We start from the raw sequence: 144,179 nt of genomic DNA on the forward strand, positions 1-144,179 counted from the left end.
TCTATGAATTAAAAAATTTCACTAATGTATATATGCTCATCCAAATATATGTGTATTATATATTCTAGCATTATATAACACATATATATGTTATAAACATTTTGGTAAAACAAAAAGACAAGTTACTAATAGTATATATTTCTATTGACACACTTATCGGTGTCCACTAATTTCATTTTTATACTTTTTGAATTTCCATCATCCTGCTCTGTTATCTTGTGAATAGAGTAAGAATCACTGTGATGTTAATGGTTGTCAAAGTAGTTCTCAATGTAGGCTGGCCTTCACATTCTTGGTGGGTTTGAAATATTAGCTATAATATATGCGGCACATGGGATCAAGTGGCAGCTGTTGGACGGGCATAGAGATAAGCACTGCTGACAGTCATGCCTGGGAATACAATGAAAAGAATGATGTACAAAAGGTAAACAAGAATGTGAAATCAAATCTGAGGTTGGAAACGAGTCAATTAAAAAGATTCCAACACACTGGACCCAAAGTATCCTTATATAACAGAGCAGCGTGAGCACAGCCCTTAGCAGGTAGCCTTTGCTGTGCCTTACTACTCCACATCCTGTTACTAAGCAACAGGTCTTGCTCAGCAATTGGACAGTGCATCCCTGGGCCCTGCCCATACACAACCATCTATCAATGAGGTACCTACTGGTACGTCTCCTGCTCAGCTATTGGTCAGCTACACTGTGGGTCCTACCTGATGAGAACTGTCAAGAAGGGACCATTGGGGAAGTGATTCAGTCGAGAGTCCATGCTGCAGTGGTCATGTGACTCTTGCCTTCGGGGACCTTACTTTTTTTCTTTGTTTTTTCCTTTTTTTAAAATCAGGAATGCATTTCTGGTATATGGGACAAGTTGAGTTTCCCTACTCAATATGAGAGTTGAAGTGTCCAAAACAAAATTAGTGGAGGAGACATTGAACACTTTCTTTGCTCTGATGTGTAATCTTATGGAGACGGTGTATTGACCTTGGGGCAACAAACTGAGGATTCTCTTGGGATCTCTAAAGCTCATTGGAGTAGAAAAAGCATGCGACATGTTCTCAATTACTTTTTTCCATGTTAAGTGCTTGAATTAAAGTTACTTAAGCCCCTCAAGAACCCCTAATAGGAAGAGGGTGGTCTAGAGAAGAAGTGACGAGAGTACTCTGAAGTGCTGAAATGAGATGAGAAGTGTTCATACAGGGATGGAGGAGGCAGGAGTGTTTAAGGGTGACATATAAGTCAAGGAATAAAGGGCACTGAACGAAAGTCTGAAGGTCATGAGCAGAAACACCATGCCCCTGAATCATCATTCCACGTAATCAGACACACAATGTGTCAGCAATGGGTAAGTTGTATCATGGCCTCCCTCAACATCCACTAGCCCCTGTTGATGGGCAAAGTGTTACATTGTGATGTCTAAGACCCCAAGGCCAACATTGGCTGGAGGAGTGCCTAGCTGATCAATCAAATTGATGAGGGTGGCTCCTCATTGTCCTGAGTAGGTATATATAGGGGGGTCAGAGGCAGAGATTCTGGATTAGGCCACTTCGTGTGATCATCATGACTAGGGTAATCAGGAAGCCACAGAAGTCAAGAAGTGTTGCAACGCAGTTTGCTTCAAGGATGAAAGGAAGAAAGAGGACACATTTTCAAAGGACATACAGAGGTAGTGTGAAGGTAAGATGACTCCATCTATGTTCCCCATGATCTCCATTCTCTTTCCTGCCCAAGACCTCTACACTGCCCTTGCCTGGCACAAAAGACCTCATCAGTCCACATCCCTTTTTCATGAAATCTCCCTTCCAACTCAGTTGATATACTCTTTCCTCAAAACTAATACCCTTCTCTTTTCTTTCCAGTCACGACATATGACCAGGAGGGTCAGAAGACCTCTACAAGCGACTTTGAGAAAGAAAATACGATCATATGCCATTCAATCGAAGAAGGTGAAGAAAACAGGAAAACCAAAGAGGTTTTTCTGTTCCTGTGCACGTAAGACAGTGAATCAACGCCGAAAAAGTTACCAAAATATGAGACAGGGTCCAAGAAGGAGGCAGAATCGAAAGAGAAGATCAGCTCAATGGCCTCAGAATGAGAGACCCTGGAAACTACAACCTGGGCAGCCAGTAAGCGAGTACCAAAGGTCAGACACTTTAGAATTGTTTCTCCAGAGGTCGGCTTTCTTACAAACGGCCAACCAGGAAAAGACTGACTCTCACACTAACATAGTAAACTGCTGGCTGCCATTGAAATAAGCATCAAATGATGAAAAGATGATAATTGTGTGAGTGTGTGTGAATTTTCTGATGGGAAGGGTTATGAGGGAGTGAAGAGGTGGGCACCTGAGTGAAGAGGGGTGTGGAGTCCCGGGAGATTGGGGAACAGACCCTCAGGCCCCCAGTTAACCAGAGTAGAGGTCTGGACTGGGTCATGAGTCTGCACTGAAGATGGATATCCCTGCTTAACAATTGATCTCAGTGGCAAGGATTTGTGGTGTGGTATTACTGCCTTTGTTTGTGTTGTGGAATGACATTAGGATCTATATTGTCAAAACCCAGAGTGGAGTAGAAGATGGCAGAGGAATAGGACAGGGCGACCACTTTCTCCCCCACAATATCAGCAAAAGAATATTTGAACGCTGAGTAAATCCCACAAAACAACTTCTGTATGCTGGCAGAGGACATCAGGAACCCAGAAAAGCAGCCTATAGTCTTTGAAAGGAGGTAGGAAATAGTATAAAAGATAAAAGAGAGATAAAAGAGGGAGGGACGGAACTCCGTCCTGGGAAGGGAGGCCTAAGAAAAAAAAAATAGAGAGAATTTTCCAACACCTGGAGACACTCACGGCGAGTCTGTGACAAGCCTTGGAACCTCAAAGGGCCACATAACCAGGAGAAAAAAGAAATAAATAATTAAAACCCATAGACTAAGTGCCCAGAGGAAACTCTCAGTGGAGAAGCAGCGCAGACGCCCACACACCCCACTAGTAAGCGGGGGCCGGACAGGGAGGCGCGATGGCCTTGCGTCGAGCGAGGACCGTGCCTGAATGCCCCGAGGGCAACCTGAGGGTGCTAACGGGGAAATAGCTAAGCAGATTGTACAGTTAAAAGGTGGAAAGCCTGCGAAAAGGTGAAAAGCCCAATCCTAAGACTCCGGCAGCCCCACTCACAGAACAAAGGACTGTGCAGAGCGAGCCGGCTGTGGGTGGCCCATCCCCAAGCCCCTGCCAGGACAGGCAGGGGAGGGCGGCCAGCGCCGGAAGGGGCAACTGCAGCCCCAGAGAGGCTTCCCATACCAAGCTGAAGGCAGCTTCATTGCTAACCAAGGCTTCTTGGGTTCGGGCCGGTCAATATCCTCCTGAGAACGTGTGCCGGTTATACACCCAGAAAACCGAGTGGCAGGGACCGGGGTGGCGATAAGTCGCAGAGACCACGCTCACCAAACGCCTGGTCACCTGAGCTGCTCAGACCGGGGAAGACACAAAACGCAGGCCCAACCAAGTCTGTGCCTTTGTGGAGTACCTGAGTACCTGAACCTGAGCCGATCAGACTTGGGAAGTGCATGCAACCCAGTGCTGGCCGCTGACAGCTCCTGGCAGAGCAACCTAGAGCCTGAGCAGCATAAACAGGGAAAGCACACATGCCACGAGCGGGGACAAACCCAGTGTATCTGAGACACTGTGCGCACTCCCCACAGACGCCAGGGATATTTGCCAGCAGCCGCAGCGAGTGGGGGAAATCCCAGTGTAGCTAAGACACTGCGAACACTCCCCACAGATGAGAGTGATATTTGTTAGCAGCGTTCCTCCCTCCCTACAGCAGGACTGAACAGGTGAGCCAATAAAAAAAAAAAAAAAAGAACATAAAAGAAAAAAAAAAAGCGTCCACCACCACCTCCTGGTGTCAGGACGGGAGTAAGACACTGAACAGATCAGCAAACAGAAGAGCTTAAACAGAAGGAATGGCCTTGGAAGTAACAGATGGAGAAGTCTTGAGCCTACTGCAAGAATAAGACTGAAAACCAAAGGCAGAAGCTTAAATCCAAATCCTGAGAACACCAGAGATCTCCTGTTCACGGGATCATTAATTCATAGGTGCTCATCAAGTGCCTCCATACATACACTGAAACCAGTCATCACCCAAGAGTCAACAAGTTTCAGTGAAAGACATACCACACAAATTCTCCAGCAACACAGGAGAAGAGTCCTGATCTTCAATATACAGGCTGCCCAAAGCCACTCCAAACCCATTGACATCTCAAACTCATTACTGGACACTTCATTGCACTCCAGAGAGAAGAAATCCAGCTCCACCCAACATAACACTGACAGAAGCATCCCTAGCCAGGGAACCTTGACAAGTCACCCGTCCAACCCCAAACACAACAAGGTAACTACGTAATAAAGAGAACTCCACAAACTGCCAGAAGACGGAAAGGCCACCCCAAGCACAGCAATATAAGCAAGATGAAGAGGCAGAGAAATACGCTGCAAGTAAAGGAACAGGATAAATGCCCACCAACAAAAACTAAAGAAGAAGATATAGGGAACCTACCGGATAAATAATTTAGAATTTTAATTGTGAAAATGACTCAAAATCTGGAAAGCAAAATGGAGTTACAGATAAATAACTTGGAGAAAAGGATTGAGAAGATGAAAGAAATGTTTAATAAGGAATTAGAAGAAACAAAAAAGAGTCAATGCACAATGAATAACGCAATAGATGAGATCACAAACACTCTCGAGGGAACAAAGAGTAGAATAACGGAGGCTGAAGACAGGATAAGCGAGGTAGAAGATAGAATTGTAGAAATAAAAAAAAGAAGGATAAAGAAAAACGAATTAAAAGAAATGAGGACAGTATTAGAGACTTCTGGGACAATGTTAAACGCCCCAACATTCTAATCACAGCAGTCCCAGAAGAAGAAGACAAAAAGAAAGACCATGAGATAATACTTGAGAAGATAATAGTTGAAAATTTCCCTAAAATGGGGAAGGAAATATTCACCCAATCCAAGAAACCCAGAGAGTCCCTAACAGGATAAACCTAAGGCGAAATACTACAAGACACATATTAATCAAATTAACAACGATCAAACACGAACAAATATTAAAAGCAGCGAGGGAAAAGCAACAAATAACACACAAGGGGATTCCCCTAAGGATAACAGCTGATCTTTCAACAGAAACTCTTCAGGCCAGGAGGGAATGGCAGTACCTACTTAAAGTGATGAAAGAAAGTAACCTACAGCCAAGATTACTATACCCAGCAAGGATTTCATTCAAATATGAAGGAGAAATCAAAAGCTTAACAAACAAGCAAAAGCTGAGAGAATTCAGTATCACAAACCAGCTCTCCAACAAATACTAAAGGATCTTCTCTAGACAGGAAACACAGAAAAAATGTATAAATTCAAACCCAAAACAATAAAGAAAATGGCAACGGGACCATACTTATCAATAATCACTTTAAATGTAACTGGGTTGAATGCCCCAACCAAAAGACAAATGCTGGCTGAATGGCTAAAAAAACAAGACTCCCATATATGTTGTCTACAAGAGACCCACCAACAAAATGAGGGACACATACAGACTGAAAGTGAAGGGCTGGAAAAAGATATTCCCCACAATCAGAGACCAAAAGAAAGCAAGAGTAGCAATACTCATATCAGATAAAATAGATTTTAAAACAAAGACTGTGAAAAGAGAAAAAGAAGGAAACTACATAATGACCAAAGGATCCATCCAAGAAGAAGATATAACAATTATAAATATTTATGCACCCAACATAAGAGCACTGCAATATGTAAGACAATTACTAACAAGTATGAAAAGGGAAATTAACAACAACGCAATAATAGTGGGAGACTTTAATACCCCACTCACACCTATGGATAGATCAACTAAACAGAAAATTAACAAGGAAACACAAACTTTAAATGATACAATAGACCAGTTAGACCTAATAGATCTCTATAGGACATTTCAACACAAAACAATGAAATTCACCTTTTTCTCAAGCGCACACGGAACATTCTCCAGGTTAGATCACATCCTGGGCCATAAATCTAACATTGGTGAATTCAAAAAAATTGAAATCCTTCCAAGCATTTTCTCTGACCACAATGCAGTAAGATTAGATCTCAATTACAGGAGAAAACCAATTAAAAATGCCAACATATGGAGGCTGAACAACACACTGCTGAATAATGAACAAATCAGAGAAGAAATCAAAAGAGAAATCAAAACATGCATATAAATGAATGAAACTACAACAACCCAAAACCTCTAGGACACTGTAAAAGCAGTGCTAAGGGGAAGGTTCATAACAATACAGGCACAACTCAAGAAACAAGAAAAAAGTCAACTGAACAACCTAATTATACATCTAAAGAATCTAGGAACGGAAGAAATGAAGAACCACAGTGTTAGTAGAAGGAAATAAATCGTAAAAATTAGGCCAGAAATAAATGCAAAACAAACAAAAGAGACCATAGCAAAAATCAACAAAACCAAAAGCTGGTTCTATGAGAAGGCAAATAAAATTGACAAACCACTAGCCAGACTCATCAAGAAACGAAGGGAGAAGAACCAAATCAATAAAATTAGAAATGAAAAAGGAGAGATCACAACTGACAACACAGAAATACAAAGCATTATTAGAGAATACTATCAGTAATTATATGGCAATAAAATGAATAACTTGGAAGAAATGGACAAATTCTTGGAAAAGTACAACTTTCCAAAACTGAACCGGGAAGAAATAGAAAATCTGAACAGACCCATCACAAGCACGGCACTACAGGCTGTAATCAGAAATTTTCCAGCAAACAAAAGCCCAGGTCCAGACGGCTTCACAGCTGAAATCTACCAAAAATGTAGAGAAGAGCTAACACCTATTCTACTCAAACTCTTCCAGAAAATTGCTGAGGAAGGGAAACTTCTTAACTCATTCTATGAGGCCAGCATCACCCTAACCCCAAAACCTGGTAAAGATCCCACAAAAAAAGAAAACTACACGCCAATATCACTAATGACCATAGATGAAAAAATCCTTAACAAAATTCTAGCAATCAGAATCCAGCAACATATTAAGAAGATCATACATCATGACCAAGTGGGCTTTATCCCAGGAATGCAAGGATTCTTCAATATTCTCAAATCAATCAACGTAATACACCACATTTACAAACTGAAAAATAAAAATCATATGATTATCTCAATAGATGCAGAGAAAGCCTTCAACAAAATTCAACATCCATTTATGAAAAAAAACCCTCCAGAAAGTGGGAATAGAAGGGACGTATCTCAACATAATAAAAGCTATATATGACAAATTCACAGCAAACATTATCCTCAACGGTGAAAAACAGAAAGCATTTCCCCTAAAGTCAGGAACAAGACAAGGATACCCACTCACACCACTACTACTCAACATAGTTATGGAAGTTTTGGCCACAGCAATCAGAGCAGAAAAAGACATAAAAAGAATTCAAATTGGAAAAGAAGAAGTAAAACTTTCACTGTTCACTGATGACATGATCTTCTACACAGAAAACCCTAAAGACTCAGCCAGAAACTTAGGAGAGCTAATCAATGAATACAGTAAAGTTGCAGGATATAAAATCAACACGCAGAAATTCCTTGCATTCCTATACACTAATAATGAGGAAATAGAAAGAGAAATTAAGGAAATCATTCAATTCACTATTGCAACGAAAAGAATTAAATACTTAGGAATATATCTACCTAAATAAACAAAAGACTTATACATAGAAAACTATAAAACACTGGTGAAATTAATCAGGGAGGACACTGATAGATGGAGAAATATACCGTGTTCGTGGATTGGAAGATTAAATATTGTGAAAATGAGTATACTACCCAAAGCAATTTATACATTCAATGCAATCCCTATCAATCTACCAACGATAATTTTTACAGAGCTAGAACAAATGATCTCAAAATTTGTATGGAAATACAAAAAATCCAGAATAGCCAAAGCAATCTTGAGGACGAAGAATGGAACTGAAGGCATTAACCTGCCGGACTTCAGGATCTACTACAAAGCCACAGTCATCAGGACAGTATGGTACTGGCATAAAGACAGAAATATAGATGAATGGAACAAAATAGAAAGCCCAGAGATAAATCCACGCACCTATGGACACCTTATCTTTGTCAAAGAGGCAAGAATATAAAATGGAGAAAAGACAGTCTCTTTAACAAGTGGTGCTGGGAAAACTGGTCAGCCATCTGTAAAAGAATAGAACTAGAACACTCCGTAAAACCATACACCAAAGTAAACTCAAACTGGATTAGAGAGCTAAATGTAAGACCAAAAATTGTAAAACTCCTAGTGGAGAACATAGGAAAAATTCTCTCCGACACAAATCACAGGAAGATCCTCCATGACGCACCTCCCAGAATATTGGAAATAAAAGCAAAACTAAACAAATGCAAAGAAATAGAGGAAAACAACAGAAAAGGAAAAACAAGAGGTCTTTTCAAGAAAATTAGAGATATCAAGGGAACATTTCATACAAAGATGGGCTCGATAAAGGACAGAAATGGTATGGAACTAACAGAAGCAGAAGATATTAAGAAGAGGTGGCAAGAATACACAGAAGAACTGTACAAAAAAAGATCTTCACGATGAAGACAATCACGATGGCGTGATCACTCACCTGGAATCAGACATCTTGGAATGTGAAGTCAAGTGGGCCTTAGAGAGCATCATGACGAAAAAAGCTAGTGGAGGTGATGGAATTCCAATTGAGCTATTTTAAATCCTGAAAGATGATGCTGTGAAAGTGCTGCACTCAATATGCCAGCAAACTTGGAAAACTCAGCAATGGCCACAGGACTGGGAAAGGTCAGTCTTCATTCCAATCCCAAAGAAAGGTGATGCCAAAGAATGCTCAAACTACCACAAAATTGCACTCATCTCAAACGATAGTAAATTCATGCTCAAAATTCTCCAAGCTAGGCTTCAGCAATATGTGAATCGTGAACTTCCAGATGTTCAAGCAGGTTTTAGAAAAGGCAGAGGCACCAGAGATCAAATTGCCAACATCTGCTGGATTATGGAGAAAGCAAGAGAGTTCCAGGAAAACATCTATTTCTGTTTCATTGACTATGCCAAGGCCTTTGACTGTGTGGATCACAATAAACTGTGGAAAATTCTGAAAGAGATGGGAATACCAGACCACCTGACCTGCCTCTTGAGAAACCTGTATGCAGGTCAGGAATCAACAGTTAGAACTGGGCATGGAACAACAGACTGATTCCAAATAGGAAAAGGAGTACGTCAAGGTTTTATATTGTCACCCTGTTTATTTAACTTATATGCAGAGTACATCATGAGGAACGCTGGGCTGGAAGAAGCACAAGCTGGAATCAGTATTGCCGGGAGAAATATCAATAACCTCAGATATGCAGATGACACCACCCTTGTGGCAGAAAGTGAAGAGGAACTCAAAGGCCTCTTGATGAAAGTGAAAGACGAGAGTGAAAAGGTTGGCTTGAAGCTCAACATTCAGAAAACGAAGATCATGGCATCTGGTCCCATCACTTCTTGGGAAATAGATGGGGAAACAGTGGAAACCATGTCAGACTTTATTTTTTTGGCTACAAAATCACTGTGGATGCTGATTGCAGCTATGAAATTAAAAGACGCTTACTCCTTGGAAGGAAAGTTATGACCAGCCTACATAGCATATTAAAAAGCAGAGACATTACTTTGCCAACAAAGGTCGATCTAGTCAAGGCTATGGTTTTTCCTGTGGTCATGTATGGATGTGAGAGTTGGACTGTAAAGAAAGCTGATCACCGAAGAACTGATGCTTTTGAACTGTGGTGCTGGAGAAGACTCTTGAGAGTCCCTTGGACTGCAAGGAAATCGAACCAGTCCATTCTAGAGGAGATCAATCCTGGGTGTTCATTGGAAGGACTGATGCTAAAGCTCAAACTCCAATACTTTGGCCACCTCATGTGACAAGTTGACTCACTTGAAAAGACTCTGATGCTGGGAGCGATTGGGGGTAGGAGGAAACGGAGACAGCAGAGAATGAGGTGGCTGGATGGCATCACCGCCTATGTGGACATGAGTTTGAGTGAACTCCGGGAGTTGGTGATAGACAGGGAGGCCTGGCGTGCCGTGGTTCATGGAGTCGCTAAGAGTCGGACACGACTGAGCGACTGAATTGAACTGAACTGAACTGAACTGAAACAAATGGGACCTAAGTAATTCCAAAGCTTCTGCACAGCAAAGGAAACTATAAGCAAGGTGAAAAGACAGCCTTCAGAATGGGAGAAAATCATAGCAAATGAAACAACGGACAAAGAATTAATCTCCAAAATATACAAGCATCTCCTGCAGCTCAATTCCAGAAAAATAAAAGACCCAATCAACAACTGGGCCAAAGAACTAAACAGACATTTCTCCAGAGAAGACATAAAGATGGCTAACAAACACATGAAAAAATGCTCAACATCCCTCATAATCAGAGAAATGCAAATCAAAACCACAATGAGATATCATTTCACACTAGTCAGAATGGCTGCTATCCAACATTCTACATGCAATGAATGCTGGAGAAGGTGTGGAGAGACGGAAACCCTCTTACACTATTGGTGGGAATGGAAACTAGTACAGCCATGATGGAGAACAGTGTGGAGATTCCTCATAAAACTGGAAATAGAACTGCCATATTATCTAGCAATCACACTCCTGGGCATACACACCGAGGAAACCAGAATTGAAAGAAACACATGTAGTCCAATGTTCATTGCAGCACTGTTTATAATAGCGAGGACATGGAAGCAACCTAGATGTCCATCTGCAGACGAATGGATAAGAAACTTTGGTACATATACACAATGGATTCTTTTTCAGCCATCAGAAAGAATGCATTTGAATCAGTTCTAATGAGGTGGATGAAATTGGAACCTATTATACAGAGTGAGGTAAGCCAGAAAAAAAAAAAACACCAATACAGTATACTAACGCATATATATGGAATTTAGAAGATGGTAACCTTAACCCTATAAATGAGACAGCAAAAGAACAACAGTCTTTGGGACTCTGTGGGAGAGGGTAAAAGTGGGATGATTTGGGAGAATGGCATTGAAGCATGAATATTATCATATGTGAAATGAATCACCAGTGCAGGTTCGACGCATGATACAGGTTTCTCAGGGCTAGTGCATGGAGATGACCTCAAGGGAGGATATGGGAGGGGGGTTGAAGAAAGGGAACACATGTACACCCGGGGAAGATTCATGTCAATGTATGGCAAAACCAACCAATATATTATTGTAAAGTAATTAGCCTCCAATAAAAAAAAAATTTGCCAGAAACCAGAGGGGATGGTGAATGTCGTACTTCCCCTCAGAAAAGCGGGCAGAAATCAACTCCTGTCCACCTACGTCATAAAGGGCTTTGTTGCATCACTGGCTTATGCTGTCAGCTAAAGGTGCTCAGGAGGCAAAAAATGCTCATACAACTAAAACCCACAGCTAGCACTCCCAAAGATTAAATAATGTTTGGAGGGAACAGACCAAATATTAATTAGGACACTGTTATCCTAAGGAATTGGTGGGAGCAGTGTGTTCCCAAGGGCAGCGCAGAGGAGGTGGCCCAATCCCAGTGCATATGACAAACAGGATCACCACAGACAGATAAATTTTTGGGGAGGAGGGCACCATGCAGTTTGTGCGATCTTAGTTCCCTGACCAGGGATTGAAAACGTTTCTGTTTCCTTGTTAATTTTCTGTTTAGTCGATCTATCCATAGGTGTGAGTGGGGTATTAAACTCTCCACTCGTATTGTGTTATTGTTAATTTCCCCTTTCATAATTATTAATATTTGTCTTACATATTTCCGTGCTCTTGTGTTGGGTGCATGTCTATTTAGAATTGATCCTTTGATCAACATGTAGTGTCCTTCTTTGTCTCTTTTCACAGCCTTTGTCTTAAAGTCTATTTTATCTGATATGAGTGTTGCTACTCCTACTTTCTTTTGGTCTCTATTTGCTTGGAATATGTTTTTCCAGCCCTTCCCTTTCAGTCTGTATGTGTCCCTCATTTCGAGATGGGTCTCTTGTAGACAACATATATAGGGGTCTTGTTTTTGTATCCATTCTGCCAGTCTTTGTCTTTTGGTTGGGACATTCAACTCATTTACATTTAAGGTCATTATTGATAAGTATGATCCCCTTGCCATTTATTTTGTTTTCGGTTTGGGTTTATACCCCCTTTCTCTGCTTCCTGTCTAGAGAAGGTCCTTTTAGCATTTGTTGGAGAGCTGGTTTGGTGATGCTGAATACTCTCAGCTTTTGCTAGTGTGTAAAGCTTTGGATTTCTCCTTCATATTTGAATGTGATCCTTGCTGGGTGTAGTAATCTGGGCAGTAGGCTATTTTCTTTCATCACTGTAAGTATGCCCTGCCTTTCCCTCCTGGCTTGAATAGTTTTTATTGGAAGATCAGCTCTGATGCTTGTGGGAATCCATTTGGGGGTTATTTGCTGTTTTTCCCTTGCTGCTTTTAATATTTGTTCTTGGTCTTTGATCTTTCTTAATTTTATTAACATGTATCTTGGGGTGTTTTGCCTTGGGATTTTCCTGTTTTGGACTCTCTGAGTTTCTTGGACTTGGGTGATTATTTCCTTCCCTATTTTAGGGAACTTTTCAACTATCATCTCCTCAAGTATTTTCCCATGGTCTTTCTTTTTGTCTTCATCTTCCTGGACTCCTATGATTCGAATGTTGGGGCGTTTAACATTGTCCCAGAGGTCTCTGAGATTGTCCTCATTTCTGTTAATTGGTTTTTCTTTTTTCCTCTCTTTTTCATTTGTTTATACCTTTCTATCTTCTATCTCACTTATCCTATGTTCTGGCTCTGTTATTCTACTGTTGGTACCCTCCAGAGTGTTTTGGATCTCATCTCTTGCATTATTTCTTATATATGGGCTCTTTTTAATTTCTTCTAGGTGCTTGTTAAACCTTTCTTGCATCTTCTCAATCCTTGATTCCAGACTATTCACTGTAACTCCATTTGTTTTCAAGATTTTGGATCATTTTCACTATCATTATTCGGAATTCTTTATCAGGTAGATTCCCTCTCACTTCCTCTTTTGTTCGGCTTAGTGGGCATTTATTTATTTATTTATCTCTATGTGAAGAGTTTGCGGAGGCAACCACACGTTTGCTTAGTCACAAAGCAAGGCAGATGAAACTTGTTGATATTACACAGGATGCTGGCTGTTTCCCCAGAACAATGCCAGATCATGACCTAACCCACTCTGAATGCCTATTACAGCGCCTTTTATTTCATAGAACACCCCTTCCCAAAACTATGACAAAGGCTTCCATGGCTGAGAAGAATGTACAAGTGCCAGGAGTGGAGCCAACTCAGATCTGGCCTACATCTGAACAAGTTGAGAGCAGCCATTACCAGTGCTTATGGAGGTGGCACAGTGGGAGTATCTGGAACTCTGACTGGTGTGCTGGGACTGCCCTAGTATGCACCCAAGCCGATATTGGGCACCCCTTCTTGTTTCAGCACTTCCTTCTTTTGGAGCAAAATGTCCAATGCTGGTAGGGGATACAGCACACCCTTATATGAAATGGAATCAGCATGGACCTGAAACTCAGGGCTTCTGTACCATCAACTGGACACTCAAACTAACTCCCCAATAGGCAGGGTTGCTTACTGAGCACAGGAGAAGTCCGAGCTCATACCTGGCACTGGTTCTGGCCTCTCTATCTCTAGCCCCACCTCTCACCAAAGTGAGAGTTGTCAATACACAAGAAGCAAAATTAATCTTGTATGTAAAATTATGGAAATCGCCCAATAGGGAAAACAAGTAAAAAAGGAGAAAAGTTTAAGAGATTTCTAGACAACATCAAGTATGCTAACATTCAGTTTATTAGGGTCGTCAAAGGAAAAAGAGAGAGAGGAAGGGGTCAAAGATGTATATTTAACGTGCTGAAAGGGAAAAACTTGCAACCTATAATACTCTACCAGGCAATATTATTATCCAGTAATGGAGAGAAGAAGTTCTCAGACAAGCAAAAGCTAAGAGCTTATCCATACTAAACCAACTTGGAAGGAAATATTAAAGAGTCTTCTCTAAGTGGAAAAAGAAGTAAAAATCTACAGAGAAGGGAAAAACTCCCACCAGTACACATAAACACATAGTAAATGCTGTGTACCAACCAAGTAGATAATCTAGTATGAAAATTAAAAGAGAAGTGAATTGCAAATTAAATACTAACTTCATTAAACACCCTATTACATCAATGGAAACAGCATCCCGATAGAAAAGCAATAAGAAAACTGTAGTCTTAAATTACAGGTTAGAGTAGTTGAACTTAATAGATACCTACAGCATTTGTATTGTTCTTCAGTTACTAAGTTGTCTGACTCTTTTGAAACCCCATGGGCTGTAGTCCTCCAGGCTCCACCATCCATGGGATTTCCCAGGCAAGAACACTGGAGTTTATTGCATTTCCATTTCCAGGGCATCTTGCTGACCCAGCCAAGGGATCAAATCTGCATCTTCTGCGTTTCAGACAGTATCAGGTACCTGCTTCGATATGGACCCAGGGTACCCTCGGGATGAGCAGCGTTGGCGTCAGTAAGAGAGAGAGACAGACAGAGGCTGATAATACCTTGATTTATGCAGGAAACCAATAAAACCCCAGCACGGGGTTTGCTCTGTTTACCTAGGCCACAGGTTCCCTCTCGAATCACTGGAGGCACCCCACCAGGGCACCCCCTTGAGTGGGTCTTAGAAGCCCAGGCAGATAAGTAAACGCAGAGGGCCTAGGACTTCAAGGATCTCAACCGGAAAAAGGAGACTAGAGAAAAGGAGAACAAACGACACGGGGAGACCAAGCTTCAGTGAGCAAGGCCCAAAACTTTATTTTCCAGTGCTGCTTTTATACCCTAAGTTGTGCACATAAAAAATAGAGAAAGGGAGGTATAGAGTCACGCCAAATTGACGCAGGGTCAGCAATCTTGACCCTTATCAGGATCAGGGCTTATTTTTGTATGTCTCATGATATACAAAAGTTTTAGGTGGTTTACATCATCTTCTGGCCAAGAGGCCTGCTAACAGTTTATGGTCCTCTATCCTAACAAAGGTTAGTCAGCTGGAAAAAGGCTTATATTCTTTCAAGGTGATTTTCCTAAAGTCAGGCGCTATTCTCCAAAGACAAATGACAAGGTTACATTCCTATAAGGCAAGGGTGTAGTGAGCTACAAGAAAATAATTTATTAACTTAAGATCTGATGTAGTTAAATCAAAGGCTACTACTTATTTTCTCTGTATGTGATTAATATATTTCCAAGGACACAATAAATAGAAAATACGGAAACTTTGCAGCAAGCATTGATTCAACAATGAAATCTTTTTTAGTACTCTTCTAATGATTTTAACTTCTTCAACAAATTCCTGTATTTTAGAATATTAGGCTTTCTGTCCTTGCATGGCTGGGAGGCTGTAAACAGTCACATTCATAGTTGTAAGAGCCAGGACAAATTGTCAGGCAAGTTAGAAAGCTATCAGAAGGGCTTGGAATGGAACACTCCTATTAAGCCGAGGAAAACTTTTTAATCTCAGCTCTGAATTAATGTTTTCAGCGAAAGGTGGTTGGGGGGAAGCCCCCGTATGTATTAGAGGACTTCGTAACAGGTGTAAGATAGTAAGGCAGTCAGACTCCGGTTTTCATTGGGGTAGATGTTCTGGTAAGTCCAGGGGGGTCCTCGAGTCCTGATTAGCCTTTGCCCTTCAGGTCACTTCACCAATTGACCTTTGCCACGGGTAGGATTTCCCTCGCTGGCTCCCGGAAAGACAGATTCTTTACCTCTGAGCCACCTGGCATAGTCTATCCCAAAATAGCAGAATACACACCTTCAATGGAGCTCAGGACATTTATTCAGTGATGATCAAATGCTGGGCCACAAAACAAGGCTCAACATATTTAAGGAGACAGATATTATCTAAAGCACTTTTTCTGACCACAATGGTACAAAATAAGAAATCAAACACAGGAGGGGAATATGGGACAAACACAAACATATGGAGATGGAACAACATGTTACTAAATACCAATGAGCTAATGAAGAAATCAAAAAGGGAATCAGAAAATACTTTGAGACTAATAAAAACACAAACTTTCCAAAATCTGTTGGATTTAGCAAAAGCAGTACTGGGGAAATTGTATAGTGACAGATGCTTCCCTCAAGGCTGGTAGAAAAACTGAAATAAAAAACTTAACTGACTCTATAAATGAAGTAGAAAAAGAAGAATAAATAAAGCCCCAAATTCTCAGAATGAAGGCAATAATAAAGATCAGAGAGGAAATTAATAAAACTGAGACATCCCCTTTCCTAGAGTAAATAAATATCAGTTAAGTGAAAAGATATTTTTTAAAAAAGTAAACAAAATAATTAATTCTTTATCCAGGTTCATCAAAAACAAAAGATAGATGACTCAAACTAATGCAAAGGAGACATTACAGCCAATATCAAAGCAATAGGGAACAATCATAAGAGGATACTACAAATAGTTATATGCCAAACAATTGGACAAACTAGAAGAAACTGACAAATCTCTAGGACTATACAACCTTGCAAAACTGAATCAGGAAGGAATGTATAATCTGAATAGGTGAAACACTAGTAGTGAAATTGAATTTATATTAAAAAAATCTCAGTAAAATAAAGTTCAGGACCACACAGCTTCACAGCAGAATGTTTACAAACATATACAGAAGACCTTATATACAACATTCTCAAACTATTCCAAAAAATTGAGAAAATATTGTACTCCCAAATTTTTTATGAAGGTATTATTTTCCTAACAACAAAACCAGACAAAGACACCACTAAGAAAGAAAACTCAATGCCAATATTTCTGCTGAATATAGATGTGAATATTCTTCAAAAAATATGAGAGAACCAAATTCAAAATCAAATTGAAACCATCATATACCATGATCAAGATGGACTTATTCCAAGGGTACAAGGATGCTTCAATATCTGCAAATTTGTCAGTGTGGTACACCACATTAGGAAAGAGAAGGGCAAAAATCATATGATCATCTCAACAGATGCTGTAAAAGCATTTGGTAAAATTCAATATTCATTCATTTCAAAATCTCTCACCATATTTGCTATGAAATCATAATCAGAGAAACCTAGTCGATCTGATAACATGGACCACAGGCAAATGTGGCCCACTGGAGAAGGGAATGGCAAACCAGTTCAGTATACTTGCCTTGAGAACCCAGTGAACAGAATGAAAAGGCACAATGATAGGATACTGAATGAGGAATTCCTCAGGTCGGTAGGTGCCCAGTATGCTACTGGAGATCAGTGGAGAAGTAACTCCAGAAGGAATGAAGGGATGGAGCCAAAGCAAAACCAATACCCAATTGTGGATGTGACTGGTGATAGAAGCAAGGTCCGGTGCTGTAAAGAGCAATATTACATAGGAACCTGGAATGTTAGGTCCATGAATCAAGACAAATTAGAAGTGGTCAAACAGGAGATGACAAATTTGAACGTAGACGTTCTATGAATCAGTGAACTAAAATGGACTGGAATGGGTGAATTAACTCAGATTACCATTATATCTACTACTGTGGGGAGGAATCCCTTAGAAGAAATGGATTAGCCATCATGGTCAACAAGAATCCGAAATGCCGTACTTGGATGCAATCTTACAAACGACAGAATGATTTCTGTTCGTTTCCAAGGCAACCATTCAATACTACAGTAATCCAAGCCTATGCCCCAACCAGTAACGCTGAAGAAGCCAAAGTTGAACGGTTCTATGAAGACCTACAAGACCTTTTAGAACTAACACCTAAAAAAGATGTCCTTTTCATTATAGGGGACTGGAATTCAAAGTAGGAAGTCAAGAAACACCTGGAGAAACAGGCAAGTTTTGCCTTGGAGCACGGAATGAAGCAAGGCAAAGGCTAATAGAGTTTTGTCAAGAGAAGGCACTGGTCATAGCAAACCCCCTCTTCCAATAACACAAGAGAAGACTCTACATATGGACATCACCAGATGGTCAACACCAAAATCAGATTGATTATATTCTTTGCAGCCAAAGATGGAGAAGCTCCATACAGTTAGCAAAAAGAAGACCAGTAGCTGACTGTGGCTCAGATCATGAATTCCTTAATGTCAAATTCAGACTTAAGTTAAGAAAGGAGGGAAAACCACTAGACCATTCATATATGACCTAAAAGAAATCACTTATGATTATACAGTGGAAGTGAGAAATAAATTTAAGGGACTAGAACTGATAGATAGAGTGTCTGATGAACCTTTGACGGAAGTTCGTGACATTGTACAGGAGACAGGGACCAAGATCATCCCTATGGAAAACAAATGCAAAAAAGCAAAATGGCTGTCTGAGGAGGCCTTACAAACAGCCATGAAAAGAAGAGAGCGAAAAGCAAAGGAGAAAAGGAAAGATATAAGCATCTGAATGCAGAGTTCCAAAGAATAGCAAGGAGAGATAAGAAAGCCTTTCTCAGTGATCAATGCAAAGAAATAGAGGGAAACAACAGACTAGGAAAAACAAGAGATCTCTTCAAGAAAATTAGAGATTCCAAGGGAACATTTCATGCAAAGATGGGCTCGATAAAGGCCAGAAATGATATGGACCTAACAGAAGTAGAAGATATTAAGAAGAGGTGGCAAGAATATACAGAAGAACTGTACAAAAAAGATCTTCACGACCAAGATAGTCACGATAACGTGATCACTGACCTAGAGCCAGACATCTTGGAATGTGAAGTCAAGTGGGCCTTAGAAAGAATCACTACGAACAAAACTAGTGGAGGTGATGGAATTCCAGTTGAGCTATTTCAAATCTTGGAAGATGATTCTGTGAAAGTGCTGCACTCAATATGCCAGCAAATTTGGAAAACTCAGCAGTGGCCACAGGACTGGAAGAGGTCAGTCTTCATTCCAATCCCAAAGAAAGGCAATGCCAAAGAATGCTCAAACAACAGCACAATTGCCCTCATCTCACATGCTAGTAAAGTCATGCTCAAAATTCTCCAAGCCAGGCTTCAGCAATATGTGAACCGTGAACTCCCAGATGTTCAAGCAGGTTTTAGAAAAGGCAGAGGCACCAGAGATCAAATCGCCAACATCCGCTGGATCATGGAGAAAACAAGAGAGTTCCAGAAAAACGTCGATTTCTGCTTCATTGACTATGCCAAAGCCTTTGACTGTGTGGATCACAATAAACTGTGGAAAATTCTGACAGAGATGGGAATACCAGACCACCTGACCTGTTTCTTGAGAAAGCTCTATGCAGGTCAGGAAGCAACAGTTAGAACTGGACATGGAACAAAAGACTTGATTCCAAATAGGAAAAGGAGTACGTCAAGGTTGTATACGGTCACCCTGTTTATTTAACTTATATGCAGAGTGCATCATGAGGAATGCTGGTCTGGAAGAAGCACAAGCTGGAATGAAGACTGCTGGGAGAAATATCATTAACCTCAGATATGCAAATGACACAACTCTTTTGGCAGAAAGTGAAGAGGAACTCAAAAGCCTCTTAACAAAAGTGAAAGAGGAGAGTGAAAAGGTTGGCTTGAAGCTCAACATTCAGAAAACAAAGATCATGCCATCTGGTCCCATCACTTCATGGGAAATAGATGGGGAAACAGTGGAAACAGTGACAGACTTTATATTTGGGGGTCCAAAATTACTGTGGATGCTGATTGAAGCCAGGAAATTAAAAGATCCTTACACCTTGGAAGGAAAGTTATGACCAACCTAGATAGCATATTAAAAAGCAGAGACATTACTTTGCTAACAAAGGTCCTGCCAGTCACGGCTATGATGTTTCCAGTGGTCATGTATGGATGAGAGAGTTGGACTTTGAAGAAGGCTGATCGCAGAAGAATTGATGCTTTTGAATTGTGGTGATGGAGAAGATTCTTGAGAATCTCTTGGACTGCAAGAGATCCAACCAGTCCATTCTAAAGGAGATCAATCATGGGTGTTCATTTTAAGGACTGATGCTAAAGCTGAAACTCCAATACTTCGGCCACCTCATGCGACAAGTTAACTCACTGGGAAAGACTCTGATGCGGGGAAAGATTGGGGACAGGAGGAGCAGCGGACGACAAAGAATGAGATGGCTGGATGGCATCACCGCCTCGATGGACATGAGTTTGAGTGAACTCCGGGTGTTGGTGATGGATAGGGAGGCCTGGCGTGCTGTGATTCATGGGGTGGCAGAAAGTCGGACACGACTGAGTGACTGAACTGAACTGAACTTCATTTTTATACTTTTTGAATTTCCAACATCCTGCTGTGTTATACTGTGAATAGAAAAAGAATCACTGTGACCTTAAGGTTTGTCAAAGCAGTTCTCAAGTGGGTTGGCCTTCACCTTCTTGTTGGGTTTGAAATATTATCTGTACTATATGTGGCATTTGGGATCAAGTGGCAGCTGTTGGAGGGGCATAGAAATAAGCACGGCTGACAGGCATGCCTGGGAATACAATGAAAAGAGTGATGTACAAAACTTAAACAAACATGTGAAATAAATATCTGAGGTTGGAAAGGAGTCAATCAAAATGATTCTAGCACACTGGACCCGAAGTATCCTTATGAAACAGAGCAGCGTGAGCAATATTATAACACAAACAATATTAGTGGAGGAGACATTTAACACTTCTTTGCTCTTATGTGTAATCTTATGGAAATAGTGTATTGACCTTGAGGCAAAAGACTGAGGATTCACCAAGTCTTGGGGTCTCTAAAGCTCATTGGAGTAGAAAAAACATAAAACATGTTCTTAATTACATTTTTCCATGTTAAGTGGTTGCTCTTACGTTCCTTAAGCCCCGCAAGAACCCCCAATAGGAGAAGGGTGGTCTTGAGCTGAAGTGACTAGAGGACCCTGAAGTGCTGAAATGGGATGAAAAGTGTTCATCCAGGGATGTAGGAGGCATGAGTGTTGAAGGGAGACATATAAGTCAAAGAATAAAGGGCACTGAAGGAAAGTCTGAAGGTCATGAGCAGAAACACCGTGTCCCTGAATCACCAGTGCCCAGAATCAGAAATACAGAGGTGTCAGCAGTGGGTAAGTTGTATCATGGCCTCCCTCAGCCTCCTCTAGCCAATGCTGTTGGACAAAGTGGTACATTGTGATGTCTAAGACCCCAAGGCCACCATTGGCTGGTGTGTGCCTAGCTGACCAATCAGATTGAAGGGTGTGACTCCTCATTTTCCTGAGAAGTTACATATAGGAGGGTCAGAGGCAGAGATTCAGGGTTCGGCCACACTTCGTGGGATCATAGTGACTAAAGGAATCAGGAATCCACAGAAGCCAAGATTTGCAATGAGGTTTGCTTTAAGGATGAAAGGAAAAATGACCACCCGTTGTCAATGGAGATACAGAGGCAGTGTGAAGGTAAGATGACTCCATCTATGCTCCCCATGTTCTCCATTGACTTTGCTGCCCAAGACATCTACACTTCCCTTGCCTGGCAAAAAAGCCCTCATCAGCCCACATGCCTTTTTCATGAAATCTCCATTTCAACTCAGTTGTTATAGTCTTTCCTCAAAACTAATACCCTTCACTTTTCTTTCCAGGCAAGAAATATGACCATGAGGGTCAGAAAACCTCTACAAGGGACTTTGAGAAAGAAAATCCGATCATGTTCCCCTCAGTCGAAGAAGGTGAAGAAAACAAGAAAACCAAACTGGTTTTTCTGTTCCTATGCACGTATGACACTGAATCAATGCCGAAAAAGGTACCAAAATATGAGGCAGAGTCCAAGAATGAGGCAAAATCGAAAGAGAAGATAAGCTCAGCCGTCCCAGAATGACAGATCCTGGAGAAGTACAACCTGGACAGCCAGTAACTGAATACCAAAGGTCAGACAGTTTAGAATAGTTTCTCCAGAGGTCTGCTTTCTTACAAATGGCCAACCAGGAAAAGACTGATTCTCACAATAAAATAGTAAACTGATGGCTGCCATTAAAATAAACATCAAATCGTGAAAAAATTCTGTGTGTGTGTGTATGTGTGTGAAATTTCTGATGGGAAGGGAGGGGAGGGACAGAAGAGGTGGGCACCTGTTTAAGGAGAGGTGTGGAGTCCCAGGAGTACTAACAAACCCGCAGGCCCCCAGTTAACCAGAGAATATAGGTCTGGACTGGGTCACTAATCTGCACTGAAGATGGATAACCCTGCTTAACAATTGATCTCAGCGGCAAGGGTTAGTGGTGTGGTATTCCTCTCTTTGTTTGGGGTGTGGAATGACATTAGGGGTTAGATTGCCAGAACCCAAATGGGAAGAGAGTTCAATATGGGGATGGTCAATGTCATACTTCCCCTGAGAAAAGCAGGCAGAAATCACATCCTGGCCACCTACGTCATAATGGGCTTTGTTGCATCACTTGCCTATGCTGTCAGCTAAAGGTGCTGAGGAGGCACAAAATGCTGACAAAACTAAAACCCACAGCTTTCACTCCCAACGATTAAAATAAAGTTTCGAGGCAACAGACCAAATATCAATTAGGCCACTGTTATCCTAAGAAATTGGTGGGAGCAGTGTGTCCCCAAGGGCAGGCCAGAGGAGGTGACTCAATCCCGGTGCATATGACAAACAGGATCACCAAAGACAGATATTTTTTGGGGGTGGGGGACACCATGCAGTTTGTGGGATCTTCGTTCCCTAACAGGGATTGAAAACTTTGTGTTTCCTTGTTAATTTTATGTTTAGTCAATCTATCCATTAGGTGTGAGTGGGGTGTTAAAGTCTCCCCCTCTTACTGTTTTATTCTTAATTTTCCCTCTCATAATTATTAACATTTGTCTTACATATTGCAGTGTTCCTGTGTTGGGTGCATATATATTTATAATTGTTATAGCGTCTTTTGTATTGATTCTTTGATCATCATGTAGTGTCCTACTATGCCTCTTTTCACAGCCTTGGTTTTAAAGTCTATTTTTTCTGATATGAGTATTGTTACTCCTGCTTTCTTTTGGTCTCTATTTGCATGGAATATGTTTTTCCAGCCCTTCTCTTTCAGTCTGTATGTGTCCCTCATTTTGAGGTGGGTCCCTTGTAGACAACATATATAGGGGTCTTGTTTTTGCATCCATTCAGCCAGTCTTTGTCTTTTGGTTGGGCATTCAACCCATTTACATTTAAGGTAATTATTGATAAGTATGATCACGTTGCCATTTACTTTATTGTTTTGTTTTCGGGTTTATACCCCCTTTCTCTGCTTCCTGTCTAGAGAATGTCCTTTAGCACTTGTTGGAGAGCTGGTTTGGTGATGCTGAATTCTCTCAGCTTTTGCTTGTGTGTAAATCTTTGGATTTCTCCTTCATATTTGAATGAGATCCTTGCTGGGTACAGTAATCTGGGCTGTAGGCAATCTTCTTTCATCACTGTAAGTTTCCAGTGCCCTTCTCTGCTGGCCTGAAGAGTTGCTATTGAAAGATCAGCTGTTATTCTTGTGGGAATCCTCTTGTGTGTTATCTGCTGTTTTCCCCTTGCTGCTTTTAATATTTGTTCTTTGTCTTAGAGCTTTCTTAATTTTGTTAATATGTGTCTTGGGGTGTTTTACCTTGTTTTTTTCCTGTTTGGGACTCTCCAGGTTTATTGGTCTTGGGTGATTATTTCCTTCCCCATTTTAGGGAACTTTTCAACTATCATCTGCTCAAGTATTTTCTCATGGTTTTTCCTGTTGTCTTCCTCTTCTGGGACTCCTGTGATTCGAATGCTGGGGCGTTTAACATTGTCACAGAGGTCTCTGAGATTGTCCTCATTTCTTTTAATTCGTTTTTCTTTTTTCCTCTCTGTTTCATTTATTTCTACCATTCTATCTTCTATCTCACTTATCCTATCTTCTTCTTCATTTATTCTACTGTTGGTTCCCTCCAGAGTGTTTCGGATCCCATCTATTGCATTATTACATATGTATTGACTCTTTTTTATTTCTTGTAGGTGCTTGTTAAATCTTTCTTGCATCTTTTTGATCCTTGTTTCCAGGCTATTTATCTGTAACTGCATTTTGTTTTCAAGACTTTTTATCATTTTTATTATCATTATTCAGAATTCTTTATCAAGTAGATTACCTATCTCTTCCCCTTTTTTTGGGCTGGTGGGCCTTTATTTATCTCTATGTAAAGAGTTTGCAGAGGCAACCACACTTTTGCTATCTAATAAAGCAAGGCAGAGGAAACATGTTGAAATTACACAGGATGCTGGCTGTTTCCCCATAACAATGCCAGGTCATGGCCTAACCCACTCTTACTGCCTACTCCAGCCCCTCTTATTTCATAGAACACCCCTTCCCACAAATATGGCAAAGGCTTCCATGGCTGAGAAGAATATACATGTGCCATAAGTGGAGCCAACTCATATCTGGCCTACATATTAACATGTTGAGAGCAGCCATTACCAGTCATCAACAGTATCAAAAGGCAAAATGATAGGATACTGAATGAGGAATTCCCCAGGTCGGTAGGTGCCCAGTATGCTACTGGAGATCAGTGGAGAAATAAATCCAGAAAGAAAGAAGTGATTTAGCCAAAGCTAAACTAATACCCATTTGTGGATGTGGCTGGTGATAGAAGCAAGGTCCAATGATGTAAAGAGCAATATTGCATAGGAACCTGGAATGTTAGGTCTATGAATCAAGGCAAATTGAAAGTGGTCAAACAGGAGATGACAAGAGTGATTGTAGACATTCTAGAAATCAGCGAATTAAAATGGACTGGAATGGGTGAATTTAATTCAGATGACCATTATATCTACTACTGTGGGCAGGAATCCCTTAGAAGAAATGGAGTAGCCATCATGGTCAACAAAAGAGTACATAATGCAGTACCTGGAGGCAATCTTAAAAACATCAGAATTATTTCTGTTCGTTTCCCTGGCAAACGATTCAATATTACAGTAATCCAAGTCTATGCCCCAACCAGTAATGCTGAAGAAGCTGAAATTGTATGGTTCTATGAAGACCTACAAGACCTTTTAGAACTAACACCCAAAAAAGATGTCCTTTTCATTGTAGGGGACTGGAATGCAAAAGTAGGAAGTCTAGAAACACCTGGAGTAACAGGCAAATTTGGCCTTGGTGCACGAAATGAAGCAGGGCAAAGCTAATAGAGTTTTGCCAAGAGAATGCACTGGGCATAGCAAACACCCTCTTCCAACAACACAAAAGAAGACTCTACACATGGACATCACCAGATGGTCAACACTGAAATCAGACTGAATATATTCTTTGCAGCCAAAGTTGGAGAAGTTCGATACAGATAGCAAAAACAAGACGAGGAGCTGACTGTGGCTCAGATCATGAACTCCTTACTGCCAAATTCAGATTTCAATTGAAGAAAGTAGGGAAAACCACTAGACCATTCAGATATGACCTAAATCAAATCCCTTATGATTATACAGTGAAAGTGAGACATAGATTTAAGGGACTGGATCTGATAGATCGAGTGCCTGAAGAACTCTGGACAGAGGTTCGTGACATTGTATAGGAGACAGAAACCAAGACCATCCCCATGGAAAAGAAAAGCAAAAAAGCAGAATGGCTGTCTGAGGAGGTCTTACAATTACCTGTGAAAAGAAGATAAGCAAAAAGCAAAGGAGAAAAGGAAAGATATAAGCATCTGAATGCAGAGTTGCAAAGAATATCAAGGAGAGATAAGAAAGTCTTCCTCAGTGATCAATGCAATGAAATAGAGGAAAAAACAGAAGAGGAAAAACAAGACATCTCTTCAAGAAAATTAGAGATATCAAGGGTACATTTCATGCAAAGATAGGATCGATAAAGGACAGAAATGTTATGGACCTAACAGAAGCAGAAGATATTAAGAAGAGGTGGCAAGAATACACAGAAGAACTGTACAAAAAAGATCTTCACGACCGAGATAATCATGATGGAGTGATCTCTCACCTGGAGCCAGACATCCTGGAATGTGAAGTCAAGTGGGCCATAGAAAGCATCATTACGAACAAAGCTAGTGTAGGTGATAGAATTACAATTGAGCTATTTCAAATCTTGAAAGATGATGCTGTGAAAGTGCTGCACTCTATATGCCAGCAAATTTGGAAAACTCAGCAGTAGCCACGGGACTGGAAAAGGTCAGTCTTCATCCCAATCCCAAAGAAAGGAAATGCCAAAGAATGCTCAAACTACCACACAATTGCACTCATCTCACATGCTATTAAAGTCATGCTCAAAATTCTCCATACCAGGCTTCAGCAATATGTGAACAGTGAACTTCCAGATATTCAAGCAGGGTTTAGAAAAGGCAGAATAAACAGAGATCAAATTGCCAACATCTGCTGTATCATGGAGAAAGCAAGACAGTTCCAGAAAGACATATATTTCTGCTTCATTGACTATGCCAAAGGTTTTGACTGTGTGGATCACAATTAACTGTGGAAAATTCTGACAGAGATGGGAATACCAGACCATCTGACCTACCTCTTGAGAAACCTGTATGCAGGTCAGGAAGCAACAGTTTGAAGTGGACATGGAACAACAGACTGGTTCCAAATAGGAAAAGTGCGTCAAGGTTGTATATTGTCAGTTCAGTTCAGTTCAGTTCAGTCGCTCAGTCGTGTCCGACTCTCCGCGACCCCATGAATCACAGCACGCCAGGCCTCCCTGTCCATAACCAACTCCCGGAGTACACTCAAACTCATGTCCACAGAGTCGGTGATGCCATCCAGCCATCTCATTCTCCGTCGTCCCCTTCTCCTCCCGCCCCCAACCTTTCCCATCATCAGAGTCTTTTCCAGTGAGTCAACTCGTCACATGAGGTGGCCAAAGTATTGCAGTTTCAGCTTTAGCATCAGTCCCTCCAATATTGTCACCTTGCTTATTAACTTATATGCAGAGTACAACATGAGCAACACTGGGAAGGAAAAAGCACAAGCTGGAATCAAGATTGCCGGGAGAAATATCAATAATCTCAGATATGCAGATGACACCACCCTTATGGTAGAAAATGAAGAGGAACTAAGGAGCCTCTTGATGAAAGTGAAAGAGGAGAGTGAAAATGGTGCCATGAAGCTCAACATTCAGAAAACAAAGATCATGCCATCTGGTCCCATCACTTCATGGGAAATAGATGGGGAAACAGTGGAAGCAGTCTCAGACTTTATTTTTGTGGGTTCGAAAATCAATGCAGATGCTGATTGCAGATATGAAATTAAAAGATGCTTACTCCTTGGAAGGAATATTATGACCAACCTAGATAGCATATTAAAAAGCAGAGACATCACTTTACCAACCAAGGCCCGTCTAGTCAAGGCTATGGTTTTTCCCATGGTCATGTATGGATGTGAGAGTTGGACTGTGAAGAAAGCTGATCGCCGAAGAATTGATGCTTTTGAACTGTGGTGTTGGAGAAGACTCTTGAGAGTCCCTTGGACTGCAAGGAGATCCAACCAGTCCATTCTAGAGATCAATCCTGTGTGTTCATTGGAAGGACTGATGCTAAAACTGAAACTACAATACTTTGGCCACCTCATGCGACAAGTTGACTCACTGGAAGACTCTGATGCTTGGAGGAATTGGGGGCTGGGGGAGATGGGGACAACAGAGAATGAGATGTCTGGATGGCATCACCAGCTCGATGGACATGAATTTTGGGGAACTCCAGGAGTTGGTGATGGACAGGGAGGCCTGGCGTGCTGTGATTCATGGGGTCTCAAAGAGTCAGACACGGCTGAGTGACTGAACTGAACTGATGCCAGGTGGCACTTTGGGAGTGTCTGGAACTCTGACTGGTGTGCTGGGATGGTCCCAGTATGCACCCAAGCCTATATTGGGCACCCCTTCTTGTTCCAGCACTTCGTTTTTTGGGGAAAAATGTCCAATGCTGGAAGGGGATACAGCACACTCTTACATGAAATGGAATCAGCATGGACCTGAAACTCAGGGCTTCTGTACCATCAACTGGATTCTCAACCTAACTCTCCAAGAGGCAGGGTTGGCTACTGAGCACAGGATAAGTCCGGGCTCATAACTGGCACTGGTTTTGTCCCTTCTATCTCCAGCCCCACCTCTCACCAAAAGGAGAGTTGCCAATACACAAGAAGCAAAAATAATCCTGAACATAAAATTATGGAAATTGTCCAATAGGAAAAAGAAAACGAAAAGCAAGTTCAAAAGGAGAACAGTTTAAGAGACTCTAGACAACATCAAGTATACTAACACTCACTTTATTGGGGTCATAGAAGGAAAAGAGAACGAGAAAGGGGTCAAATATGTATATTTAACGTGCTGAAAGGGAAAATCTTGCAACCTATAATACTCTACCCAGCAAGATCATCATCCCGAATTGGAGAGAAGTTATTCTCAGACAAGCAAAAACTAAGAGCTTATCCATACTAAACCAACACGGAAGGAAATATTTAAGAATCTTCTCTAAGTGGAAAAAGAAGTAAAAATCTACAGAGAAGGAAAAAACTCCAATCAGTACACACAAACATATAGTAAAGCCTCTGGATCAACCAATTAGATAATCTAGTACGAAAATTAAAAGACAAGAGAATTGCAATTTAAACGCTAACTACAATAAGCACCCTATTACATCAATAGACAGAGCGTCCTGACAGAAAAGCAATGAGAAAACTGTAGTCTTACATGACAGATTAGAGTAGTTGAACATAGTAGATACCTACAGCATTTGTTGCTGTTCTTCAGTTACTAAGTTTTCTGATTCTTTTGAAACTCCATGGACTGTAGCCCTCAAGTTCCTCTGTCCATGGGATTTCCCAGACAAGAACACTGGAGTTTATTGCATTTCCTTTTCCAGGGGGTCTTGCTGACCCAGGGATCAAATCTGCATCTTCTGTGTTGCTGGCAGATTCTTTACCTCTGAGCCACCCGGCATAGTCTATCCCAAAATAGCAGAATACACACCTTCAAGTGCACACAGGACAGTTTTTCAGGGATCATCAAATGCGAGGCCAAAAAACAAGTCTTAACACATTTAAGAAGACAGAAATTATATCAAGCACGTTTTCTGACCACAACGGTACAAAATAAGAAATCAATTAAGGTTAATATGTTGTAAACACAAACATATGGAGACGAAATAATATGCTACAAAACACAAATGAGCTAATGAAGAAATCAAAAGCGAATCAGAAAATACTTTGAGACTAATAAAAACACAAACTTTCCAAAATCTATTGGATTTAGCAAAAGCAGTTCTAGGGGAAATTGTATCATGACAGATGCTTCACTCAAGGCGGGGAAGAAAACTATAATAAACAACCTAACTTACTATATAAATGAAGTAGAAAAAGAAGAATAAATAAAGCCCCAAATCCTCAGAATGAAGGCAATAGTAAAGATCAGAGAGGACATTAATAAAATAGAGACTTCCCCTTTCCTAAAGTAAAGTAAAAAAAAAAAAATGTCAGTTAAGTGAAAAGATATTTTTTTAAAATATAAACAAAATTTGTAAGGGTGATGTGGACTTTCTTGAGTTTTACACATTCATAAGTGAATGGTCTGTATGTCGTGCCTTTGTTGGTTTTCTGAGAGCTGTAGTTTCTGGGAAATGAGCAGCTCTCATTCCTGTAACTCTTGTAGCCCAGTCATTCGTGTGCCTCCTTTATGAGGATTCAGTGCGGCTGTGGTGCTGTTATCCCTCCGATAGGAACTCTAACTCCGTGTAAAGCCCCAAAGATATGTTAATTATTTTTATTTTATATTGTACTATATTTTATTTACAGTGTTTTGTTTGTTTCAGGTGTATAGCAAAGTGATACAGTCATATAACATATATATGAATTAACAAAAGCAGTTCCCGTCTTTTGATGGGGAGGTCGTGGTTTATAATATAAATGGCATTATTTTGATAGAGGGATAACTTAGGTATGACAGTAGGTTTTTTTTTTTTTTTTTTGCAGCTTGAGGCAGTTGCAAAATATAAGGTAGCTTTTTGCAGCTGTGTATTCTATAGTATTTTTTTCATTTGGTAAAAATTTAACTGTTAATGTTTTTGGCATTGTGCTTTGTACCATTTATTAAATAAAAATAAATAAACAAACAAAAAAAGATGATACTTGTGTGTGCATGTGTGTGTGTGTGTGTGAATTTTCTGATGGGAATGGAGGGGAGGGAGAGAAGAGGTGGGCACCTGAGTGGGGAGGGGTGTGGAGTCCCTGGAGATTGTGGAACAGACCCTCAGGCCCCCACTTAACCAGAGAGTAGAGGTCTGGACTGGGTCAGGAGTCTGCACTGAAGATGGGTAACCCTGCTTAACAATTGTTCTCAGTAGCAAGTTTTAGTGGTGTGGTGCCACTGCCTTTGTTTGGGGTGTGGAATGACATTAGGGTCTAGATTGCCAGAACCCAGATGGGAAGAGGGTTCAACATGGGGATGGTGAATGTCATACTTCCCCTGAGAAAAGAAGGTAAAAATCGCCTCCTGGCCACCTATGTCATAAAGGGCTTTGTTGCATCACTCGCCTATGCTGTCAGCTAAAGGTGCTCAGGAGGCACAAAATGCTGATACAACTAAAACCCACAGCTGGTACTCCCAAAGATTATAATAATGTTTGGAGGGAACAGACCAAATATCATTTAGGCCACTGTTATCCTAAGAAATTGGTGGGAGCAGTGTGTTTCCAAGGGCAGAGCAGTGGAGATGGCCCAATCCAGGTGCATATGACAAACAGGATCACCACAGACAGATAATTTTTGGGGAGGGGGGCACCATGCAGTTTGTGGGATCTTCGTTCCCTAACAGGGATTGAAAACCTTTGTGTTTCCTTGTTAATTTTCTGTTTAGTCGACCTATCCATAGGTGTGAGTGGGGTGTTAAAGTCTCCCAATCTTATTGTGTTATTGCTATTTTCCCCTTTCATACTTTTAAGTAGTTGTCTTACATATTGCAGTGCTCCTGTGTTGGGTGCATAAATATTGATAATTGTTATATCTTTTTCTTGGATTGATCCTTTGATCATTATGTAGTTTCCTTCTTTGTCTCTTTTCACAGCCTTTGTTTTAAAATCTATTTTTTCTGATATGAGTATTGCTACTCCTGCTTTCTTTTGGTCTCTATTTGCATGGAATAACTTTCTCCAGCCCTTCATTTTCAGCCTGTATGTGTCCCTCGTTTTGAGGTGGGTCTCTTGTAGAGAACATATATGGGGGTCTTGTTTTTGTACCCATTCAGCCAGCCTTTGTCTTTTGGTTGGGGCATTCAACCCATTTATGTTTAAGGTGATTATTGATAAGTATGATCACGTTGCCATTTTCTTTATTGCTTTAGGTTCGAGTTTATACACCCTTCCTGTGTTTCCTGTCTAGAGAAGATCCTTTAGTATTTGTTGAAGAGCGGGTTTGGTGATGCTGAATTCTCTCAGCTTTTGCTTGTCTGTAAAGCTTTTGATTTCTCCTTCATATTTGAAAGGAACCCTTGCTCGCTATAGTAATCTGGGCTGTAGGTTACTTTCTTTCATCACTTTAAGTAGGTACTGCCATTCCCTCCTGGCCTGAAGAGTTTCTGTTGAAAGATCAGCTGTTATCCTTACGAGAATCCCCTTGTGTGTTATTTGTTGCTTTTCCCTTGCTGCTTCTAATATTTATTCTTTGAGTTTGATCTTTGTTAATTTGATTAATATGTATTTTGGAGTATTTCGCCTTGGGTTTATCCTGTTAGGGACTCTCTGTGTTTCTTGGACTTGGGTGATTATTTCCTTCCCCATTTTAGGGAAGTTTTCAACTATTATCTCCTCAAGTATTCTCTCATGGTCTTTCTTTTAGTCTTCTTCTTCTGGGACTCCTATGATTCGAATGTTGGGGTGTTTACCATTGTCCCAGAGGTCTCTGAGATTGTCCTCATTTCTTTTAATTAGTTTTTCTTTTTCCCTCTCTGTTTCATTTATTTCTAGAATTCTATCTTCTAGCTCACTTATCCTGTCTTCTGCCTCAGTTATTCTACAGTTTGTGCCCTCCAGAGTGTTTCTGATCTCATGTATTGCATTGTTCATTGTATATTGACTTTTTTTATTTCCTCTAAATCCTTATTAAAACTTTCTCGCCTCTTCTCAATTCTTTTCTCCAAGTTATTTATCTGTAACTCCAATTTGCTTTCCAGATTTTGATTCATTTTCACTATTAAAATTCAAAATTCTTTATCAGGTCGTTTCCCTATATCTTCCTTTTTTGTTTGTGTTGGTGGGCACTCATCCTGTTCCTTTACTTGCTGGGTATTTCTCTGCCTCTTCATCTTACTTATACTGATGTGCTTTGGGTGACCTTTCTGTCTTCTGACAGTTTGTGGAGTTTTCTTAATTATGTAGTTTCCTTGCTCTGTGTGGGGTTGGATGGGTTGCTTGTCAAGGTTCCCTGGTTAGGGAAGCTAGTGTCGGTGTTCTGGTGGGTGGAGCTGGATTTCTTCTCTCTGTTCAGTCATGCTTTGGGGAGGGAGGAACGATGCTAACAAATATCCCTGGCATCTGTGGGGAGTGCTCACAATGTCTTGGCTACACTGGGATTGCCCCCGCTCACGGCATGTGTGCTTTCCCTGTTATACTGTTCGGGCTCTAGGTTGCTCTGTCGGGAACTGTCCACGGCCGCCGCTGGGTTGTATGCACTTCCCAGGTTTGAGCGGCTCAGATTCAGGTACTCGGGTACTCCACAAAGGCGTAGACATGGCTGGGCCTGCATTTTGTGCCTTCCCCAGTCCGAGCAGTTCAGGTGACCAGGCGTTTGGCGAGAGCAGTTTCTCCGACTTATCACCTCACCTCCCTAGTTCCTGCCGCTCGGTTTTCTGGGTGTACAACTGGCACACTTTCTTGGGCAAATATTGACTGGCCGGAACCCAAGAAGTCTCAGTTAGCAACGAAGCCTGTCTGCCGCTTGGTATCAGAGGCCTCTTTTGGGCCACAGTTGCCCCTTCCGGTGCTGGCTGCCCTCCCTGCCTATCCCGGCAGGGGATGGGGGAATGCCCTGACCTCAGCCGGCTTGCTCTGCTTAGTCCTTTGTTCTGTGAGCGGGGCTGCTGGAGTCTTAGGTTGAGGCTTTTTGCCTTTTCACAGGCTTTTCGCCTTTTAGCTGCACAGTCTGCTCGCGGTCTCCCGTTAAGGCCTTCAGATTGCCCTCCGGGCATTCAGGCCCTGTCCTCTCTCTAAGCGCTATTGCCCGCACCTCGCTGCCCATCCCCCTCTTGCTAGTGGAGGGTGCCGGCGTTAGTGCTGCTTCTCCGCTGACATTTTCCTCTGGGCACTCAGACTGTGTGTTTTAATTATTTACTTCTTTTCTCTCCCGGTTGTGTGGCCCTCTGATTTTCCAAGGCTGGCCACAACTCACCCGTGAGTGTTTCCAGGTGTTTGGAAACTTCTCTATCTCTTTTTTAAAGCGAAGGGCTCCGTTCCTCCCCCTTTTGACTTTCTTTTTATCTTCTTTATTCTTTCTTACCTACTGTCGAAGACAATGGGTTGCTTTTCTGGGTTCCTGATGTCCTCTGTCAGCATTTAGAAGTTGTTTTGCGGGATTTACTCAGAGATCAAATGTTCTTTTGCTGAATTTATGGGGAAGAAAGTGCTCGCTCTGTCCTATTCCTCTGCTATCTTCTATCTGCCCCCCGGTGTCCTCTAATTTCATTTTTATACTTATTGAATTTCCATCATCCTGCTCTGTTACACTGTGAATAGAATTAGAATTACTGTGATGTTAAGGTTTGTCAAAAGTTCTCAATGTGGGCTGGCCTTCACATTCTTGTTGGGTTTGAAATATTAGCTATAATATCTGTGGCACATGATATCATGAGACAGCTGTTGGAGGGGCATATAGATAAGCACTGCTGACAGGCATGCCTGGGAAAACAATGAAAAGAATGATGTACAAAACATAAACAAGCATGTGAAATCAAAATCTGAGGTTGGAAAGGAGTCAATCAAAAAGATCCCAGAACACTGGACCCAAAGTATCCTTTTGTAAAATAGAAGCATGAGCACAGCCCTTAGCAGGTAGCCATTGCTATGCCTTACTTCTCCACATCCTGTTACTAAGCAACAGGACTTGCTCAGCAATTGGACAGTGCATCCCTGGGCCGTGCCCATAAGCAACCAACTATCAATGAGGTACCGACTGGTACGTCTCCTGCTCAGCTATTGGTCAACTACACAGTGGGCCCTACCTGATGATAAATGTGAATGAGGGACCATCGGGGAAGTGATTCAGTCAAGAGTCCGTGGTGCAGTGGTCATGTGACTCTTGCCTTTGGGCACCTTGCTTTTTATTTCCTTTTTTATTAATCAGGGATGTATTTCTGGTAGAAGAGGCAAGTTGAGTTTCCTTAATCAATATGAGAGTTGAAGTGTCCCCAGCAATATTAGTGGAGGAGACATTTAACACTTTCTTTGCTCTCATGTGTAATCTTATGGAGACAGTGTAGTGAACTTGGGGAAACAGACTGAGTATTCACTAATTCTCGGGGTCTCTAAAGCTCATTAGAGAAGAAAAAAAAACATACAAAATGTTCTAAATTACCTTTTTCCATGTAAAGTGCTTGGTCTTAAGTTCCTTAAGACCCTCAAGAACCCCCAATAGGAAAAGTGTGGTCTAGAGATGAAGGGACTAGAGGATTCTGAAATGCTGAAATGGGATGAAAATTGTTCATTCAGGAATGGAGGATGCAGAAGTGTTGGAGGGAGACATATAAGTCAAAGAATAAAGGGCACTGAAGGAAAATCTGACAATAATGAGTAAAACATCATGCCCCTGAATCACCACTCCCCAGAATCAGACACACAGAGGTGTCAGCAGTGGGTAAGTTTTGTCATGGCCTCTCTCAGCCTTCACAAGCCTATGTTGATGGGAAAATTGGTACATTGTGATGTCTAAGACCCCAAGGCCATCATTGGCTAGGGGACTGACTAGCTGAACAATCAGATTGAAGGGTATGGCTCCTCATTGTCCTGAGAAGGTATATATAGGGGGGTCAGAGGCAGAGATTCTGGGTTAGGCCTCTTCGTGGGATCATCAAGACTATGGTAACCAGGAAGCCACAGAAGCCAAGAAGAGCTACAATGCTTTTTCCTTCAAGGATGAAAGGAAGAAAGACAATCCATTGTCAACGGAGATACAGAGGCAGTGTGAAGGTAAGATGACTTCATCTAGCTCCCCATTTTCTCCATTGACTTTGCTGCCCAAATCTCTACACTGCCCTTGCCTGGTACAAAAGCCCTCATCAGCCCACACCTCATTTTCATGAATTCTCCCTTACAATTCAGTTGTGATATGCTTTCCTAAAAACTAATACCCTTCTCTTTTCTTTCCAGGCACAAAATATGACCATGAGGGTCAAAGACCACTACAAGGGATTTTGAGAAAGAAAATCCGATCATATTCCACTCAGTCGAAGAAGGTGGAGAAAACAAGAAAACCAAACTGGTTTTTCTGTTCCTGGCACGTAAGACACTGAATCAATTCCGAAAAAGGTTCAAAAATATGAGGCAGAGTCCAAGAAGTAGGCAGAATTGAAAGAGAAGTTCATCTCCGCCACCCCAGGATGAGAGAACCTGGAGAAGTACAACCTGGGAAGCCAGTAACTGAATACCAAAGGTCAGACACTTTAGAATTGTTTCTCCACAAGTCTGCTTTATCACAAATGGCCAACCAGGAAAAGACTGACGTTCACACTAACATAGAAAACTGATGGCTGCCATTGAAATAAACATCAAATGATAAAAAGATGATACTTGTGTTTGTGTGTATGAATTTGGGATGGGAAGGGAGGGGAAGGAGAGAAGAGGTGGGCACCTGTGAGGGGAGGAGTGTAGTGTCCCGAGAGATTGGGGAACAGACCCTCAGGGCCCCAGGTAACCAGAGAGTAGAGGTATGGACTGGGTCAGGATTCTGCACTTTAGATGGGTAACCCTGCTTAACAATTGATCTCAGTGGCAAGGATTAGTGGTGTAGTGTTACTGCCTTTGTTTGGGGTGTGGAATGACATTAGGGTCTAGATTGCCAGAACCCAGATGGGAAGGAAGTTCAACATGGGGATGGTGAATGTCATATTTCCCTGAGAAAAGCAGGCAGAAATCACCTCCTGGCCATCTAGGTCATAAAGGGCTTTGTTGCATCATTTGCATATGCTGTCACCTAAAGGTGGTCAGGAGGCACAAAATGCTGATACAACTAAAACCCACAGCTAGCACTCCCAAAGATTAAAGTAATGTTTGCAGGGAACAGACCAAATATCAGTTAGGCCACTGTTATCCTAAGAAATTGGTGGGAGCAGTGTGTTACCAAGGGCAGGGCAGGGGAGGTGGCACAATCCCAATGCATATGACAAACAGGATCACCAAAGACAGATAATTATTTGGGGTTGGGGACAACATTCAGTTTGTGGGATCTTCGTTCCCTGACTAGGGATTGAAAACGTTTCTGTTTCCTTGTTAATTTTCTGTTTAGTCGATCTATCCATATGTGTCAGTGGGGTATTAAAGTCTCCCACTCTTACTGTGTTATTGTTAATTTCTCCTTTCATAATTATTAACATTTGTCTAGCATATTGTGGAACTCCTGTGTTGGGTTCAAATATATTTATAATTGTTATATCTTCTTTTTGGATTGATCCTTTGATCATCATGTAGTGTCCTTCTTTGTCTCTTTTCACAACTTTTGGTTTAAAGTCTATTTTATCTGATATGAGTATTGCCACTCCTGCTTTCTTTTGGTCTCCATTTGTGTGGAATATGTTTTTCCAGTCCTTCTCTTTCCGTCTGTATGTGTCCTTTGCTTTGAGCTGGGTCTGTTGTACACAACATATACAGGGGTCTTGTTTTTCTATCCATTTAGCCAGTCTTTGTATTCGGTTGGGGCATTCAACCCATTTACATTTAAGGTAATTATTGATAAGTATGATCGCGTTGCCATTTACTTTATTGTTTTGGGTTTGGGTTTATACCCCCTTTCTCTGCTTCCAGTCTAGAGGAGGTTATTTAGCATTTGTTGAAGAACAGGTTTGGTGATTGTGAATTCTCTCAGCTTCTGTTTGTGTGTAAGCCTTTTGATTTCTCCTTCATATTTGATTGAGATCCTTGCTGGGTACAGTAATCTGGTGTAGGCTATTTTCTTTCATCATTGTAAGTATGCCCTGCCATTCCCACCTGGCCGGAAGAGTTTCTAATGAAAGATCAGGTGTTATCCGTGTGGGAATCCCCTTGAGTATTATTCTCTGTTTTTCCCTTGCTGCTTTTAATATTTGTTCTTTGTCTTTGTCCTTTGTTAATTTTATTAATATGTGTCTTGGGGTGTTTTGCCTTGGGTTTTTCCTGTTTGGAACTCTCTGGGTTTCTTGGACTTGGATGATATTTCCTTCCCCATTTTAGGGAACTTTTCAACTATCATCTCCTCAAGTATTTTCCCATGGTCTATCTTTCTGTCTTCCTCTTCTGGACTCCTACGATTCGAATTTTGGGGCATTTAAGATTGTCCCAGAGGTCTCTGTGATTGTCCTCGTTTCTTTTTATTCGTTTTCCTTTTTTCCTCTCTTTTTCATTTATTTCTATTGTTCTATCTTCTAGCTCACATGTCCTATCTTCTGTCACTCTTATTCTATTGTTGGTTCCATCCAGAGTGATTTGGATCTCATTTATTGTATTATTCCTTATGTATTGACTTTTTCACTTCTTCTAGGTGCTTGTTAAACCTTTCTTGCATCTTTTCGATCCTTGTCTCCAGGCTATTTATTTACACCATTTTGTTTTCAAGACTTTGGATCAATTTCACTGTCATTATTCGGAATTTTTAATCAGGTAGATTCCTTATCTCATCCTCTTTTGTTTGGGTTGGTGGGCATTTGCAACCACACCTTTGCTTACTCGCAAAGCAAGTCAGAGGAAACATGTTGGAAATACACAGGATGCTGGCTGTTTCCCCATAACAATTCCAGGTCATGACCTAACCCACTCTGAATGCCTACTCCAGACCCTCTTATTTCATAGAACACCCATTCCCACAACTATGGCAAAGGCTTCCATGGCTGAGAAGAATGTACAGGTGCCAGGAGTGGAACCAACTCAGATCTGGCCTACATCTGAACAAGTTGACAGCAGCCATTGGCACAATGGGAGTATCTGGAACTCTGACTGGTGTGCTGGGACTGTGCTAGTAGTAGTGCCGATATTGGGCACCCCTTCTTGCTCTAGCACTTCTTTCTTTGGGGGTAAAATTTCCAATGCTGGAAGGTGATATAACACACACTTACATGAAATGAAATCAACATGGACCTGAAACTCTGGGCTTCTGTACTATCAACTTGATACTCAACCTAACTCCCCAATAGGCAGTCTTGGCTGGTGAGCACAGGAGAAGTCCGGGCTCATACATGGCACTGGTTTTGGCCCCTCTATTTCTAGTCCCATCTCTCACCAATGTGAGAGTTGCCAATACACAAGAAGCCAAATTAATCTGGAACGTAAAATTATGGAAATTGCCCAATAGTGAAAACAAAACGAAAAACAATTTAAAAATGAGAACAGTTTAAGAGACTTCTAGACAACATCAAGGATACTAACATTCACTTTCTTAGGTCGTAGAAGGAAAAGAGAGAGAGAAAGGCGTCAAAAATGTATATTTAACGTGCTGAAAGGGAAAAACTTGCAACCCATAATATTCTACCCAGCAAGATAATCATCCAGAATTGGAGAGAAGAACTTCTCAGACAAGCAAAAACTAAGAGCTTATCCATACTAAACCAACTCGGAAGGAAATATTAAAGAGTCTTCTCTAAGAGGAGAAAGAAGTGAAAATCTACAGAGAAGGGAAAAACTCCAACCAGGACACACAAACACATAGTAGAGGCTGTGGATCAACCAAGTAGATAATCTAGTATAAAAATTAAAAGACAAGTGAATTGCAAATTAAACGCTAAATACATTAAACACCCTATTACATCAATAGACAGAGCATCTTAAATAAAAAGCAATAGAAAACTGTAGTCTTAAATTACAGAATAGAGTAGTTGAACTAAATAGATACCTACAGCATTTATTGTTGTTATTCAGGTACTAAGTTGTCTGTCTCTTTTGAATCCCCATTGGCTGTAGCCGTCCAGGCTCCTCTGTCCATGGGACTTCCCAGGCAAGATCACTGGAGTTTATTACATTCTTTTTCCAGGGGCTCTTGCTGACCCAGGGATCAAATCTGCATCTTCCGCATTGCAGGCAGATGCTTTACTTCTGAGCCAAATTGCATCAGTTCAGTTCATTTCAGTCACTCAGTCGTGTCCGACTCTTTGAGACCCCATGAATCACAGCACGCCAAGCCTCCCTGTCCATCACCAATTCCAGGAGTTAACTCAGACTCATGTCCATCGAGCTGGTGATGCCATCCAGACATCTCATTCTATGTCATCCCCATCTCCTCCGGCCCTCAATCCCTCCCAGCATCAGAGGCTTTTCTAGTGAGTCAACTTGTCGCATGAGTTGGCCAAAGTATTGGAGTTTCAGTTTCAGCATCAGTCCTTCCAGTCACCCAGGAGTGATCTCATCTAGAATGGACCGGTTGGCTCTCCTTGCAGTCCAAGGGACTCTCAGGAGTCTTCTCCAGCACCACAGTTCAAAAGCATCAATTCTTTGGCGATCAGTTTTCTTCACAGTCCAACTCTCACATCCATACATAACCATGGGAAAAACCATAGCCTTGACTAGACAGACCTTGGTTGGCAAAGTAATGTCTCTGCTTTTGAATATGCTATCTAGGTTGCTCATAATTTTCCTTCCAATAAGTAAGCATCTTTTAATTTCATGGCTGCAAGCAGCATCTGCAGTGATTTTGGAGCCTAAAAAAAATAAAGTCTGACACTGCTTCCACTGTTTCCCCATCTATTTCCCATGAAGTGATGGGACCAGATGCCATGATCTTTGTTTTCTGAATGTTGAGCTTCAAGCCAACATTTGCACTCTCCTCTTTCACTTTCATCAAGAGGCTTTTTAGTTACTCTTCACTTTCTACCATAAGGGTGGTGAAATCTGCATATCTGAGGTTATTGATAATTCTCCCGGCAATCTTGATTCCAGCTTGGGCTTCTTCCAGCCCAGTGTTCCTCATGATGTACTCTGCATATAAGTTAAATTAGCAGGATGACAATATAGACCCTTGATGCACTCCTTTTCCTATTTGGAACCAGTCTGTTGTTCCATGTCCAGTTCTAACTGTTGCTTCCTGACCTGCATTCAGGTTTCTCAAGAAGCAGGTCAGGTGGTCTGGTATTCGCATCTCTTTCAGAATTTTCCATAGTTTATTGTGATCAACACAGTCAAAGTCTTTGTCATAGTCAATGAAGCAGAAATATATGTTTTTCTGGAACTCTCTTGCTTTCTCCATGATCCAGCAGATGTTGGCAATTTGATTTCTGGTGCCTCTGCCTTTTCTAAAACCTGCTTGAACATCTGGAAGTTCACGGTTCACATATTGCTGAAGCCTGGCTTGGACAATTTTGAGCATGATTTAATAGCACGTGAGATGAGTTCAATTTGGCGGTAGTTTGAGCATTCTTTGGAATTGCCCTTTTTGGATTGGAATGAAGACTGACCTTTTCCAGTCTTATGGTCACTGCTGTTTTCCAAATTTGCTGGCGTATTGAGTGCAGCACTTGCACAGCATCATCTCTCAGGATTTGAAATAGCTCATTTGGAATTCCATCACCTCCACTAGCTTTGTTTGTGGTGATGTTCTCTAAGGCCCACTTGACTTCACATTCCAAGATATCTTGCTCCAGGTGAGTGATCACGCCATCGTGATTATCTTGGTCGTGAAGATCTTTTTTGTACAGTTCTTCTGTGTATTCTTGCCACCTCTTCTTAATATCTTCTGCTTCTGTTAGGTCCATACCATTTCTGTCCTTTATCGAGCCCATCTTTGCATGAAATGTTCCCTTGATATCTCTAATTTTCTTGAAGAGATGTCTTGTTTTTCCTATTATGCTGCTTTCCTCTATTTCTTTGCATCAATCGCTGAGGAAGGCTTTCTTATCTCTCCTTGCTATTCTTTGGAACTCTGCATTCAGATGCTTCTATCTTTCCTTTTCTCCTTTGCTTTTCTCTTCTCTTATTTTCACAACTATTTGTAAAACCTCCTCAGACAGTCATTATGCTTTTTTGCATTTCTTTTCCATGGGGATGGTCTTGGTTCCTGTCTCCTGTACAATGTCAGAAACCTCTGTCCAGAGTCCATCAGGCACTCTATCTATCAGATCTAGTCCCTTAAATCTATTTTTTACTTCTACTGTATATTCATAAGGGATTTGATTTAGGTCATATCTGAATGGTCTAGTGGTTTTCCCTACTTTCTTCAATTTCAGTCTGAATTTGACTATACGGATTTCATGTTCTGAGCCACGTCAGCTCCTGGTCTTGTTTTTTCTAACTGTATAGAGCTTCTCCATCTTTGGCTGCAAAGAATATAATCAATCTGATTTCGGTGTTGACCAACTGGTGATGTCCATGTGAAGAGTCTTCCCTTGTGTTGTTGGAAGAGGTTGTTTACCAGATGTTCAGATTTTTTTAATAGAGACTTGGATTGTTATTTGAAATTTTCTGCTTTTTAAATATTATCAATTAATTAAGACATGAAAAACACTAGGTGGGCCAAGCAAACACTTCCACAACCACCGAATGGTGAATTCTAATTTAGATGATGGATGGAATTCATGGTAGAGCTTTGATTTTATAACTTAAGTCTGTCTCTTTGTCCATTCAGCATGGGCTTGTTTGCAGTTTGGTGGGTACGAGTACCTCTCCCAAATGGTAGTCTTGCATGTTGACTTGTATCCTATAAAGTTATATTGGGGAAAGCCTCCCCAATGGTAACATGGTAAGCAGACTCTATGCTTGGTTAGAATAAATCTGTTCGACAAGTAACAGAAAAATCACTTGGTAAAACTATGAGATATGTAAATAAAGTAATCAGATGATAGTTCTTTTCCATGCACTTTTTGCTCTTACCAGATCTTGAATCCCTTGAAGGCTATGGTAAAGACTTGGAATTTGGTTCTAAAACTTTTGGGAAGCTATTGGAGGCTTGCGAGCAGGAAGGGATATGATCCAACTTATTATTCTAAAATGAACACGCTGAAATAGCAGATAGGAAAGCCCTGTCCAGGCCTGCAACCTGAAGACTTCCAAAATATCTGCCCTTATTGAACTCAGCCTCTCCCCCAACAATTTGTTCTTCCCCAGGAATGTAGCTCTTATCTTTATGTGTTCTGTCTCTCATCCCCTCTTCCTACCACAAATGAAAATGTTTTCCATGGTTGTTGGGTAGAGCCTATATGATTTGGAATGTGTTATCCAAGGGTAACCAATGCTTTTTCTGAATAAAGTAACTTCTCTATATTCTTGCCTGGCCCTTAGGCCATTTCTCAGATATTGACAGGGTCTTCCAGATATTTGAACTTCTCAAATGAGCGGACCAGTGATATGGTCTTGCAAATTGACCTAATTACTCAAAGCTATGCTTCTATCTTTCAGAAAATACTGAAGGAAGACCTCTGCTAAAGAACTGTAACTCATTCAAGAGATGGAAGCTTACATATATTCTGGTTCGAGGACAAAGGCTCTGCTTTGCACACCATCCTGCGGTAAGAGAATATATATATACACATATATGTGTATGTGTATATATACAATCTTGTCAATTGTGTTAGTAGGTAGGTACCAGAAAATACTTTGAGAGGAGATAAACCAAGAGGTTAAGACATGTTAGCAAGAATTAAGGTGGATAATCCTAATCTGCTCCATTATGTCCCTAGCTAGACCATATCCCATTATGTTCTTGTTGTTCAGTCTCTAAGTCGTCCTGGACTTTTTGTAACCCCATGGACTGGAGCACTCCAGGCTCCCCTGTCCTTCACTACTTCCAGGAATTTGCTCAAATTCATGTCTGCTGAGTCAGTGATGCTATCTAATCATCTCATCCTCTACTGCCCCATCTCCTTTTGCCTTCAATTTTTCCAAGCTTCAGGGTCTTTTCCAATCTTTACATCAGGTGGCCAAAGTATTGGAGTTTTAGCTTCAACATCAGTCCTTCCAATGAATATTCAAGGTTGATTTCCTTTAGGATTGGCTGGTTCAATCTCCTTGCTATCTAAGTGACTCTCAGGAGTCTTCTCCAACACCACATTTCAAAAACATCAATTCTTCAGTGCTCAGCCTTCTTTACGGTCCATCTCTCACATCCATACATGACTACTTGAAAAAACATAGTTTTGACTAGACAGACCTTTGCAGGCAAAGTGATATCTCTGTTTTTTAATATGTTGTATAGATTTACCACAGGTTTCCTTTCAAGGAGTAAGCATCTTTTAATTTCACGGTCGCGATCACTGTCCACATGATTTCGGAGCCCAAGAAAATAAAATCTGTCACTGCTTGCACTTTTTTACCTTCCATTTACCATGAAGTGATGGGACCAGAGGCCATGATCTTAGTTTTTTGAATGTTGAGTTTCAAGCCAGCTTTTTTCCTCTCCTTTTTCACCCTCATCAAGAGGAAGCTCTTTAGCTTCTCTTTACTTTATGCCATTAGAATGATATCATTTGCATATCTGAGGTTGTTGGTATTTGTCCTGACAGTCTTGATTCCAGCTTGAGCTTCATCCAGCCTGGCATTTCTCATGATGTACTCTGCCTATAAGTTAAATAAGCAGGGTGACAATATACAGCCTTCTCACACTCCTTTCCCAATTTTGAACCAGACCATTGTTCCATGTCTGGTTCTAGCTGTTGCTTCTTGACCTGCATACAAGTTTCTCAGGAGACAGGTAAGGTGGTCTGGTACTCACATCTCTTTAAGAATTTTCCACAGTTTGTTGTGATCCACACAGTAAAAGACTTTAGCATAATCAATGAAGCAGAGGTAGATATTTTACTGGAGTTCCCTTGCTTTCTCTATGATCCAACAAATATTGGCAATTTGATCTCTGATTCCTCTGTTTTTTTTAAACCCAGCTGGTACACCTGGAAGTTCTCAGTTCATGTACTGCTGAAGCCGAACTTTAAGAATTTTGAGCACAACCTTACTAGCATGTGAAATGAATGCAATTATACAGTAGTTTGAACATTTTTTGGCATTGCCTTTCTTTGAGATTGGAATGAAAACTGACCTTTTCAGTCCTGTGGACACTGCTAAGTTTTCCAATTTGCTCATATATTGAGTGCAACACTTTAACAACATTATCTTTTAGGATTTAAAATAACTCAGCTGGAATTCCATCACCTCCATTAGCTTTGTTTGTAATGATGCTTTCTAAGGACCACTTTCACAGTGTCACCTTTTAAGATTTGAAATAGCTCAGCTGGACTTCCATCATGTCCACTAGCTTTGTTCATTGTGATGCTTTCTAAGGCCCACTTGACTTCACATTCCAGGATGTCTGGTTCTCAGTGAGTGATCACACTATCGTGGTTTTCTGGGTCACGAAGATCTTTTTTGTATGGTTCTTCTGTGTATTCTTGCCACCTGTTCTTAATATCTTCTGCTTCTGTTAGGTCCATACCATTTCTGTCCTTTATTGTGTCCATGTTTGCATGAAATATTCCCTTGATATCTCTAGTTTTCTTGCAGAGATCTCCAGTCTTTCCCATTCTATTGTTTTCCTCTATTTCTTTGCACTGATCACTGAGGAAGGCTTTCTTATCTCTCCTTGATATTCTTCAGAACTCTGCATTCAGATGGATATCTTTCCTTCTCTCCTTTGCCTTTCCGTTCTCTTCCTTTCATAGCTTTTTGTAAGGCCTCCTCGACAACCATTTTGCCTTTTTGCATTTCTTTTTCTTGGGGATGGTTTTGATCACTGCCTCCTGTAGAATGTCATGAACCTCCGTCCATAGTTCTTCAGGCACTCTATCAGATCTAATCCCTTGAATCCATTTGTCACTTCCACTGTATAGTCATAAGGGATTTGATTTAAGTCAAACTTGAATGGTCTAGTAGTTTTCCTTATTAAGTCTGAATTTTGCAATAAGGAGTACATGACCTGAGCCACAGTCAGCTCCTGGTCTTGTTTTGACTGACGGTATAGAGCTTCTCTATCTTTGGCTGCAAAGAATATAATCAATCTGATTTCAAATCCTAAAAGATGATGCTGTGAAAGTGCTGCACTCAATATGCAAGAACTTTTTTAAAACTCAGCAGGGGCCACAGACTGGAAAAGGTCAGTTTTCATTCCAATCCCAAAGAAAGGCAATGCCAGAGAATGCTCAAACTAACATACAATTGCACTCATCTCACACACTAGCAAAGTTATGCTCAAAATTCTCCAAGCCAGGCTTCAACAGTACATGAACCGTGAACGTCCAGATGTTTAATTTGGATTTGGAAAAGGCAGAGGAACCAGAGATCAAATTGCCAACATCTGTTGGATCATAGATAAAGCAAGAGAGTTCCAGAAAATCATCTACTTCTGCTTTATTGGCTATGCCAAAGCCTTTGACTGTGTGGATCACAACAAACTATGGAAAATTCTTCAAGACATGGGAGTACCAGACCACCTGAACTGCCTCCTGAGAAATCTGTATGCAGGTAAAGAAATAAGAGTTAGAACTGGACATGGAACAACAGACTGGTTACAAATCGGTAAAGGAATACAGCAAGGCTGTATATTGTCACCCTGCTTACTTAACTTATGTGCAGAGCACATCATGAGAAATGCTGGACTGGATGAGGCACAAGCTGGAATTAAGATTGCCGGAAGAAATATCAATAACCTCAGATATGCAGATGACACTACCTTTATAGCAGAAAGTGAAGAACTAAAGAGCCTCTTGTTGAAAGTGAAAGAGGAGAGTGAAAAAGTTGGCTTAAAACTCAACATTCAGAGAACTAAGATCATGGCATCTGGTCCCATTATTCATGGCAAGTAGATCAGGAAACAGTGGAAACAGTGACAGACTTAATTTGGAGGGCTCCAAAATCGCTGCAGATGGTAACTGCAGCCATGAAATTAAAAGAAGCTTGCTCCTCGGAAGAAAAGTTATGACCAACTTAGACAGCTTATTAAAAAGCAGAGACATTATTTTGCCTGCAAACGGCTGTCTAGTCAAAAGCTATGGTTTTTCCAGTAGTCATGTGTGGATGTGAGAGTTGGACTATGAAGAAAGCTGAGCACTGAAGAATTGATGCTTTTGAACTGTGGTGTTAGTGAAGACTCTTGAAAGTCTCTTGGACAGCAAGGAGATCGAACCAGTCCATCCTAAAGGAAATCAGTCCTGAATATTCATTGGAAGGACTGATGTTGAAGCTGAAACTCAAATACTTTGGCCACCTGATGCGAAGAGCTGACTCATTTGAAAAGACCCTGATGCTGGGAAGGATTGAAGGCAGAAGGAGAAGGGGATGACAGAGGATGAGATGGTTGGATGGCATCACTGACTCAATGGACATGAGTTTGAGTAAACTCCAGGAGTTGATGATGGACAGCGTGGCCTGGAGTGCTGCATTCCACAGGGTCACAAAAAGTCAGACACGACTGCACGACTGAACTGAAGGCCCACTTGATTTCACACTCCAGGATGTCTGGCTCTAGGAGATTGACCACACCCTCATGGTATCTGGGTCATTAAGACCTTTTCTATACAGTTTTTCTGTGTATTCTTGCCACCTCTTCTTAATCTCTTGTGCTTCTGTTATGTTCTTACTGAGCCACTTCATTCTTTCTGGCCTGAGTACATGCTAAGTCACTTCAGTCGGGTCTGATTTTGCAACCCTAAGTACTGTAGCCTGCCAGGTCCTACATCCGTGGGATTTTCCAGGCAAGAACACTGGAATAGGTTGCCATGCCCTCCTCCAGGGGATCTTCCTGAGGCAGGGATCAAATCTGCATCTCCTGCGGCTCTTGCATTGCAGGCAGATTCGTTACCCCTGGGCCATCAGAGAAGCCTCATTCTTTCTGGAGCTATTAGTAATTGCCCTGAACTCTTCCCCAGTAGCATATTAGACACCTTTCAACCTGGGGGCTCATTTTCCAGTGTCATACCTCTTTGCCTTTTCATACTGTTCATGGAGTTCTCCAGTCAAGAATACTGGAGTGGGTTGACATGCCCTCCTCCAGTGGACCACGTTTTGTCAGAACTCTTCACTATGTCCTGTCCATCTTGGGTGGCCCTGCATGGCATGGCTCATAGCTTCCTTGAATTATGCAAGGCCCTTCACCACAACAAGGCTGTGTTCCATAAAGGCAGTATCCCACTATATTTTCCAGCATAAACCTTTAGTTTTAAATAATCCTGAACTACCTAAGCTTTCCTATAAATCCACATAAAAGTTTTGGGTAGAGTTTTGCTTTGGGTTTAGTTTGGTTAATTTTCTGTTTGTTACATGATATATCAATCAAAATCATTATGCTAAATAAATCCAGCAGTCAAGCCAAAGAAATAACGGAATTATAACTGCCGAAAATGTCTTTTAGTATTCCTGTGTATGTGTTTACCTTTTAGTGTATGTTTGCCTCAATAACCAGATGGTTCCTTTTCCCTCTCCCTCTTATACCTTTCCAGTTTGCACGCTTTGAAACAATTGATTTGTCTCAAGTTGCCTTGGCAGAAAGCAGCTGTAGAAATCTTTGCCACAGTTTTTGCGTAAGTAAGATTAGGATTGCCTGAATGGGCAAGGGTAAGAGATAGCTGGGAAGAGGGGTTTCCATACCTACCTGTCACCTGTTTGGAATTCAAATTTCCCAAGTCTTCTTTAATCCCAAAGTGTGTTTGGAAATCCACTTAAAGTAGCATTGCAAATGAGTGCTAAAGATTATTCATGTGAGTATTTTCTATCAGCCCACTGATGGGGGGGGGGAGGAAATCATGATTGCCCTTGTCTCTATTACCAGTTTGATATAAAAGCAGAGCTGATTTCAGGATGGGGGTGACTATTTAAAAAATCAATCCTTCTGGTGAAGGTAATTTAAATGAATATCATTGGGAGGCTTTCAAGAGACTGCTAATATTTTGTAGACTATATCAAGATATTTGAGCTACATGACATTTTCTCCTTTGATGAAACAGATAAGAACCTAAATCCAAAGTGAAAGTTACTCTATGCTGAGATTACTAATGAGAGTACCTCAAAGAAACCAGAAGATTTTCTAGGGATCTATTCAATGGCTTGTCACTGCTAAAATGTCATAAGACTTGGTCATTCAGGTAAATTCAGAACAGAAATCTCACTGAAAAATAACAAGCCCATTGGCCCAAGAATTATCCTACCCTTCTATTCACAGGAATGTTTTTTTCTCAGCATCAGTGGTGGGTTATGGAGAGCAGGGTTCCTCTTCAGGCAGGTGGAGAGTGGTACTTAGCAGACTGAAGAGCTATGGGTCCAATACTCTGCTTCCATGGCTGGTCCACAGTCTATTCTCCTTTGAAAGGAGAGCAGTTGAAAGGAGACCCTACTCTCATTTCTCTCTCATTGCATCATACTGACCCAGGAAAAAGCTGAGGGTTCTGTTGACCCAGTTCCAAAAATCTTAACTTTTGAGTGATAAGCGTACAAGATAATGTTTTGGGTATCCATTCTACAAATATTCCAAGGGCTAGGTTTCCCCTTAACCTAATTAAAGCACAGCAGCACTATGCATCAACCCCCCGTAAGAATGGGTTTAGACCAAAGGAGTGACTGTTGTTACAAATTCCAACTAGTTCCTATTGCCATTATCACAGAATCATGCAGTGCTACATGCACAAGAAGAACAAAATTGTTTGTTGGTGTGGTGAGCTCTAGCTGCAAGATTTGGACTTGGGGTGGTGGGCACTGGTAATGAAGACAAGTAGGGCCATTGAAGCAATGACCAATGCTATAGCTATCCATGCTCCCTCCTGCCCTTTGGGAAAACATGAAGTTAGCATGGTCTACCTCTGCTAGACCCTCAACATGGCTTTCTCATTGTTTCTTCAAGTTTCTTGCACCAAGCAGGATTAAGAGAGATAATAGTAAAATTCTCTTCAGATTTTCCCTGACCATAAGAAAGAAAGAAACTAGATTTGTAGTTTCCTCACTCCGGTCTCACTCTCCCCTCAAACAGAAATAGGCACACACTGATGAAAAATAAACACTTTCACCATTTCAGGTAGAAAGAACAGCAAGTAAACAAGTAAGATTTTCAGGCAACTTTATTTGAGTAACAGATGGGTGCTTGGCCTAGTGTTTAAAAGCATGTGTGCTGGAGCGAAAGAATCTAGATTCAAATTCTGACTTAGTTTCTTACCTACTGTTTTTCCCTGAGTAAGTCATTTAACTCCCTTTGCCACAGAAAAAATGTCCAGACTATAAAGTGAGGGAAAATAATACTGCCTAGCTCTTGGATTTGTAATGAAGATTGAAATAAATAAGATACATAAAATACAATAGAACAGTGCCCAGTACATAGTACGTGCCTTTAAATTGTCGTTTATTACTGTTACTAGTTGGGGTGGGAACTACTGTCATATATTTAAGAAGTGGCTTTGGTTGTGCTTGGTAGACCTGTCTAGTATCTTAGAGAGTTCAAACGCTCTGTTTGAGGGCAAAGTTTAAGTTGGGAATCAGCTAATAATGTGACTTTCTGTAGGTGATCACACCACAGCGAAAAGTTACGCTGGCTGCACCCAATCGGAAAGACATGGAAGAATGGGTTAAGGTCATAAAAACCACGTAACAGGGAGAAATTCTTAAGGTAGGGTAAAATAATAGAGAATCCACTCAAATCTCATGGGTAAGCATTTAATTGACTGCATTAGCTAAGCCACCTTTCAAACAGGGAAATAATAAAATGGAAGCAAATACCATATGATCAGGAATTTTTCATGTATGTCATTAGGAAATCTGTCTATAAATAGAATTAATTCACCTAGACTCAAACCTTGGTAAATATGTGGTTTAGATACCTCTGTACACATCCACTTTATATATAGATGTCACTGTTTGCTCAATGGATGAGGTACTTAAGATGTATGTGAGAACCTAACTTAGATGTTCTTATGTTATTAATAGCATAGCTGCAGTAAGCAGTCTTGACTTGAGTCTACTGAGTGACTATAGTAACAAGTAAGGAAGCTGAGGCTCGAGGATAAGGAACCAGACCAAAACAAAATAACTACTCAGTTGCAAAGCCAAGATTTAGACCCAGGCTATGTGAATCCAAAGCCTATGTCCCTAACAATTATGCCCTTCTGCCTCTCTGTTTACTGTTCACAACAAAGGAAATATAGAGGGAGGAGCAAGGAACAGTCTTCCCCAAAACGTGGCAGGGTTCCTTTTCTCCTTAACAATGCCAGGCCCTGGGCTACTGCTCCCTGCAACAAGTGGTGCTACTATTAAAACTCTGGGCTATGCCCTCGGCTCAATTTTCTACAGACTTACTGCACTAGAAGTTATGTAAGTTTCAAGAGGGGAGGAATTTTTTCATTTATTTACTTAGAGCAGTGTCTGGCACATAGTAGAGGCTCAATATACATTCTTTGAATGAATAAATGAATCTGAGGGTAATCTTGGGGCTAGGGTTTAGAAATAGAGTGATATATAGTTCATCCTAAAGCAAAGTTCTGCTGTGAAGCTTTTAGAGATAATGAGGAAGATTAATTCAAACGTAAAACAAAACTGACGTATAGGAGATGTATAGGCCCTGTGATACTCAAGAGGGATAATGGATTCTATAATCCCATAATCATAAGCTAGCAAACTTTATAAAAGCCATTAAAAAGAAGTACACAGAACCTATATATGAAAGGGGTCAAGTTTTCCAGTAAAATGCTAATGCTTTATTGTTTAAGAATTCAGGTTTTCTTCCTCTACTTATTAGCAAAAATGCATATACAAGTTAAAAAATATAACCTGATGTCTTAAGTAACTAGTAAAGGATAGAGGACTGTTATAGATATTTGGGGTGGAGCAGTGTAAAATAATAGGTAGCAATGTTGTTCAGTCACTCAGTCGTGTCTGACTCTGCGACACCATGGACTGCAGCATGCCAGGCCTCCCTGTCATGGTATCTGGGTCATTAAGACCTTTTCTATACAGTTTTTCTGTATTTTTTTTTTACAGTTTTTCAACTCCCAGAGTATACTCAGACTCATGTCCATTGAGTTAGTGATGCCATCCAACCATGTTGTCCTCTGTCGTCCCCTTCTGCTGCCTTCAATCTTTCCCAGCATCAGGGTCTTTTCTAATGAGTCAGTTCTTTGCATCAAGTGGCCAGAGTATTGGAGCTTCAGCTTCAGCATCAGTCCTTCTAAACGAATATTCAGGAATGATTTCCTTTATAATTAACTGGTTTGACCTCCTTGCAGTCCAAGGGACTCTCATGAGTCTTCTCAATACCACAATTCAAAAGCATCAATTCTTTGGCATTCAGCCTTCTTTATGGTCCAACTCTCACATCCATACATGACTACTGGAAAAACCATAACTTTGACTAGACAGACCTCTGCAGGCAAAGGTATGTCTCTGCTTTTTAATATGCTTTCTAGGTTCGTCATGGCTTTCTTCCAAGGAGCAAGTGTCTTTTAATTTCATGGCTGCAGTCACCATCTGCCTGATTTTGGAGACCATGAAAATAAATTCTGTCACTGTTTCCATTGTGCCCCCATCAATCTGCCATAAAGTGCTGAGACGAGCTGCCATGATCTTCATTTTTTGAATGTTGAGTTTTAAACCAGCTTTTTCACTCTCTTCTTTCACTTTCATCAAGAGGCTCTTTAGTTCCTCTTCACTTTCTGACATAAGGGTGATGTCATCTGCATATTAGAGGTTGATAGTTCTCCCTGCAGTCTTGATACCAGCTTGTGTTGCATCCAGTCCAGCATTTCTCGTGATGTATTCTGCATATAAGTTAAATAAGCAGGTTGACAATATATAGCCCTGATGTACTCCTTTCCCAATTTTGAACCACTCCATTATTCCATGTCTGGTTCTAACTGTTGCTTCTTGACTTGTATACAGATTTCTCAAGAGGCTGGTAAGGTGGTCTGGTATTCCCATATCTTTAAGAATTTTCCACATTTTGTTGTGATCCACACAGTCAAAGGCTTTAGCATAGTCAATGAAACAGAAGTAGATGGTTTTCTGAAATTTTCTTGCTTTATCTATAATCCAACAGATGTCAATTTGATCTCTGGAGAATTCCATGGAAAAGGCAAGAAGATATGACACTGGAAGATGATCTCCCCTGGTTGGAAGGTGCCTGATATGCTACTGGAGAAGAGACGAGGGCAATTACTACTAGAAAGAATTCCAGAAAGAATTAAGAGGCTGGGCCAAAGAGGGAACATCATTAAGTTGTGGATGTGTCTGGTGGTGAAAGTAAACTCTGATGCTATAAAGAACAATATTGCCTAGGAACCTGGAATGTTAGGTACATGAATCAAGGTAAATTAGACATGGTCAAGCAGGAGAGGACAACACTGAACATTGATATCTTAGGAATCAGTGAACTAAAATGGACAGAAATGGGAGAATTTAATTCAGGTAACCATTATATCTACTACTGGGGGCAAGAATCCCTTAGAAGAATTGGAGTAGCCCTCATAATTAACAAGAGACTGAAGTTCAGTACTTAGGTGCAACCTCAAAAATGACAAAACGATCTCAACTTGTTTCCAAGTAAACCATTCAACATCACAGTAATACATGTCTTTGCCCCAACCACTGATGCCAAAAGGCTGAAGTTAACCATGTTTATGAAGACCCACAGCACCTTCTAGAAGTAACACCAAAAAAAGATGTACTTTTCATCATAGGGGATTGGAATGCAAAAGCAGGAATTGAAGAGGTACCTGAAATAACAGGCAAGTTTGGCCTTGGAGCAGAAAAAGAAACAGGGCAAAGGCTAGCTGAGTTTTGTCAAGAGAAAACACTGGTCATAGCAAACACCCTTTTTCAACAAGGGATGACTCTACACATGGACATAACCATACGGTCATACAGAAATCAGATTGATTATATTCTTGGCAGCTGAAGATGGAGAAGCTCTATACAGTCAGCAAAAACAAGACAATGAGCTGAATATGGCTCAGAACTTGAGCTCCTTATTGTAAAATTAAGGCCTAAATTGAAGAAAGTAGGGAAAACCACTAGATCATTCAAGTATGACCTAAATCAAACCTCTTATGATTACACAGTGGAGGTGACAAATAGATTCAAGGGATTAGATCTGGTAGAGAGAGTGCCTAAAGAACTGTGGACAGGTTCATAACATTGTACAGAAGGCAATGACCAACACCAACCCCACAAAAAAGAAATGCAAGAAGGCAAAGTGGTTATCTGAAGAGGCTTTACAAATAGCTAAGGAAAGAAGAGAAGCGAAAGTCAAGAGAGAAAAGGTAAGATATACCCAAATGATTGTAGAACTCCATAGAACAGCAAGGAGAGATGAGAAGGATTTCTTAAGTAACCAATGCAAAAAAAAAAATAGAGAAAACAATAGAATGGGAGAGACTAGAGATCTTGTCAAGAAAATTGGAGATACCAAGGGAACATTTCATGAAAAGATGGGCACAATAAAGGACAGAAAAGGCAAGGACCTAAAAGAAGCAGAGGATAGATTTAAAAGAGGTGGCAAGGATACACAAAGCTATACAAAGAAGGTCTTAATGATCCAGATAACCATGATGATATGGCCACTCACTTAGAGCCAGATATCCTGGAGTGTGAAGTCAAGTGCGCCTCAGAAAGTATTAGTATGAACAAAGCTAGTGGAGATGATGAAATTCCAGCTGAGTTATTTAAAATACTAAAAACAATGATGCTGTTAAAGAGCTATACTCAATATGTCAGCAAATTTGGAAAACCCAGCTATGGCCACAGGACTGGAAAAGGTCAGTTTTCATTCCAATCCCAAAGAAAGGCAATGCCAAAGAATGTTCAAACTACCATACACTTGTGCTCGTTTCACATGCTAGCAAGTTAATGCTCAAAATCCCTTAACTTAGGCTTCAACAATATGTGATCTGAGAACTGCAAGATGTTCAAGCTGGATTTAGAACAGGCAGAGGAATCAGAGATCAAATTGCCAAGATCTGCTTTATCATAGAAAAAGCAAGGGAATTTCAGAAAGACATCTACTTTTGCTTCATTGATTACACAAAAGCTTTTGTGTGGATCACAACAAACTGGAAAATACTTAAAGAAATGGGAATACCAGACCACCTTAGCTGCCTCATGAGAAACCTGTATGTAGGTCAAGAAGCAGCAGTTAGAACTGGACATGGAACAGCTATGTGGTTCAAAATTGGGAAAAGAGTGACAAGGTGGCATATTGTCACCATCCTTTTTTAACTTATAGGCAGAGTACATCATTCAAAATGCTGGACTGGATGAATCACAAGCTGGAATCATGATTACTGGGAGAAATAATAACCTCAGATATGCAGAAGATACCATTATAATGGCAGAAAGCGAAAAGGAACTAAAAATGCCTCTTGATAAGGATGAAAGGAGAGTGAAAAAAACTGGCTTAAAACTCAACATTCAAAAAACTAAGATCATGGCATCTGGTCCCATCACTTCATGACAAACAGAAGGGGAAAAAGTAGAAGCAGTGACAGGTTTTCTTTTCCAGGGCTCCAAAATCACTGTGGACGGTGATTGCAGCCATGAAATTAAAAGACACTTGATCCTTGGAAGGAAAACTTTGACAAACCTAGACAACATATTAAAAAGCAGAGACATCATTTTGCTGACAAAGGTCTGATAGAGCTATGATTTTTCCAGTAATCATGTACAGATGTGAGAACTTGACCATAAAGAAGGCTGAACACTGAAAAACTGATGCTTTTAAATTGTGGTGATGGAGAAGACTCTTGAGAGTCCCTTGGACTGCAAGGAGATCAAACCGGTCAATCCTAAAGGAAATCAACCCTGAATATTCACTGGAAGGACTGTTGTTGAAGACGAAGCTCCAGTATTTTGGCTGCCTGATGCGAAGAAATGACTCACTAGAAAAGACCCTGATGCTGGAAAAGATTTAGGTCGGAGGTGATTGGGTGGCAGAGGATGAGATGGTTAGATAGAATCACCACTGAGTTGGAAGATAGTGGAAGACAGATGAGCCTGGTGTCCTGCAGTCCATGAAGTCTCAAAGAGTTGGACTGGACTTAGCAACTGAACATCAACAACAGCATATATAATTAAATCCCTTTACTGTACCTGGATCTAACACAATATTGTAAATCAACTATACTTCAATATTTATAAAAAGAAATAACACAAGAGGAAATAAGTCCTGACAAGAATGTGGAAAAAAGAAATTAATAATAAATTATTATTGGTACAGGCCTTATAGAAAGTAATATTGCAGTTTCTCAAAGTATTAAAAATATAACTACCTTATGCTCCAGCAATTCTACTTCTGGGTATATATGTCTATAGGACATGAAATCAGGATCTTGAATATGTATCATCACTCTCATGTTTCTTTCAGCATTATTCACAGATATCCAAGATATGGATGTAACCTAAATGTCCCTCAGTGGATTAATGGGTTAAAAATGTAATATTTTTATATACAAATACAATGGAATATTGTTCAGCCTTTAAAAAGAAGCAAATCTTGCCAGTTGTAATAACATGAATGAACCTGGAAGACGTTATGCTAAACTAAATAATTCACACACAGAAAGACAGTACTGTATATCCTAATCTATATGTGGCATCTAAAATAAACTCAATCCCCAGAAGGAAATAGCAACCCACTCCAGTATTCTTACCTGGGCAATCCCATGGACAGAGTAACCTGGTGGGCTACAGTTCATGGGGTCACAAAGAGTTGGACTCCAAACTTCTTGTCACTAAGAGTTGGACCCCAAACTTCTTGTTGGGGTTGGACTGCAAGAACTTGGACTGCTACAACAAATCCACAAATTGTGTGAATTAAGAAACTTAATCTGTCACAGTTCTGGAGTTTAGAGTTCCAAAATCAGTGTATTGGCAGGGCCATGCTCTCCTGAAGCCTCTAGAAGAGAATTCTTCTTTACCTCTTCTTAAATTCTAGTGATTACAGGCATTCCTTGGCATTCATTCACTTGTAGACACATCATTCCAATCTCACCCTCTGTCAGCACTTGCTGTTCTCTCCTGTGACTGTGTCTTAATTTCCCTCTTCTTATAAGGATAGTAGTCACTGGTTTAGGGCCTACTCTAATCCATTGTGATCCCATGGACTGTAGCTCACCTGGCTCCTCTGTCCACGGAATTCTCCAGGCAAGAATACTGGAGTGGATTGCCATTCCCTTCTCCAGGGAATCTTCCCGACCCAGGGATCAAACCCAGGTCTCCTGCATTGTGGGCAGATTCTTTACCATCTAAGCCGCCAGGGAACCCCAATCCATTATGACCACATCTTAAATTGATTGCATCTATAAAGATCCTATTTTCAAATAAGATCACATTCACAAATACTAGGTATTTGAGCATATTTTGGCAAGGGACATAATTCAGCATACAACACATACTCACTCAGGGTTGTATGCATCAAAGTTTTCTTATATAATAAGATGCACATAAGGAATATAAATCCCATTCCTCTACTGCTGAACCAAAACAATATCCACTTTATATATGTTTGTATTATGTAGCCGATTGTACTTTGCAATTCAGTATTCTACTCAGAGTTCTTCATTTCTTTCATTTGTCCCATAGAATCTTGAACATTATAGGAGAGTTCACTTGTAACTCTATACTGGAAGGATCTGTTTAGGAAGTTGTCTCCTACAGTAGACCATGAGCTCCTTGAGGGAAAAAACTATGGATCATGCATCTCTGCATCTCTAGTTCCTAGCTTCATAGATGACACAAAGTAGCTCTTAGTAATTATTGGAGGAGAGGGGGAAGCTGGAAGGAAGGAAAGTACTTGTAGAGTTATAATCTAGTGGCTTGGGAAATGGAAAGGTATTGGTTGCTCAGTATGTTAAGACCAAGTCTATCTCATTTCCTCATGACTCTCCACTCTCTACTCTGATCTTTTTGGAACTTTGCCAGGGTCTCAATATGCAAAAAATAATACAATCACAAAGTGACATCATGCTAGATGAGCTTTTGTCTCATCCAAGTAGCTTTTCCTTCCAGAAGCTGCCTGGTCAATCCAACAGCAGTTTAGCACATAAAAGCATGCCAGAGAGGGAAGCAGAGTTCAAAGAGTACCATACACAGGCTATGTTTTAGATGACTAATTCCTATAAATTAATCAAAGTTGAAGACTAAATGTGTTAGCTCCCTCAATAGTGTCCTCTCTCCTCCCTCTCTTTTTTTTCTCTCTCTCCTATCCTTCTCTCTCTCTGTCTCTCAGGGCCCAATACCAGGAAGAATGTGTTTTTCATTTTAAGGTCTTATGTCTTTACATGCCTAAATGATTATAACATCAAGAATAAATAGCTGAATGTGTATTCCTGTGTCTATATTCCAGAGGAAGGCAGAGAAAGAAAAGATCGGGCATTCACAGAAATTAGAGAAAAGGTGGAAGTGTCCTGTGGAATGTACACCCAGAAGAAATTGGGGGGTTTTTTGGTGTCCACACCTCCCTTTCTCCTTTTAACCCCAAATCTAGTTGCTGTTATAACCTGTGCCTGCCCAACAGTCATGAGAAATAGGCTATGTTAAACAAATGCAGCATTTACAGGCAGGTTAATCAGTCAGTTCAGTTCAGTCGCTCAGTCGTGTCCGACTCTTTGCGAGTAAACATCAAATTCAATACCATGAAAGAGGGACACCAAACAGAATGATGTTTCAAGAAGGCAGAGACTTTGTTTTATTCATCACTATATCCCCAGTGCCTTGAAAAGTGCCAAGCACATAGTAGTTGCTCGGTAAATATTTAATTAATTTTGAATGAATTAAATTGATTAACCAGAAAATTTCTATAGGCAGTCAGAGCATGGTATTCAGAAAGAATGCTTTGGCCAGAAGCTTCTGAAATGAAACTGTTGTCCCAGCAATGCAATTCTCTACTCACTTGGCAGCAGTAAACCAGGAAGGGTAATATATATCTCCAGGAGGAAGCTAAAGCCTGACAAGCATTCCTTAGTCCAGGGTCAGAGCCCTACTTCCTCCCTTTCTTGCCTGATCAGAGGATTTGGAACCCATGCACCCTGCATTGGCAGTGTGGAGTCTTAATCACTGGACTGCCAGGGAATTCCACCCCGTCGTTCTTTTTCCCTTTCCAAAACCACTGGGAAAAAATAGAGATAGGAGGTTTATTAAGTGTCAGCTCAACTTTGATTCTTACTCTTCACATGCTCTGACACCTTATATAGCTGGCCATTTCACCCTTAGCATCAGGTTTTCTGGCCTTCCCTAATCCATCTCTGTGATTAACTCTCTATTCTTTGTTCTCTTTGATTTATTTTAGATACCTGCAGCAGAAAACAACCCTTTTCTTGTTGGAATGCACTACTGGTATTCGAGCCACAGTCCCAGGACCCAGCACTGCAACGTTTGTTGGGGGAACATTCCTTCCTTATCTCAAAATGTTATCATCTGTGAAGGTAACTTTCTGATTCCTTTAGGAAGTGGAGCCCAGTGGGTGGAGAGAGGGGTGAAAAAGTTCATGTGGCTTTAGTATCATTGACTCAAACCACATCACTGACTCTAGTGTAATATTAATCCTGATATTTAACAGACTTGGAAAAGAAGATGGGAGGAAACTGGCATAAGGGAGAATTTTCGTGAATCAAAAGAGAGGGTTGGATCTGGGAGGACTGGACAATACATTCACATGGATGAAAAAAAAAAAAAAAACAGAAAATCACCTCTTTTTTTATCATCAATTTCCATTCAAGTTAGGTAGGAGAAAATTTGGCCAGGAAGAATAAAAAGAAACTGAAATATATGGAAAATAAGCCTTTGGAGTTAAGCCATAACTACTTAGAAGCATCTAGGTTCTAACTTTTAGAGCAGTTTAGGGGAAGAAATTAGAATCTTCACTGTCACCAGATTAATATCCATTTCTTTTCTTCTTTTTACAGTGTGCAAAGTAAAGTCTCACAGATTATGTGCCTTAAGAGCAAACAAAGATTGCAAATGGAATACATTATCCATTACTAATGACCTCCTCATGCCTGCAGACGAAGTAGTGAGTACCAGCGATGCTTTCTTGTAATCACCCTTTTACATCTCCCCTTCAATCAGGACACACAGAAAACCCAAGCAGGCTTGTACCCTAAGCTCATGACCCAACAAATCTACAAGAATGAAAGCCTCCTCCCATCTCCCACCTGTCATTGGTCACTAGCACTGAAGTAGGGAGAGCAGAACGATGGAGAACTTCCTTAGGGTTATCTAGTGTCCTCTAGCGGGTAGTACAGTTATTCCAGCTGGGCTTCCTCTCTTTATATCTCTCACTTCTATATCTTGTCTCTTTCTATCCTTCAGAAAACCATGCCTCATCAGTGGGTAGAAGGAAACATATCTGCCAGTTCTCAGTGCGTGGTATGTCATGAGAACTGTGGCAGTTACCAGAGACTTCAAGATTTCTGGTGTCTCTGGTGTAATTCTACGGTAAGACTCTTATCATCTCCTTGATACTTAGAGAATTGACTTCTAGAGAAGGGGTGGGTTGGAGGTTGATTGTGCCTACATATAGACAGAAATCTCAGTGACCCTTACTCAGAAATAGATTATACAGATTCTATGGTGTAGAACTCAATATCCTACCTTTCCAAAATTGGCTATGGACTCTTTGAGAGAAAGATGTAATACTCCCTCTTATCTTTGAGGGTCTTAAATGATGAAGCCTGTTAGCAAACAGGAAGAGCTGAACTCTTTTATGACATATGGTCAATTAAAAAATTTGTTCTCAGTATACCCTTAAGAAACCTCCAGCTTTCCTCATTTACCATTTCCTAGGAAATTGTAATCTTTGTTAATTAATAATGGTTAATAATATTAGCATATTATTACTGCCGCTACATATTATTTTATATACATGACCTCATTTAATCTTACAACAACACTTAACCAATCCTTAGTCTCCATTTACTGAAGGGGAAAGTGAGATTCAGAAAAGTAAAGTGATTTGCTCAAGGTCATGCAGCCAGTAAGCAAAACAGTCTTGATTTATACATAATTGTGCAAAAAACTGTTCTCTTAACTACAACATTCAGTTCAGTTCAGTTCAGTTCAGTCGCTCAGTCGTGTCCGACTCTCCGCGACCCCATGAATCACAGCACGCCAGGCCTCCCTGTCCATCACCAACTCCCGGAGTACACTCAAACTCATGTCCACAGAGTCGGTGATGCCATCCAGCCATCTCATTCTCCGTCGTCCCCTTCTCCTCCCGCCCCCAACCTTTCCCAGCATCAGAGTCTTTTCCAGTGAGTCAACTCGTCGCATGAGGTGGCCAAAGTATTGGAGTTTCAGCTTTAGCATCAGTCCCTCCAATGAACTACAACATTACCATACCTTTAAGCCAGTGGTTCTCAGCTGGAGTTATTTTCTCCCACCCCCAGGACACATTTGACAATGTCTAGAAATTTTTTTGTATCCAATCATATTCAGATGGAATTTTTTCTATTTATTGAAATACAGTTGTTTTATAATATTATATAAATTTCAGGGGTACAAAATGATGATTCACAAATTTTAAAGTTTATACTCCATTTATACATATTATAAAATATTGCCTATATTCCCTGTGTTGTTTTATATATCCATGTAGCTTATTTATTTCCTACATAATATTAATAATTTGTAACCCTGAATCCCCTACATCTATCTTCACCTCCCCTCTTCCTCCTCCTCAATAGTAAATACAAGTTTGTTCTCTATACCTGTGAGTGTGTTTCGTTTTTGTTATATTCACTAGTTCATTTTTTAGATTCTGTATATAAAAGATAAAATACAGTATTTGTCTTTCTCTGTCTGACTTATTTCACTTAGCATAATACTCTCAAGTCCACCCATGTCAGTGCAAATGGCACATTTTCATTCTTTTAAATGTCAGAGTACTATTCCATTATATATAACAGGAAAAAAACCAAATGAACTTTTTAGCCACTCCAACATTTACATATGTAGCAATTGTTCTTTATCAATTCATCTGTTGATGGGCACTAAGTAAGGATGCTTCCATATCTTCACTATTACAGAAAATGCTGCTGTGAACACTGAAGTGCATGTATATTTTTGAATTAATGTTTTCTTCAGATACATAGCCAGAAGTAGGATTGTCGGATCCTAGGAGCCTAGCAAGATATAGTCCATAGGGTCACAGATTTGGACACAACTGAAGCGACTGAACGTGCATTTGGTACCTCTATGTTTAGTTTTTTGAGGAACCTCCATACTGTTTTCCATAGTGGCTGTACCAGTTTACATTCCCACCAACAGTATTCCAACTAGGGTTCCATTTTCTCCACATCCTTGCCCACGTTTGTCATTTGTGGTCTTTATGATGATAACAATTCTGACAAGTGTGATGTGATATCTCATAGTGGCTTTGATGTGCTTTCCCCTGATAATTAGTGATGTTGAGCATCTTTTCATGTGCCTGTTGGTGTTCTGTATATCTTCTTTGGAAAAATTGTCTATTTAGGTTTTCTGCCCATTTTTTTATTGGAAGATAATTGCTTTAGAATGTTGTGTTTGTTTCTACTGTACAAAAGCGTTCATCAGCCATATATATATATATATATATAGGCTCCCTCTTGAGCCTCCCTTCCATTTTTTAATTGGGTTCTTTTTAAATATTGAGTTGTATGAACTACTTAAATATTTTGGATATTAACCCCTATTGGTCATATCATTTGCAAATAGTTTCTCCCATTCTGTAGGGTGTCTTTCCATTTTGTTTATGGTTTTCTTTGCCATGCAAAGGCATTTAATTTTAACTGGATCCCATTCATTTATTTTTGCTTTTATTTCCTTGCCTTAGGAGACAGATCAAAAAAAATATTGCTATAATTTATCTCGAAGAGTGTTTTGTCTATATTCTTTTCTAGTAGTTTTATGATTTCAGGTCTTATATTTAGGTCTTAAATCCATTTTGAGTTTACTTTTGTATATGGTATGAGAAAATGTTCTAATTTCACTCTTTTACATGTAGTTGCCCAGTTATCTCAGCACCACTTATTGAAGAGACTGTCTTTTCTCCATAGTCTATTCATGCTTCCTTTTATGTAGATTAACTTATAATAAGTGTGTGGGTATATTTCTGGGCTCTTTATTTTGTTCCAATGATCTATATATCTGTTTTAGTGCCATTGCTATTGCCTATTGCTCTGTAGTAAGGTCTGAAGTTAGGGAGTATTTCTTTCTCAAAAATTTTTTGGTTTTCACGGTTGTTTGTCTCATACAAATTTTTAGAATTATTTGTTCTGGTTCTGGAAAAATGCCATTGGTATTTTGATAAGGATTGCATCAAACCTGCAAATTTCCTTGGGCAGTATGGTCATTTTAACAATTTTAATTCTTGCAATCCATGAAAAAGGTATATTTTTCTATCTGTTTGTGTTGTCTTTCATCAGTATATAAGTACAGGTCTTTTTACCTCCTTCGATAAGTTTATTCTTACATATTTGATTCTTTTTGATGTTATTGTAAATAGGATTTTCCCATAATTTTCTTATGGTACATTGTTAGTGTATAGAAATTCAACAGATTTCCATATATTAATTTTGTATCCTGCCACTTTACCGAACTCACTGATGAGCTCTACTTGTTTTATGATGGTGTCTTTAGGATCTTCTGTGTATAATATCAAGTCATCTGCAAATAGTGTCAGTTTTCCTTCTCCCTTTCTAATGTGGATTCCTGATAATTCTTTCTTTTGTCTGATTGCCCTGGCTAAGAATTCCAATACTATTTTGAATAAAAATAGTGGGAATGTCTTTTCCTGATCTTAGGGGAAATGCTTTCAGCTTTGTGCTACTGATGTTAGCTGTGAGATTATCATATATGGCCTTTATTATGCTAAGCTATGTTCCCTCTATATACACTTTCTGGAGAGTTTTATCACAGATGGATGTAGAATAAAGAAAGCTGAGCACCAAAGAATTGATGCTTTTGAACTGTGGTGTTGGAGAAGACTCTTGAGAGTCCTTTGGACTGCAAGGAAATCAAACCAGTCAATCCTAAAGGAAATCAGTCCTGAATATTCATTAGAAGGGCTGAAGCTGAAGCTCCAATACTTTGGCTACCTGATGCAAAGAACTGACTCACTGGAAAAGACCCTAATGCTGGGAAAGATTGAAGGCAGGAGTAGAAGGGGATGATAGAGGATGAAATGGTTGGATGACATCACAAACTCAATGGACATGAGTTTGAGCGAGCTCCGGAAGTTGGTGAAGGACAGGGAAGCCTGGCGTGCTGCAGTCCATGGGGTCACAAAGAGTTGACCATGACTGAGCGACTGAACTGAACTGACTGAACTGAGAATTCACCTGAGAAAGCTATCTGGTCTTGGACTTTGGTTTGTTGGAAGTTGTTTCATTACTGATTCAATTAAATTACTGGTAGTTGATCTGTTCATATTTTCTATTTCTTCCTGGTTCAGTCTTGATAGATGGTACATTTCTAGGAATTTGTCCATTTCTTCTATATTGTCCACTTTATCAGTATATAATTATTTGTAGGAGTCTCATTATCCTTTGCATTTCTATGGTATCAGTTGTAACTTCTCCATTGTCATTTATAATTTTATCCATTTGGGCCATCTCTTTTTTTTTTCTTGATGAGTCTGGCTAGGGTTTATCAATTCTGTTTATCTTTTCAAAGAACTAACCCTTAGTTTTATTGATCTTTTCTATTGTATTTTAGTCTCCATTTATTTATTTCTACTCCAATCTTTATAAATTTTCCTCTACCAACTTTGGGGTTTGATCTCTTTTTTCTACTTCCTTTAGGTGTAAGGTTAGTTTCTTTGAGATTTTTCTTCTTTCATTAGGTAAGTTTATATCGGGGCTTCCCTGGTGGCTCAGAGGTTAAAGCGTCTGCCTCCAATGTGAGAGACCTGGGTTCGATCCCTGGGTCGGGAAGATCCCCTGGAGAAGGAAATGGTAACCCACTCCAGTATTCTTGCCTGGAGAATCCCATGGACGGAGAAGCCTGGTAGGCTACAGTCCACGGGGTCACAAAGAGTCGGACACGACTGAGCGACTGAACGGAACAGAACGGAAGTTTATATCAATATAAAATTCTCTCTTAGAACTGCTTTGCTGTGTCTCATATATTTTGGATTGTGTGTTTTCATTTTCATCAGTCTGCAGCCAATTTTTTTTAAATTTCTCTTTGAGTTCTTCAGTGATCCATTGGTTGTTTAGTAACATATTGTTTAGCCTCCACATGTTTCTGTTTTTCACAGGTTTCTTTTTTGTTTTGCTTTTAGTTGGTTTCTAGTTTCATAATACTGTGAAAAGAAAAGATGCTTTATATGATTTCAATTTTCTTAAGTTTACCAAGGGGCCTCCCTGGTGGCTCGATGGTAAAGAATCAGCCATCAATGCAGGAGACTCAGGTTCAATCCCTGGGTCAGGAAGATCCCCTGGAGAAGGGAATGGCTACCCAATCCAGTATTCTTGCCTGGAGAATCCCATGGACAGAGGAGCCTCATGGGCTACAGTCCATGGGGTCACAAAGAGTTGGACATGACTGAGCAACTAAGCACATATACACACTCAAGTTTACTGAGATTTGTTTTGTGATCTAGTATGTGATATATCCTGGAGAAAGTTACTTGTACCCTTGAAAATATGTGTACTCTGCTGCTTTTTGATGGAATATATATACATATATATTCCACTTTCTCTAATATGTCTTTTAAGTGTTTATTTCCTTTCTGGATGATCTGTTCATTGATGTAGTGGGGTGTTAAAGTCCCCTCCTATTATTGTGTTACTATCAGTTTCTCCCTTTATGTCTGTTAATATTTACTTCATGCATTTAGGTGCTCCTATGTTGGGTGCACATATATTTATAATTGTTATACCTTCTTGGAATGACCCCTTTATCATTATGCACTATCCTTCTTTCTCTCCTGTAGTAGTTTTTGCTTTAAAGTCGTTTTGCCTGATATAGCTATTGCTATCCCCTTTTCTTTTCCATTTGCATGGAATAATGTTTTCTATCCCCTAATTTACAGTATGTGTTTGTCTTTAGATCTGAAGAGAGTCTCTTTTAGGCAGTATATATACAGGTCTTGTTTTTGTATCCATTCAGCCACTCAATATCTTATGATTGGAGCACTGAGTCCTTTTACACTGAAAGTAAATACTGATAGGTATGTACTTATTGCCATTTTGTTCATTGTTTCTGGTCATTTTTAGTACTTTTTGTTATCTTCTTCCCTTTCTCTCTTCTCTTATGATTTAATGACTATCTTTAGTGTTAAGTTTAGACTCCTCTGTTTTGTCTTTTGTGTGTGTGTGTCCCTATTATAGATTTTAAGTTTGTGGTTACCATGAGGTTTATATTTATATCTATACTTAACTGTTTTAAGTTACTGATCTCTTATTTTCAAATACATTTTAACAATCCAACATTTGTATACTCCTCCCTTCACAATTTACTGTTTTTGACATCACATTTGATATCTAACTCTTTTGTGTAATCCTTAACTATTTATTGCAGATATAGATTATTTTATTCCTTTTTTCTTTTAACCTTCCTACTTTCTATGTGGTTGTTTTTCTACCTTTACTGTAAATGTATTTTTTACCAATGAGCTTTTTCGTTTTGTAATTTTTATGTTTCTAGTTGTGGGATTCTGTTTTTCACTTAGAGAAGTCTCTTTAACATTTGTATGACTTGTGTGGTGGTGCTGAACTCTTTTATCTTTTGCTTGTCTGTATAGCTTTTCACCACTCCATCAATCTAAATGAGAGCCATGCTAGGTAGCTTATTCTTGGTTATAGGTTTTCCCGTTTCATCACGTTAAATATATCATGCCACTCCCTTCTAGCCTGCTGAAATGTCCACTGATAGACTTATGGGAGTTCCCTTGTTTGTAATGTGTTGCTTTTTCCCTTATTGCTTCTATGGTGGCTCAGATGGTAAAGAATCTACCTGAAGTACAGGAGACCCGGGTTCAATGCCTGGATTGAGAAGATCCCCTGGAGAAGGGAATGGCAACCCACTGCTGTATTCTTGCCTGGAGAATTCCATGGAGAGAGGAGCCTGGCAGGCTACAGTCCATGGGGTCGCAAAGAGTCCGGCATGACTGAGCATGACTTTCACTTCACTTCATTTTCATTTTTTCCATTTTAATTACAGTGTATCTTGGTGTGTCCCTCTTTGATTTAATCCTGTATGGGTTACTCTGCACTTCCTGGATTTGAATGTTTGTTTGCTTTCCCAAGTTAGGGAAATTTTCAGCTATTATTTCTTCAATTATGTTCTCAGCACCTTTCTGTCTTCTACTTCTGGGTTCCCTATAATGTGAATATCAGTGCTCTTAATGTTGTCTCAGAGATCTCTTAAACTGTCCTTATTTCTTTTCATTCTTTTTCTGTTCAGCATCAGTAATTTCTGCTACTCTGTGTTCCAGCTTGCTGATCCATTCCTCTGTATCATTTCATCTACAGTTGATTCCATCTAGTGTATTTTTTATTTCAGTTATTATATTCTTCACCTGTTTTTGGTTGTTTATATTTTTCAACTCTTTGTTAAAAACTTCTAACTTCTCAGCTCTGTGCATCCATTCTTCTCCCAAGTTCTTTGATTATTTGTATGATCACTGGCCCAAACTCTCTTTTAGTTAGATTTACTCTCTCCACTTCACTTAATTTTTCTTCTGGGATTTTGTCTTTTTCCTTCATTTGGAACATGTTTGTCTGTCACCTCATTTTGCCTAAGTTGTTGTTTGTACACATATGGTAGGTTGGTTACATTTCCCAACCTTGAAGAAGTAGGCTTTTGTAAGAGACATCCTCTGTGTCCCAGAAAAACATTCCTCTCTTATCACCAGAGCTAAATTCTCTAGGGATGCCCCCTATGTGGGCTACATGGGTCTTTCTGTTGTGGTGGGTCGACTACTATGGGTGGTCTGGTAGTCATGGCTGACCTTCAGGCCAGCTGGTTGACAGGCTTTGCCTCATGTGGGTGCTGCAGGACCAAGACACTAGGCGGCTGGCTGTGAAACAGCAGGGGGCCCTAGGACTAGTGCTGCCTTACTGGTGTCAGAACCGGGGTCCAAGAGATCCTGGGGCTGTTGCCAACAGACTTGTGGTTGAAGCCAGGTCCTCTGACTAGTGGTGCCCCACTAGCAGAAAGAACTGAGTCTTGAGGTCTGGCTTCAGGGCCCCACAGCTGGTGTTGGACTCCAGTGGGTAGGGCCAATTTCTGACACAACTGGCCTGGGGTGTCTTAAAGCTTGTGTTGGCCTGCTAGCAAGCAAGACCAGTGGTCCCATGGCTGGTGCTGGACTACTGTTGGGTAGGCTGAGTCTGCAGGCTGTGAGGCTTTAATTGTCTTTTGGGTGGTGTCTGTCCACTGGGCTGGTCCTGAGGCTAGAGCAGTCTTGCTGATGGGTGGGTCCAGGCATTCTAGAGCTGGTGCCTGCTAACTGGTGGGTAGAGGTCAGTCCCAGGTCTCTGGCTGCCAGGCTCTTTGGGTTCCTGGTCTAGTACCTTCAGACACTAGTGTGTGGGGACACTTCCTGGGCCCTCTGGTGGGCAGGGCCATGTGGAAGGGGCTGTTTGTGGGTTCAGAGGATGTTAAGGCAGCATGTGTGCTGGTGGGTAGGGCTTGCCTTGAGATATTCTGGTACTGATGCCTACAGACTGTTGAGTGGGAATGGGAAGGGTCCTGAAGTTAGTAAGATGGAGGGATGATTCCAAAATGGTGTTTGCTAGCTCCAGTTTCCCCATGGTACAGCAAGCTTCCCAAAATGGCTGCAACCATTGTCCCCTTAGTGAGCTCCACTTGCCACCTGCCTCTCCAGGAGACTCTCCAAGATCATCAGTTAGGTCTAACCCAGGCTCCTTTCAAATTACTGCTTCTCCCCTGGGTCCAAGAGCATATGAAATTATGTTGTGCCCTTTAAGAGTAGAGTCTCTATTTCCCACAGCCCTCTGAGACTCCTGAAAGTAAGCCCTGCTAACCTTCAAAGACAAACATTCTAGGGGCTTGTCTTCCAGGGCAGGACCCCAGACTGGGTACCCTGATATGGGGCTCAGACCCTTCTCTTCTTGGGGAGAACTTCTACAATTGTAATTCCTGTTTGTTGGTTGCCCACCCAGGGGTATGAAAATTGACTATACCACAACTCTACCCCTCCTACCCATCGTGATGTGGTTCCTTCTTTATAGTTTTAGTTGTGTTAATAGAAGACCTTTTCTGATAAGATCCAGAATTTTTCATGGATGGTTGTTCTGTAAATAGTTGTATTTTGGTGTGCCCAGTGAAAGGAGATGAGCTCAGGGTCTTTCTACTCTGCCATTTTGGCTGATGTCTTTGTCTAGAGATATTTTTATTGTTACAACTCAAAGGGAAAGGATGTGCTGCATACTTCTAGTGAATAGAGGCCTAAGATTCTGCTAAACTTCCTGCAATACACAGTATAGCACAAAGAACTGTTTGGTCCAAAATATTAGTAGCAACGATATTGAGAAACCATGATCCAGTATTTGTAGCCTTTTATATGCTTCTTTAAAACTGATCATTCTAAACAAGAAGAAATGAAAGTATAAGCTTCTTCTTAGAAGATTTTGATTTCTTCTGCCTTGCTTCTGCCAGTGGACATCATCTTTGTAATTTCCTTCTGCTCTGCTCCAGCTTACCATTATCTCCTGGAAGGAAGCTTGAACCCTCATCAGGTGTCCTGATTTTTGCACCTGACCCCAGGGAACACCTCTAGATCACCTGGATCTGATGACCAGCAGGATTTATGCTCAGAGGTCCCAAGGAATTGTAACAAATGAAGAAAATGTTCTTATAGCTGCCATCACCAGGGCACAGCAAGAAGCACAGACTGAGGAGCCCAATCTTTCTGCAAAAGAGGTCTGTTTTCTTACCTTCATCCTTGCAGCCTGAGGAATAGACTTTTAATTTAACACATATCTAAGGGCCAACTCTAATCCTTTCCACAGACCTTAGAAGCAGGTGCTTTTGCATGCTCTCTTTTTGACATGATCCAAAATGCTACTATCTCCTGGAGAAAAGCTGATACATATTTTTTGTGCCCAAGTGTTTTGGAATTTCTCCCCAAGGGTCAACTCTTGATTGCCTGGCTCTCATGGCCAATGTAGCTTGCATTTTGGGGTCCAATGGGACTGTAACAGAGAGAGAGTTTTGGCCAACCACCACCCGAAGGGCACACATAGACAGTAGGCTGAAGCACAACTCATCTTTCTGTGAAAGAGGCTTGTTTACTTGTCCTGGAGCTTTGGCATGGAGGGCAGGCTTATGGATTCACACACATCTAAGAATCTACTGTGATGCTCTTTGAGGACGGTGGATGCCACAATTCTGCTCTCCCTATGATTTACAACAGGTCATGGACATCTACTGGAAAGGAGCATGTATACTCATCTGGCACCCCAGTTTTCACAAATGCCCCACAGGTGACACTTATAGGTCACCCAACTCTGGTGATCAGTAGGACTTACATATTCAATCCCACAGTACAACATTTGCAGGCCAGAAGGGAATTTCAGAATATATTCAAAGTGCTGAAAGAAAAAACCTTCCAACTCTGCCAGAAAAAAAATAATGTCCTTCTGAATTGAAAAAGAGAGTTTTCTAGACAAGCAAAGGTTAAAGGAGTTCATCGCCACTAGACTAGCATTACAAGAATATTCATGGGAAATTAAGCAGAAATTAAAGGGCACTAGCATGAAAACATAGGAAATTATAAAGTTCACTGGTAAGGGTAAATATACAGTAAAATTCAGAATAATGTGGTAAAGGTTGTACAATGATCACTTATAGAACTAGTATGCAGGTTCATGAAAAGATGCTCAACGTTGCTCATTATTAGAGAAATGCACATCTAAATGACAATGATATATCACTTCACACCAATCAGAATGGCCTTCATCAAAAGGTCTACAAACAATAAATGCTGGAAAGGGTGTGGAGAAAAGGGAGCACTCTTGCACTGTTGGTGGGAATGTAAATTGATACAGCCACTATGGAAGACGGTATGGAGATTTCTTTAAAAACCAACATATGACCCAGTAATCCCATTCCTAGGCACATACCCTGAGGAAACGAAAATTGAAAGAGACACCTGTATCCCATTGTTCATTGCAACACTATTTACAATAGCTAGAATGTAAAAGCAACCTAGATGTCCATTGACAGATGAATGGATAAAGAAATTGTGGTATATATATACAATGGAATAATAAGTTCAGTACGGTTCAGTAGCTCAGTCGTGTCAGACTCTCTGCGACCCCATAAATCACAGCACGCCCGGCCTCTCTGTCCACCACCATTTCCCAGAGTTCACACAAACTCATGTCCATAGAGTCGGTGATGCCATCCAGCCATCTCATTCTCTGTCGTCCCCTTCTCCTCCCACCCCCAACCATTCCCAGTATCAGAGTCTTTTCCAGTGAGTCAACTCGTCGCATGAGGGGGCCAAAGTATTGCAGTTTCAGCTTTAGCATCAGTCCCTCCAATGAACATCCAGGATTGATCTCCTTTAGAATGGACTGGTTGGATCTCCTTGCAGTACAAGGGACTCCCAAGAGTCTTCTCCAGCACCACAGTTCAAAAGCATCAATTCTTCAGTGATCAGATTTCTTCACAGTCCAACTCTCACATACTTACATGACCACCGGAAAAACCATAGGCTTGACTAGACGGACCTTGGTTGGCAAAGTAATGTCTCTGCTTTTTAATATACTACCTAGGTTGGTCATAACTTTCCTTCCAAGGAGTAAGCGTCTTAATTTTATGGCTGCAATCCGCATCTGCAGTGATTTTGGAGCCAAAAATATGAAGTCTGACACTGTTTCCACTGTTTTTCCATCTATTTCCCATGAAGTGATGGGACCAGATGCCAAGATCTTCGTTTTCTGAATGTTGAGCTTCAAGCCAACATTTTCACTCTCCTCTTTCAAATTTCATCAAGAGGCTTTTGAGTTCCTCTTCACTTTCTGCCATAAGGGTGGTGTCATCTGCATATCTGAGGTTATTGATATTTCTCCCAGCAATCTTGATTCCAGCTTGTGCTTCTTCCAGCCCAGTGTTCCTCATGATGTACTCTGCATATAAGTTAAATAAGCAGGGTAACAATATACAGCCTCAACGTACTCCTTTTCCTATTTGGAACCACTTTGTTGTTCGATGTACAGTTCTAACTGTTGCTTCCTGACCTGCATATAGGTTTCTCAAGAGGCAGGTCAGGTGGTCTTGTATTCCCATCTCTTTCAGAATTTTCCACAGTTTCTTGTGATCCACACAGTCAAAGGCTTTGGCATAGTCAATGAAGCAGAAATAGATGTTTTTCTGAAACTCTCTGGCTTTCTCCATGATCCAGAGGATGTTGGCAATTTGATCTCTGGTGCCTCTGCCTTTTATAAAACCTACTTGAACATCTGGGAGTTCACGGTTCACATATTGCTGAGGTCTGGCTTGGAGAATTTTGAGCATGTTGTTACTAGAGTGTGAGATGAGTGCAATTGTGCGGTAGTTTGAGCATTCTTTCGCATTGCCTTTCTTTGGGATTGGAATGAAAATTGACATTTTCCAGTCCTGTGGCCCCTGCTGAGTTTTCCAAATTTGCTGGCATATAGAGTGCAGCACTTTCACAGCATCATCTTTCAAGATTTGAAATAGCTCAACTGGAATTCCATCACCTCCACTAGCTTTGTTCGTAGTGATGCTTTCTAAGGCCCACTTGACTTCACATTCCAAGATGTCTGGCTCTAGGTGAGAGATCACGCCATCGTGATTATCTTGGTCATGAAGATCTTTTTTTGTACAGTTCTTCTGTGTATTCCTGCCACCTCTTCTTAATAACTTCTGCTTCTGTTAGGTCCATACCATTTCTGTCCTTTATCGAGCCCATCTTTGCATGCAATATTCCCTTGGAATCTCTAATTTTCTTGAAGAGATCTCTTGCTTTTCCTATTCTGTTGTTTTCCTCTTTTTCTTTGAATTGATCGGTAAGGAAGGCTTTCTTATCTCTCCTTACTATTCTTTGCAACTCTGCATTCAGATGCTTATATCTTTCCTTTTCTCCTTTGCTTTTCGTTTCTCTTCTTTTCACAGCTATTTTTAAGGCCTCCTCAGACAGCCATTTTGCTTTTTTGCATTTCTTTTCCATGGGGATGGTCTTGGTCCCTGTCTCCTGTACAATGTCACGAATCTCTGTCCACAGTTCATCAGGCACTCTATCTATCAGGTCTAGTGCCTTAAATATATTTCTCACTTCCACTGTATAATCATAAGGGATTTGATTTAGGTCATATCTGAATGGTCTAGTGGTTTTCCCTACTTTCTTCAATTTAAGTCTGAATTTGTCAATAAGGAGTTCATGATCTGAGCCACAGTCAGCTCCTGGTCTTGTTTTTGCTAACTGTATAGAGCTTCTCCATCTTTGGCTGCAAAGAATATAGTCAATCTGATTTCGGTGTTGACCATCTGGCGATGTCCATGTGTAGAGTCTTCTCTTCTGTTGTTGAAAGAGGGTGTTTGCTATGACCAGTGCGTTCTCTTGACAAAACTCTATTAGCCTTTGCCCTGCTTCATTCCGTGCTCCAAGGGCAAATTTGCTGTTACTCCACGTGTTTCTTGACTTCCTACTTTTGCATTCCAGTCCCCTATAATGAAAAGGACATCGTTTTGGGTGTTAGTTCTAAAAGGTCTTGTAGGTCTTCATAGAACTGTTCAACTTCGGCTTCTTCAGCATTACTGGTTGGGGCATAGGCCTGGATTACTGTAATATTGAATGGTTTGCCTTGGAAATGAACAGAAATCATTCTGTCGTTTTTAAGATTGCATCCAAGTACTTCATTTCGGACTCTTTTGTTGACCATGATGGCTATTCCATTTCTTCTAAGGGATTCCTGCCCACAGTAGTAAATATAATGGTCATCTGAGTTAAATTCACCCATTCCAGTCCATTTTAGTTCATTGATTCCTAGAATGTTACTTGGCCATATAAACGAATGCATTTGAGTCAGTTCTAATGAGGTACTTAGATAAGGCTTAGAAACTAACCTACAGTGTCCTTTTTAATAACTTAATTAAGTCTTTTAGCAATATCACATAACAAGGAACTGTCTCAGTAAACACTAGACATTAACAAAACTAGAAACTTAATTTAACAATTTACAAAACATAATATTCCGTGATTTTTCATTATAGAGGCCCTGTAGCCAGGGAGGCTTTAACCCATCAAATAAAAAATGGGATATATCAGGGAGCTGGGAAAAGCTAAGCAGCCATCTTGGATTTCCCATAGCCCTGACTATGATTTCCAGCTATTGTTTTTAATTTTCCAATTTAGAAGCAGACTGTTGCCATAGTTTAAGGACATTAGGATGGCACAAGTCTAACAGAGTTTTTGTATAAGCCAAATGAGCTTTTACATGACTACAAACCCAACAATTGGATTAATTTCTAAAACTAGCATAGGACCAGGCCTATGGTAGAAAAGCATTTGATTTATACGCGGAGGGTAAGAAGTCAAGAAAACGTTATAAATGATCATACAAATCAGGTCCAGCATCTTGGGCAAGCTGTCTACCTCTGATGTCGTTGTCTTCTCATCCTGGTGTGTAGTTTCTTCTGAAAAAAGTCCTTCCATCCAGGTTGGAGACAGTCCTTTAAATTATGTCCTTTTTTTTTTTTTTAGTCCTGATTGCAGGTCACGAGGCATCTGATCTTCATCCAAAGATAGATCACTGAGGTAGAAACCTAGAACCTATTATACAGAGTGAAGTGAGTCAGAAAGAGAAAAATTAATACTGTATTCTAATACATATATACAGAATCTAGAAAAATGGTACCAAATAATTTACTTACATGGCAACAATGGAGAAACAGACATAGAGAATTGACTTATGAACATGGGGAGAGGGGAGGAGGGGGTGAGATGTATGGAAAGTGTAACATGGAAACTTACATTACCATATGTAAAATAGATAGCCAACGGGAATTTTCTGTATGGCTCAGGAAACTCAAACAGGGGCTCTGTAACAAACTAGAGGGGTGGGATGAGGGAAGGAGATGGGAGGGAGTTTCAAAAGGGAGGGGATACATGTATACCTATGGCTGATTCACGTTGAGGTTTGACAGAAAACAGCAAAATTATGTAAAGCAATTATCCTTCAATAAAAAGTAAATTAATTTTTAAAAATATTAGTATGAAGGTTAAAAGACAAAAGTAGTAAAGAATAACCATAACTACAAGGAAAAAGAGGTAAACTGTGGAAACAAAATATTAAAAGTTGTAGAGGGAGAGTAAAAGTTTAGAGCTTTAGAAGGCACTCAAATCATTATCAACATAAATTAGATTTTTTTAAGTCCTTGTGTGTAAACCTCACGTTAACCACAATGCAAAAACCTGTAATAGATACACAAACGATAAAGATAAAGGAATCTAAGCATACCACTATAGAAAATTATGAAATCACAAAGGAAGAAAGCAAGGGAAGAAGAATGGAACAAAGGAAATACAAAACATCCAGCAAACAAACAATAAAATAGAAATAAGCACATACCTATCAGTAACACATGGACATCACCAGATGGTCAACACTGAAATCAGATTGATTATATTCTTTGCAGCCAAAGATGGAGAAGCTGTATACACTTAGCAAAAACAAGACCAGGAGCTGACTGTGGCTCAGATCATGAACTCCTTACTGCCAAATTCAGACTTAAATTGAAGAAAGTAGGGAAAATCACTAGACCATTCAGATATGACCTCAATCAAATCCCTTATGATTATACAGTGGAAGTGAGAAATAGATTTAAGGGACTAGATCTGATAGATAGAGTGCCTGATGAACTCTGGACGGAGGTTCGTGACATTGTACAGGAGACAGGGACCAAGACCATCCCCACGGAAAAGAAATGCAAAAGAGCGAAATGGCTGACTGAGGAGGCCTTACAAATAGCTGTGAAAAGAAGAGAGGCAAAAAGCAAAGGAGAAAAAGAAAGATATAAGCATCTGAATGCGGAGTTCCAAAGAATAGCAAGGAGAGATAAGAAAGCCTTCCTCAGTGATCAATACAAAGAAATAGAGGAAAATAACAGAACAGGAAAACAAGAGACCTCTTCAAGAAAACTAGAGATTCCAAGGGAACATTTCCGGCAAAGATGGGCTCGATGAAGGACAGAAATGGTATGGACCTAACAGAAACAGAAGATATTAAGAAGAGGTGGCAGGAATACAAAGAAGAACTGTACAAAAAAGATCTTCACGACCAAGATAGTCACGATAACGTGATCACTGACCTAGAGCCAGACATCTTGGAATGTGAAGTCAAGTGGGCCTTAGAAAGCATCACTACTAACAAAGCTAGTGGAGGTGATGGAATTCCAGTTGAGCTATTTCAAGTCTTGAAAGATGATGCTGTGAAAGTGCTGCACTCAATATGCCAGCAGATTTGGAAAACTCAGCAGTGGCCACAGGACTGGAAGAGGTCAGTCTTCATTCCAATCCCAAAGAAAGGCAATGCCAAAGAATTCTCAAACTACCGCACAATTGCATTCATCTCACACGCTAGTAAAGTCATGCTCAAAATTCTCCAAGCCAGGCTTCAGCAGTATGTAAACCGTGAACTCCCAGATGTTGAAGCAGGTTTTAGAAAAGGCAGAGGCACCAGAGATCAAATTGCCAACATCCTCTGGATCATGGAGAAAGCAAGAGAGTTTCAGAAAAACATATATTTCTGCTTCATTGACTATGCCAAAGCCTTTGACTGTGTGGATCACAATAAACTGTGGAACATTCTGAAAGAGATGGGACTCCCAGGCCACCTGACCTGCCTCTTGAGAAACCTGTATGCAGGTCAGGAAGCAACAGTCAGAACTGGACATGGAACAACAGACTGGCTCCAAACAGGAAAAGGTGTACGTCAAGGTTGTATATTGTCACCTTGCTTATTTAACTTATATGCAGAGTACATCATGAGGAACACTGGGCTGGAAGAAGCACAAGCTGGAATCAAGATTGCTGGGAGAAATATCAATAACCTCAGATATGCAGATGACACCACCCTTATGGCAGAAAGTGAAGAGGAACTCAAAAGCCTCTTGATGAAAGTGAAAGAGGAGAGTGAAAAGGTTGGCTTGAAGCTCAACATTCAGAAAACGAAGATCATGGCATCTGGTCCCATCACTTCATGGGAAATAGATGGAAAAACAGTGGAAACAGTGTCAGACTTTATTTTTTGGGCTCCAAAATCACTGCAGATGCTGATTGCAGCCATGAAATTAAAAGACGCTTGCTCCTTGGAAGGAAAGTTATGACCAACCTTAATAGTATATTAAAAAGTAGAGACATTACTTTGCCAACCAAGGTCCGTCTAGTCAAGGCAATGGTTTTTCCCGTGGTCATGTATGGATGTGAGAGTTGGACTGTGAAGAAAGCTGATCGCCGAAGAATCAATGCTTTTGAACTGTGGTGTTGGAGAAGACTCTTGAGAGTCCCTTATACTGCAAGGAGATCCAACCAGTCCATTCTAAAGGAGATCAATCCTGGATGTTCATTGGAGGGACTGATGCTAAAGCTGAAACTGCAATACTTTGCCCACCTCACGCGACGAGTTGACTCACTGGAAAAAACTCTGATTCTGGGAAAGGTTGGGGGTGGGAGGAGAAGGGGATGACAGAGAATGAGATGGCTGGATGGCATCACCGACTCTGTGGACATGAGTTTGAGTGTACTCCGGGAGTTGGTGATGGACAGGGAGGCCTGGCGTGCTATGATTCATGGGGTCGCGGAGAGTCTGACACGACTGAGCGACTGAACTGAACTGAACTGAACTATCAGTAATTACTTTCAACGTAGGTGGTCTAAATTCTCCAATCAAGAAACATAGAGTGGCTGAAGAGATAGAAAAACATGGCTTATCTATATGCTTCCCACAAGAGACTCACCACAGATGTAAGGGTGAAAGGAGGTATTTTGTGCAAATTGAATGCAAAAGAAGGCAAGGGCAGTTTTATCAGGCAAAACGGACTTTAAAACAATGACTGTAATGAGACAAAAACTGGCCATCATATAATGATAAAGGGGATAATCCAACAAAATCCAAAAAAATCCTAACAAAAGTATATAATATTTGTAAATATTTATGCACTCAACATAGAAGCACCTAAATTATAAAGTAAATATTAACCAACTGAAAGGGAGGGATGTACAGGGTATATTAAGAGCAGAGGATTTTAATATCTCATTATCATTAATGGATAGATCATCTAGAAAAAACTCAAAGGAAACTTTTGCTTTAAATGATGTTTTATCAGATGCATACAGAACATTTCATCTGAAAGCAGCAGAATACAAATTCTTCTCAAGCACACATTGAACGTTTTCGAGAATAAGTCATATATAAGGCCACAAACAAGTCTTGATAAATTTGAAAATATTAAAATCATCTTTCCTAACCACAATAGTATGAAACTACAAATTAATTCCATGAAGAAAACTTGAAAATTCACAAAGATGTGGAGATTAAACAATATGCTACTGAAAAACCAATGGGTCAATGAATAAATCAAAAGATAAAAACAACTTTAAGACAAATGAAAATTTTTTAAAAAAGCATGCAAAAACATATGGCATACCACAAAAGCAGTTGTGTTTAGTCTCTAAGTTGTGTCCAACTCTTTTGCAGCCCTATGGACTGGAGCCCACCAGGCTCATCTGTGCATGGTATTTCCCCAGCAAGAATACTGGAGTGATTTGCCATTTCTTTCTCCAGGGGATCCTCCCAACCCAAGGATCAAACCCACATCTCCTGCATTGGCAGGCAGATTCCTTACCACCGAGCCAACAGGGCAGCCCATAAGAAGAAAGTACATAGTGATAAATGCCTACATTAAGAAAGAAGAAATATTTGAAATAAACAGCTGAATTTTGTACCTCAAGGAATTAGAAAAAATGAAAATATAGAGCCTAAATTTGGTAGGGCTTCCCTGGTGGCTCAGAGGTTAAAGCGTCTGCCTCCAATGTGGGAGACCCGGGTTCGATCCCTGGGTCGGGAAGATCCCCTGGAGAAGGAAACGGTAACCCACTCCAGTATTCTTGCCTGGAGAATCCCATGGATGGAGAAGCCTGGTAGGCTACGGTCCACGGGGTCGCATAGAGTCGGACATGACTGAGCGACAGAACGGAACGGAACGGAAAGTTGGTAGGAAGAAGGGAATAATAAAGATCAGAGTTGAAATAAATGCAATAGAGACTAAAAAGAAAGCGGAAAAAATCAGTGAAATTAAAACAAGCTTAATCACCAAATTACCAGCTAGACATACCAAGAAAATAAGAGACAGGATTCACATCAATAAAATCAGAACTGAAAGAGGAGAGATTGAACCAACACCTAAGAAACAAAGGATCATAAAGACTACTGTGAACTATTTCTCAAGTGGAAACATAAGAGATGAACTAATTCCTAAAAATATAGACTGAATCATGAAGAAATAGAATATCTGAACAAACTGATTGCAAGTAATGAGACTGAGTCAGTAATCAAAAAATTTCCCCAAAGACAAAAGTGCAGAAACAGATGGCTCTTGGCTGTTGAATTCTACCAAACATTCAAAAAAGAATTAATAGCAATCCTCAAATTCTTCATAGAACATAAAAGAGGAAGGAATATTTCCAAAGCCATTTAACCAGGTCAAAATTACCCAGAAAATAAAACTGGACAAAGATGATACAACAAAAGAAAATTATGAAACAATACCCCAAACGAACACAAATGAAAACATCCTCAACAGAATATTAGCAAACTTAATTTAAAAATACATTAAGAGTATCATATACCATTTCAACTGAGATCTATTCCAAGGATGCAAGGATGATTCAACATCTGCTCATAAAATAATGTGATATATTAATACAATGAAAGATAAAAATCATACAATCATCTCAACAGATGTAGAAAAAGCATTTGACAAAATTCAACATTCGTTTATGATAAGAACCCTCAATAAATGGAGTATAAAGGGAATGTACCTTGACATAATAAAAGCAATATATGACAAGTTCTCAGCTATCATCACATTAAACGGGAAATGTTATAAAGTTTTCCTCTCAGATCAGGAATGAGAAAGGACAAGGATGCCGATTCTTGCCACTTTTATTCAACGTGGTGTTGGAAGTCTTAGCCACAGCAAGTGAGCAAGAAAAAGGAACAAAAGTTAACAAAATTGTAAAGGAAGGAGTAAAACTGTCATTTTTTGGAGATAATGATGTATTTTTTTCCTTGCAATTTTATTGAGATACAATTGACATACATTCATGCAAAGATGGGCACAATAAAGGACAGAAATGGAAAGGACCAAACAGAAGCAGAAAAAAAAATTTAGAGGTGGGAAAAAAATGCACAGAACTGTGCAAAAAAGGTCCTAATGACCCAGATAACCGCAATAGTGTGGTCACTCACCTAGAGCCAGACATCCTGGAGTGTGAAGTCAAGTGAGTCTTAAGAAGCATTAGTATGAAGAAAGCTAATGGAGGTGATGGAATTCCAGCTGAGATATTTCAAATCCTAAATGATGATGCTGTTAATGTGTTGCACTCAATATGTCAGCAAATTTGGAAAATTCGGCAATGGCCAGAGGACTATAAAAGGTCAGTTTCCATTCCAATCCCAAAGAAAGGTAATACCAAAGGATGTTCAAAGTACTATACAATTATACAATTGTGCTCATTTTGCCTGCTAACAAGGTTATTCTCAAAATCCTTCAAGCTAAATTTCAACAGTACATGAACCAAGAACTTAGAAAAGGCAGAGGAACCAGAGATCGAATTGCCAACATCTGTTGGATCATAGAAGAAGCAAGAGAATTCCAGAAAATCATTTACTTCTGCTTCATTGACTACGTGAAAGCCTTTGACTATGTGGATCACAACAAACTGGAAAATTCTTCAAGAGATGGGAATATCAGACCATCTTACCTGCCTCCTGAGAAGCTAGTATGCAGGTCAAGAAGTAACAAAACTGGAAATGGAACAATGGACTGGTTCAAAATTGGGAAAGGAGTAGGTCAAGGCTACATATTGTCACCCTGATTATTTTTATGCAGAGTACATTAAGCAAAGTTCTGGGAAGGATTAATCACAAGCTGTAATTAAGATTGCTGGGAGCAATTTCAGCAACCTCAGAAATGCAGATGATACCACCCTAATGGCAGAAAATGAAGAGGAACTAAAGACCGTCTTTATGAAAGTAAAAGAGAAGAGTGAAAAAGTGGGCTTTAAACAACATTCAAAAAACTAAAATCATGGCATCCAGTCCCATCACTTCATGGCAAATAGAGGGGGGAAAAAATGGAAACAGTAGCAGATTTTAATTTCTTGGATTCAAAATCACTGTGGACAATGACCACAACCGTGAAATTAAAGAAGAATTTCTTCCTTGGAAGAAAAGCTATGACAGACCTAGATGGCATATTAAGAAGCAGAGACATCACTACACCCACAAAGATCCATGTAGCCAAATCTATGGTTTTTCCAGTAGTCATGTACAGGTGTGAGAGCTGGACCATAAAGAAGGCTGAGTGCTGAAGAATTGATACTTTCTAAGTATGATGTTGTAGAAGGCTCTTGAGAGTCCTTTGAACAGCAAGGAGATCCAGCCAGTCAACCCTAAAGGAAATCAACCCTGAGCATTCGTTGGAAGGACTGTTGGCTGAAGCTGAAGCTCGAATACTTTGGCCACCTGATGCATTCAGTTCAGTCGCTCAGTCGTGTCCGACTCTTTGTGACCCCATGAATCACAGCACACCAGGCCTCCTTGTCCATCACCAACTCCCGGAGTTCACTCAAACTCATGTCCATCGAGTCGGTGATGCCATCCAGCCATCTCATTCTCTGTCGTCCCCTTCTCCTCCTGCTCCCAATCCCTCCCAGCATCAGAGTCTTTTCCAGTGAGTCAACTGTTCACATGAGGTGGCCAAAGTATTGGAGTTTCAGCCTCAGCATCAGTCCTTCCAATGAACACCCAGGACTGATCTCCTTTAGAGCTGACTAATTTGAAAAGACCTTGATGCTGTGAAAGATTGAGGGCAAGAGGAGAAGTGGGTGGCAGAGGATGAGATGGTTGGATGCATCACTGACTGAATGAGTGAGCATACTCAGGGAGATAGTGAAGGAGAGGGAAGCCTGTCTTACTTCAGTCCATGGAGCATGGAGTTGCCAAGTCATCTGAACAACAAATTGATATACAGCACTGTACAAGATTATGCTATCCAACATAATGATTAGACTTACTACATACATCATGAAATGATTGTTAAAATAAATTTAGTGAACCTACATCATCTCATAAAGATACAAAATTAAACAAATAAAAACATTATCTTCCTCATAAGGAGAACACTTATGATTGACCCTCTTAACAACTTTCATACATAACGTGTGCATGCATGCTTAGTGGCTTCATTGTGTCTGACTCTTTGCAACCTCATGGGTCCTTTCTCTTTTCCTTATGGGAATCTTATAATGCAAATGTTGGTGCATTTAATGTTATCCCATAGATCTCTTAGGTTGCCTTAATTTGTCTACCATGTCTACCATTTGTCTACCATGTCTACCATTTGTCTACCATGTCTACCATGGTGGTGGGTAGAACTGAGTCTTGCTCTGGTGCTCAGTAAAACTTTAATCCACTTGTCTGCTGATGAGTGAGGCTGTGATCCCTCTCTGTTATTTCTTTGGCCTGAGGTGAACCAGCCCTGGAGTCTACAGGCTCTGTGAAGTGAAGTGAAGTCTCTCAGCCATGTCCGACTCTTTGCGACCCCATGGACTGTAGCCTACAAAGCTCCTCTGCCCATGGAATTTTCCAGGCAAGAGTACTGGAGTGGGTTGCCATTTCCTTCTCCAGGGTATCTTCCCGACCCAGGGATCGAACCCAGGTATCCCACATTACAGGCAGATGCTTTACTGTCTGAGCCACCAGGGAAGCCCATTTGTACCAGTACCAATGTGTTTTGATTACTGTAGCTTTGTGGTACCACTTGTAATCATGAAGGTTGATACCTCCAGCTCTGGTTTTTTCAAGATTATTATAGCTTTTTTGGGTCTTTTGTGTTTCCACACAAGTTTTAGAATTATTTGTCCTAGTTCTGTAAAAAATTACGTTGGTATTTTTATAAGGATTGCACTGAATCTGTAGATTGCCTTGATAATACGGTCATTTTAACATTAATTCTTCTAGCCCATGGAGATGGTATATCTTGTGTCATATTCAATTTCTTTCATCAGTGTTTTATAGTTTTTTTGTGTAAATGTCTTTAATATCCTCAATTAGATTTATTCCTAGGTGTTTTATTCTTTTGATGTTGTTGTAAATAGGATTGTTTTCTTAATTCCACTTTCTCATAGTTTATTGTGAGTATATAGAAATGCAACAGATTTCTGTGTCTTAGTTTCATATCCTGCAACTTACCCAAATTCATTGATGAGTTCTAGTAATGTTTTCATGGCATCTTAAGGTATTCTATGTATAGTACCATGTCATCTGAGAACAGTGACAATTTTACATCTTCCTTTCCAATTTGGATTCCTTTTATTACATTTTTTTTTCTATTTTGGCTAGGACTTCCAATACCATGTTGAACAAAAGTGGCAAGAGTGGAATGTTTTGTCTTGTTCCTGATCTCAGAGAAAATACTTTCAGCTTTTCACGTTGAGTATGCTGTTAGCTATCAGTTTGTCATTTTGTTAGCTCTCAGTTGGCCTTTATTCAGTGGAAGTATGTTTCCTCTATTCCCACTTTCTGGAGAGTTTTATCATAAATAAATGTTGAATTTTGTCAAAAGCTTTTTAGGCATCTATTGAGATTATCATATGATTTTTATTCTTCAGTTTGTTAATATGGTGTATTACATTGATTGATTTGCAGATATTGAATCATCTTTACATCCCTGGGATAAATACTACTTGATGTATGATCCTTTTAGTAATGCATTGTTAAATTCAATTTACTAATATTTTGTTAAGGATTTTTAAAAAATTTGTAACATCTTTATTGAGAAATAATTCACATGCCACACAATTCACCTATTTAAAGTGTACATTCAGTTTTTTTTTTTTTTTAGTATATCACAGTGTTGTGTAATCACCACTACAATATCTTAGAACATTTTCATCACCTCAAAAAGAAACCACACACCTATTGGCAATCAATCGCCAGGACCCCTCTTTGCAGGCTCTGGCAACCACTAATCTACATTTTGTCTCAGAATTTGACTATTTTGGACATTTCATATAAACGGAATCACATAATAGTGGCTTTTTTTGGCTGATGTTTCATTTAGCTTAATATTTTCAAGGTTAATCCATGTATAAGAATGAATGTACTAGAGATTGTCATGCAGAGTGAAGTAAGTTAGAAATGGAAAAGCAAATATCATATATTAATGCATATATGTGGAATCTAGGAAAATGGTATAGATGATCTTATTTGCAAACCAAATAGAGACACAGACATAGAGAACAAATGTGTACACACAAAGCTGGGAAAGGGAGGGGTGGGATGAATTGGGAGGTTGAGATTGATATATATATACTATTTATACAATGTATAAAATTGATAACAAATGTGAACCTACTGTATAGCTCAGGGAACCATACTCAGTGTTTTGTGGTGACCTAAGTGGGAAAGAAATCCAAAAAATAGGATATATATATATATACATATAGTGTCTCAAAGATGACAGAGTAGAAGAATGTGCACTCATCTTCCCCCAAGAGAACTCCAAAATTGCAACTTGCTGCTGGGCAACCATCGACAGGAGAATGTTTGATCCCACCAAAAAAAAAAAAAAAAAGAGAGAGATACTCCACATCCAAGGACAAAGGAGAAGCCCCAAAAGATGGTAGGAGGAGCGAAATCGTATTTAGAATCAAACCCCATATCTGCCAGAGAAGTTCAGAGGGCTCAAATGTTTGAGTGTCAACTGCAGAGGCACTAGTCAGCAGAAGCCTGCTGCGGGGACAGTGGCTCTGGTTGCAGCAGACCTGGGAAGTGCAGTGGGTGGCATAAGTCCTCTTGGAGGAGGTCGTCATTAGCCCCACCATAGAGCCACTGATCAGATGACCCACAAACTGGAGAACAGTTTTAGCAAATAATTTATCACACTGTTATGAAAGTTCTAGGGCCCACAACAAATTTCCAAACCTGGAGATCTGCTAAGGGACTGAGAACCCCCAGGGAATTTGACTTTGAAGGACAGTGGGATTTGATTACAGAACTTCCACAGGACTGGAGAAACAGACGGTTGGAGGGAACAAACAAAACCTTGTGCACACCAGGACCCAGGAGAAAGGAGCAATGATCCCACAAAAGACTGAGCCAGACTTGCCTGTGAGTGTCCAAGAGTCTTCAGTGAAGGTGTGGGTCAATAGTGGGCTGCCATGGGGTCAGGGACAGTGAATACAACAGTCCTGGGAGCCTCGGCATAAGTCCTTTTGAAGGAGGTTGCCATTATCCCTACCATAGTTTGGTCTCATGCGAAACTACAGGGAGGGAACACAGTTCCACCCATCAACAAAAAAATTGGATTAAAGAGTTACTGAGAATGACATTGCCCATCAGAGCAAGGCCCAGATTCCCCCACAGCCAGTCCCTCTCATCAGGAAGCTTCCACAAGCCTCTTATCCTTATCCATCAGAAGCCAGACAGAATGAAAATCACAATCACAGAAAACTAACCAAATTGATCACATGGATCACAGCTTTGTCTAACTCAGTTAAACTATGAGCCATGCCTGTGTAGGGCCACCCAAGATGGGCGTGTCATGGTGGAGACTTCTGACAAAATGTGGTCCACTGGAGAAGGCAATGGCAAACTACTTCATTATTCTTGCCTTGAAAACCCCATGAATAATATAAAAGAGCAAAAAAAAAGATATGACACTGAAAGACAAACTCCCCAGGTCAGTAGGTGCTCAATATGCTGCTGGGGAGAAGAGTGAAGAAATAATGCTGAAAAGAATGAAAAGATGGAGCCAAAGTGAAAACAACACCCAGTTGAGGATGTGACTGGTGATGGAAGTAAGTCCGATGCTGTAAAGAACAATATTACATAGGAATCTGGAATGTTAGGTCCATGAATCAAGGTAAATTGTAAGTGGTCAATCAGGAGATGGTAAGAGTGAACATCGACATTATAGGAATCAGTGAACTAAAATGGACCAGAATGTGTGAATTTAATTCAGGTGACCATTATATATACTACTGTGAGCAAGCATCCCTTAGAAGAAATGGAGTAGCCCTCATAGTCAATAAAAGAGTCTGAAATGCTTTGGGTGCAATCTCAACAGTGACAGAATGATCTTTGTTTATTTCTAAGGCAAACCAATCAATATCACAGTAATCCAAGTCTATGCCCCAATGACTAATGACATAGAAGCTGAAGTTGAACGGTTCTATGAAGACCTACAAAACCTTCTTGAACTAACACCAAAAAAGATGTCCTTTTCATCATAGGGGACTGGAATGCAAAAGTAGGAATTCAAGAGATACCTGGAGTAACAGGCAAGTTTGGCCTTGAATTACAAAATGAAGCAGGGCAGAGGCTAATAGTGTTTTACCGAGAGAACGCACTGGTCATAGCAAACACCCCTTTCCAACAAAAGAGACAACTCTACACATGGACATCACCAGATGGTCAATACTGAAATCAGACTGATTATATTTGCAGCCGAAGATGGAGAAGCTCTATACAGTCAGCAAAAACAAGACCAGGAGATGACTGTGGCTCAGATCATGAACTGCTTATTGGAAAATCCAGACTTAAATTGAACAAAGTAGAGAAAACCACTGCTGCTGCTGCTAAGTCACTTCAGTCGTGTCCGACTCTGTGTGACCCCACAGACGGAAGCCCACCAGGCTCCTCCGTCCCTGGGATTCTCCAGGCAAGAACATTGGAGTGGGTTGCCATTTCCTTCTCCACTAGGTCATTCAATTATGAACTAAATCAAGTCCATTACAATTATACAGTGGAAATAGATTCAAGGGATTACATCTGATAGAGTGCCTGAAGAACTATGGACAGAGATTTCATAACATTGTACAGGAGGCTGTGATCAAAAATGTCTCCAAGACAAAGAAATCCAAAAGGCAAAATGGTTGTCTGAGGAGGCCTTACAAATAGCTGAGAAAAGAAGAGAAGCAAAAGGCAAAGGAGAAAAGGAAAGATATCCATTTGAATGCAGAGTTCCAAAAAATAGCAAGGAGAGATAAGAAAGCCTTCCTCAATGATCAAAGCAAAGAAATAGAGGAAAACAATAGAATGGGAAAGACTGGAGATATCTGCAAGAAAATTAGAGACACCAAGGGAACATTTCATGCAAAGATGGGCACAATAAAGGACAGAAATGGTATGGACCTAACAGAAGCAGAAGATATTAAGAAGATGGGGTAAGAATACATAGAACTATACCAAAAAACATCTTAATGACCCAGGAAACCACGATGGTATGATCACTTACCTAGAGCCAGACATCCTGGAGTGCAAAGTCATGTCGTCCTTAGGAAGCATCACTGTAAAAAGCTAGTGGAGGTGGTGGAATTCCAGCTGAGCTATTTCAAATCCTAAATGATGATGCTGTTTAACTGCTTCACTCTCTATGCCAGAAAATTTGGAAAACACAGCAGTGGCTCCAGGACTGGAAAAGGTCAGTTTTCATTCAAATCCCAAAGAAAGGCAAGGCCAAAGAGAATGTCCAAACTACTGCACAATTGCACTCATCTCACACACTAGCAAATTAATGCTCAAAATTCTCCAAGCTAGGTTTCAACAGTCCATGAACTGAGAACTTCCAGATGTTCAAGCTGGAATTATAAAAGGCAGAGGAACCAGAGATCAAATTGCCAACATCTGTTGCATCATAGTAAAAGCTAGAGAATTCCAGGAAAACATCTCTTTCTGCTTTATTGATGACACTAATGCCTTTGACTGCATGGATCACAACAAACTGTGGAAAATTCTTCAAGAGATGGGAATACCAGCCCACCTTACCTGACTCCTGAGAAATCTGTATGCAGGTCAAGAAGTAATCGTTAGAACAGGACATAAAACAATGAACCGGTTCCAAATTGGGAAAGGAGTATATCAAGGCTATATATTGTCACCCTGCTTATTTAACTTATATCCAGAGTACATCATGCGAAATGTGAGTCTGATTGAAGCACAAACTGGAATCAAAATTGCCAGGAGAAATGCCAGTAACCTCAGATATGCAGATGACACCACCCTTATGGCAAAGAGGAACTAAAAAGCCTCTTGATGAAAGTGAAAGAGGAGAGTGAAAAAGCTGGCTTAAAGCTCAACATTAAAAAAAAAACTAAGATCATGGCATCCGGTCCCATCACTTCATGGGAAATAAGTGGGGAAACAGTGAGAGACTTTATATTCTTGGGCTTCAAAATCATTGCAGACAGTGACTGCAGTCATGAAATTAAGACACTTGCTCCTTGGAAGAAAAGCAATGACAAATCTAGACAGCATATTAGAAAGCAGAGATATTACTTTGCTGACAAAGGTCCATCTAGTCAAAGCTATGGTTTTTCCATTAGTCACGTATCGATATGAGAGTTGGACCATAAAGAAAGCTGAGCACTGAAGAATTGATGCTTTTGAAATGTGGTGTTGGAGAAGACTATTGAGAGTCCCTTGGACTGCAAGGAGATCCAACCAGTCCATTCTAAAGGAGATCAGTCCTGGGTGTTTATTGGAAGGACTGATGCTGAAGCTGAAACTCCAATACTTTGGCCACCTGATGCAAAGAGCTGACTCATTAGAAAAGACTCTCATGCTGGGAAAGATAGAACGCAGGAGGAGAAGGGTATGACAGAGGATGAGATGGTTGGATAGCATCACTGACTCAATGGACATGAGTTTGAGCAAGCTCTGGCATTTGGTGATCCACAGGGAAGCCTGGCATGCTGCAGTCCATGGGGACACAAAGGATGGAACACAACTGAGTTATTGAACTGAAAGTTGATCCACTTGGCTGTACAGTAGAAACTAATACAACATTGTAAAGCAACTCTTCTCAAATAAAAAATAAAAGGCTAGTAAACAAAACAACAGCAATAAGAATGTATGTAATACTTCGTTCCTTTTTATGGATGAATAATATTCCATTCTAAGTGTTTCTATTTCTTCCTAGCCTCATCTACACTCTTTATAATCTTTTATTTTTTTTAATGAAAGTATAATTGATTTATAAAATTATGTTAATTTCAGGTGTATAGTATTCAATTTTTTGCAGATTATATTCCATTCTGGATTTTAAAAGATATTATATATACTTCCCCATGCAGCATATATACTATATATACTGTATATTCCCTATATCCTTGCTGCTTATCTATTTTATGTATAGTTCAGTTCAGTTCAGTTCAGTCGCTCAGTCGTGTCCGACTCTCCGCGACCCCATGAATCACAGCACGCCAGGCCTCCCTGTCCATCACCAACTCCCGGAGTACACTCAAACTCATGTCCACAGAGTCGGTGATGCCATCCAGCCATCTCATTCTCCATCGTCCCCTTCTCCTCCCGCCCCCAACCTTTCCCAGAATCAGAGTCTTTTCCAGTGAGTCAACTCGTCGCATGAGGTGGCCAAAGTATTGCAGTTTCAGCTTTAGCATCAGTCCCTCCAATGAACATCCAGGATTGATCTCCTTTAGAATGGACTGGTTGGATCTCCTTGCAGTATAAGGGACTCTCAAGAGTCTTCTCCAACACCACAGTTCAAAAGCATCAATTCTTCGGCGATCAGCCTTCTTCACAGTCCAACTCTCACATCCATACATGACCACGGGAAAAACCATTGCCTTGACTAGACGGACCTTGGTTGGCAAAGTAATGTCTCTGCTTTTTAATATACTATCAAGGTTGGTCATAACTTTCCTTCCAAGGAGTAAGCGTCTTTTAATTTCATGGCTGCAATCAGCATCTGCAGTGATTTTGTAGCCCAAAAAAACAAAGTCTGACACTGTTTCCACTGTTTTTCCATCTATTTCCCATGAAGTGATGGGACCAGATGCCATGATCTTTGTTTTCTGAATGTTGAGCTTCAAACCAACCTTTTCACTCTCCTCTTTCACTTTCATCTAGAGGCTTTTGAGTTCCTCTTCACTTTCTGCCATAAGGGTGGTGTCATCTGCATATCTGAGGTTATTGATATTTCTCCCAGCAATCTTGATTCCAGCTTGTGCTTCTTCCAGCCCAGTGTTCCTCATGATGTACTCTGCATATAAGTTAAATAAGCAAGGTGATAATATACAACCTTGACGTACACCTTTTCCTATTTGGAACCAGTCTGTTTTTGTTTATGTATAGTACTCTGTATCTATTAATCCCGTACTCTTAATTTGTCCCTCCTCTACTTCCTCTCCCATTTGAAAACCCAAGGTTTTTTCTTTCTCTGTGAGTCTATTTCTCAAATTTATTTGTATTATTTTTTAGATTCCACATAAGAATAATATCGTATCAGTCAGTTCAGTCGCTCAGTCATGTCCGACTCTTTACGACCCCATGAAACGCAGCATGCCAGGCCTCCCTGTCCATCACCAACTCCTGGAATTTACCCAAACTCATGTCCTTTGAGTCGGTGATGCTATCTAACCATCTCATCCTCTGTCATCCATAGTATTTGTCTTTCTCTGCCTGACTTATTTCATTAAGCATAATATTTTCTAAGTCCATGCACTTTGCTGCAAATGGAAAGATTTCATTCCTTTTATGACTGAGTAATATTCCATTGTATATACGTTTCATACTTTCTAAGACCAGTCATCTTTTGATTGGCACTTGGGTTACTTCCACATCTTGGCTATTGTAAATAGTGCTGCTAAGAACATTGAGATGCATGTATCTTATCAAATTAAGAGTTTTCATTTTTTTCCAGATACGTACCAAGGAGTAGAAATGCTGGATCATATGGTTTAGTTTTTTATGAAAACTCCATACTGTTTTCCACGGAGAAAGCAATGGAACCCCACTCCAGTACTCTTGCCTGGAAAATCCCATGGATGGAGGAGCCTGGTAGGCTTCAGTCCATGGGGTCGCTAAGAGGCTGACACGACTGAGCGACTTCACTTTCACCCTTCATTTTCATGCACTAGAGAAGGAAATGGCAACCCATTCCAATGTTCTTGCCTGGAGCATCCCAGGAATGGGGGAGCCTGGTGGGCTGCCGTCTATGTGGTCGCACAGAGTCGGACATGACTGAAGCACCTTAGCAGCAGCATACTGTTTTCCACAGTGATTACACAAATTTACATTCCCACAAACAGTGTGGGAGGGTTCCTTTTTCTATAAATCCTCTCCAGCATCTATTATTTATATACCTTTTGATGGTAACTATTCTGAGTGCTGTGAAGAGATACCTCATTATAGTTTTTTCCCTATTTGCATTTCCCTAGTAATTAGTGATATTGAGATCTTTTTGTTAGCCAACTGTATTTCTTCCTTAGAAAAATGTCTTTTTAAATCTTCTGCACAATTTTTGATTGGGTTGTTTGTTTTTTCAATATTGAGTTGTATGGGTTGTTTGTATATATTAGATATTAACTGCTTTTGGTCACACTGCAAATATTTTCCCTTATTCCATAGGTTATCTTTTCATTTTGTTGATGGTTTTCATTGCTATTCAAAAGCTTTTAAGTTTGGTTATGTCCTATTTTAAAATATTTTCCAATTATTATTTTTTGCTTTGGGAAACTGATCTAAGAAAATATTGCTATGATTTATGTCAAAGAATGTTTTGCCCCTGTTCTCTTCTAGAAGTGTTATGTCTTAACATTTAGGTCTTTAACCATTTGAGTTTATTTTTGTATGTAGCTTAATGGAATATTTTATTATTTTTTTTAATCTAGATGTCCAGTTTTACCAGCACCACTTACTGAAGAGTCTCTCTTTTCTCTATTATATAATCTTGCCTCCTTTGTCATGGGCCATATGTGTGTGGGTTTCTTTCTGGGCTGTCTATTTTATTCCACTGATCCATGTGTCTGTTTTAGTGTCAATAGTATGCTTTACTTACTGTTGCTTTTTATTACTACAAAGTCTGAAGTTCTGAAGTTAGGGAGTGCGATTTTTCCAGCTTTCTAATTCTTTGTCAAGATATTTTTGGCAGTTCTGAGTCTTTTGTGGTTTCCTATAAATTTTAGGATTATCTGTTGTAGTTCTGTGAAAAATGCTATGGGTATTTTGAAAGGGATTGCATTAAATCTGTAGATTGCTTTGGGTAGTGTGGCCATTTTTGCAATATTAGTTCTTCCATTCCAAGGGCAGGTGATTATCTTTCCATTTCTTTGAGTAATATTTAATCACTTTTATCAAAATTTTATAGTTTTCATACGATGAGTCTTTCACCTCCTTGGTTAACTCTATTCCTCGAGTTTTTTTTTAATGCTACTTCAAATGAGATTTTTTTCACTTTCTTTTTCTGATATTTCATTATTAGTGTATAGATATACAAAAGACTTCTGTGTATTAAACTTGTATCTTAGTCCCTTTCTGAAATAATTTATTAGTTCTAGTAGTTTTACATATAGACTTTAGTATTCTGTATATAGAGTAGCATGTCATCTTCAGATAATGACAGTTTTATTCCTTCCATTCCAATTTGGACAATTTTTGTTTCTTTTGCTTGCCTCGTATCTATATCCAAGACTTCTAATAATACGTAAAACAGAAGCAGTGAGCGTTGGCATCTTTGTCTTATTCCTCAATTTGGCAAGAAGGTTTTCAGCTTTTCTCCACTGAGTATTATGTTTGTCATGAGTTTGTTGTAAACAAACACATCTTTATTATATTCACTTTGATGAGAATTTTTATTTTGAATTTTGTCAGATGCTTCTTATGCATTTATTGAGATTATCAAGTACATTTTTCTTTCTTTTTGTTAATGTGCTGTATCATATTGATTGATTTGTATATGTTGAACCACCCTTGTGACTCTAGAATGAATCCAGCTTTATCATCATGTAAAATCCTTTTTATGTATTATAACATTTGTTTTGCTAATATTTTGTTGAGGATTTTTGCATCTATATTCATCAAAGATATTAGCCTTTGATTTTCTTTGTTGTAGTGTTTTGTCTGGTTTAGGTATCAGGGTAATGGTGGCCTCATAGAATGAATTTGGAAGTGTTTCCTTTTCAATTTTTTGAATATTTTGAGAATATAGGTGTCAACTCATCTAAATGTTTGTTAAAATTCACCTGTGAAGCCATCTGGTCCTGGGCTTTTGTTTCTTGAGAGTGGTGTTTTATTACTGATTCAGTTTCATTACTGGTAATTGGTCTAATAATAGTTTCTATTTCTTTTTGGTTCAGTCTTGGGAGATTGTACATTTCTAGGAATTTGTCCATTTCCTCTACATTGTCCTTTTAATTATCATATACTTTTTCATAGAAATCTCTTATGATCCTTTCTATTTCTGTGGTATCAGTTGTAAATTCTCCTTTTTCATTTCTGATTTTATTTACTTGGATCCACTCTTCTTTTTTATGATTCTGACTAAAGGTTTATCAATTTTATCTTTTAAAGAACCAGCTCTTAGTGTCATTGATCTTTTCCATTTTTTAGTCTCTATTTCATTTATTTCTTAGAGAAGAAATCTTTATCATTTACTTCCTTCTATTAACTTTGGGTTATATTTGTTCTTCTTTTTCTAGTTCCTTTAGCTCAGTCGTGCTCAACTCTTTGCGACCCCATGGACTGCAGCCCACCAGGCTCCTCTGTCCATAAGATTTTCCAGGCCAGGATACTGGAGTGGGTTGCCATTTCCTTCTCCAGGGGATCTTCCCAACCCAGGGATCGAACCCAGGTCTCCTGCACTGCAGGCAGATTCTTTACCAACTGAGCTACAAGGGAAGCATGTAGATTGTTTATATGAGATTTTCCCACCATTCTATCTTTCACCTCACTTATCCTCTCTTCTGCCTCAGTTATTCTACTATTGGTTCCCTCCAGAGTGTTTTTGACCTCAATTATTGCATTATTCATTGTTGACTGATTCTTCTTTATTTCTTCTAGGTTCTTCTTAAACATATCTTGCATCTTCTCAATCCTTGTCTCTAGTCTATTTATTTCTTACTCTGTTTTGTTTTCAAGATTTTGCATCATCTTTACTATCACTATTCTGAATTCTCTTTCAGGTAGATTCCCTATCTCCTCCTCTTTTATTTGCTTTGGTGGATTTTTATCATATTCCTTCACCTGTTGAATATTTCTCTGCTTTTGCATTTTGTTTAGATTGTTGTGTTTGGGGTGCCCATTCTGCAGGCTGGAAGTTCATAATTCCTCTTAATTGTGGAGTCTGCTCCCTACGGGTGGGGTTAGACTAATGGCTCGTCAAGGTTTTCTGGTTGGGGGAGCTTGTGTCTGTCTTCTGGTGGGTGGAGCTGGATCTCTTCTCTCTAAAGTGCAATGAAGTGTCCAATAGAGAGTTTTGGAGTTTCTATGGGTTTGGCATGGCTTTGTGCAGCCCATTTTTTAATGTTCAGGATTGTGCTCCTGTTTTGCTGGAGAATTAGTGTGATGTGTCTTGCACTGGAACTTTTTGTCTCTTGGGTGGAGCTTGGTTTCAGTGTATGTGTAGTCACTTTTGGGTGAGCTCTTGTCTATTAATGTTTCCTAGAGTCAGGAGTTCTCTGATGTTTCACAGTTTTGGAGTTAAGCCTCCTGCCTCTGGGTTTTAGTCCTTCTCTTACAGTAGCCTCAAGACTTTTCCATCCATGCAGCATAGAAGATAAAACCCCTAGGTTTTGGTGAAATAATTCTCCACAGCCAGGAGCACCCAGAGAGGTTCACAGAGTTATATACAGAAGAGAAGAGGGACGAGGGAGATAGAGGTGCCCAGGAAGAGAAAAGGGGAAGTCAAAAAGGGAGAGAACAATCTAGCCAGTAATCAAATCCCTACATACTCTCCATAGTCTGGAACACCCAGAGAGATTCACAGAGTTATGTATAGAAGAGAAGAGGGAGGAAGGAGATAGAGGTGACCAGGAGGAGAAAAGGTAGAGTCAAAAGGGGAGAGAGCAATCAACCCAGTAATCAAATTCCTAAGTGAAAATGGATACCAAATATTAGATTCTTAGAGATACAAAATTGATAACAAATATCAAAAAACGAAGATTAAAAACCTAGAACAGAGGTTAGATTCTCAAAAATACAACATAAGAAATATAAAACATAATCAATCACAAAAAATTTTTTAAATATTTATGGAACTTGTTTTAAAAAATAGGGATATTTTTTGAAAAGTAATAGTAGGCTATAAGAATGAAAGTTAAAGGAGTAATAAAAAACTAATTTTAAAACAATAATTAAAAAGTGATAATAGTAAAAATATATCTAGAAATTTCTCTTTGACTGTTGTGAGCAGTGTGGGGTCAGTTCAGTGTCAGATGGTCCCTTGTTCCAGCTTGTACTTGTTCTCGAGGTCTATAGGTGCCCTTCAAAAGCACAGTCTCCAGTATTAAATGCAGGGTTTTAACCTGTTGCACCTGTCACTTCCAGAGCGGTTCCCCCTTCTTTGTTTATTTTGGCTTCCTCTGTTTGAAAGTCTCTTCAGTATCTAATTTTTGCCCTGACACAAGGGGGCAACTGCTGCTGCTGCTGCTAAGTCACTTCAGTCATGTCCGACTCTGTGTGACCCCATAGACGGAAGCCCACCAGGCTCCCCCGTCCCTGGGATTCTCCAGGCAAGAACACTGGAGTGGGTTGCCATTTCCTTCTCCAACGTGTAAAAGGGGGCCACTTATTTAGGCTCACTTGTTCAGTTGTGTTGTGGGGAGGGAGAGACACTGAAAACAAATACCACTGGCATGTGGGGGGAGTGCTCACAGTGGATGGACCACACTAGGTTTGCCACAGCCCAAGGCAGTGTGTATTTCCCAGGTCTACACTGCTCAGGCTCCAGGGTGCTCTGCAGGGGCACTGTCCCAAGTGGGCCCTGCATTTCATGCAATTCCCAGGTATAAACCACTCAGGTTCTCTGCAGGGGCACAGACCCAGATGGGCTGTGTGTTTTGTGCCCTTCCCAGGTCCGAGCAGCTCAGGCAACTGGGTGCTTGACGAGAACACTGTCCCAGGTGGGCTGTGCATCTGATTCACCTCCCTGGTCCTGGTCACTTGGTTTCCCAGGTGCGACACTAGAGCATAGTCCCAGGTGTTTCCTGTGTCTCCTTTGGGGAGCTGATCTCAGGCTGTGACACTCCTAATGGATGTCAACCTTCCAGGATCCCAGGAAAATGTGGTTAGCAACTGGAAACCTGCTCACAGTTTGGTGGAAGATGCAGTCAGTGGGGCCGAGATTGCAGCAGCCCCTTGCCTTCCAGCTCTGGCTGTCGCAGGCCTGCCTCTCTGCCTCCGGGGAGGGAGGGCCCTATGTGGCAGCCAGTTTGCTCTCCTTTGGTATTCATTCAATCCTTTGTTCTGTGATCTTGCCAGGGGTTAGTTCAGTTCAGTTCAGTTCAGTCGCTCAGTCGTGTCCGATTTTGCGACCCCATGAATCACAGCATGCCAGGCCTCCCTGTACATCACCAACTCCCAGAGTTCTCTCAAATTCATGTGCATTGAGTCGGTGATGCCATCCAGCCATCTCATTCTCTGTCGTCCCCTTCTTCTCCTGCCCCCAATCCCTCCCAGCATCAGGGTCTTTTCCAGTGAGTCAACTCTTCGCATGAGGTGGCCAAAGTATTGCAGTTTCAGCTTTAGCATCAGTCCTTCCAATGAACATCGAGGACTGATCTTCTTTAGAATGGACTGGTTGGATCTCCTTGCACTGTGAGGCTTTAGAGCCTTTTGCGGGAAAAGTCTTTTTTTTTTTTTGTCTCTGGTGTTCCGAGGATTTGGGTTGTTATCTCACATTAGCTCCTTCAGATTGTCCTCATGGCATTCAGGCCCAGTCCTTACCCTAAGGACCAATAATGGAGTCCACGTCCCCCTGCCCAACTCCCACTTGCTCCTGGAGGACATGAACGTCTGGGCCACTTCTCCACTGGCAGTTGTGGTTAGGCGCATATTTTGTGGATTTTTTTTCCCCTCCCAGTTATGTTGCCCTCTGAGATTCCAAAACTCCCCACAGACATGCCTGTGAGAGGATTTCCTACTGTGTGGAAACTTCTCCTCCTACACGACTCCCTCCCCAGGAAGGGTCTTCATCCTTAAATCTTTTGTCTCTGTTTTTGTCTTTTATATTTTGTCCTATCTCCTATTGAAGAGATTGGGCTGCCTTTCTGGGTGCCTGGTGTCCTCCACCACTGTTCAGAAACTGTTTTGTGGAAGTTGCTCAACATTCAAATGATCTTTTGATGAATTTGTGGGGGAGAAAGTGGTTTCCCGTCCTATTCCTCTGCCATCTTGGAATTGCCCCCCTCCAGTTTTTTTTCTTTTTTTTCCTTCTAGTTTATTTATAGTCTCATAACATTGTGGTCAGAGAGTTGTTTGATATAATTTCAATTTTCTTAAAATTTACTGAGATGTTTTCTTCAGCCTAACATGTGACCTATTCTGGATAATTTTCCATGTATAGTCAAAAATAATTTATCTTCTGCTGCTTTTGAATGGAATATGTGTAAAGAACAGTTTATCTTATGTATTAAGGACAATATTTCCTTATTGGTTTTCTATCTCGATGATCTATTTATTGATATGTGGGTTGTTAAAAACCTATTATTGTGCTACTGTAAATTCCTCCCTTTATGTCTGCCAGTATTTGCTTCATGTAGTTATTTGCTCTTGTGTTGGGTGTATGTATGTTTTCAATTGTTATATGTTCTTCTTGGTTTGATCCTTATGTCATTATGTAACGTCTTCCTTTGTCTTTGTTTTAAACTCTATTCTGTGTGAAATAACTATTGCTATCTTGGCTTTTATTTAATTTCCATTTTCACTGAATACTCTTTTCCATCCTCTCACTTTCAGTCTGTATGTGTCTTTAGATCTGCAGTGAATTTCTTGTATGTGCAAATGTATGAGCTGTTGTTTTTTTTTTTTAATCCCTTCAGCTACTCTACATATTCTGTTTGGAGAATTTAGTTCATTTATATTTAAAGTGACTACTGATAAGTATGTGCTTATTGCTATTTTGTTCATTATTTTTGTATTTCTTTTTGTTCCTATCTTCTTTTCCTCTCTTCCTTTGTGATATGAAGGCTACCTTCAGTGTTATGTTTGGTGGCTCAGAGGGTAAAGCGTCTGCCTGCATGCAGGAGACCTGAGTTCAATCCCTGGGTCTGGAAGATCCCCGGAGAAGGAAATGGCAACCCACCCCAGTACTCTTGCCTGGAAAATCCCATGGACAGAGACGCCTGGTAAGCTACAGTCCACGGGGTGGCAAAAGAGTCGGACACAGCTGAACAACTTCACTTTCACTTTCTTTAGTGTTATGTTTAGATTCCTTTCTCTTTTTTTGTATGTATGGTTGTTGTTCAGTCACTCAGTCATGTCCAACTCTTTGTGACCCCATGGACTGAAGCATGCCAGGTTTCCCTGTCCTTCACCATTTCCGTGAGTTTCCTCAAACTCAGGTTCATTGAGTTGGTGATGCCATCCAACTATCTCTTCCTCTGTCATTCCCTTCTCCTCCTGCTTCTATCTTTCCCAGCATCAGGATCTTTGTATGTATATCTAATAATTATATATATATATATATAAATGAGTGATGGGATCAGATGCCATGATCTTAGTTTTTTTGTGTGTTGAGTTTCAAGCCAGCTATTTCACTCTCTTATTTACCTTCATCAAGAAATTCTTTGTTTCCCCTTCACTTTCTACCATTAGAGTGGTACCATCTGCATATCTGAGGTTGTTTATTATTTCTCTTAGCAATCTTGATTCCAGCTTGTGATTCATCCAGCTTGGCATTTCGCATGACATACTCTGCATATAAGTTAAATAATCAGGGTGACAATATACAGCCTTGTTGTACTCCTTTCCCAATTTTGAACCAGTCAGTAGTTCAATGTCTGGTTCTGTTACTTCTTGACCATCATATTGGTTTCTCAGGAGACAGGTAAGGTGGTCTGGTACTCTGATCTCTTTAAGAATTTTCCACAGTTTGTTGTGATCCACATAGTAAAAGACTTTAGAGTATTTGTTGAAGCAGAAGTAGATGTTTTCCAGGAATTCCCTTGCTTTCTCCATGATCCAATGAATGTTGGCAATTTGGGCTCTAGTTCCTCTGCCCTTTCTCAACCTAGTTTGTACATCTGCAAGTTAGTTCACATACTGCTGAGACCTGTGCTGTGTGCTGTGCTTAGTCACCCAGTTGTGTCTCTTTGCAACCCCATGGATTATAGCCCACCAGACTCCTCTGTCCACGGGGATTCTCCAGGCAAGAATACTGGGGTGAGTTTCCATGCCCTCCTCCAGGGGATCTTCCTAACTCAGGTATCAAACCCAGGTGTTCCACATTGCAGGCAGATTCTCTACCATCTGAACCATCAGGAAAACCAAAGAATACTGGAGTGGATAGCCTATCCCTCCACCAGGGGATCTTCCCAGGAGTCATATCTATGACCCAGGAATCATATCGGAGTCTCCTGCATTGCAGGCAGATACTTTACCAGCTGAGCTACCAGGGAAACCCCACTGAGGCCTAGTTTGAAGGCTGTTTTATAGTCCTAAGTTTGTGCCTCTTAATCCCAGTCACTTATTTCACTCATCCCCCAACCTCTTCCACTCTGGTAACCACCAGTTTGTGTATATGAGCCCATTTCTGTTTTGTTGTGTTTGTTCATGTGTTTTCTTTTCAGATTCCACGTATATATGAAATAATACTGTATTCGTTTTTCTCTCTCTGACTTATTTCACTTACCATAATAACCTCCAGCTCCATCCATGTTGCCATAAATGACAAAATGTTGTTCTTTTTTATGGCCGTGATATACCATTATATATATATATATACACACATATATGTATACATTATATATATTATATATGTGTACGTATATACATATGGTATATGTGTGTATAAGTACATGTATATGTATGTATTATATATGTATACATTATATCTGTGTGTGCATATATATATATATGTACATATATATATATATATCACATGTTCTTTATCTATTCACCTATGGATGGACACTTATAGTGGTTCCATATCTTTGTTATTGTAAATAGTATTCAGTGAACATAGGTGTATGTGTATCTTTTGGAGTTAGTGTTTTCATTTCTTTGGATAAATACCTAGAAGTGGAATTGATGGATTGCATGGTAGTTCTATTTTTAGTTCTCTTGAGGAATCCCCATAATGTTTTACATAGTGGCTGCCTCAAATTACATTCCCACCAAAATTGCACAATTGAACCTTTTCTCCACATCCTCACCATCAGTTGTTGTTTCTTGTCTTTTTGACAACAGTCATCAGAAACTTGTGAGGTGATATCTTATTGTCATTTTGATTTGAATTTCCCTGATGATTGAGGATGTTGAGCGTATTTTCATGTGCCTTTTGGCTATCTGTATGTCTGCATTGGCAAATGTCTGTTCAGGTCCTCTGTCCATTTATTAACCAGGTTTTTGTTTTTTTTTCCTGGTATTGAGTTGTATGTGTTCCTGATATATTTTCCACATCAAACCTTTTACTGGGTATATCATTTGCAAATATCTTTGCCCAGTCAGGAGGCTGTCTTTTCATTTGGTTGGTGTTTTCCTTCACTGTGCAAAAGTCTTTGTTTCATATAGTTCCATTTGTTTGTTTTTGCTTTTGTTGCCTTCCCCAAAGATACATATACAAAAAAAAATATTTCAAAGAGCTCACTGCTTATGTTTTCTTCTCATTTTATGGTTTCAAGTCTACATTTAAGCCTCTAATCCATTTTATTTTATTTTCATATATTTGTAAGAAAGTGGTCCAGTTTCGTTCTTTTCAATACAGCTGTCCAGTTTTATTGAAGAGGCTGTCTTTTTTCCATTTATATTCTTATTTTCTGTTTTGTCATAGGTTAACGATCATATGAGTGTGGATTTATTTCTGGACTCTCTGTTCTGTTCCCTTGATCTGTGTGTCTTGTTTTTGTGCCAGTTCCATACTGCTATGAATTCTATAGCTTTGTGGTGTGGAAGTGTGAAAGCTCTAGTTTTGTTCTCTCAAGATTGCTTTGGCTATTAGCAGTCTTTTGTGTTTTCATTTAAGAACTGTGCTTTTTCTTGTTCTGTGAAATATGCCATTGATATTTTGATAGGGATTGCATTTAATCTGTTGATTTCTTTGGGGAGTATGGACAGTTTAACAATATTGAGTCATCCAGTTCATGACTGTGGTATATTTTTCCATATTTTTGGTGTGTCATCCTCAGTTTCTTTAATCATTGTCTTATTGTTTTGAGGTTACAGGTCTTTTTACTTCCTTGGTTAAATTTATTCCTAGATATTTTATTATTTTTGATGCAATTATAAATTGGATTCTTTTCTTCATTTATCTTTCTGATAGTTCATCATTAGTGTATAGAAATGCAACAGGTTCCTGTATATTAATTTTGTGTCTGCAAAGTTCTTAATTAATTAGCTTTACTACATTTTTGGTGCACCCTTTGGTGTCTTCTCTATATAGTGCTCTGTCATATGAAAATAGTGAGTTTTTACTTTTGCTTTTCTTATTTTGATGCTTTTATTTCTTTTTTGTACCTGATTGCTATGGCTAGGTTGATGATTTTTACATCTATATTTATCAAAGATATTGGCCTATAATTTTCTTTCTTGTAGTGTTTTTGTCTGGTTTTGGTATTAGGATAATGGTGGCCCTATAGAACGAGTTTGGAAGTATTCCTTTGTCATTATTTTGGAAAGTGATAGATATTAACTCTTCTTGAAATATTTGGTAGAATTCATCATGAAGCCATCTGGACCTTGATTTTTCTATGGGGGAGCTTTTTGATCACTGATTCAATTTCATTACTAGTAATGAGTCTATTCAGATTTTCTGTTTCTTCATGATTCTGTATTGGATGATTATATGATCTAGAAGTTTTTTTCATTTCTTCTAGGTTGTTTAATTTTTTGGCATGTAATTGTTGATAGTATTCTCTTATAATCTTTTGTATTTCTGTTGTATAAAGTTATAATTTTTCCTTTTTAATTTCTGATTCTCTTTTTTAGGGTGTTCCTTTTTTTTTTAATCAGCCTAACTAAATATAAATTTCTTGATGTTGCTTGTCTTTTTAAAAAACCAGCTCTTACTTTCATTGATCTTTTGTATTTTTTAGACTCTATTTCATTTTTTTCCTCTAGGATCCATCATTTTCTTCTTTCTCCTAAGTTTGGGCTTTGCTTATTCTTCTTTTTGTAGTTCCTTTAAGTAGATATTTAGATTCTTTATTTGATATTTTTGTTTCTTGGAGTACACCTGTATCGCTACAAATTTCCCTCCTAGGGCTGCTTTTGCTGTGTCCCATACATTTTGGGACATGCAAAAGAATGCTCAAACTACCCAACACTGTGCTCATTTCACATGCCAGCAAGGTTATGCTCAAAATTGTTCAAACTAGGCTTCAGCAGTACATGAACCAAGAACTTGTAAATGTACAAGCTTGGTTTTGAAGAGGCAGAGGAATCAGAGATCAAATTACCAAAATTCATTGGGTCATGGAGAAAGCAAAGGAGTTCCAGGAAAACATCTACTTCTGATTCATTGACTACTCTAAAGCCTTTGATTGTGTGGCTCACAACAAACTGTGGAAAATTCTTAAACAGATGGAAATACCAGATCACATTACCTGCCTCCTGAGAAATCTGTATGCAGATCAAAGGAAAAAAAAAAAAAAAACAGAACTGGACTTGGAACAACTGACTGATTCAAAATTGGGAAAGGAGTATGACAAGGTTGTATATTGTCACCCTGCTTATTTAATTTGTATGCAGAATATATCATGCCAAATTCTGGGTTGGATGAATCACAAGCTGGAATGAAGATTGCCAGGAGAAATATCAACAACCTCAGATATGCAGATGGTACCACTCTAATTGTAGAAAGTGAAGAGGAATTAAAGAGCCTCTTGATGAGGGTGAAAAGGGAGAGTGAAAAAGCTGGCTTGAAACTCAACACTGAAAAAACTAAGATCGTGGCATCTGGTCCTATCACTCAATGGCAACTATTAATAGAAGGGGGAAAAGTGGAAGCAGTGACAGATTTTATTTTCTTGGGGTCCAAAATCACTTCAGATGGTGACTGCAGTCATGAAATTAAAACAAGGCTTGCTCCTTGGAAGAAAAGTTATGACAAACCTGGACAGTGTATTAACAAGAAGAGACATCACTTTGCTGACAAAGGACCATATAGTCAAATCTATGGTTGTTGCAGTAGTCATGTATGGATGTGAGAGTTGAACCATAAAGAAGGCTGAGTACAAAAGAATTGATGCTTTCAAACTATGGTGCTGGAGAAGACTCTTGAGACCGACCTGGACTGCAAGGATATCAAAACCAGTCAGTGTGTTAGCCACTCAGTTGTGTCCGACTCTTTGCAGTCCCATGGACTATAGCCTGCCACGCTCCTCTGTCCATGGGATTTCCCAGTCAAGAATACTGAAGTGGATTTCTGTTTCCTTCCTAAAGGAAATCAACCCTGAATATTCATTAAAAAGTTTTATGCTGAAGCTCAAACTTCAATACTTCGGCCACCTGATGCGAAAAACCGATTCACTGGGAAAGACCCTGGTGCTGGGAAAGATTGAAGGCAAGAGGAGAAGTGTGCAACAGAGGATGAGATGGTTAGATAGCATCACGAACTCAATGAACATGAATTTGAGACAGTGGAAGACAGGGGAGCCTGACATGATACAGACCTTGGGGTTGCAAAGATTTGGAAACGACTTAACACTGAATACAACATAGATTTTAGAGGTGTGTTTCCATTTTCATTTGTCTCAAGGTATATTTTGATTTTTTTATTGACCTATTGGTTATTTAGCAGCATGCTGTTTAGGTCCTTATGTTTGTGTTTCTTCCAGTTTTTTTTTTTTTTTTCATGTAGTTGATTTCTAGTTTCATAGTGTTGTTTTCAGAAAAGATGTTTACCATGATTTGAATCTTCTTATATTTAATGTTACTTTGTTTCATGGATTAGCATGTGATGTATCTGGAGAATGTTCTATGAACACTTGAAAAGAATATGTATTCTGCTGCTTTTTAATGGAATGTTCTATGTATATCTATTAAGGTAATCTCATCTCACATGTTAAGGTAATCTAATTTGTTAAGGCCAGTGTTTTCTGTTGGCTGATGTATCCATTGATGTAACTGGGATATTAAAGTCCTCTAAAATCCTTGTATTTCTGTCTCTTTCTTCAGTTATTTCTGTTAATATTTGCTTTATATATTTAGGTACTCCTCTGTGGGAGGAGAAGGGGACGACCGAGAATGAGATGGCTGGATGGCATCACCGACTCTGTGGACATGAGTTTGAGTGAACTCCGGGCGTTGGTGATGGACAGGGAGGCCTGGCGTGCTGTGATTCATGGGGTCGCGGAGAGTCGGACACGACTGAGCGACTGAACTGAACTTAACTGTTAAGTGCATAAATGTTTGCAAATGTTATATATCCTTGTTGGATTGACCCTTTAATTATAATTTAATGCCCTTCCTTATTTTGTTACAGTCTTTGTGTTAAAGTCTGTTTTGTCGTATATAAGTATTGCTACTATGGCTTTCTTTTAATATCCATTTGCACTTTCAGTCTGTGTGTCTTTAGATCCGAAGTGAGTTTCATATCAGCAACATATATGTGCCCTGTTTTGGTATCCATTCAGCCCTCTATTTCTTCTGATTGGAGAATTCGTCCATTTAAATTTAAAGTGATTATTGATAGGCGTTTACTTACTGCTATTTTGTTCATTGTTTTCTGGTTGCTTTTGTAGTTCTCTGTTCTTGTCTTCTCCTCTTGGTTTCTTGTGTTTTGATGGATTCCTTTAGTAATATGTTAGGGTTCCTTAAGAAAGTAAATCTAGCAACCATCAGTGACAAACTGAACAGCACAGGGAACTCTGATCAATATTCTATAATAATCTAAATGAGAAAAGTACATGAAAAAAGAATATATACAGGTACATGTATAACTGAATCACTTCACTGTATACCTAAAACTAACACAACATTGTTACTCAGTTATACTCCAGTATAAAATAAAAATTTTAAAGGAAAGTAAATCTTAAGTTTTCATCACAGGGAAAAAATGTAACTATGTATAATGATTAATTTAACTAGACTTACTCTGGTGACAATTTCACAATGTATACAGATATTAGGTCATTATGTTGTATACCTGAAATTAATGTAATGATTTTTTCAATTATATTGTCATTTAAAAATAAGACAACTCTGGTTGTCCTCTGGATCTTTTTAAATTACTTTTGCCTAATTAGGCCAGGTTCATGTCATCTAGTAACTGTAATTTTTCATGAAGTGATGCTTGAAGATATCAGAAATCTGGGAAGTATGCCATTAGTGGGGAAGGTAGCCGAGTCTTAGTTTTTTTACTTCCCAGTTGTTTGACCTTGAGCAAAATCCTTTTCCTCTCGGAGCTTTGGTTTTCTTATTTCTAAAACAAATTTAGTAATGTCTTCCCTAACACACATGATTGTTGTAAGGTTTGAAGTATAATAACATATCAGGATTATCACTCTTATACTGCAAGTAAACTCCCTATTCTGTAGGCCACTAAAATTGTGCTCTAGGACTGGCATCTACTCTGTGCCTACAATAGTATCTCCTGAAAGGCACCTTTGAAAGGAACAGGGTTCAGAGACCACATTCAGGGATGATGCAGACTCAAAATGGAGAAAGATGTTGAGTCAGGAGTATGTGTATGGCACCAAATCTCAAAAAGGGAGTTTTGAGTACTGAGCACTTAAATTTTGGAATTGAGACAAAATGATGCTCTATGTTATCCTTTTCTCACCCCATTCATGTTTTATTTTTTTTCTTTCTTCTCCTGTCGTTCCAGGTGCATGACGACTGCAGGAGATGGTTTTCCAAGGAATGCTGGTTTGGAAGTCATCGGTCATCAGTCATTCCACCCACTGCCCTGAGTGACCCCAAAGGTGATGGTGAGTAGCTAAACGTTAATCTCAGAAGTACATTGGGGAGGGAGGGAAGGTGCAAAGCCTGGGGGAAATGACTGCAATTAAATTATTCTAGTCAACCAGTGAAGCATTTCTGAAAGTAAAAGTGTGCAAATGTGTAGAGCATGCCTGTGTGCTCTGTTTCTCAGTGTGTCCTACTCTTTGCGACCCCATGGACCATAGGCCACCAGGTTCCTCTGTTCATGGGATTTTCCCAGCAAAATACTGGAGTGGGTTGCCATTTCCTCCTCCAGAGGATCTTCCTGACCCAGAAATCAGACCTGCGTCTCCTGTGTCTTGTGCATTGCAGGCAGATTCTTTACCGCTGAGCCACCAGGGAAACCCTTATGTGTGGAGACAACTCATGACTTTTAGACTTTTGGGATGGTGAATGTAGATGTATCTGTATGTGGGGATGTTCTTTGTAGCCTCTGTCACAATTGTTTCCAAATTATCAGAATTCATTTCAGCTTTTTCATGATTTCCAGACACTAGATAATCCATGAAATAATTTTGTTTGCTTGCTGCCTACTTCATTGCCAAGGAAAACCCAACATTACCTGGGAGCAGAGAAAGGAAAAGAAAGAAGAGTATATAGTTTCCTTAGAGAACAGAAGGGGGAAGGATTCCTGTAAACATTACAACTGTTTTAGAACTAGACACAGCATAAGTGCACATACATGTATGTGAGCTGCTCTAATATTTTCCAATTTCTTTCCTAATCCCAGCACAGATACATACAGACATTGGTACATGGAATGAGCCACTCACACAGTTTTCTGCAGGCAAGCATACTCATATGTCTCCATGATGACATGCTCAGTCCCATATCCCTCACTCAGGGATGCATGCATATAATAATCTCAGATCTATTCAAATATTTATCCACATAGATTCACCTACAAGATAGGTGACTAGAGAGGTCATGAGACTGATACCTTGGTACATAAGAGATACTTGACTGGCTAGGAGAAAAAAAGGGACTACTGGGAAGATGGAGTTGATAGAACAGGAGAAGTAGCAAACTAGTCAGCCAAGTGTACTCAGGCTCCTAATGAAAGTCAATGAAGTCCTGAATCTGAAGTGGTGAGACTTTGCTCACCACTACAGGAACCTGGGGAACATGTCTTTGGAGAGACTGAAGGATATCCACTTCAGCATCTAATAAATCACTCCCAAATAAATGTTAAGGGGCTGCCACCTCTTTGTAATTGGCCCTATGGGTTCTGTGTTTCCTGGCCTAGTGGAAGTTAGAGTTTTTTAGTTTGTTTTTTCCCATCCTATATAATTTCTCATTCCTGTTATAGATGGTCAACTAATAGCATTGCTGCTTCCTTTTGCTTTCCACCAACGTCATATTATAGATTAGAAGCACCTATGCTAAGCCATTCTTTTTGTGTAATGACTCATATAAATGCCCCATGAGTTAGCCTTTCATCCTCGTCATCTGCAGTCTTGATCAAACTGAATGTCACTCTTGAGAACTCATCATTCTAGCATGTATTACTTGGTTTCTTAGGAGTATCTTTTAAAACCTCTGTATCTTCTTGACTTTTTCTGGTTTCTTGGTCTAGGCAGATACGCTCCTTAATGGATAGTCTCCTGCTGGGAGTCCCACCCATCTTGGAGATGATAAAATCATTAAAAATGATCTGGGCCAACCCCTCTGGTCAAGCTAGGGAATCCCTTCTCCAGCATCCCAGAGTGGAGGCATCTGAGGAAATATGTGTCATTGTTGAGTAGAACTCATCTATTCATTCATTATTTATTCAGTCAACAAACTCTTAATTTCTGAGAATGTCTTCTAATTTCCCCTTTTTCCCACCCAATCTGCTTGGTAAATTTCTTCTCTCATCCTAGAGGGTGAAAACAAAAGTTAATTCTTATCTCCTGTTTAAAGGTTTCTGTAATGCCCCTCCCCATTTCTCTTGACAAATAAATCACTTCCTTTGCTGTGAACCTAGAACACATATCCCAGAGCACTTACCACACTATATTATAGTTCATCACATGAATGTCTCCTACTCCAGACTGGGAGCTCTTGTACCACTAGCACTTAAACCTGGATACATGGCATATGCAGAGTCAAGATTTGTTTCATGAATTAATTAATACATTTACTGAGTACCAAGTATATGTAAGGCTTAGTGATAAACAATGTAGAGAATAGGATATGACTAAGACAGAATCCCTGATTCATATGGGGGCAAAATTCATATGCAGTATTTGTAAAATCTGAGAATGCATCAGAATCATCTGGAAGGCTTGTTGAAACACAGATTTCTAGGCCCCAGTCTCTGCCCCACAGCTTTTGATTCAGTAGAGCTGAGTAGGGCACAAGAATTTTCATTTCTAACACATCCTCAGATGATGCTGATACTACTAGTCTTGGGAGCCTACTCCATCATGTACTAACTGTGTGACTTTGGGTCAGTTACTTAACCTCTCTTTGCCTTATGTACCATTTGTTTTCTGCCAATAGGAAATAAATCTTTACTTGGATGCCTTATGAGGGTTAAATGAGGAGCTAACATTTGTAAAAGAGGATTTTAAAATACAGGAATGGGAACAGGAAGCCAACCTTAACATCCTTTTGTGGTATGAACTGAACAAGTTTGAAAGTGACTGTTGGTTCCTTGGTTTGGGGCACTGTGATTATATTAATGTAGCTCAAAGAAACATGAGCTCTTTATTGAAAGGCTCTTTCAGACTGTTGACTCATCTGGAGTGTAAAGTCAAGTAAATCCCCTAACCCCTTTTCATACTTTGATGCTGCCAAGCCAAGTTCCTATTGTCCTGTTCTGCTGCAATTTATGCCCTTGGGCCTAAAGGCCAAGCTTCACATTTATCCCCTTTTCAGCTTGTTGACTTTGACCCAACTGCTTGTTAAGGTCATTTGTCAATCTTGATTCTGTCATCCAGTGGCTTTCCCTCCAGCTGTAGGTACTTCGAAGTTGACAAGTTGCCCTTCTGTATTTTTATTTTAATTAGTTAAAATTGCTGAATAATGCAGGACATTCCCGTATAATTAACATTAGCCTATTCAAAAGCAACCTTGTGGACACAATTATTTACTTGGCTATGAATCTTCTTAACATTGCTATATTCTAGCCCACATTACTATCCATGTAGTAATCTTGTCACCTTGTTCACAGGATTCATATAACATCTTATTGTCATTTTATCTGGTCCCTGTCACCTCTCTCCCTCACTCCACAGTAGCCATGCTCTTCTCTTCACTGTCCCTAGACATCCCAGGCCATGTCCCTTCCCTGGGTAGCTTCTTAATCTTCCTCCTGACCCCTAAAATCTCTTCCCCCAGATATGTGCTTTGCTTACTACCTCCCTTCATTCAAATCTCATCTCAAATGACATCTCCCCAGAGGAGCCATTCCTGATCATCTTGTCTAAAATGGCATCCCTTTCAGTCTCCATCCGCTTTTCCTGCTCTATTTTTCTTCATATCACATTATTTCCTATGTTTATTTGTTATGGTCTATACCCTTGTATTAGAATATAAGTTCCACAGGAGCAAAGATTGTTTCTATCTTGTCTATCATTATATATCAGAACGTAACAAGAACAAGCACAAAGAATGCCCTCAATACATATATGTTGAACGAATGAATGTCTTAACTACCATTATTTTAATATATTTTTCATAAAAAAAAGCGTTAAAAAAGGATAACATGTTCAAGGAGGATAACTACTTCCAGGCTATGCTACTGAAGGGACATAGCAGACTCCTCATGTAGTTATGAGCCCTGGCAAGTCCTGAAAATTTGGTGGATGACAGCCTAACTGGTTTAGGATGCCTTTAAAGTTCCACTGGCCAGTGAGTAGAACTTGGCCCATAGAGGAAGCTTGCTTTAGATTTTTCCAGGTAAAATAGCCATGAAATCTGCACAAGTCAGTAGTCTTCCTTCAGGCTCCTTTTTATCCAAGCTACAAACAAATGGGACATTTCAACCTGCCTCTCTCCCCCTAGCCCACACCATTCAGGAGCAACCCACATCCTTTTTCCTCTTTACACTTATTTTTGCTGGGGAATCCCTGCAAAGCCATTAGCTCAGAGGTTTGGGGGCTCACAATTTGTCTAGCATCTCCTATGAGGCCATTGTTCACTGCCTGTCTCCCTGCCAACAGACTCTACGACTCAGCATGAGCTGGAAGGCTTTGGCAATTTAGACTGCTATAACTTCACTTCTCTATGGGGAATTTTACTATTGGGGATTATTAAAAGCTTCTGTCTTGTCCATACAATTTCCCTATAGTCTTGTTTCCCCTGAAAGTTGATATAACTTAGATTTCTCTACCAGAGCCTTAGAGGAGCAATTAAAGTGCCCTGCTTCACCCCACGTTGATATCTTCTGTTATTAGTTCCTGGCTGAAAGGTAGGCTTTCCTACCTATCTCTCTTGACCTTATGTCTTCTCAGTGTAGCAACTGAGCTATCACTCACTGAGCTAGTACTCATTAAGTGTGCTGACCCTTCTCCTAAACTCTCAGTGTTCTCTTTCCTTAGTTTCCCCTTGGCATTTTATTGATCTTTGGTCGTGGTACCAATTTTTATTCTTTGTGTTACAGTACACTCTTGCGTATGTCTGTCTCCCCAGCTTGAGGGCAAGGTCTAGAACCCTAGAAGTATCTAGTATGATGATTGGTATGTAGTAGTTACTTAGGAAATATTGGTTACCTGGCAACAGCTGGGCAAAGACCAGCTGTTTCTTCTTTTTTTTTTTTTTCATGAAAGCCCCTTTGGGTTGCATCTGACTTCCCTTCTGTTCTTCAGTCTCAGAGGCACAAGGAAGCTGTGGGAGGTATTAGATGCTTGTTATCTTGATGGTGGTGATTGTATCATGGGTGTTTGCCTATGTCTAAGTTCATTAAATTTTACACATTAAATATATGCAGTTCTTTGTATATGCTATACCTCAATAAAGTTGTTTTTAACAGTCTGCGAAATTTGATGTTATGTCATCTCAGTGGCCCTTTCTTTTCTTTTTTTTCTGTTGTGTGCATTATTAGGCCAATTAGTAGTATCTCCAGACTTTTGGAATCTTGATTGGTCTTCAGCCTGTTCATGCCCCCTTCTCATCTAAATCAACTCCAAAAGCGGCGATCATCAAGGGGTCGTCTTCCTCCAGAAATTCAAGCAGTACCTTAACCCATCTCAAGTATTTGACCTGTCAAAGGGTGGACCTGAAGCCGGGTAAGCACGGGGTAAGGGATGTAGTTGGACACACAGAAATGATTCCTTTCTCTGCACATTCTAGAGTAGGATAGGCTTCTTGGAATTAGTTCTAGTACCTGGGCAGGAAAGATCTATTTTCTCAAGACAGGACACAAACACAGCTCCAGAACATCTTGAGTTGGCTGGCTAGAGGACTTTTAGCTCTCTCCATAAATCTTTTCAAGCCAATGTCTTGCTCTCAGATTTGCTTCATCTTTTCCAGTTCAGTTCAGTTCAGTTCAGTCGCTCAGTCGTATCCGACTCTCCACGACCCCATGAATCACAGCACGCCAGGCCTCCCTGTCCATCACCAACTCCCGGAGTTGACACAAACTCATGTCCACAGAGTCAGTTATACCATCCAGCCATCTCATTCTCGGTCGTCCCCTTCTCCTCCCACCCCCAACCTTTCCCAGCATCAGAGTCTTTTCCAGTGAGTCAACTCGTGGCATGAGGTGGCCAAAATATTGCAGTTTCAGCTTCAGCATCAGTCCCTCCAATGAACACCCAGGATCGATCTCCCTTAGAATGGACTGGTTGGATCGCCTTGCCGTACAAGGGACTCTCAAGAGTCTTCTCCAACACCACAGTTCAAAAGCATCAATTCTTTGGCAATCAGCTTTCCTCACAGTCGAATTCTCACATCCATGCATGACCACGGGAAAAACCATAGCCTTCACTAGACGGACCTTTGATGGCAAAGTAATGTCTCTGCTTTTTAATATATTATCAAGTTGGTCATAATTTTCCTTCCGAGGAGTAAGCGTCTTTTAATTTCATGGCTGCAATCAGTATGTGCAGTGATTTCGCAGCTCAAAAATATAAAGTCTGACACTGTTTCCACTGCTTTTCCAACTATTTCCCATGAAGTGATGGGACCAGATGTCATGATCTTTTTTTTCTGAATGTTGAGCTTCAAACCAAACTTTTCACTCTCCTCTTTCACTTTCATCAAGAGGCTTTTGAGATCTTCTTCAATTTCTGCCATAAGGGTAGTGTCATCTGCATATCTGAGGTTATTGATATTTCTCCCAGCAATCTTGATTCCAGCTTGTGCTTCTTCCAGCCCAGTGTTCCTCTTGATGTACTCTGCATAGAGGTTAAATAAGCAAGGTGACAATATACAGCCTTGATGCACTCCTTTTCCTATTTGGAACCACTCTGTTATTCCATGTACAGTTCTGACTGTTGCTTCCTAACCTGCATACAGGTTTCTCAAGAGGCAGGTCAGGTGGTCTGGGATTCCCATATCTTTGAGAATTTTCCACAGTTTCTTGTGATTGACACAGTCAAAGGCTTTGGCATAGTCAATGAAGCAGAAATAGATGTTTTTCTGGAACTCTCTTGCTTTCTCCACGATCCAACGGATGTTGGCAATTTGATCTCTTGTGCTTCTGCCTTTTCTAAAACCTACTTGAACATCTGGGAGTTCACGGTTCACATATTGCTGAGGCCTGGCTTGGAAAATTTTGAGCATGACTTTACTAGCGTGTGAGATGAGTGCAATTGTGCAGTAGTTTGAGCATTCTTTGGCATTCTCTTTCTTTGGGATTGAAATGATGACTGACCTTTTCCAGTCCTGTGGCCACTGCTGAGTTTTCCAAATCTGCTGGCATATAGAGTGCAGCACTTTCACAGCATCATCTTTCAAGATTTGAAATAGCTCAACTGGAATTCCATCACCTCCACTAGCTTTGTTCGTAGTGATGCTTTCTAAGGTCCACTTGACTTCACATTCCAAGATGTCTGGATCTAGGTCAGTGATCACGTTATCGTGACTATCTTGGTCGTGAAGATTTTTTTGTACAGTTCTTCTGTGTATTCTCGCCACCTCTTCTTAATATCTTCTGCTTCGGTTAGGTCCATACCATTTCTGTCCTTTATCGGGCCTATCTTTGCCTGAAATGTTCCCTTGGAATCTATAATTTTCCTGAAGAGATCCCTTGTTTTCCCTATTCTGTTGTTTTCCTTGATTTCTTTCCATTGATCACTGAGGAAGGCCTTCTTGTGTCTCCTTGCTATTCTTTGGAACTCTGCTTTCAGATGCTTATATCTTTCCTTTTCTCCTTTGCTTTTCACTTCTCTTCTTTTCAAAGCTATTTGGAAGGGCTACTCAGACAGCCATTTTACTTTTTTGCATTTCTTTTCCATGGGGATGGTCTTGGTCCCTGTCTCCTGTACAATGTCATGAACCTCCGTCCAGAGTTCATCAGGCACTCTATCTATCAGATATAGTCCCTTAAATCTATTCCTCACTTCCACTGTATAATCATAGGGATTTGATTTAGGTCATATCTGAATGGTCCAGTGGTTTTCCCTACTTTCTTCAGTTTAAGTCTGAATTTGGCAATAAGGAGTTCATGATCTGAGCCACAGTCAGCTCCTGGTCTTGTTTTTGCTAACTGCATAAGCGTTTCTCCATCTTTGGTTGCAAAGAATATAATCAATCTGATTTCGGTGTTGACCATCTGGTGATGTCCATGTGTAGAGTCTTCTCTTGTGTTGTTGGAAGAGGGTGTTTGCTATGACCAGTGCTTTCTCTTGACAAAACTCTATTAGCCTTTGCCCTGCTTCATTCCGTGCTCCAAGGGCAAATTTACCTGTTACTCCAGGTGTTTCTTGACTTCCTACTTTTGCATTCCAGTCCCCTATAATGAAAAGGACATCGTTTTGGGTGTTAGTTCTAAAAGGTCTTGTAGGTCTTCATAGAACCATTCAACTTCGGCTTCTTCGGCGTTACTGGTTGGGGCATAGGACTGGATTACTGTAATATTGAATGGTTTGCCTTGGAAATGAACAGAAATCATTCTGTCGTTTTTAAGATTGCATCCAAGTACTGCATTTTGGACTCTTTTGTTGACCATGATGGCTATTCCATTTCTTCTAAGGGATTCCTGCCCACAGTAGTAAATATAATGGTCATCTGAGTTAAATTCACCCATTCCAGTCCATTTTAGTTCACTGATTCCTAGAATGTCTATGTTCACTCTTGCCATCTCCTGTTTGACCACTTCCAATTTGCCTTGATTCATGGACCTAACATTCCAGGTTCCTTTGCAATATTGCTCTTTACATCACCGGACCTTGCTTCTATCACCAGTCACATCCACAACTGGGTATTGGTTTTGCTTTTGTGCATCCCTTTATTCCTTCTAGAGTTACTTCTCCACTGATCTCCAGTAGCATACTGGGCACCTACCGACCTGGGGAATTCCTCATTCAGTATCCTATCATTTTGCCCTTTGATACTGTTCATGGCGTTCTCAAGGCAAGTATACTGAAGTAGTTTGCCATTCCCTTCTCCAGTGGACCACATTCGGCTGTGGTCCATGTGATCAGATCAACTAGTTTCCTGTGATTATGATTTTAGTGTGTCTGCCCTCTGATGTCCCCTCGCAATACCTACCGTTTTATTTGGGTTTCTCTTACCTTGGTCGTGGAAAATCTCTTCACAGCCGCTACAGCAACGTGCAGCCACTGTACCTTACTTTGGACGAGGGATATCTCCTCAAGGCCGCCCCTCCTGACCTTGAACGTGGAGTAGCTCCTCTCGGCCCTCCTGCGCCTGCGCAGCCACCGCCTATTGGACGTGGGGTAGCTCCTCTCGGCCGCGCCTCTTTGCCTGGTCGGTTGGGGCCGGCATCTCTCACATCAGTGCCGCCGGGGCCGGTGTCTCTCACGTCAGCACCACCGCGGCCAGCGTCTCTCGCGTCTGCGCCGCCGGGGCTGGTGTCTCTGTCTCCTCCTCTGAAGTCAGGAGACATAGTTTCCTGACTTCAGAGGAGGAGACAAACTGATATTACTATACACCTTTCCTGATATTCACTCTTTTTCCTGGGGCCAAGTTTACATATCTCTATTAGAGGGCTGTATTATTTAGAGACCATCTGGCTGTTCAGCCCTGGTTTTTGTGAACCCACTGGCAACTGTGCAAGGCATTCCCCCAAGGCCTCAGCAAGTAGATTTGGCTAGGCCACTAGTAACTTACAGAACAAGGTTGAGCCAACAAAAGTGTGGGTCAAGGTAAGGCCTACTCTCCAGGATTGCCTATGGGAGCATTTCGTATGATCTTAAGTACACAGAGAGATAAAGGTTAAGGAAAAGGAGGCAGGTAGCCTAATAGCAGAGTGCAGAAGGAGCAGTCCTTAGCTCCTGGCACATTGTAGAAAAGAGTTTTAAAACTTGTCAGTTCATGAAATGACTGCCCTTTCCCTTCTCCTTTCCAGGCTCTGCATGTTCAAGAACTTTGCTTGCTTTCGCGTGGTGGTTTGTGGTGGAGATGGCAGTGTGAGCTGGGTCTTATCTCTGATTGATGCCTTTGGGTTACATGAACAGGTGAGTCCCTCGCTGATTTAGTTTAACCATCGCTAGAGAGACTAGGAGTATGGAGCTGCTTATCCCACGATGTCCCCGTCTTTACTCTCTTTGTCTATAAAATGTATGTTTCCTACTGGTTTCACAGTCAAACTGACGGGTAGATTCCCAATCTAAACCTATACCATTTGGGGCTCTATCAATAGGAAGGACAAAAAAGGAAATTAGCAGAAAACATGAGCAATGCTCTATTCCCCAAGCCCCAAGATGAAGATTTGAAGGGGAGGAGAGCAAGCAAAAAAGAAGTGGCATCAGGCAGCATTCAACACCCACTCCCTACCCTTCTTGAGGCCATTTATTTTCTTTGCTGAGTCTCAAGTGTAGCAGAATGTTCCTCTACCTCTACCTCACCTCGCTTTCCCTAAGTAGCCCCCTACTCTTCTGACTGCAGTAACTTTGTCTCCTTGAGGTACCTCATCTCCTTGGACCAGCCTAGATAAAAATTTGTGGCTGTTTCTCTTTTAGAATCTTAACTACAAATACTGGCATATTCTAGCAACTTTTCTGCTTACTGTGTAGGTTCTGTATTGCCAAAAGTGGGACCCAACTACTTAGGGAAAATTCCACTCAATTTCAAACATCTTCCTATTACACTTCCTAAAATCACAAGTCCTTTATTGCCACTGACTTTGAGACCGTATTCTTTCCCAGAAAGCACCCGCTGGGTCCTTTTATGGGTGGATCTTGGTAGGATTGTCTGAAAAGGTTGCCTTGTATTGTTCTTGCAGTGTCAGCTGGCAGTCATCCCTCTTGGAACTGGTAATGATCTGGCTCATTTCCTTGGCTGGGGTGCATTCTGGAACAAAAACAAGTCACCTCTGAACATCCTCAACAGAGTAGAGCAAGCTTGTGTTAGGATCCTAGACAGGCGAGTGGCTGAAAGATCAGGTCACTGTGGCTCTTCCAGTCTCTTGCCAGTTACTCTCAGTTACATTATCTCAATCAGAGATGTTGTAAACTCCTTCACAGAGCCTCCTAGGTTTTCTGGCTCCAGTGCAGGGAAATTTGGGGGATCTTGTTTATTAAGATAAAAGGATCTACCATGTATCCTTTAAACATCACTGAAGCCCCTCTTCAAACTTAAAAGATCTTAGAGCAGGAACCCCATTAGTAAATTTCAAGGGTTCTTCGAACCTCCTTCAAATCTCATAGCTAATTGTCTATGTAAGCATAGTTTTTCCTTGGGAAAGTTTCCATCTTTCTATTCTAAGATTGTATAAAAAACCGTTCTATAGTTTTATAGCTTCATCCAGTTCTCAAAGAAATTTAAAAAGAGGAGTCATAAACAATTGGTCTGGATTATTTGTGCCCTAGAAAAGAGAGAATATTGCCCTCCAATCTTCCGAGAAGAAAGATTTTCTATGAGGGGGCGTACTATTTGATTTATGGCTGCTAATAAGACTATCTTTGGAAGCTTTTTCAAGGTACCAAGCTGGGCCCTAGCACAAATATTCTTATTCAGTAGGTCTTGGGTAGGGCCCTGGTATGTATATGTTACAAAAGCACCTCAGGTGATCTTGATAGTTATCACTGCTTGGGAAGTTCTGCTCTCTGAGAACCCTGTGGTAGAATTCCTTCCATCAAACTGGCCTTGAGAAGTCATGAGGCAGAGGACCCTCTTGGTGTATACCTTGAGATCAAGTGACCTGAGATAACTTGGTCATCCCCTACAACACATCATGACTCACCACATAAATATTTTGACCTTTTTCATGACATATGAAGCATTGATGCCACCCTTTAATGAAACAGAGCTCTAAATATTTGTCTTTGAACTTCATCTCAGATGGAATGTGATGATCCGTGAGACTCCCAGACAAACCCCATTGCTAAGAGGGCAAGTTGAAATGAATGTACCCCGATTTGAGGTAATTAGTGCCTAGCTGTAATTCAAGCCAACATCTTTATTATGCATTGAAATAATAGGTAAAACACAGAGAGAAACATTTGTATTATCCATGGGCTTGATGAAGATGAGATCAATGAGGATTAGGGACATTTCAATCAGCAGTTCTTTACCAAACAAAACTGTGTGAGGTGTTGAGGATATAATTCCATTGGCAAATATGGATTAACTATAGAGTGTGAGATACTGTTCTAGGGTTGTTCTTATAGGCTACTTGGCAAAGAAGATTGCCACAGTTCATGCTGTCATGGAGCCCATAGTCTATGCGCAGTGGTAGAAAAATAGTTTAATAAAATAGTATGAGTGTTTGTATATAAGGAAATAGAAGGGAATGGAAATACTTAGCAGGTGTACCTAACCTGGGGCTTCTCAGGTGGTGTTAGTGGTAAAGAACCCACCTGCCAATGCACGTAGGTGTAAGAGATGCAAGTTTGATCCCTGGGTCAGGAAGATCCCCTGGAGGAGGACATGGCAACCCACTCCAGTATTCTTGCTTGGAGAATCCCATGAACAGAAGAGCCAGGTGGGCTGCAGTCCATAGTATCACAAAGAGTCAGACATGACTGAAGCGACTTAGCACACACGTACCTAACCCAGTCTGGTGAAAATCAGGGAAAACTCAGAAGGTCATTTCAGAAGCATTTCAAGGACCAGTGAGAGTTAATTCAGATAATAGGAAAAGAGGAGGCCTGTTTCAGACAGATGGAACAGTATGTGTTACCAAGGAAAGAGAACATGGAATATTCACAGAACATAAATGCATTCATAATGACTAAGGCATAGGGACCAGGGAGTGGTTATATAGGGAAAGTAACCAAACATGAGGTTGGAAAGGTAATCAGAGGTCAGGCCAGGAAGGACCTGGTAAACCACTGCAGGAAGTTTAAACTTTTTTTTAGTTGATTTAGGGCTCCCCTGGTGGCTCAGAGGGTAAAGAATCTGCCTGCAATGTAGGGGACCCAGGTTCAGTCCCTGGGTCAGGAAGATCCCCTGGATAAGGGAATGACAATCCACTCCAGTATTCTTGCCTGAGGAATTCCATGGACAGAGGAGCCTGGCAGGCTACAGTCCACAGGGTTGCAAGGAGTTGGACACAACTGAGCGACTAACACTTTCAACACGTAGTTGATTTAGGGCTTCCCTGGTGGCTCAGATGGTAAAGAATCTGCCTGCAATGCCAGAGACATGGGTTTGAAGACCCCCTGAAGGAGAGCATGGAAACCCACTCCAATATTCTTGCCGGGAGAATTTCATGGATAGAAGAGTCTGACAGGCTGTAGTCCCTAGAATTGCAAAGAGTCAGACAAGATTGAGGCAACTTAGCACACATGCACACAAAGTTTAAAGTTATTATAATATAATAGCTCTATTTTGCTGTGCAATATAATATAGCTTTATTGCTTATTCTATAGATAGTAATTTGTATCTAGTAATCTCATATTCCTGCCTTGCTCTTCCCATCTTCCTTCTCCCCACTTGTAGCCAGCAGCTTTTTATAAATATCTGAGTCTATTTCTGTTTTCTAGTATTAATCCTTTTGTCTTATATTTTAGATTCCACATATAAATGGTAGCAGTATTTGTCTTTCTATGTTTACTTATTTCACTATGAATAATACCCTCTAGGTCCATCCACATTTTTGAAAATAGCAGAATTTCATTCTTTCTATGACTGTTACTTCCCATTTTGTGTGTACACACACACACACACACACAAATCTTCTTTATCCAATGGCAAGAGTGAACATAGACATTCTAGGAATCAGTGAACTAAAATGGACTGGAATGGGTGAATTTAACTCAGATGACCATTATATCTACTACTTTGGCAGGAATCCCTTAGAAGAAATGGAATAGCCATCATGGTCAACAAAAGAGTCCGAAATGCAGTACTTGAATGCAATCTTAAAAACGACAGAATGATTTCTGTTCGTTTCCAAGGCAAACCATTCAATATTACAGTAATCCAGGCCTATGTCCCAACCAGTAACGCTGAAGAAGCTAAAGTTGAACGGTTCTATGAAGACCTACAAGACCTTTTAGAACTAACACCCAAAAAATATGTCTTTTTCATTATAGGGGACTGGAATGCAAAAGTAGGTTGTCAAGAAACACCTGGAGTAACAGGCAAATTTGGCCTTGGAGCACGGAATGAAGCAGGGCAAAGGCTAATAGAGTTTTGTCAAGAGAACGCACTGGTCATAGCAGACACCCTCTTCCAACAACACAAGAGAAGACTCTACACATGGACATCACCAGATGGTCAACACCGAAATCAGATTGATTATATTATTTGCAGCCAAAGATGGAGAAGCTGTATACAGTTAGCAAAAACAAGACCAGGAGCTGACTGTGGCTCAGATCATGAACTCCTTATTGCCAAATTCAGACTTAAATTGAAGAAAGTAGGGAAAACCACTAGACCATTCAGATATGACCTCAATCAAATCCCTTATGATTATACAGTGGAAGTGAAAATAGATTTAAGGGACTAGATCTGATAGGTAGAGTGCCTGATGAACTCTGGACGGAGGTTCATGACATTGTACAGGAGACAGGGACCAAGACCATCCCCATGGAAAAGAAATGCAAAAAAGTAAAATGGCTGTCTGAGGAGGCCTTACAAATAGCTGTGAAAAGAAGAGAAGTGAAAAACAAAGGAGAAAAGGGAAGATAGAAGCATCTGAATGCAGAGTTCCAAAGAATAGCAAGGAGACACAAGAAAGCCTTCCTCAGTGATCAATGCAAAGAAATAAAGGAAAACAACAGAATGGGAAAAACAAGAGATCTCTTCAAGAAAATTAGAGATTCCAAGAGAACATTTCATGCAAAGATGGGCTCGATAAAGGACAGAAATGGTATGGACCTAACAGAAGCAGAAGATATTAAGAAGAGGTGGCAAGAATACACAGAAGAACTGTACATAAAAAGATCTTCACGACCAAGATAGTCACGATAACGTGATCACTGACCTAGAGCCAGACATCTTGGAATGTGAAGTCAAGTGGGCCTTAGAAGGCATCACTACGAACAAAGCTAGTAGAGGTGATGGAATTCCAGTTGAGCTATTTCAAATCTTGAAAGATGATGCTATGAAAGTGCTGCACTCAATATGCCAGCAAATTTGGAAAACTCAGCAGTGGCCACAGGACTGGAAAAGGTCAGTCTTCATTCCAATCCCAAAGAAAGGCAATGCCAAAGAATGTTCAAACTACTGCACAATTGAACTCATCTGACATGCTAGTAAAGTCATGCTCAAAATTCTCCAAGCCAGGCTTCAGCAACATGTGAACCGTGAACTCCCAGATGTTCAAGCAGGTTTTAGAAAAGGCAGACGAACCAGAGATCAGATTGCCAACATCCGCTGGATCATGGAGAAAGCAAGAGAGTTCCAGAAGAGCATCTATTTCTGTTTCATTGACTATGCCAAAGCCTTTGACTCTGTGGATCACAATAAACTGTGGAACATTCTGAAAGAGATGGAATCCCAGACCACCTGACCTGCCTCTTGAGAAACCTGTATGCAGGTCAGGAAGCAACAGTCAGAACTGGACTTGGAACAACAGACTGGTTCCAAATAGGAAAAGGAGTGCGTCAAGACTGTATATTGTCACCTTGCTTATTTAACTTCTATGCAGAGTACATCATGAGGAACGCTGGGCTGGAAGAAGCACAAGCTGGAATCAAGATTGCTGGGAGAAATATCAATAATCTCAGATATGCAGATGACACCACCTTTATGGCAGAAAGTGAAGAGGAACTCAAAAGCCTCTTGATGAAAGTGAAAGAGGAGAGTGAAAAGGTTGGCTTGAAGCTCAACATTCAGAAAACGAAGATCATGGCATCTGGTCCCATCACTTCATGGGAAATAGATGGAAAAACAGTAGAAACTGTGTCAGATTTTATTTTTGGGGGCTCCAAAATCACTGCAGATGCTGATTGCAGCCATGAAATTAAAAGACGCTTACTCCTTGGAAGGAAAGTTATGACCAACCTTGATAATATATTAAGAAGCAGAGACATTACTTTGCCAACAAAGGTCCGTCTAGTCAAGGCTATGGTTTTTCCCGTGGTCATGTATGGATGTGAGAGTTGGACTGTGAAGAAGGCTGATCACCGAAGAATTGATGCTTTTGAACTGTGGTGTTGGAGAAGACTCTTGAGAGTCCCTTGTACCGCAAGGAGATCCAACCAGTCCATTCTAAGGGAGATCGACCCTGGGTGTTCATTGGAGGGACTGATGCTGAAGCTGAAACTGCAATACTTTGGCCACCTCATGCCATGAGTTGACTCACTGGAAAAGACTCTGATGCTGGGAAAGGTTGTGGGGGGGGAGAAGAAGGGGACGACCGATAATGAGATGGCTGGATGGCATCACCGAATCTGTGGATATGAGTTTGAGTGAACTCCGGGAGTTGGTGATGGACAGGGAGGCCTGGCGTGCTGTGATTCATGGGGTCGAGGAGAGTCGGACACGACTGAGCGACTGAACTGAACAGTTTCTGGTGAACGGTGAAGGGACTAGGCATACATATACATGTAACCCTTCTCCTTCAAACTCCCCTCCCATCCAGGCTGCCGCAAAACACTGAGCTGAGTTCCCTGTGCTAGAGCAGTAGGTCCTTGTCGGTTATCTACTTTAAATATAGCAGAAGAAACACACTAAAAAAGCCTTTTTTTTTTTTTGCATGTAGGATCCTAGTTCCCTGACCAGGGATGGAACCTGTGCCCTCTTCATTGGGAGAGTGGAGTCTTAACCACCGGATCACCAGGGAAGTCCCTCAAGAAACACATTTTTTATTCAGCACCGCTGGCTCAGACAGTAAAGCGTCTGCCTGCAATGCGGGAGACCCAGGTTCGATCCCTGGGTTGGGAAGATCCCCTGGAGAAGGAAATGGCAACCCGCTCCAGTACTCTTGCCTGGAAACTTCCACGGACTGAGGAGCCTGGTAGGCTACAGTCCATGGGGTCGCAAAGAGTCAGACAGACTGAGACTTCACTTTCACTTTTGCGTTCCAGAGGCCATACCAGGCACTTGATAGAGTGCCAACGTATCCCTCAGAAATATCCCGAGTCTTCTTGGATTTACATACAAAGGATATATTTATGGAGCTGAAACAAAGATGAGGACCCAGGGAAAGGAATTCATGGCTAGCCACGCACTGGAGGGCCTCTAACAACATTTCTAGGGACAGAGTGACTCGCTTTGCATGCGGGCAGACAAGGGATGGTTTTTGTGGACATATATTGCAGGAGATTGCTCACCACAAGTGCACAACAGGATATGGCCAGGATTTAACCTCTGAATCCTAGGCTCTGCCTCTAGTCTCTTTACCTCTCTAGCAGTAAGGAAGTCATAGTTCCTTTTTAACAGCTCTCAAATGGGGACTGTGAATATAAGACTCCCTGCCCGGTATAACTCAGAGAAGTTCTGTGAAGTGGGTGTGAGGTGCTTTCCAAGTACAAAGACAGAGAACTATTTTTGCCGTGCTTATTTCTGTCTCCAGAATGGCTAATGAGAACACTCCTGGCTCACGTGTCCCTCTCACGTCTTTCCAGTCCTCACTGCCCTCCACCTAGTGGTCACCACGGAGAGGGTCTGTTGAGATTTTTGATTCTTTAGGCTGGTGGATGAATGTCCAGGATAATCACTGCTACTCATCTTGGATCTGTGAATGGTCAGGGCTCTGTGGGCCCCATGCTGGTTGGAAACAGTCCCTGGGTGAGTGTGTGAGCAGATCCCAGTTTCTTGTAGAGGTGAATACAGTGACTCAGAAAGCCCTGAAATACGTGGGTGGCTCAGCTTTCAGTTCACAGTAGAAAGGAGCTGGTTCTCCAAGTTTTTGCTAAGTCAGCACAAGAGATCAGAGCTGAGATCAGAGGGTGAAACAGATATTGTCTGGAAATTGCCCCATACTTACAGGGACCCAGACCATGACCCTGGGTGAAGCTTGTCAATTCCCAGTGCCTGTTTGTCATCTGTAAAATGGGTGGCTTGCCTGTTGGTGGTGTTGCTTAATCTTTGTCACTTGTCCTAGAATGAATGTCTGTTCAGGCACAGGCCCCCAGCTCATCTCTTGAAGCTAACAGTCATTCCTCATATGGAAAGCACTCTCTGTGCTGCCTTTCATTGCCGGTGGTCTACATACACTGCCACCTCTCTGGAGGCTTGCTTGGCAAAATTCATTCAAATTTTTAAGGCGCATATTGTATTTAATAAGCACTAGCAATTCTACTTCTAGGAATTGATCTTACATTCATATGCACACGTGCACAAACTAATATCTACAAGATAGTCATGGTCTGTAACAATGAACGCTGCAGACAGCCTCATTGTCCATCAGGAAGGGGCTGACTGGGGCTTCCCCCATGACTCAGTGGTAAAGAATCTGCTTATGGACATGCAGGAGCTGCAGGAGATGTTTATTCAATTCCTGGGTCAACAAGAAGCCCTGGAAGAGGTCATGGCAATCCACTTTGGTATTCTTGCCTGGAGAATTCCATGGACAGAAGAGCCTGGTGGGCTACAGTCCATAGGGTTGCAAAGAGTTGAAAACAACTGAAGGGCCTGAGCATGCAAGGGGCTGATTAATCTGTTGCTTCCATATAATGGAATTTTAGGCAGCTACTAAAAAGAATGATGTAGTTCTTTATGTGCAGTTATGAAATGATCTCTAAGATACAAGAGGCAAGAAACAGAGTAGCTTTTGAAGTGTGCTTCATGTGTGTGACAAAAGAAAACTCATCCATGCTTGTAAATGTACAGATTCTCTTCTGAAGGCTCATGGGAAACTAGTAATAATTACCTTCCCTTCCTATCAGAAAGGGCAATGCAAAGGAGGCCTGGGGGCATGGATAAGAGGGGCAGTGCTTTTTTCCTTTTAAGCTTTCAGACACTTAAAACATGAGTTTAGGGACTTCCCTGGCAGTCCAGTGGTTAAGACTCCAAGCTCTTAATGCAAGGGGCATGGGGTTCAATCCATGGTAGGGTAATCAAGACCCTACATACTGCATGGCAGAGCCCAAAAGAAAAAGTAGGACAAAAGTACACTTTGAAACAATGACATGAGTCCTTCTTTTTAAATTTGTTATTATTATTATTTTTTACTTTTTGGTCACACTGCACAGCCTGTGGGCTCTTAACTCCCTGACCAGGGGTTGAACCCAGGCTCCTGGCATTGGAAACACGTAGTATTAACCACTGGAGCACCAGGGAAGCCCCAACATGTTTCATTTTAAACAGTATAACCATTCAAAATTATTATAGTATTTATTTTCAGTTTCTGGTAAAAAAAAAAATTACCTTTTTTACATGACTCCTTTACCCAACTTACTTGATTTTTTTTTCTAAAATTTTGATTTTATATTGGGGTACCACTTTGCTGACAAACGTCTGTATAGTCAAAGCGATGGTTTCTCCAGTAGTTATTTATGGATTTGAGAGTTGTACCATAAAGAAGGCTGAATGCCTAAGAATTGATGATTTTGAACTGTGGTGTTGGAGAAGACTCTTGAGAGTCCCTTGGATTGCAAGGAAATCAAGCTAGTCAATCCTAACGAAAAGCACCCCTGAATATTCACTGGAAGGACTCACGCTGAAGCTGAAGCTCCAATACTTCAGCCACCTGATGCGAAGAACTGACTCATTGGAAAAGACCCTGATGCTGGGAAAGATTGAAGGCAGGAGGAGAAGGGGACGACAGAGGATGAGATGGTTGGATGGCATCAATGGACATGAGTTTGAGCAAGATCCAGGAGAGAGTGAAGGACAGGGAAGCCTACTGTGCTGCAGTCGCAAAGAGAAGGACATGACTTAGCGACTGAACGACAACAGTTGATTAACGATGTTTTGTTTCATGTGTTCAAGAAAGTGATTCAGTTAAACATATACATGTATCTGTTCTTTTTCAAAATCTTTTCACATTTAGGTTATTACAGAATATAGAGCGGAGTTCCCTGTCCTTGTTGATTATCTATTTTAAACATAATAGTGTGTATATGTCAATCCTAAACTCCCAACTTATTCCTCCCCACCAGAGGGATGCTATTTTTGTATCTTCAGAATTTAGTATCATGTGCATTTTCTGTCAGTTTATAAACAGTCATCTGGCAGGAAGTGCTCAGGAGTCCCTTGGCATTTCAGGCTCCGTCTTAGAGTCTCTTTGATCTCTAAATCCAATGAGGGACCCAGGTCTCACGGGGGTGGGACAACTCACCCAGAGGCTCATCCTTGCTGCAGTCTTTCACCCAATCCCTCGTCCCACCAGTTGCATTGGCTTTTGGAATCGTGCTTTGACCCCAAAAACACAGCCTTCTGTGCCTTCCCCTAGAAGAAGAATGATGTCTGAACCTGGGAAAGGAGGGACAGATTACTATCTCCTCCGATAGAGGGTGTTGTGTAGTGGAAACTGCACCGGCTTTGCAGTTGCAGAAGCTTAGTTTCATATTCCAGCTTCTGCTGCCGAAGCTGTGAAAGTTCAAGAAACTGCCGTAATCTTGCCAGGTGGTCTGCTTATCTGTAAAACGGGCTGACTGCTACTGAGTCCTGGGACTGGAAAGACGAGAGGAGGTCATTGTGTACAGTGCCTGGCACACAGCAGCTGCTCCGCGAATAGCTGCAGCTGCGCACATGGTCACTGAGGGCAGGGTGGCCTCTTCTCACGAGGGAGGGAAGAGACAGTGGTGGTTGGAATTGAGGGCCCCCTGGGCTTGGCCCCTTGCTGGGTAGAGGTGAAAGGGCATGGTGCCTGCCTGCCAGGAATGCTCGGTGATTAAGTAGTCTGAGAGAACCTCAAGTCTGCAGCCGCCTCTCTGTAGCTCTGACGTCTGGAGATGATGTGGTCGGCCCCAAGGTGACTGTTTGCAGGACGGGACTTGCCCTGGTGTTCATGGTGGTGACTCTGGTCAAGGAAGAGCCTGACTCAGGAAGAAGCAGGAGTGCTGGAAGCTGCTCTGTGAGGCTGGCATGACCCCAGCATCAGGGGTTCTTATTTCCTGGCTCCACACGTGACTCTGCAGCACACTGGCCTTTCCTGCCACTTGGGAATTGTTTTCAAAATGGGCTTTTCCTCCCAGCTACAGAAACATCCACGCCTTCAAGGCGGGGGCAGTGGTGGAGGGCACAGAGTTTAGAGTAAAGCCCGCCTGGCTTGGAGTTCTTGCCTGGATGTTGATTCACTCCTTGGCTGTGTTCTTTAACTTTTCAGAGCCTCAGTTTCCTTGTCTGTGAAATGGGGATAATAATGCTGCCAACTTTTCACTGTGAGGATTCACAGAAATGTGTAAGGCAGTACAAAAATGTTGTCTCAGGAGAGCTGGTTAAAGCTGAGCTGATTGGTCTAAAATGAGGGCAAAAAACTTCTTAGGGAGGGAATTGCTTTTGGGTTTAGGGAAAAGGTGCATAATGGGCATGTCTGATTAAAAAGGGGAGACTCCCTGCCTTACCCCACCCTACCTCTGTTGTCTAGAGAGGGCTAATTTTTCTGCAAAAGAAAGAAACAGGTTTGAGAGTTTTTCATGGTCAGTGTGAGAGCTGGTGTGGAGTCATGAGGGAGAAGAAGGGAGATGCCCAAGGGTCCCAGGTCTCGGGAAGAAAGTCAGGCCAGGAAGAGATTAATTTTTTTCTGTCAAGAAATGGCCAGTGGATTTTAAAAATAAATTTATCTATCTATCTAGCTAGCTAGCTATTTATTCATTTTTGGCTGTGTTGGGTCTTTATTGCTGTACCCGGGCTTTCTCTAGCTGAGGTGAGCAGGGGCCACTCTTCATTGCGGTGCGGGGACTTCAGTAGTTGGGGCTTAGTTGCCCCATGGTGTTTAGTTGCCCGTGGCACGTGACGTCTTCTGGAACCAGGGATCAAACACGTGTTCCCTACATTGGCAGGCAGATTCTTAACCGGTGGACTACCAGAGAAGTCTCTGGCTAGTGGATTTTTAAAGCAGGGATTTTTTACGGCTAATATCTCATTCTATTATTTATTTTTAAATTTATTTATTTGGCTGTGCTGAGTCTTAGTTACAGCACGCAGGCTCTTCAATCTTTATTGCAGCATATGGGATCTGTAGTTGCTGCAATGAAACTCTAAGTTGCAGCATATGAACTCTTAATTGTGGCATGTGGAATCTAGTTCCCTGACCAGGGATTGAACCGGGATCAGACACCCTGTATTGGGAGCACAGAGTCCTAGCCAATGGACTACCAGGGAAGTCCCTAATACCTAATTTTAAGTTCTGATCCAAATTATTCTGTGCTACATTCAGAACCTATCTTATGCCCAGATTTCCAGTAAACATCTGTTAACATTCAATAACTCACAGAGGGGTTACTTTGGTGAGATGAGGGCCCTGCGTGTGAAGGAAGAGAGAATTCAATGGAAGCTGGGAACTGGAGAAGAGAGGTGGCAGAACCCAGCACCAGCCTTCAGTTCTCACGAGGGCATGTGGATGGGCTGAGCTTCCTGACAGCTTGCAGACGCTGAGATGCTGGAGAGGACCAGTTTTGGGGATATTCTGGTGAGGCTCCGATGACCCCAGAGCAGAACCTGCCAGGTGGGTGGCTTAAAAATGAGGGAGGACATGCTGAGACTCAGGTCGAGGAGAACAGGGTGGGGCAGAGGCTGCAAGTGAGGGACCAGGGACTCTGGCCACCAGGCCCAGTGAGCGGATTGCGGGTCCCTGGAGCTCAGAGCAAGGTGAGGTGACACTTCCTCAGGCAGAAACCGGAACCTGCAGGGTGAGAGTCACGCCCCTCACCCCCAGCCACGGCCTCCAGGCCACTTCAGTGCCCCCTGCATCCCCAGGCCCTCTTGGAGAGGGTTTCCCATCGTCCATCCTTGAGGATGGGATCCAGTGTGGGATCAGTTCCCGAGAACAAAGAGAACACCCGTCTTTGGGGGTGTAGCTAAGTGGCGACATGTCCGTTTTTGACACTGCCGTGTGATGAAAGGTAAAGGATCACCCCGCTGTCGCAGATAAGCGACACTCTCCAGCCACAAAACCACCCTCGTGGGTTGCATACACACAGGTTGCTCTCCGGCCTCAGTGCTCCAGATACTCAGAGCATCTGTCTCTGCAAAGCCCTGCTGGTGTGGCTGAGAGCACAAGGGACCCTCCCTTTTCTGTCATGTAGCTGTCCTGTGACTTGTAGCTTCAGTCTCTTTTAAAAAAAAAAACTTTTTATTTATTTGACTGGGCCAAGTCTTATTTGTGGCACATGGAATCTTCGATCTTTGCTGTGGCGTGTGGGGTCTAGTTCCCTGACTTGGGATTAAATCTGGGCCCCCTGCATTGGGATTGTGGAGTCTCAGCCATTGGACTACCAGGGAAATCGCCTTCAGTCCTCTTTATGAGGCTTAATTTCCCTCCCAAGGACCAGGTAGGAAAGGCTCAGAGAGTAGGATGTGGAATGGTTTTGTTAAAAAATTAGAAAGAAAGAAAAGAAAAGAAATGGAAAGTATGGAGGTTGAGTCACAGGGCAGTGGGGCTAGACCCAGGCCACCAGGACATCAGGTGGGTAGATTTTCTCTTTACTGTTCTGTTGAACTTGTCCTTTGCCCCCTTCTGATAAATAGGGAATACTTTTAAACAGTTCTTCCCCTATGGCTTTGGCAAGATTCTCTGAGATAACATAAAGGATTGAATAGCATTTAGCACAGAGGGACATGAGTTTGTGTGAACTCCGGGAGTTGGTGATGGACAGGGAGGTCTGGCGTGCTGCGGTTCATGGGGTCGCAGAGTCGGACACGACTGAGCAACTGAACTGAAGCACTCAGTACAGACCAGCCGATATGGTCTTGCTTATTCTCGCCTCTCCTTTGTACTTTTGGTCTGTCTCTCTCTTTTCGTTCTCTCTTGCCTCCATTTTTCCACCAATGGAAAGGTGAGTGGTAGCATCATTCAGAATCCCAACAGTAGAACAGACATGCGGACACAGAGGGACGGGAAGGATGAGACGAATTGAGAGATTCGGATCGGCATATGCACACTCCCATGTGTACAATAGATAGCGAGTGGGAAGCTGCTGTATTGCACAGGGAGCTCACCTCAGTGCTGATGAGCTGGAGGGATGGGACGGGGGTGCTGGGAGGCAGGTTTAAGAGGAAGGGGATATGTGTGTCCAGCTGATGCACTTCGCTGTATAGAAGAAAATGACTCAACATTGTAAAGCATCTATATTCCAATAAAAGAATTAAAAATGAGAAGAGAAAAAAAAGGTATAAAGCACACCTATAATAAACATCAAATGCTTATCATAAAAAAAGAAAAAAGAATCTTCTCTATTGTGAGGAAAGGGGAACTTTCCTGTTGGGAGTGAGGATCTGGCTCCTGGTAATTAGGGATCGTCAAGACCCCAGGTTTTGGGCTCAGGCCAAAGCAGTGTGAACTTACTACTTCCCTCAGCTCCTTGAAAGCCAGTTCTACCACTTACTAGCTGTTTGACCCTGGGCAAAGGGGTGAACTTAATCAAGCCTGTTTCCTTATTGGTAACATGGGGCTGATCCTGTGCAGGACACGCTGGGGCTGGGATAGTTGATCAGCACGTTCCATGTCATGGGCCCTGTTGAATGTGTGAGGCAGGTGCTCAGGATAAGTAGCTGCTTAAGCTGAAATGATGAAACTCGACTGCTCAGGCCAACAACCTGGGAGTTGTTGTCCTTGACTTTTCATTCTCACACACTTCTTTGAGCCTGGCGTGCTGCGGTCCATGAGGTTTGGAAAAGGTGGACATGACTTGGCTACTGAGCAACAACAACTTCCCTAGGAGGTGATTTCAGGAATTTCCAGGAGGGACACAGAGAAAAGGAACATAAAAAGTAAGAATGTCCCTGCAGGTTTCTTTACTGAACAGATTACTATTGTAAATGGGCTTCCCTGGTAGCTCAGCGGTAAAGAATCTGCCTGCCAAGGCAAGAGACTATGGGTTCGATCCCTGAGTTGGGCAGATATCCTGGAGAAGGAAATGGCAACCCACTCCAGTATTCTTGCCTGGAGAATCCCATGGACAGAGGAGCCTGGCAGGCTACCATCCACGAGGTCACACAGAGTTGGACATGACTGAGCAACTAAACAACAGCAAACCATCATAATGGGGCACTTTGGACTCAAAGTCCTCTTTGAGGACTCTGGGACATGGTGTGGAGTGAGAGCTGAATGATTTGCCCACCAGTGCGGGTCTATCATTGATCAAGGGCTCTTCAGGGTGACTTCCCCAGCATTCCCCTCTTGCTGGGGGTGGGCCCCGGGGCAGGGAGGCAGGAGCTTGCTGTAGAGGGCCAGCCAGTGGTCGTGGGGCCTGGATTAAAAGGATGAGCTGGACCAGAAAGATTTCTCTGTTGTGGCCTTGGAGATGGAGAAACAGTGGGGGCATAGGACCTTCCTCAGCTAGTAGGTGTGGACATTGAGCTGGGCGTGTAGATGCTATGACTATGGCCCATAGGGAGGGTGGATCAGGCATTGATCGGTCCCTCTGGGAGCCTTGGCATCAGACAGACATAGATTTGAATTTTGGCTTGGTCACTGACTAGCTGGGTGTGTTGGAGCAAGTTGCTTGAATTCTGAATTCTCCATGGTTTTCTTGTATGTCCTATGGCTAAAATCCCTGCCCTGCAGGGTAGATATTAGGGTTAAGAGACATAAAGAATGCTGAGCGGCAGAAGAATTGATGCTTTTGAACTGTGGTGTCGGAGAAGACTCTTGAGAGTCTCTTGGCCTGCAAGGTGATCAAAGCAGTCAATTGTAAAGGAAATCAGTCCTGAATATTCATTGGAAGGACTGATGCTGAAGCTGAAGCTCCAATACTTTGGCCATCTGATGCGAAGAAGGGACTCATTGGAAAAGACCTTGGTGCTGGGAAAGATTGAAGGCGGGAGGACAGAGGATGAGATGGTTAGATGACATCCCCAACTCGATGGACGTGAGTCTGAGTAAACTTCGGGAGCTGGTGCTGGACGGGGAGGCCTGGCAGGCCGCAGTCCGTGGGGTCGCGACTGACTTGAGCTGCGAGGTGCTGACACCGAGCAGCAGGTCACTGAGTGCGGGCTCCCTCTCGTCCCCGCCCCCCGCCCCCTGCTTTTCGGAGCTGGGCTGGGACGGGTCGTGGGTCACAAGTGGGCTTGAGAGCGGGGGCTTCTTGGGAAGAGCTGAGGAGGACTCCAGCTGGAAAAGGGGGAGTGGAGGCGTGCTCGTGACTCAGAATTTCTATTTCAGGCGCCCAGGCAGGACTGGGAGGACGGGTCCCCAGCCCTTGTGAGATATAAGCTGACAAGAATGAGCGAGGCCAGGGCTGGCTGGGCAGTGGGGGGTTTCTGAGCTTGGGCCCGTCCCTTGCCCCTCCTCTCCCCTGGGGGGTGAGGGTGGGATGGTGGTCCTGGCAGGGACTCTGCTCTGTAGTAAGGCAAGAAAGGAAATGGGGGAAGCACCCCGTCAGTTATGCAGCCAGGAGCCTCAGGCTGCTCTGTGAGCCCAGGAGGGAGACAGCTAGCGGTCCCACTGTGGTCCACCCTCAGGATGAAGGGGCAAGGGCATCTGTGGGCAGACCAAAGCCTCAGGGAAGCCAGGGTGGGAGCACCTCCAGTGGACTCCTCCCTTGTAGGTCTCCATGTTGGAGACACAGGGTAGCAAGAATGAAGGGAAATGATGCAAGGAAAACGCAAACACAGAAAACATTCAGATCATTAAAACCGATCCAAGTAACGCAGAAGCTCCTAGAGCTGTGGCTGGAATCTCAGTTATAGACTCAGATTTATAGGAAAGAGAACTTTACCACTATAACCTGCTCTGAGATGTATTTTTATCCTGCCCTGCTGCTGGCCTAGTGGGAAGCTTTGATGTCACCTTTCTGGGGGGTGTTCCAGGCATTGGGGCCCCCATTTGGGGACCTGTCACCACCAGTTACTGCTGAGCCTTCCTCCCTGGAGTTGGTGTGGACTGGGGGGTGTGGTGGTGTTCCGATAGTCTGGGGTTCGCTTGAGGACACAGAGACCTTCCCCAGGACTTGGGCCTTCTGTCTGAATGTTCTTCACAGCCCTTCTTCTTTGGGGTCTCCCCTGTGTCGGCCTAAAGAAAAAGACACAGTGTGTGAGCTGTGGCTTCAGGTTTCCTTTAGGGACTGACTGAGGACTGCAGCCCGGGAGCCAGCCTCTCAGTCGCTCTGCAGAGTTGCTCTAAGGAAGTGGGGGGGGTGGGTAGCCAGGGTGTGTGCGACTGTCGGCTGAGGGTTATGAGCAGTCAAGCAGACGCCTTGGTGAAAGGGCACCGCTAGTCACGGAGCACAGCTGTCTCAGGTGAAAGGTGTCAGTGACGTTCGGTGCGTGGGAAGAGGTGAGAATCCAGGTCACTCAAGGTCTTTCTGAGACAAGCAACTGAGGGGTCTGCTTCTCTGAGGCCCAGAGTGTCTCATCTTGTTGTGCTCGTCTCTTTTTTCCTTTATAAATTATGAAAGAGTGATAACACATTTACAGGAGGCTTGGAAAACACAGAGCAAGGTTACATATAATTCCACTATATGTTACAGTTCCTTTATTTATTTTTATGTTTAAATTATGAAACTTTGATAACGCATTTACAGTGGACTTGGAAAATACAGCACAAGGGGGCGGTGCAGGCGCAGAGGCGAGAGACGCCCGGCTCCGGTGGCGCAGGCACAGACGCGACAGACGCCCGGCTCCGAGGCGCAGGCACAGACGCGAGAGACGCCCGGCTCCGGCGGCGCAGACGTGGGAGACGCCCGGCTCCAGCGCAACCGACCACATGCAGAATCGTGGCTGAGATGAGGTACCCCGCGCCCAGGGTTAGGGCGGTGGCCGAGAGGAGCTGTACCACGTTCAGGAGGCGGTGGCTGCATGGGCACCGGAGGGCCAAGAGAAGCTGATCTACATTCAAAGCAGGAGGCACGGCCTTGAGGAGATACCCCTCGTCCAAGGTAAGGTACAGCGGCTGCGCCTTGCTGGAGCAGCTGGGAAGAGATACTCCACGACCAAGTGGAATATAAGAATCCAGTGTTCTGGGGAGGAAGGAACAAGATGGCGGAGGGATAAGATGGCAAGACCACTTTCTCCCCCACAAATTCATCAAAAGAACATTTGAACACGGAGTAAAGTCCACAAAACAACTTCTGAATACTGGCAGAGGACATCAGGCTCCCAGAAAAGCAGCCCATTGTCTTCTAAAGGAGAGAGAAGAAATCCAGCTCCACCCACCAGAACACCGACACATGCTTCCCTAACCAGGGAACCCGGACAAGTCACCCGTCCAACCCCACACACAGCGAAGAAACTACGTAATAAAGAGAACTCCACAAACTGCAAGAAGAGGGAAAGGCCACCCCAAGCAAAGCAATATAAGCAAGATGAAGAGGCAGAGAAATACCCAGCAAGTAAAGGAACAAGATAATTGCCCACCAACACCAACAAAAGAAGAAGATATAGGGAATTTACCTGATAAAGAATTTCAAATTTTGATGGTGAAAATGATTCAAAATCTTGAAAGCAAAATGGAGTTACAGAAAAATAACCTGGAGAAAAGGATTGAGAAGATGGAAGAAAGATTTAATAAGGACTTAGAAGAAATAAAAAAGAGTCAATATACAATGAATAATGCAATAGATGAGATCAGAAACACTCTGGAGGGAACAAACAGTAGAATAACAGAGGCAGAAGACAGGATAAGCGAACTAGAAGATAGAATTGTAGAAATAAATGAAACAGAGAGGAAAAAAGAAAAACGAATTAAAAGAAATGAGGACAATATTAGAGACCTCTGGGACAATGTTAAACGCTCCAACATTCGAATCATAGGAGTCCCAGAAGAAGAAGACAAAAAGAAAGACCATGAGAGAATACTTGAGGAGATAATAGTTGAAAATTTCCCTAAAATGGGGAAAGAAATAATCACCCAAGTCCAAGAAACCCAGAGAGTCCCCAACAGGATAAACCCAAAGCAAAATACTCCAAGACACATATTAATCAAATTAACAAAGATCAAACACAAAGAACAAATATTAAAAGCAGCAAGGGAAAAGCAGCAAATAGCACATAAGGGGATTCCCATAAGGATAAAAGCTGATCTTTCAACAGAAACTCTTCATGCCAGAAAGGAGTGGCAAGACATACTTAAAGTGATGAAAGAAAATACCCTACAGCCCAGATTACTATACCCAGCAAGGATCTCATTCGAATATGAAGGAGAAATCAAAAGCTTTACAGACAAGCAAAAGCTGAGGGAATTCAGCATCACCAAACCAGCTCTCCAACAAATGCTAAAGGATCTTCTATAGACAGGAAACACAGAAAGAGTGTATAAACTTGAACCCAAAGCAATAAAGTAAATGGCTACGGGATCGTACTTATCAATAATTACCTTAAACGTAAATGGGTTGAAATTTTCAAAAAGGCTAGGAAACAATTCTCATAGCCATCAATAGTTCAGTGTTGAGTTCATGAATAGTTTTTAAAGTTTGGGACAAACTGTAGTATTTGCTATTTGAAGTACTATTTGTAATTGGCATATTACGATGTAACATTGGTCTTCATTTCCATCTTAAAACACCTAAAAATGCCTAACAGGTTTTTAGATTTGTGAATTTTAGTTGAAATGTATTTTACGATGTTACTAAACCTGCAGAAATATTGAAATATTTCAGAGAACTTATTCACTGTACATTTAATTTATTTTATTTATTAAAGTTATGAACTGTAGAAAGTTTTACTTGTTGGGTCAAATGCTTGTTGCATTTGAAGTGCTAGTTACAAGAAAATCAAATACCTTCAATGTATAAATGCTATTAAGTTTTTAAAGGACTCTGGAGTATAAGTAAGTTTGTTTAAAGAAATTTAGTCTGTTCAACTTGAAAAAAATAAATAAAATTGGAAAAAAAAAATACAGAACAAGGTTACATAGAGTTCCACTATATATTACAGTTATCTTTTAAGTAGATAAATTAAGATTTCTTTTTAAGTTGGAGCTTCAATATCAAACTCTCAAAAATTAATAGAATGAAAAGATAGAAAGGTAGAAGGATATGGTAGACCTGAGAAACACTATGAACCAATTCACATAGTTAAGATTTATACAATTTTCACACAACAGCAGGATACAAATTCTATTAATGTCCCCGTAGTCTATAAGCCAGGAGAACATATACAGGGACACAAAACAAGGTGCAAACATTTCATGGTCTGAAGGTACAGCAATCATGGAGTCTGTCCTCTTATCACTGCAGAATTATGTTAGAAATCAATATCAAAAGATTTTTGAAAATAACCTACATGTTTTCAGGTACAGTGTGATGTTTACCAGGATAGGTCTTTGACTGAGCCTTTGAAAGCCTCAGTGAAGTTGAAAGACTGAAGAAACACAGAGGCTGACTGCAGAGAAGAAAGCGCTTAGATGAGAAATTAGTGTCAAAATGGAAAATTAACATCAACGATGCTTAAAACCCCATGTATTCTGAAATTAAACGTCCACTTTTAAATGGCGGGTGTGTCTAAGAAGACATGAGAGGGAAAATTAGAAAATGTCTGTACATCCTGTTGTGGGCTTTGTTTCCCCTCAGAGCGTGCTGTCGGGCAGCTTCAGCAGCAGGTTATGACCTAACCTTTGTAGAGCCAGGTGCTGAGCAATGCTCTTGTTTATCTGTCTTGACACCTGCTTCCCGGCAGTGGTGCTGGGATGCCAGGTTGCACCTGCCTCCCTCCAGCCCAAACCAAGACTCCCTCTCTTTTCTTGGCCATGCCGAAGTGCAGGATCTTAGTTCCCTGATTAGGGGTCAAACCCGGGGCCCTAGCAACGAAAGTCCAGAATCCTAACCACAGGGTCAGCAGGGAATTCCACCCCCACCTTTTGTTTTTTTCCTTCTAAATGAGTGTTTCGTAATCTTTCTTTTTTTTTTTTTAAATTGAGGTGCAGTTGATATACAATATTGTGTTAATTTCTGCTGAACAGCAAAGTGACTCTGTTATACACATGCATACATTTAAAAAATACCCTTTTCCTTTAAGGTTTATTCCAGGAGATCGGATATAGTTCCCTGTGCTATCCAGTAGGACCTTGTTGCTTATTCATTCTATTTTTTTTGGCTGTGCCACAGGGCATGTGGGATTTTAGTTCCCTGACTGGGGACTGAACACTCACCCCCTGCAGTGGAAATCTTAACCACTGGACCACCAGGGAAGTCCCTGTTTATCTACTAACCCTGGACTCTCAGCAGAACTCTCTTTTTTTTTTGTCCTGGAAGAAATCCACCCTCTTTAATAATTCTGGTGAAGACATGAAGGAAATGCACTTTGAATCCTCTTTTATACTTTGTGCAGAGGGCGTTGGCTTTTAGAACACAAGCCAGAGACCTCCAGTTTTGCTCTCTGCCCTGCATCAACTCTTCCCTGCGAGGGCTGCAGGAGCTGCGTGGTGCATACTAGCTGCTTGACTCAGGGAAGGGAAGAGAGGACAGAAATAGGAAAATATCCCTAAATATCCTGACAGGGAGTAAAATGTGGCAGTCTGTCTTCCAACAGTGCTCCCTTACCCCTGTTCATTCCTAGAGCAATGTGTCCTGAATTTGCATGTGTGTGGATTTGGTAGCCTGGGTTACTCCTTAAGAGGGTCATGCCCCTCTACAGCCAGGAGCATTTCCCCATCTCCTCCCCATTCCCTGTTTCCCATTTAAAAATGCCATATAGATTACAGTTTAGAATATGCTACGGAAGCCGTAGAGCCAGACAGTCTGGTGACCTTAGCTCCCTCTGCAATCCCAGCTGCCCTTCGCCTGGTAGATACGCAGTTCCCAAGAGCATAGTACAGAACTGCTATCTCTGCTTTACCATTCCCCCAGCTCCCTATTAAAAAATTATTGAAGGGCTTCCCTGGTGGCTCAGTGGTGGGGAATCTGCCTGCCAATACAGGAGACACAGCTTCGGTCCCTGGTTCGGGAAGATCCCACATGCTGCAGAGCGGCTGAGCCTGTGCTCCAGGGCCTGGGAACCACAATTACTGAAGTCCATGCATTCTATCGCCTGCGCTCCGAAACAAGAGAGGCCACTGCAATGAGAAGCACTCACTTTGCAAAGAGAGAGTGGCCCCTGCTCATCACAGCTAGAGAAAAGTCCGAGCAGTGACAAAGAACCGGCACGGCCAAAAAATGAAATTAAAAAATTAAAAGGAATTATTGAGGTGTGGCTTGCACAGAGCTAAGTGTGTGCCTCTTACAGCTTGATGAATGTTGGCACATGGATATGCATGTGCAGTCATCACCCAGACCCAGATAAAGAACGTTGTCAGCTCATCAGAAGTTTCTCTCTTTTTTCTCCATGCCACAAGGCTTGTGGAATCCTAATTCCTTGAAGAGGGATCGAAGCCTGGCCACTGGCAGTGGAAGTGCAGAGTCCTAACCACTGGACCACCAGGGATTTCCCTCCCTCACATTTTTTTTTTTTTGCAGTGAATCCCCTAAAAGTAACCACTATTTGATATCTATGACTGTTTTGCTTTTTTTGTTTTTTAAGATTTTTTGGAAGTGGATTATTTTTAAAAAGTCTTTGTTGAATTTGTTACAACATTGTCTCTGTTTTGGTTTTCTAGCCTCAAGACCTGTGGGATCTTAGGTCCCCCTCCCAGGGATCAGACCTGCACCCCCTGCCTTGGAAGGTGAAGTCTTAACCACTGAATCATCAGGGAAGTCCCTCTATGATTGTTTTGACTGTTCTTGAATTTCACATAAATGGGCAAAAGTATTTACCCTCATGAGTCTGCCTGTTTTGCTCCAAACCGTGTCTGTGAAATCCATTCATACTGCATCCATCAGTGGTTTGCTGGGTGGTGTGTCCCATTGCATGGATGCACCACAGTGACTAAGGCTGCACACAAGCGTCTCTGATTTCAGGTTTCCCCCCAACCTCCGGTCTGAAGGGAGAATTGTATGACAAACTGCTCTCCACTTGTTCACCCAGTTCACTTCAGTTCAGTCGCTCAGTCTTGTCCGACTCTTTGTGACCCCATGAACTGTAGCACACCAGGCCTCCCTGTTCATCACCAACTTCCGGAGTTCACTCAAACTCATGTCCATCGAGTCGGTGATACCATCCAGCCATCTCATCCTCTGTCGTCCCCGTCTCCTCCTGCCCCCAATCCCTCCCCAATTCAGGGTCTTTTCCAATGAGTCAACTCTTCGCATGAGGTGGCCACAGTATTGGAGTTTCAGTTTCAGCATCAGTCCTTCCAATGAACACCCAGGATTGATCTTTAGGATGGGCTGGTTGGATCTCCTTGCAGTCCAAGAGACTCTCAAGAGTCTTCTCCAGCACCACAGTTCAAAAGCATCAATTCTTCGGCGATCTGCTTTCTTCACAGCCCAACTCTCACATCCATACATGATCACTGGAAAAATCATAGCCTTGACTAGACAGACCTTGTTTGGCAAAGTAATGTCTCTGCTTTTTACTATGCTATCTAGGTTGGTCATAACTTTCCTTCCAAGGAGTAAGCATCTTTTAGTTTCATGGCTGCAGTCACCATCTGCAGTGACTTTGGAGCCCCCCAAAATAAAGTCTGACACGGTTTCCACTGTTCCTCCATTTCCCATGAAGTGATGGGACCAGATGCCATGATCTTAGTTTTCTGAATGTTGAGCTTCAAGCCAACTTTTTCACTCTCCTCTTTCACTTTCACCAAGAGGCTTTTTAGTTCCTCTTCACTTTTTGCCATAAAAGTTCTGTCATCTGCATACCTGAGGTTATTGATATTTCTCCCGGCAATCTTGAATCCAGCTTGTGCTTCCTCCAGCCCAGCGTTTCTCATGATGTACACTGCATAAAAGTTAAATAAGCAGGGTGACAACATACAGACTTGACGTACTCCTTTTCCTATTTGGAACCAGTCTGTTGTTCCATGTCCAGTTGTAACTGTTGCTTCCTGACCTGCATATAGGTTTCTCAAGAGGCAAGTCAGGTGGTCTAGTATTCCCATCTCTTTCAGAATTTTCTACAGTTTATTGTGGTCCACACAGTCAAAGGCTTTGGCATAGTCGGTAAAGCAGAAATAGATGTTCACCCTGAGGTCCCACCTTCTACTCTTCTGCAACTCTTGGAGTAGAAGGGGCAGCGTTTCCAGGTTCTCCAGCTCTCTCTTACTTTATGCCTTCCTCCTTCCAAGGAGGCACTGGCCCTGCCTTCTTTCTTGAGCTGGGAGAGCAACTGGTTTGCCAAGGAGGACATTCAGTACGACAGTACCTGCTGCTGAACCTGTGTGGGACGCCCAATTGGGGAGGGCGGTTGGAAAGGGAGAAAACGGGCCAAAGGAATAGAGGGTAATCTTGGGAGGGGGGTCTGGACTTTCACAAGGCTGTGGCATTCAGGTTGCACCAAGTTTAATCAGGTATCCCGGGGGTAGAGAACCTCGAACTGGAGTCTTGGTTTCATACAAGGATGCCCAAGATCAGAGGTCATCTTGGTTCCTAGCCTCGTGCAAAGCAGGGCAAGCTGGATTGAGTCAGAAAGGACTTGGAAAAGGCTGGCTGGACTGAGCTGGGGAAGCTGGCTGTGGCTGCTTGGGAGGACAGACCTTCACCTGGGAGGTCCCTGTCCCCAGGAGGCCTTAGCTAAACGCTGGGATGGCCTTCTGGAGGCATCAGAGAGCTTCTGAGCAGACGACTATTTCTGGACCCCACTGAAGAGTAGAGCACATCTCACTGACACCCCACAGGCAACACTGTAGAGGGAGAAGTTTGTCTGCAGAGGTCAGGATGAGAGCTGGACTGTCTCAGATACAGGCCAGAAGGCCCCTTGAAGACTCTGTTTCAAGGAACCCTCATTTAAGTGTCCACTTCAAGCCTGGCCTCTCCAGGAAATTCCCCATAATCCATAATACTCTCACTTCCTCTCTTCCAAAACTTTCCATCTCTCAGGATGGTGGGAATGGACAGCACCAGCCAGTGTGTTAGTTTCCTAAAGGTGCTAGCATGTAAAAGCAGTGTTCCTGGCTTCTAAATTGAGGTGCCAATTAGGAGGATGACAGGCACATGACCCTGGTGAAGGACAAGGCTCCTCATCATGACCGCAAGTTCCTTGCCACCATCTCCTCTTCTCCCAGGCAATCCCACTGCATCTCAGGTTATACCATTACAGTGTAATCTGGCTCACTACCTGCCAGAGCAATGTCTCAGCGTTGCCAATTCCTAGACAACCTTTTCCCTTTCTAAGTTAACCCTCCAGTATTAGTTTTGGAGAAAGTGGCTTTTCCCACCCCGTTTTTGTGTCACCTCCAAGTGCAGCCACATCTCTGTCCTTTCGGTAATATGAGGGACCACATTCACTCTGCAGCTTGTCTGGTCTAATTTTTGGAGGTACAAATTTTTGGCTTAAGTGGCCGAAATCTAGCTTAAATGAACCTGCTCAAAAAGAAAATACAATGGTTCATGGAACTGGAAAGTGCAAGCAGCTCCCGGCTTTAGATCCGGCTTGATCCAGAGACTCAAATAATGTCATCAGGAGTTTCTTGCCCTCCACTTGTCACTTCTGCTTTTTCTGCAGATATAGAATAGTCGGGATAGTCAGAAATTATGCAGAAATGCCTGGACACAGCTCTCTCTCTTTGAGAGAGCCAAGACTCAACTTCAGTCATTAGCTGTGGACATGTTGTGATGGATTAAAGCAAGGGACACGGCACACAAACTCAAATGCCCATCAAGTCCAGGCAGTAATCTGAAAGAATGAAATAGGCCAGCTGGAGAATGCACGCCTCATGCAAAGAGGGGCAATCACTATGTCGGATGTTGACCCATGGCTACCATATCTGTTCATTGTTTTGAGTAGACATAGTGTTAACCTTTATTTCTGCATTTTACTGTCTTGGATCAAACAAATGATATTTTCAAAGTACATAAATCAGCAGGAAAAAGTGTATAACCAGTTTTCTCTGTAATAATATATTTTGAATATAAATGTCAAAAATCATTCTAATACTGATTTTATCCAAGAGATAGATCTATTTTCTGTATCAACCTGAGAATTAGTGACAAAAGAGGAAAAACTAAAAACAGTAAAAGAAAATTTAAAATGGAAGCATTTAAAAATTATTTAAAACATTTTTAGTTGGAGGACAGTTGCTTTAGAATGCTGTGTATGCTTCTGCCATACAACGATGTGAACCAGCCACAAGTACACGCACGTCCCTTCTCTCTTGAACCTCCGCACACCCCACCCCATCCCAGCCCTCTAGGTCGTCACAGAGCTCTGTGCTGAGCTCCCCGTTTTATCCAGAAGCTTCCCATTAGCTCTCTGCTTTCCCCACAGTAATTATATGCCACAGTCATTACCTACAGTAATGTACATGCTTCAGTGCTGCTCTCTCAGTTTGTCCCACCCTCCCCTCCCTGGCTGCGTCCACAAGTCTCTCCTATGTTTGCATCTTATTCATGCCCTGCAAACAGGTTCATCAGTACCATTTTTCTAGATTCCACAATAGATGATATTTGTTTTTCTCTTTCTAACTTGGGCTTCCCTGGTGGCTCAGCTGGTAAAGAATCTGCCTGCAATGCAGGAGACTTGGGTTCAATCCCTGGGTTGGAAAGAGCCCCTGTAGAAGGGAAAGGTTACCCACTCCAGTATTCTGGCCTGGAGAATTCCGTGGACTGTATAGTCCATGGAGAAGGCAATGGCAAGCCACTCCAGTACTCTTGCCTGGAAAATCCCATGGATGGAGGAGCCTGGTAGGCTGCAGTCCGCGGGGTCGCTAAGGGTCGGACACGACTGAGCGACTTCACTTTCACTTTTCACTTTCACACATTGGAGAAGGAAATGGCAACCCACTCCAGTGTTTTTGCCTGGAGAATCCCAGGGACGGCGGAGCCTGGTGGGCTTCCATCTATGGGGAGAGTCGGACACAACTGAAGTGACTTAGCAGTAGCAGCAGTATAGTCCATGGGGTTGCAAAGAGTCAGACACGACTGAGCACCTTTCACACATTCTTACTTCACTTTGTATAACAGGCCCTAGGTTCATTCACTTCAGCTCAGCTGACTCACATTTGCTCCTCTTTATGGCTGAGTAACATAAAACATAAGCGTTTTACTGGTGGGTGCAGATCATCCTTAGAAAAACAAAAGTGAGGGCTCCCCACTAAATTTAAATCTTCTTCCCATCAAAACAACAACTACTACGATAACAACAAAACCAAACTGTGAGCTTCCTGCCTGCAGAGGATGGTGACTAGGATCTTAGTTCAGTTCTTGGAGTTTCAGCTTGAGCAGCTTTCAGTTTTCCTCTAGTAAGTTCTGTCCAAGTGTGTGCACACTGAGTTGCTTCAGTGGTGTCAGACTCTTAGCGACCCCATGGAATGCAGCCCACCAGGCTCCTTTGTCCATGGGGATTTTGCAGGCAAGAATACTGGGGTGGGTTGCCATGCCCTCAGGGCTAAAAACCGTGGGCTAAGGTTGTATAAAGAATTTGGGATTCCCTTTCACTGATTTGTTTTTCTTTCTGGGGTTCTCCTTACTCTCCAGTGGTCACTTTTGTGTCAGACTCCTTCCTCTGGTTCATCTGACCAAAAAGACCAGAGACTCTCTCACCAGAATTTTAGCCAGCCCTGTGGCATCCCCGGCAGCAACTGCAGCTGACCTCAGGTCAAAGCCACAAAAGTTAGGAATTGCATGCCTGTTGCTCCCACTTTCAACATCCCTCCAAAATCCACCTTCTTTTATACAGTCTCTCATGCTCACAGCTGTATTTTTTTTAAAAAAGATTTTCTGAGTTTGTAGCATCTGTTTGCATATGGATCGGTTTGTTGGGTATGTCAGATACTCAGTCTTGCAGGCTGGAAGTAGAAGATTCTCTAGGGAGACAAATTTATGTTAAACTGTTCTTTTGGGTGGGGGGTGGGAGTCCTATCAGATAGTACAGCGCTGTCTTCTGCCCCTCTTACCAGCACATTTGCTCTGCTTTATTCTTCTTAGAGAACTTATCACTGCTTGATAAGCGATGTATTTGTGTGTATTTGTGTACTGTCTTTTTCCCCACTAAAATGTAAGTTCTCTGAGAGCAGGATCTTTTATCTGTTCTGCCTCAATGTGAACTGGAAGCCTCAGCTCCCTATAAAAGGGGAGAGAGAAATCTGGAAGAGGTGGGCCACATGAGGGGCCTCTGAGCAGCGGGTCTAACGCACAGGAGGGTCTTCCTGGACACAGCCACGTGTGATAGCCCTTTAAGAATACACAGTGGCTTGTTGTAGTTCAGTCGTTAAGTCTTGTCCAACTCTTTGCGACCCCACAAACTGCAGCACTCCAGGCTTCCCTGTCCTTTACCACATCCCACACCTTGCTCAAATTCATGTCCATCGAGTCGGTGATGCCATCCAACCATCTCATCCTCTGCTGCCCAATTTTCCTGCCCTCAGTCTTTCCCAGCATCAGGGTCTTTTCCAATTATTCGGCTCTTTGCATCAGGTGGCCAAAGTATTGGAGCTTCAGCTTCAGCATCGGTTCTTCCAATGAATATTCAGAGTTGATTCCCTTTAGGATTGAGTGATTTGATCTCCTTGCAGTCCAAAGGGCTCTCAAGAGTCTTCTCCAGTACCACAATTCAAAAGTATTAGTTCTTCGGGACTCAGCCTTCTTGATGGTCCAACTTTTTATATCCATATATGACTACTGGGATAACCATAGCTTTGGTGATAAGGACCTTTGTCGGTAAAGTGATATCTCTGCTTTTTAATACGCTAAGTTTGTCATGGCTTTTTCCACAAGGAGCAAATGTCTTTTATTTCGTGGCTGCAGTCACTGTCCAGAGTGATTCTGGAGCCCAAGAAAATACGTCACAGCAGTTAGTCACTGTGGTTTTTAACCACTGGGTGGCGCTGCCCTCCAGTTTTCCTAAGATCAAGTCAGTCTAGAATCCCTTTTCAGTGCCTGCAAACCCTTAACCTCTGGGAACCTTATTTAAAATACCATCTCCGTGGTGACACATCCTTGCCCTGACCCCCTGACTGGCAGTCAGAAGGGGTCTCTCACGCTGACTTCTGAACACGTGTTACTCCCTTGCCTCCTCTTGCCCCCCTCCTTAGTGTGAATTTCATGAATAGACATTTAGTCAACACCTCCAACCCCTCCCCTGGACAGGGGGTGGGGGGTCGGCGGTGGGAGCAGAGTACATTAGCAGTGGTGGTCCCTGCCCTCTAGGCAGCCCTTTCAGCTGGGTTCAAAGACCTGCACTAGAGGTAGAGGACGAGCCTTTCTCCTTGGCATCACTCTTGGGAAAGCTGACCAAATAGCCACTCAAGCTGCTCGTGTTCTGTGGTTCAGATGAGAAACCCACATTGTAGTGTCTGGAGCGGAAGGCTCCTTTCGGGGAAGGATGCCAGCAGAAGAGGAAGCTCTGAGTGTGTGTTTAGGGCGAACATAATGGGGTCCATGCAATTTCTCAATCCTACTGTTAACAATCTGGTTGCCCTCCACTCACCAGCCTCTCCTCCTCCATCATAATCAGAATGTAGGAACCGA

At 41.3% G+C, this 144,179-nt stretch overlaps 1 pseudogene; it reads left to right on the plus strand.

The window, feature by feature from the left end:
• Window positions 1-3,012: 3,012 nt before the first annotated feature.
• LOC148775524 (diacylglycerol kinase kappa-like) lies at window positions 3,013-116,680 on the plus strand (annotated as a pseudogene).
• The last annotated feature ends 27,499 nt before the right edge of the window (window positions 116,681-144,179 follow it).

Source organism: Moschus berezovskii, chromosome 14 (assembly GCF_049115385.1).
Source record: "Moschus berezovskii isolate FMDL1 chromosome 14, NW_MosBer_1.0, whole genome shotgun sequence".
In the NCBI taxonomy this organism is placed as follows: Eukaryota; Metazoa; Chordata; class Mammalia; order Artiodactyla; family Moschidae; genus Moschus; species Moschus berezovskii.